This window comes from Bos mutus, chromosome 15 (assembly GCF_027580195.1).
Source record: "Bos mutus isolate GX-2022 chromosome 15, NWIPB_WYAK_1.1, whole genome shotgun sequence".
NCBI classification, from domain to species: Eukaryota; Metazoa; Chordata; class Mammalia; order Artiodactyla; family Bovidae; genus Bos; species Bos mutus.
In genome coordinates this window covers 27947950-28092128 of record NC_091631.1, presented here as the reverse complement: position 1 = coordinate 28092128, position 144179 = coordinate 27947950, and the positions used below count along the sequence as shown (strand labels likewise).

Here is a 144179-nt window from a genome sequence, read left to right as displayed (position 1 = left end):
TATGCAGATGACACCACCCTTATGCAGAAAGTGAAGAACTAAAGAGCCTCTTGATAAAAGTGAAAGAGGAGAGTGAAAAAGTTGGCTTAATGCTCAACATTCAGAAAATGAAGATCATGGCATCTGGTCCCATCACTTCATGGCAAATAGATGGGGAAACAGTGGAAACAGTGTCAGACTTTATTTTTGGGGGGCTCCAAAATCACAGCAGATGGTGATTGCAGCCATGAAATTAAAAGACGCTTACTCCTTGGAAGGAAAGTTATGACCAACCTAGACAGCATATTAAAAAGCAGACACATTACTTTGCCAACAAAGGTCCGTCTAATCAAAGTTATGGTTTTTCCGGTAGTCGTGTATGGATGTGAGAGTTGGACTGTGAAGAAAGCTGAGGGCCGAAGAGTTGATGCTTTTGAACTGTGGTGTTGGGAAAACTCTTGAGAGTCCCTTGGACTGCAAGGAGATCCAACCAGTCCATCCTAAAGGAGATCAGTCCTGGGTGTTCATTGGAAGGACTGAGGTTGAAGCTGAAACTCCAATACTTTGGCCACCTGATGTGAAGAGCTGCCTCATTTGAAAAGACCCTGATGCTGGGAAAGATTGAGGGCAGGAGGAGAAGGGGACAACAGGATGAGATGGCTGGATGGCATCACCGATTCGATGGACATGGGTTTGGTTGAACTCCGGGAGTTGGTGATGGACAGGGAGGCCTGGCGTGCTGTGGTTCATGAGGTCGCAAAAAGTCGGACATGACTGAGCGACTGAACTGAACTAAACTAATGACTAATAATGTTGAGCATCTTTTCATGTGTTTATTTGTATTTTCTTACTGTTGAATTTTGAAATGTTTTTGAATACAAGTCTTATCAGGTATATGATTTGTAAATATTTTTCTCCCTGTATCAGTCTTTTCATTTTCTTAGAGCCCTTTGAATGGTAGAAGTTTTTAACTTTCAAAAAATGCACTGTGTACATTTTTTTTTCCTTTTGTAGATTTGCTTTTGGTGTTATATCCAAGAATTCTTTTCCCAAAGTTAACAAAGATTTTCTCCTGTGTTTTCTTCTGGAAGTTTTATAGTTTTAGGCTTTACATTTAGGTCTGTGATCCATTTTGAGTTAATTTTTATATATGTTGTACATATGGATGTCCCAGTTATTCTGGCACATTTGCTGAAGAGACTATCCTTTCTTCATTGGATTGCTTTTTTGCACCTTTGTCAAATATTAGTTAACCGCATATTGTGGATTTGTTTCTAAACTCTATATTGTATCTGTATCATTAATCTGTTTGTTTATTACACCAGTGTCATGCTGTTTTGATTATTGTAGCTTTATAGTAAGAAGAGTCAGACCCAACTGAGCGACTTCACTTCACTTTTCACTTTCATGCATTGGAGAAGGAAATGGCAACCCACTCCAGTGTTCTTGCCTGGAGAATCCCAGGGATGGAGCCTGGTGGGCTTCCGTCTATGGGGTCACACAGAGTCAGACACGACTGACGGGACTTAGCAGCAGTAGCAGCAGCATAGTAAGAAGTTATTTTGGCTTCTTGGTTCACTGTATATCCATCTGAATTTTAGTATTGGCTTGCCAATTTCTACAAAAACACTTGGTGGCATTCTGATTCAGATTGCCCAGAATCTATAGATCAATTCGGGGAGAATTGATATCTCAGTAATTGTCTTCAGACCCATAAACATGATATCCTTCTATTTATTTAGTTCTTCGTTAGTTTCTGTCAGCAGTGGTTTGTGGTTTTCACTTTCCAGATCTTTTATCAGATGTATCTTAAAGATTTCACATTTTTGGATATTACCGTAAGTGGTATTATAATTCTTGCAAGTATATAAAAATACCATTGGTTTTTACATTTTGATACTTTATCCTACAACTGTGCTAAACTCATTTAGTAGTTTTAGTAGCTTTTTTTGTAGATTCTAGTGAATTTTCTACATGGAGGATCATGTCTATGAATAATGACTTTTTATTGGAGGACTTTTACTACCTGATTTTAAAATGATAGTCATCAAGAGAGTATGGTATTGGCATAGGGAAAAGACATAGATCAATGGATAGAATATAGTCCTGGAATAGACCCCCTCATAAATAGTCAATTGATATTCCTAAGGACACAGAAATAATTCAGTGGCAAAAGAACAGTCTTTTCAACAGTGATGTTAGAACAGACTTATCCTGTCAATAAGTCAGTCTTGATCTGTATACCATGGATCGTAGACTAAACATAAAAGCTAAAATTATGCAGAAGAAGACCTAGAAGAAAAAAATATTGCCCTTAGGGTAGGCAAAGATTTACTAGACAAGAACCCCAAAAATCCTAATCACAGAAGAAAAAAATGATATATTGAATTTTATTAAAGTTAAAATCTTCTATACATTTGGAAAATAAACAAAGCAAATACTGGGAGAAGATATTCTCAAAATATCTAACAGCTGACTTTTATTTAGAATTTTTTTTTTCATTTGAACTTTTTTTTTCCCATACTTTTTTCTTTAATTAATTAATTTTTTTTTTACTTTACAATATTGTATTGGTTTTGCCATACATCAACATGCATCCGCCACTTGATTGAAAACAGTCACCTCACAAAAGAAGACATGCTACCGAAAATGTGAAAAGGTGCTCAACATAGTTAAACAGCAGGGAGATACTCACTAAAATCACGTATGGGATATCCCCTACTTTCTCTGGAATAGCTAAAATTAAAAGGCTAAGAATTCCATGTGTCCAAATGAGTATGAGAATAAGCTGGGTTTCTCATGAATTGTTAGTGGGATTATAATCCTCCCTCCATATCTACGGAGTAATGGTTCCAGAAACCATGTGGATACCAAAATCCATGGATGTTCAAGTCCCTTATGAAAAACAGAGTACAGTTGGCCTTTGGCATCTGCAGGTTCAGTGTACACAGGTTCCAGCAAAGGCAGATTGATATTTTTAAAACGCTTATTTATTTTATTTTTGGTTGCACCAGCTTTTCATTGCTGCATGCAGGCTTTCTCTAGTTGCAGAGAGCTGGGGCTGCTCCTCATTGCAGTGCATGGGCTCCTCACTGCAGTGGCTCCTCTTGTTTCGCAGCACAGGCTGTGGATGCACAGGCTTCAGTAGCTGCAGCACATGGGCCTGGTAGTTGCGGCCCAGGCACTCATTAATTGAGGCTCACAGGCTTAAGAGTGCGAGCTCAGAAGTTGTGGTGCACGTACTTAGTTGCTCTGCAGCACATGGAATCTTCCTAGACCAGGGATTGAATCCATGTCCTTTGCATTGGCAGGAGGATTCTTATCCACTGCACTACCAGGGAATTCTGGCAGATTGATTTTTGATTTTTGATCTGTGGTTGGTTAAATTTATTGATGTGGAACCCATGGATATGGAGGACTGATTGTATAAAATGGTATATCTCCATAGGAAACATTTTGGCAGTTTATACATTTAAACATAACTTATCTACTTGATGGAAAAGGCACTGGCGACCCACTCCAGGACTCTTGTCTGGAAAATCCCATGGACGGAGGAGCCTGGTAGGCTGCAGTCCATGGGGTTGCTAAGAGTCGGACACAACTGAGCAACTTCACTTTCACTTTTCACTTTAATGCATTGGAGAAGGAAATGGCAACCCACTCCAGTGTTCTTGCCTGGAGGATCCCAGGGACGGAGGAGCCTGGTGGGCTGCCATCTATGGCGTCACACGGAATCGGACATGATTGATGTGACTTAGCAGCAGCAGCAGCAGCAGCAACTACTTGACGGAGCAATTCTACTTGTAGCTGTTTAGACAAGCAAAATAAAAACATCTGTTCAGAAAAAGACATGAATGTTCATAGCAACTTTATTCATAATGCTCCAAACTAAATACAACCCACATGTATAATACTTGAATGGATAAACATACTGTGGTATATTCATGCAATGGAATATAACTTATACATAAAAGGAATATAAGGAATATAGTATTATAATGAACTTAGTAGCATGGATGAATATAAAAAATGTGCTGTGAATGAATCTTGACAAAAAGGAATATATGCTGTATGATTTTATAGTAGGCAAAACTAATCTGTAATCACAGTTATAAAATTAAGTGTTGGTTTGGGCTGAGTAGGGTGGGAGATTGATTACTAGTGGGTTTTTTTATTGTTTTTGGTTTTGGCCATGCTGCATGATTTGTGGAAACTTAGTTCCCTGACCAGGGATCAAACTCTGGCCCTTGGCAGTAAAAGTATGGAGTCTAAGCACTGTACAGGGAATTCCCACTAGTGGGTTTGAGGTGACTTTCTTGGTGGTAAAAATGCTCTGTATCTTGATTAGGGATATGGTTGCATGGATATATACATTTGTTGAAGTTCGTTGAGCTGTGCATTCCATGTGTGATCATTTTATCATATGTAGGTTATTCCTTAACATAGTTGATTAAAAAAAGAATAAAACGACAGCTCAAGGTGGATTGTAGATCTGTGTGTGAAATGTCAAATAATAATTCCTTAAATATACTATGAGGGAGGTGACTGAGTGAGTGTGACTTTGTAGACATGGGGTTTGTGCTGGGGATCTTGGGGAGGAGGGTGGTGCCTGTGGACCCTCCTTTTCTTGGCAGGGATTCCCGATCCATGTAATGTACGGAGGTAGAAGGAATGGGCTCTGGCCTCCTGGCGTCATATCTTCAGTACCAGCAGCTTCCGGTCCGCTGGTTCTATCTTCAAGTGCCGGGAACAGAGTAAAAAAAAAAAAGATACTATGAGACAGTTTCTTTTTAAAAAATCACTAATGTTAAACTGCATTAAAACCTGGAGCTTCTTGTCTTCAAAAGGCACTACCAAGAGAATAAAAAAGGCAAGCTAGTATGAGAGGGGGAAAGTGTGTGTGTGTTTCTTGTATGTATGTATTTTTTCTTGAAAATTGCCTCATATCCAAAAAGTATATAACTCCTATATATTATTAGGGGAAATTCCAAATATTTGAAAGGAGAAAGGGCAACAATGTAAATAGGCATGTCATAAAAGAGAATTTCCAAATAGTCAATAAGCATGTGAGAAACTGCTCTAGATCTTTAGTCATCAGAGAAATACAAATTGAAGTCATAATGCAGTATCAATATGCATGCACTGAAATGGCTAAAATAGACAGTTCTGAGTGTTAACAAGGTTGAGAGCAGCTGTCATTCCTGCTCCATTGCAGATTGGGGTGGGAGTATAATTTGTACAATTAATTTGGGGAAGCTATGGCAGTGTACCCCTACTTTATGACTAAACAGCTTCTCTTCTAGAATATATCCCACAGAACAGTATATGTATCAGGATACATTTTCAAGAATGGTCATAGTAGTTTATTTGTGAATAAAAAAATTAATAGTTACACAAATATCTATAATAATAAAATTATTGAGTTATTTTGTAGTCAAACAATGGAGTAGTATAAAACAATGAGAAAGAACAAACTACTAAATACACCTACATGGATGAATCTCACAAATGGAATGTTCAGTTTTAAATTGGGGGTAGTTGCTTTACAATGTTGTGTTAGTTTCTGCTATACAAAAAGTGATCAGCTATGTGTGTACATATATCCCTCCCTCTTGGATCACAAATGAAATGTTGACTGAAGGAAGAGAGATTCAGTACGTACATAAAATTCCATTTATATAAAATTCAAAAATAGGTGAAAGTATGTTTTTGGTGTTGTAAACTGGGATCATGGATATTTTGGGGTGAGGAGTAGGCACAAGGGGTTCTTGATTTGGGTGGTGGTCACATGGATGTGCTTATTTTGTAGAATTTTTCATGTTTTACACTTACCATTTGTACACTGTGTGTATAGTGACTTGGTTTTTAAAAGTTTATTTTGGGGACTTCCCTGATGGTCCAGTGGTCAAGACCCCGTGCTTCAACTGTAGGCTGCATGGGTTTGATCCCTGATCGGGGAACTAAGATCCCACATGCACAGCACAGCCTAAAAGAAGTTTACTTTAAAAAATTAATAATGACAAAGTAAAGATACTTTGAGGAAAAAAATTACATGGTATTCTTGGTAGTGTGGCTGAGAATGAGATTACTATATGGAAGTCAATAGTTGTCACTAATAGTATCTAAAAATGGAGGCAGGGAATTCCCTCATGGTCCAGTGATTAGGACTCACCCCTTCCACTGCAGGGGGCACAGGTTTCATCCTTGGTCAGGGAGCTAAGATCCCGTGAGTGCCCAGCATGGCCAATAAATAAGTAAACATTTTAAAAAATGGAGGCAGTAAAAAGCATCCCACTTTACAGAGGTGGGCAACTTCACTTGGTACAGTCTGAGATCTCTTGTTTTGGCTCACACTGCTTGCTTCTTGCTTTTAGGTCTAGGGCTCCTCTGTGGTTGCTGTACGGTGCTTTCCATGGGAACTTACTGGAGTTGTACAAGCCAGTGTGAGGGGTATTTAACATCCAGTGGAGCAAACCTTGGTCAGCAGGAGGTGGGAGTCTATGTATGCATGCACGCGCACACACACATACATATATATGTATATAATATTTGCTTCCTCGTTTCTCACATCAGATTGAGTCTTGAGCTGGATTTCATACAGTTTCTCACATTGTCCTCTGTAGGACAACTATTAGCCCAACCACTTTTATTGGCTTGCTGTTTCTTGTTGTACCATTCCATCCTTAACTCTTGCTCCCCAGCAAAGTATTCATGAAAAAGCCTTCTACTCAGACTCTGACCTGCTCACCTTAACAAAGAACTATCTGGCCCAAAATGTCAATAGTACTGAGGTTGGGAAACGCTAGTATTTGAAGCCAGTGGTTTGCTTTAAAATCTAAGCTCTTCAGTGTTCAAACACAGACTTTAGGAAATAACCACTGAGTGTTAATTTTTGTGTCTATAAGATGGTAATGATAGGTACAAACAAAGCCCTTGAGGATTAAATAAGGTAAGCTCTATAAACTTCATATCTGAAACATGGAAGAGTTCAATGAACAGCAGCTATCAATTCTTCTTATTCAGGTTTATATGCTATTGTCTGACACTATCTGAGCCATTTTCCCTGAGTATAAAAACTCTTTCCTAGAGACCAAGTTCTCAAGTCCTTATAAATAACCATCAAAAGGGACCAAAAACTAGCATCTACAGAATCCAGTATAGAGAAAATACCAACATGATTCATATGAAGATTTAAACAGATATATGGGGTTTTCAATTTTGTAAATTTTTAACTTCAATTTGATGCTGTGTTCACAGAGACTCAACATTGCAATGAAAAAGTTGTTTTGCCAATAGCACAAATTCACTGTCAAAAACTTTGAGAGCAGCAATAAACATTATTAGGAAGCAAAGGATGCATTCTGAAACACTTAAAAAGCCAGAGAACATAGTATGTAAACACAATTAAGCACTGAACAAAGTAACGCTAAAATACATAAAACAGGAAATTTTTAAAATGGCAACATCTGTGTATGTATATATTATTGGGGGCTATCTTATGCATTTAGAATGTTTAGTAGCAGTTCCTGGCCTCTACCCACTAGATGCCAGTAGCAACATACATCTATCCCCTCAGCTGTGACAGCTAGCAGTAGCTCCAGACATTGCCAGCTGTAAAATCATCCTTGGCTGAGAACCACCAAGGTAAATGTAGATTGCCTTCCCTGGTGGCTCAGATGGTAAAGCATCTGTCTACAATGAGGGAGACCTGGGTTCTATCCTTGGGTTGGGAAGATCCCCTGGAGAAGGAAATGGCAATCCACTCCAGGACTGTTGCCTGGAAAATCCCATGGACAGAGGAGCCTGGTAGGCTACAGCCCATGGGGTCGCAAAGAGTCCGACACAACTGAGTGACTTCACTTTCAAAGGTTATGGCTCTGAATTTGAACACATTACCTAACTCTGGAATGGGCGAATTTAACTCAGATAATCATTATATCTACCACTGTGGGCAAGAATCCCTTAGAAGAAATGGAGTAGCCCTCATAGTCAAAAAAAAGAGTCCAAAATGCAGTTCTTGGGTGCAGTCTCAAAAATGACAGAATGATCTCTGCTCTTTTCCAAGGCAAACCATTCAGTATCACTGTAATCCAAGCCTATGCTCCAACCAGTAATGCTGAAGAAGCTGAAGTTGAATGGTTCTGTGAAGACCTACAAGACCTTCTAGAACTAACACCCAAAAAAGATGTCCTTTTCACTATAGGGGACTGGAATGCAAAAGTAGGAAGTCAAGAGATACCTGGAGTAACAGGCAAGTTTGGCCTTGGAGTACTAAATGAAACAGGGCAAAGGCTAACAGAGTTTAGCCAAGAGAAAGCACTAGTCATAACAAACACCCTTTTCCAACAACACAAGAGAAGACTCTACACATGGACTCTCACGAGATGGTCAATACTGAAATCAGATTGATTCTGTTTTTTGCAGCTGAAGATGGAGAAGCTCTATACAATCAGCAAAAACAAGACTGGGAGCTTACTGCGGCTCAGATCATGAATCCCTTATTGCCAAATTCAGACTTAAATTGAAGAAAGTAGGGAAAACTACTAGACCATTCAGGTATGACCTAAATCAAATCCCTTATGCTTATACAGTGGAAGTGACAAATAGATTCAAGGGATTAGATCTGATAGAGTGCCTGAAGAACTGTGGATGGAGGTTCATGACATTGTACAGGAGGCAGTGATCAAGACTATCCCCAAGAAAAAGAAATGCAAAAAGGCAAAATGGTTGTCTGAGGAAGCCTTACAAATAGCTGAGAGAGAAGCAAAAGGCAAAGGAGAAAAGGAAAGATAAACCCATTTGAATGCAGAGTTCCAAACAATAGCAAGGAAAGATAAGAAAGCCTTCCTTAGTGATCAATGCAAAGAAATAAAGGAAAATAATAAAGAATGGGAAATTTAAAAAAGGAAAAATAAAGAATGGGAAAGACTAGAGATCTCTTCAAGAAAATTTGAGATACTAAAGGAACATTTCATGCAAAGATGAACACAATAAAGGACAGAGATGGTATGGACCTAACAGAAGCAGAAGATATTAAGAAGAGGTAGCAAGAATACACAGAAGAACTGTACAAAAAAGATCTTCATGACCCAGATAATCACGATGGTGTGATCACTCACCTAGAGCCAGACATCGTGGAGTGTGAAGTCAGGTGGGCCATAGGAAGCATCACTACGAACAAAGCAAGTGGAGGTGATGGAATTCCAGTTGAGCTATTTCAAATTCTAAAAGATGATGCTGTGAAAGTGTTGCACTCAGTATGCCAGAAAATTTGGAAAACAGCAGTGGCCACAGGACTGGAAAAGGTCAGTTTTCACCAATCCCAAAGAAAGGCAATGCCAAAGAATGCTCAAACTACCGCACAATTACACTCATCTCACACGCTAGTAAAGTAATGCTCAGAATTCTCGAAGCCAGGCTTCAACAGTACGTGAACCATGAACTTCCACATGTGCAGCTGGTTTTAGAAAAGGCAGTGGAACCAGAGATCAAATTGCCAACATCTGTTGGATTATTGTAAAAGCAAGAGAGTTCCAGAAAAACATCTACTTCTGCTTTACTGACTACTATAAAGCTTTTGACTGTGTAGATCACAACAAACTGGAAAATTCTTCGAGAGATAGGCATACCAGACCATCTGACCTGCCTCCTGAGAAATCTGTATGCAGGTCAAGAAGCAGCCGTTAGAACTGGACATGAAACAGCCAACTGGTTCCAAATCAGGAAAGGAGTACGACAAGGCTGTATATTGTCACTCTGCTTATTTAACTTAAATGCAGAGTACTTCATGCGAAATGCTGGACTGGATGAAGCTCAAGCTGGAATCAAGATTGCCGGGAGAAATATCAATAACCTCAGGTACGCAGATGATACTACCCTTATGGCAGAAAGTGAAGAACTAAAGAGCCTCTTGATGAAAGTGAAAGAGGAGAGTGAAAAAGTTGGCTTAAAACTCAGTATTCAAAACTAAGATCATGGCATCCGGTCTGATCACTTCATGGCAAAAAGATGGGGAAACAATGGAAATAGTGAGAGACTTTATATTTTTGGTCTCCAAAATCACATCAGATGGTGACTGCAGCCATGAAATTAAAAGACACTTGCTCTATGGAAGAAAAGCTTTGACCAACCTAGACAGCATATTAAAAAGCAGAGACATTGCTTTGCCAACAAAAGTCCCATCTAGTCAAAGCTATGGTTTTTCCAGTAGTTATGTATGGATATGAGAGTTGGACCATAAAGAAAGCTGAGTGCCAAAGAATTGATGCTTTTGAACCGTGGTATTGGAAGAGAGTTCCAGAAAAACATCTATTTCTGCTTTATTGACTATGCCAAAGCCTTTGACTGTGTAGATCATCACAAACTGTGGAAAATTCTGAAAGAGATGGGAATACCAGACCACCTGACCTGCCTCTTGAGAAATCTGTATGCAGGTCAAGAAGCAACAGTTAGAACTGGACATGGAAAAACAGACTGATTCCAAATAGAAAAAGGAGTATGTCAAGGCTGTATATTGTCACTCTGCTTATTTAACTTGTATGCAGAGTAAATCATGAGAAACGCTGGGCTGGAAGAAGCACAAGCTGGAATCAAGATTGCTGGGAGAAATATCAGTAACCTCAGATATGCAGATGACACCACCCTTATTTATGGCAGAAAGTGAAGAAGAACTAAAGAGCTTCTTGATGAAAGTGAAAGAGAAGAGTGAAAAAGTTGGCTTAAAGCTCAACATTCAGAAAACTAAGATCATGGCATCTGGTCCTATCACTTCATGGCAAATAGATGGGGAAACAGTGGAAACAGTGGCTGCCTTTATTTTTCTGGGCTCCAAAATCACTGCAGATGGTGATTGCAGCCATGAAATTAAAAGATGCTTACTCCTTGGAAGAAGAGTTATTACCAACCTAGACAGCATATTAAAAAGCAGAGACGTTACTTTGCCAGCAAAGGTCCATCTTGTCAAAGCTATGGTTTTTCCAGTAGTCATGTATGGATGTGAGAGTTGGACTATAAAGAAAGCTGAGCGCTGAAGAATGATGCTTCTGAACTGTGGTATTGAAGAACACTCTTGAGAGTCCCTTGGACTGCAGAGAGATCCAACCAGTCCATCCTAAAGGAGATCAGTCCTGGGTGTTCATTGGAAGGTCTGATGTTAAAGCTGAAACTCCAATACTTTGGCCACCTGATGTGAAGAGCTGACTCATTTTAAAAGACCCTGTTGCTGGGAAAGATTGAGGGCAGGAGGAGAAGGGGATGACAGAGGATGAGATGGTTGGATGGCATCACCGATTCAATGGACATGAGTTTGGGTAGGCTCTGGGAGTTGGTGTTGGGACAGGGAGGCCTGGAGTGCTGCAGCTCATGGGGTTGTAAAGAGTGGGACACGACCGAGTGACTAAACTGAACTGATTGGAGAACACTCTTGAGAGTCTCTTGAATAGCAAGGAGATCCAAGCAGTCCCTCTTAAAGAAAATCAATCCTGAATATTCATAGGAAGGACTGATGCTGAAGCTAAAGCTGCAATACTCTGGTGTCCAGATGTGAAGAATCGATTCATTGGAAAAGACCCTGATGCTGGAAAAGATTGAGGCAGGAGGAAAAGGGGACGACAGAGGATGAGATGGTTGGATGGCATCACTGACTCAATGGACATGAGTTTGAGCAAGCTCTGGGAGTTGGTGATGGACAGGGAACCCTGGGGTCCATGGGGTCACAGAGAGTCGTACATGACTGAGCGACTGAACTGAACTGAACCTAAATCGTAAACCTTAGTTTTTTTTTTAGTGCCACATCTGACACACAGTTCAGTAAATGATAAGGTGATGCTGAAACTTGTTTTCTTTTTGCCACTCTGCCTTTCTGTTCTCAAGTGAAATGCCCCTTAGTGAAGCCTGTGGTCATGTTGAATAAGAATTTCCCATCTAAGATTGTTAAAAGGCTTTGATCTTTCATGTAGGCAGTTAGCATAGACTTCAGGTTTGCTTTCTCTCTAGCTATGGATCAGCTTTCATCCTCTTGTGTTCTTGTTTGACTTGAGAAATTGGGAATACATTATTTCATTTGAATCTCCTCCTTATATAACATTGTATTTGGTGTTCTTTGCATATTCATAACCTCTTTAGTTAGACTCAGCATGTTAAGACTAGTTCAGGCTTATTGGAATCATACCTATGGAAGTTGGAAATATAAGGCTAAATCTTTATCAAAAACAGTAAATTAACATGTGATATGGTTTTATTAACTAAAGTACAGATTTTGTTCAAATTTCATAAAATTTTATGCCAGTGTCCATTATTTGTTTTCATACCTTTTCCAAGATTCCACATTGTATTTAAGTTACACTGAGCAGTTTCAGCTGCATGCAACAAATTCTGATAAATTCTCTTTTCGTTTTTATTCTGTTACAAAAATTTTCTTATTTTCCTTGTTATGGCTTCTTAGATACACCCATCATTTTAAAGTGGACATTTAATTTCCAGATGCATGGGGTTTTTAAAGTGTCTTGGATATTAATTTCTCATTTAAATGCTTTCTTCTCTGCAATCACCGTCTGTGTTTTTTTCAGTCTAACTTTATTGAGGCTTTAAATGACTAAGTCAATGAACTCTCTTGGTAGATGTCACATTGCACTTAAAAATATGTGGGTTATTTTCATATATCTCTTGATATTGATTTCTAACATAATTCCACAATGATAAGAGAACAGGCTCTGTATGATTTTAATACCTTTAGACCGTGAAATTTTTGCACCTTGTTTTATGTCCCTGGAAATGTTTCAGTGTCTTCTAGTTTATAGTCTGTAGGAACTTGAATAGAATTTGTGTCTGTCTGTTGTGTGAAAATTGTACAAATCTTAATTTATCTGGAATTGGTTCATGGTACCAATTGGTTCATGTGTGTGAGTGCGTGTGTGCTAAGGCACTTCAGTCATGTCTGACTCTGTGCAACCCTATGGACTGTAGCCTGCCAGGCTCCTGTCCATGGGATTCTCTAGGTAAGAATACTGGAGTGGGTTGCCATGTCCTCCTCCAGGAGATCTTCCTGACCAAGAGAGCCTGCATTGGCAGGCAGGTTCTTTACCACTAGCGCCACCTGGGAAGCCCTCGAGTCTACTGTGTTCTACTTTTCTGTCTATTCATTCTATTAACTTTTCAGTTTGATATTGAAACTCCAACTAAAATTTTTAATTTGCCTACTTAAAAAATAATTGTAATGTAAGTGGGACTATATGTTACTTTGTTCTGGGTTTTCCAAGTCTTCTGTAAATGAGCTATACTTTCATAACTTAAAAAAATAAAAAAGAAATATTAATTTTAAAAACTGAATATTGTTGTTTATTGTTATTGTTGTTTTATAACTCTGAGTTGACAGCCAATGAAAAAATTTGTTCTCTAGTTTTATTTTTTATAAGTGTGATTAAAAATATTAGTAGCCTAAAATTGCTTTCATATACATTGTGCCATTGAAATTTTATTAAAGTCCCAGGGAATGAGAAGAGAATAAAGGGAGGTTAGGAAAGGAACTCTTGATATACCGTAAGTATATAGCAAGATACTAATTAATTCCAAAAGCTATCTTATTTTCATAATGCCATGCTACCTTCCTGAAATGAGGAGCATATTAGCCTGCCTTCACTTTCTTTGTAGACCATGTACTTGACCTATCCTGTAGGTAACAAGAAAACAGCATAAATTGTAAGACATTGGGACTGTTATAAGCCATTTTTTCTGTTGCCAATAGGCCCAAAGCCCTCTCTTGCTTAGTCCAACTTCCCTGACCCTCTGTGGCATACATCTTTGCTATTCTCCTGGCCTACTGCAGTTATATCTGGATTATGGAAATAAAGAAAGTTTTTAGATTCAGCGTTTTTTGGCTAAGTGAATAAACCTTAGTTCTTGATTATGTGTATTATCTTAGCTTTTGTGATTTCATATTGCTCAAGAATGCAGAGAAGTTAAATCTTAAGCCATGAAGTGGATGTTTGGCAAGAGTCAAGTAGAAGTTGACTTACTTAAAAAATAAGAGGGCTTTATATCCAATAAGAAAATAGTCTCAGAACTTTCCTGTTTGTTCTAATAGACTACTGAATAAATGATATTTTTAAGTCTTTTGTTGCCTAAAACTACTGTCTCGATGTGATTTGTATTTTTAGCTGCGAGAAGAAAAGTTACAAGAGGAGAAAACCTCTGAAGATCAAATCCACAAGTTGTTACCAGAGGACACAGAAATAGGAAAAAGGAAAATGGATGAACAGAAAAAAAGAGATGAGCCAGTAGTACTGAAGACAAATCTAGAGCATGTAAGTAGATCACTTTTTTGATGGACACCTGTCTCAAAATCAGCCGTTAGCCCAGGTGACGTGGATCTGAAAAACCTGTCTTGGTGATCAGTAACAGTCACTGACTGTGCAACTTAGGAGTATTGAAGAACTTAGCATCCAGATGGAGAGCTGGAGAAAATGATTTGTGAACAGGACAATCAGACTTGCGTGAAAAGATTAAGGGTGAGCAGTGGGGAAAAATGGTGAGTGAGAAGAAGAACCTAGTGTGGTATATGCTACTTTGGGTAAGCTTTATACATATATTGTCATTTTGACTTAGGTGTTGTTATTTGATGGAGTTCTGTATGTGTTATATCCTCAACTAGGAGGATGAACTTTCCTTAAAGGTTGTATTTTATTTCCCTTTACTCTTTATAATAACCCAAACAGCATAGTTCTCTAGTTACAAGGTGTGTGTGTGTGTTTGTTTCTGTGTGTGCTCAGTTATGTCCGACTTTTTGCGACCCCATGAACTGTAGCCCCCCAGGCTTAGAGGGTCAGTCCTCAATATTAGATGAGATACTTTGTTTAAACTTAACTTAATTAAACTTCTAATTGGGCTAAATCTTGCCTGAATTCTTTTCATTACTTATTTACCAAGCAAATTACTGGAAAAGGTTGTAAATGGTATATTTAACTAATACAGGAAAGCCCTTTGGAGGATCCACTGATTATGGCTCAAATGTATGATTACAATTGGTTTTCTTTTCCTTTAGCAATTTATATTGGATCAGACATCTTCTATTACTTGCTGTATGTACTTAGCATACCTTTAGAGTCATACCTGTTAAAATGTTTTATGATTCTGTCTTGTTCATATTTCAGGTTATATTTTTAATTAGGTGGATTAATAAAGTTTTATTATATATAAAGACAGACAGCATAACAGAATAGAGGGGAAAAAAGCTCTATACCAGAAGTCTGCCTGTTAAACAGGTCCCAGCATTATAACAGATTATACAACTTTGGCCATGTTACATAATTTCTCAGTGCTTTTGGTTTACTTTTTGCAAAGGCGTTTTTCCTGAACTTTAGAAACTGAGATTACATAAGCTTTCTTGAATTGATAGTATTTGCTGACTGTCAGCATGTATGTGGGGCTTTTTGATCCCAGTTACAATAATTGTTATTATTTGATTGTTAAAAACAACTATTTGCTTTCCAACCTTCTGAAAGATTCAGTTTAAAAAATATGAAACGCTTATATACTCTTAAAACTCTTCATCAGGAACTACAAAAGGAAAAAGACTGCTTTTGGAGAGAATATAGTTCATCTAGGAAGGCAAGAATAAAACACGTGGTGGTGGTGTGCATATAGTAGTTCTTCTGACTAATGGCCCCGAACTCATAGTTGTCTGTGGTCTCTGAAAACTGCACACTCTGCCTCTTCACCCCAACAGGACTATCCATTATTGTTCTCATCGAAAACTGCCCAGAAAGAGATTCCTTTTCAGAACAAACCGATTTTGGCAGAGAGCTTACTCTTTAGTATGGCCCTTTGATAGAAAGAACCTGTTGTTGACCTTGCCAGACCCAGGTTTCCCTGAGGAAATGATCTCAAATATCCACTCATAACAAAGATGGAAATTTGCTCTAATTATTTTTTCTTTTGCCACTTCAATCTTTGAAATAGAAATTAATTACATCAACCTAAAATTTAATCTTAAAAGGAATCAGGAAGTATTAATACCAATTCTGATGGGTCGTGGCCAGTTTTGCAAAATTGCCTATACATTGAATAAAATTGGATCTATGAACACTTCAAGTTTTAGATTTTGTGATTTTACCTTTTTTCTGTCTGCATTTATATTTCATATTTTTGAGACCTTTACAATCAAATATTTCTTAAGAAATTTTGGTGTAGGACAAGTAATTTCATTTAGTTTAGCCAGTGATACATTCGTTGGGACTGAAGAGAAGTTCAAGTGGTCTCAGTGGAAAGTCAGCTAAAGGATTGTTTTTAATAGAGAGTAATATGATTAGAGCTGGACTGATCATTTTACCCTCCTGAATCAAAAAGCTCAGTGGCTCCCCATTTCCTGTGGAACTAAATGAGAACTCTTCACATTTAAGTCTTTAGTATTAGTCTAGCTTATCTTTCTATCCTTGCTTATATCCCAGAACTCTAGGGAACCGAGCTGTTTGCTTTCTCCCAAACGTATAACCCATGCTTTCTCTTCTGAGGATCCTTGCTCTTGCATTTCATCTCATTGAGACACCATTAACCTTACCTGATGAAAAGCTATTAATCTCTCTATATGTCCAATTCAAAAGCTGTTGCCTTCCTGGAACTGGTAGGAATTTCTTGTTTTTCCACTTCTATTATCCATTCTCTTCCCCCTCAACTTTCCTGTCCTCAGTTTGTAACTTTTATATGACTTATTTAATTCTTCCTTATGTTATGGTTATTTGTGTGTTTGTGTTTCTCTACTTGATTTGTAAGTTTGTTGATTATAGGAAATGTGTCTTAACCATTTTAAAAAATCTCTCATAGTACCTTGCACATCACAAGAGTTTGATACATGTTTATCAAGTTGAATTCAAATAGAGGAAGGCAAGGGCTAATTCTGGAAGCAGTTATCTGTTATTTGTTTAGAATGGAAATAAAATAGCACAGTGTTTATTATGATCTGTTATGATAGTTAATACCAATAATAGTTCAAATTGTTAGGAAACAATTTGGTGTAACAATTATAGCCATACCAAAGATTATAAAGCTGAAAGTGGAAAATTGCTTGTCATCCCATAACCTAGAGATAACTGCTATAAACATTTTGGTGAATATCCTTCCAGATTTCTAAATGTGTGTGTGTGTGTGTGTGTATAACATATTTTGTTTCTCTTTTCAGAAAATGCAACCTAGTATACATACTGTTTTATAATCTATTTTAATAAATTATAAATCATGGATGTCTTGCCATGTAAATAAAGAATCCCACATCATTATTTAGTGGCCTGCTAGTTATTCTTTACTGTAGGATTTACGTAATTAATCTCCTGTTGATATTTTGCTGTCTGAAACCACCACTGTGATGATACCCATGTGTCTCATTGCCTGTGTGCATGCTTCGTCTCTCAGTCATGTCCAACTCTTTGAGACCCCATGGACTCTAGCCCACCAGGCTCCTCTGTTCATGACATTGTCCAGGCAAGAATACTGGAGTGGTTTGCCATATTCTGTTCCAGGGGATCTGTGCTATAGGTTTATTTTTATGCAGTGTTAAAGATGAGAGGTGAATATTTTCCTATCTTATTGTTTTAGGTTTTTGTGGGGGTAGAAATAGAGAGGAGTTGGGGTTTAGAGTACTTTCTCTTTATGTAATTATTTATAATAATGTAAATTTATTTTCAACAATTAAAAGAAACCTGGCATATTTGTATTATAACACTAAAGTGTTTTCTTATAATACTTATGTTGATGTAAACAGTCTATCTTTTGTTGACCATTTACTACTTGTGAGCTAATGCACCGTGTGTTTTTATGGTTTATCACAATAGGTGTATTAATAGTAGAGAGAGAATTCTTAATTTTATAGATGAGAAACTGAGACTCAGAAAGGTAAAGCAACTAACCTCTAGTGACAGTGGTAGCTAATAGTAGAGCTGGAATTTGAATATTCTTTTATTTGGTACTGAATTGATTGTGTAGAAAAGCCTAAATAAAGAAGAATTGCCATTATTTACCCCCTTGTTGAGTCTATTGAGTCAAAGGTTTTTCTTGCTTCCCACAATATTTGGTAATGAGTTAGTTAGTGCTATTAACGTCTCTCCAGTGAATAGTTTGTACAACAGGGTTTTAAGGAGTGATAGATACCCTACAAAACTGAAGAGCTTCTCTGTAAACTATAATCCTTCAACTCTTTCTTGCAGGCTGTTGGAAACCTAGCCTATTGTATGAATGTGCCTATCAGCCTAGAGAATAGCAAAACATTTAAGGAATACAATGTACTCTGAGCCGTAAGATGCCTTGCATGCCTCTGTCCATAACTCTAACTTTGATATTAACTTAATCATTAGAAAACTGGTTAATCATTAGATGATTAGACATTTTTTTTGTTTACCTACTGTATAACAGTATCAGAAGTTTTAGAGAAAAGGTAATCATTTGCTGTCCGAGTCAGTTGTCTAAAACAGAAGTCAGACTCCTAAATAAGAAGCTACAGTTCAGTGTGATAGTTGCTCCCCCTGCCTGCCAATGCAGGAGGCGCAGGAGACACGGGTTCAGTCCCTGGGTTGGAGAGATCTCCTGGAGAAGGAAATGGCAACCCACTCCAGTATTCTTGCCTGGAGAATCCCAGGGACAGAGGAGCATGGCAGGGTACAGTCTGTAGTGTTGCCAGAGTCAGACATGACTGAAGTGATTTAGCCCACACGTACACACTATAAAGAAGAAACTCATATTAAATCATGAGCAAATTCTCATATGTTGTATGTAAAAGGCACATGTAAAAGAAACATTATAAATTTAAAAACTCAAGAAGAAACTCGAAAATAAAGTGAAGATAAATGAAATAGTGTCAGCAAGATGGAAAAAGCTGATGGAAAAACCTTTCAAGAGAAATAGTATTTAAGATGCCTCTGAAAGGTCAGTGAATATTTTATAGGCAAAAAATGTGGAAGGAGAATCTTAGGGAAAGGGACTAATAGCATGTCCCAAAGAATAGAAGTTTTGAAAGACTATGATGGTACATGTGGAGAGTTGAGAGTAGTTTGATTGCTGTAGAGCTCAAGGAGTTACCTGTGTTGGAACTGCTGGGAAAAAAACTTTATAGAAGGTTGGATCTAGGTTTTGAAGGTTATTGGATCCTGCTGAGGTATTTAGACTTGATCCTAAAGTCACCAACAGTTAAGCAGGGGAGTGATGGGATCTGTGTGCTTAATAGGATGGAGAGGATTAGAGGGAAGAAAGGCTGGAAAGAGCAAGACCTGTAAGTAGATTATTGCAGTAGTCAAGGCAGGAGATGATGAGAATCTAAGGAAAGGCAGTGATGATGAGTATACACAAGTAGAGTATGAGAGACAGTAGAGTATTAGATCTGAGAGACATGTGAGGAGTACAAAGGAGCAAAGTAGGAATAACGTGGAGGCAGTTTGAAAACAGATGCTCTGGATCGAAGTACCAGCATTAGCTACCTGTTAACTCTAAAATCCTAGGCAAATTAACTACTCTGAGCCTCAGTTTGCCATCTGTAAAAGATAATAGGCCTTTCTTAGTGGAACTGGTTAAAGAGTAAATGAAATAAAATATTTGGGTGTGTTGGGGTACTCAAGAGCTCTATGCAATGTTATTATGACTTTGAAAAAAGGGAAGGAGTCATGGATGACATTGAGGCTTCTAACTGGGTTCATAGTGGGACTTAGAGAAGAGAAATAATAGTGAGTTTGATTTTGGATATATTAAGTTTGAGCTGTATTTGGGCTATCCAGATTGGGATCCCAGGAGGCAGTTGGCAACATCGATTGGACTGAGAGAGAAGGGGCATATAATAGAGAGACTTGAACAACAGCTGTGGGAGAGTCCATGGGAACCCCAAATAGACGGTGTTGTCTCCCTTGTCTCCTGCCAGTGTCCTGCACGCCTCTCAGATTCAGAGAATGAAGAACCTTCCCGAGGCAAGATGATACAGACACACCGCTCGGCATTTGTTTCCAAGAGCAGCTCCTACTCCTTAGCTTTCCTGGCAGGGTAAGAGACTGATAATGAACTCAGTCAGGGTTCTTTCATTTTGGGGTATGAGGCAAAAGGGATGGGGTTGGGGGTGGGGCGGGGGAGCAAAAGGATTTATTGTAGTTACTTTCGGGGAGGTGGGAGTTGGGGAAGGGGGAAACTGGTTTTCAAATATGGATTAGAAAGAAATAAGGGACTGAACTGAATTTTTTAAAGAAAAGTAAACATTATCCTTTTCTGGTATCCTCAGGATAGGATTGTACTAATTGCTCTGCTGAACAGAAGAGTTGAACTTTCTATTCTGGGAGGAAACAATAAAGCCTTATTCAGTATCCATTGATACTGAAGACAGTAGCCATGGATTTTCTTTGTGAACTTTTTTCTCTTAGTAGGAACTTGAGGCCAAAGTTGACTTTTTTTCAGTGCCTGGAAGTAAAATATATCTTGATAGGTTTCAAGAGGGCAAACTGAAAAGTTTTTAAGACCCTTGTCAAGAAATCTCTTGATACTTTGGACTTTGCAGGCCCTGGGGAGGAAAGGAAGGAGGAATTGGATGGATGTTGGGTGATGGAAGAATAATGAAGGCCTCAGTGGAAGGAAGGAAGGATGGATAGATGGATAGGAGGGAAAGGAAGGGAAGGAAAAATGAAAGAAGGGAGGAAGGCTGGAAGGAATCATTTATTCAGCGGACATTTTGGGCACAGCTACTGCACGCCATACTCTGTTTTAATATGAAAAGACACAATCTTTACCCCACTTTGTTGTCTGTTTTGGTTTAAAGCTGGCGTTGCTCACTCTTACTTCTAGGGTTCTTCTCTTCCTTAACACAGCATTATGAAGTGGCCTTCTCTTGTTTACTTGTGGACATACACCTGGATCCTTTTTATCTGAATGCTCTTTATTGTTCATCACTAATAAATAAAACCAAAAAAATCTACTAAGTTTAAGAATGTCGTAAAGTTCACATTGTTGTGATCCCTGATGTTTTTATATCTGAATCCTTTTTGTATGTGTTCTGATTTTCCTGTTCTTTTTTAAAAAATTTTATTGGAGTATAGTTGACTTAATGTTGTGTTCATTTCAAGTATATAGCAAAGTGATTCAGTTATACATATATTCATTCTTTTTCATATTCTTTTCCCATATAGATTATTATAGAATGTTGAATATTTCTGTGAGTAAAATTCACTAAACTTGTCCTTCCCTTAAATGCCTTCCTTTCTCTGGGTGATGGTAACTCCTTCCAGGAAGGCTGTTTGCTAAACTATTTATTCATTCATTTGAAATTTGTTGAATGGCCACCGTATTACTGCCACTGAAGTTTGACTGATGTAATAAGGACCCAGTATATAATGTGTAAGCCACTGTACTTAACCATTTATGGTGATGATGATACTCTTGCTTTGTGCATATGTGGTTGAAATATAAATGCTCTGTAAAGTTAAAAAATTCAAGATTGCTTGACTAGGAATTGTCATCTGCAGAATGTATATATAGAACTTTTCCCCATTTATAGCAGATATATCTTAATGATTTTTAGAGGGATCTACTGAAAAAGATAAAAAAAGATCATATCATTAATTCCGATCAAGTTACAATAAATATCCCCTGAAACAAAATAATGTTGCTCTTGGCAGTCTGCAATTAGTCAATTAATATCTCTTCATTTGAAATTACTTGGAAAAAAAGGAAATTCTATTAAAACCCAAATACGATGTCAAGGCCAAATTGCCCCAATTAATTGGAGTAGACATTGTACAGGTGAACTACTTATTACCAATTCTGATCTCTGCCCATGTAATTCATTCTTTTAAAGTGGTTAGAAGGTTAATATGTTGTTACTTAGAAATGCCTAGCAAGGAACTTTGAAAATTCTTCTCTGAAGGGCAAAATCTAGTCTATATACCAAGGGGAGTGCTTCTGATTATGTGTGGCTCTGGAATATCTGTACTACATCTTCTTTTCCTGCTCCTTGGCTCATCTTTTCTCATAGTTTGTAACACTGAGTCACAATGGGCTTAATTTATAGGAAAATATTCACTTAACATTTTATTGTTATGAGATGTTTACAGTCATATTATACATTTATGAATTTCAGCATTTTCCTCCAAATATACAAGGTTGTGGGCTGAGTTCAATTACTAGGACAATTGAAAAGAAAATTAATTGGATTTGGGTTGGTACAGTTATCTTTTTAGGAAATAATTTGTTGATGTCATAGAAACTTTAGGTTGGAAAATCTATTATGGTAATACAGTGAACTGCATCTCTTATTTAGTCAACATGTTTTATTTCTTAGTTAAGAAAATATTGTTTCAATTTTAAATGATATTTAGGAAAATAGTGTGGCATTGTTAGTGCTGACACTGAGATGAGGTTTATGGATATATTAAAAGAGAATTAGCATGGTGACGGTTGCATCACAGTGTGCCTCTGAACTTAAAATGGATACAGTGGTAACTTTTATGTTATATGTTTTGGCACAAGTAAAAAGGAATTAGCATTGGTAATAGTTTGGGAATATTTCAAATACATTTTTTTCTATCTGGTAAGCCACAGTTAAAGAATAGGTTTTCTCTGCAAGTTTGTTTCCTAACGAGAATTCATTTGTAAAAGTTTTTAAAGTTTTTTTAAACATCTGTATTTAAATCAAATTAATCTGCATTTATTTTACTTACCTACTCTATAAACTTTTCTTTCTTAAGCCCAGAAGCATGGAGGTAAGAGCAAGTAGGCCTGGTAGGATGGTTATTTCGGAAGAAGTCCATCAGTAGATTCTGGCTGAATCTTGTGAGAGCAGCTCAGACTATTTGCATTTGAAACGTTCAAAACAAAGAATGTTTTGCTACACTATTAATAAAATCCTATAGCTCTTTGAAAATGAAGCTTCTTTCAAATAGTCAGATAGAGTAATAGTTAAAGCTCTTTGAAAATGAAGCTTCTTTCAAATAGTCAGATACAGTAATAGTTAACTCAAGGTCATCTCTAAGTTAATCATCAAATATATGTGAATTGAAAAGATTTAATAACTTCAACCATAAGATATAAATTATAAAGTTAAGGTCTTATTTTAGATATCTGAAAAACTGGTTTGTTGTTCATTTAAATTTATTTCCCTTCATTCCTCATACCCTCTTTACCTAAAAGTTCAATCTGGAAAAACTTTCTCTGTTCAGCCAGTGTCTTTTGTAAGAGCTACATGTCCAGTTCCATTTTCCTCTGGGCTTTGGCTGTTAAGAAGTTTAGGATTATGGCAGAGTTTTTAGTTTGGTCGTCATGGCCTTACAACATGGCATATAATTTTTAAAACTAACATTTGGTATACTCTTCTCATATTTATTACTTAATGTGGTCTTTATTAAGGCTCATTTTTTACGTATTTTTACTGTAATCAACAACATGGCATATAATTTTTAAAAATAACATTTAGTATACTCTTCTCATATTTATTACTTAATGTGGTCTTTATTAAGGCTCAATTTTTCGTATTTTTACTGTAAATCACTTAAACTTCTACTTGGGAAATAGGGTATAACCATTAAAAAAATATAGTCAAACCATCTATCCTCCTTCCAGTTTAAAAAATGAAAAAAGGAAAGTGAGGCAGTATTGCCAGTACTGCTGTACAAAACTGTAGGTTAAGCAAACGGTGCCTAGTGAGATTTCTGGCATATGTTAAGTCTTCAGTGAGTATTGCGGCCACTATTTTGTATTTTATTTTAGAACCCAGAGCTGAAACGGATCATAAATATTGTCGTATCTAATTCCTTTGTTTCAGAGTGAAAAGCCTAAAGGCCAGCAAGAAAACATGGCTTGTCAAATCTTAGACTGCTGGACTAGAAGGACGATGAGTTAGAACTTAGATTTCTTGGCTCTTTCCACTGTATTCTTTTGTCCCCCCATCACCTTCTTATAGATCCTGATTTTTATAAAATCCCTTCTAAAAGTCACTTTCCCACTAGACTTTAAATCCTTTGCAAGCAGTGACAAAAATCTTGTTTGCCATTATATTCAAAATACTTAGTACAGTACCTGGCACACAGGAGAGGCTCAGTAAATACTTGTGAAATGTTTAATGATATAGGTCTTTGTGCCCGTGGGTAGGTTAAAGGAGGCTTTTTGTCAGAATTGTCAAACTTGCAGGGTCTCTAGGAAAGAGGACTTTGGGAGTTGTAGAGGAAACAGAATGGCTGGTGGCTGTTGTTTAGAGTAGATTCTATAAGATTAATATGGGATTTGGGTGGGGGGGATCTAGGGACCACACTGATAAAGCTTTTATACTATAAAGTTAGCTTCTCCCTTTAATGCATTAGCAGTAGATTATGGGGGATCTATAAAAGGGGATCCTTTTATAGATTCTGTAAGAGAAAAGTCTGTATTGCACCAAGTCATAATTAAACCTTAAATAAGTAGAAATTAACTACATTATTTTGTTTGCTAATGTTCCGATACTTTAAGCCTGAGATTGTGGTTCAGAGTGGGGCTCAGCAAAAGAGCCTTGTAGTGTCTCTGCTTCCTGTAAGGTGTGTGTGTATGAAGAGAGAGAGACAGAGACTGACTCCTGACTCAGTCATAATAACTGCATGCCCAGCTAGTGTTGGGATGAATTAAACTGTCCTGACTTGTTCCTCATTTTTAAAACAAACACATGAAAATATGAACTCTTTCAGCTGACAGATACCAGACACATAAATGCTGTGATACTGGAGGACTAACTTTAGAACTGATGAAAAGAGACAAGCCAGAGAGGTGTGAGGATGGAGAAGCCAGTCTTGGGAGGTTTTAGGGAAACAGTAGTGTGAGCTTGAGTAAAATCAGTTGACCTCATTCTATTTAATTTATGTAAAATACAGGTTGTTATGCCCTACTTTTTGCTTGCTGGGCAGGGGATTTCATTGAATGATTTAAGATTCTTTTCACCTCTAAGATTGAAGTATCTAGAAGTGGCTTAAAGTAGGGTTTTAAAGGGTGGAAGAAATGTGGCCAGGGCATGAAATGGAAGGGGTAAGGGCAGTTGGTGGGTTCTGTAAAAAATCTCAGGATAGGATTTAGCAAGTTATATGTGGGGAATAGTCCAAACAATAACTATCAGGGAAAGGAGACTATGAGAGAAAACTGAGGTAGTGATTTAAAAGAAACCACAAGGCTTAATGATGGTCTAGGGCAGATCATGTGTGTGTGTGTGTGTGTGTGTGTGTGTGTGTGTGAGAGGGATAAAAGAACAGAAATCCAGCAGATGAACTAGTTAAGAGGACAAATCTTGCTAAAAGTATGAATTTCATATAGGCATGGCAGCTACAGTTGGAAAAGAAAGATAGCCTAAGGAGAAGTGATGTGGAACTTAAGTAGTAGCTTTTAGAGGTGTCAGTCATCTCTCTGTCCAGAAGAAATATCAACCTCAGATATGCAGATGATACCACACTTATGGCAGAAAGCAAAGAAGAACGAAAGAGCCTCTTGATGAAAGTGAAAGAGGAGAGTGGAAAAAGTTGGCTTAAAGCTCAACATTCAGAAAACTAAGATCATGGCATCCAGTTCCATCACTTCATGGCAAATAGATGGGGAAACGGTGGAAATAGTGACAGACTTCATTTTGGGGGGCTTCAAAATCACTGCAGATGGTGACTGCAGCCATGAATAAAAGACACTCCTTAGAAGAAGAGTTATGATCAACCTAGACAGCATATTAAAAAGCAGAGACATTACTTTGCCAACAAAGGTCCATCTAGTCAAAGCTATCATTTTTCCAGTAGTCATATATGGATGTAAGAATTGGACTATAAAGAAAATTGAATGCCGAAGAATTGATGCTTTTGAACTATGGTTTTGGAGAAGACTCTTGAGAGTCCCTTGGACTTCAAGGAGATCCAACCAGTCCATCCTAAAGGAAATCAGTCCTGAATATTCATTGGAAGGACTGATGCTGAAGCTGAAACTCCAATACTTTGGCCACCTGATGCAAAGAACTGACTCATTTGAAAAGACCCTGATGGTGGGAAAGATTGAAGGTGGGAGAAGGGGAAAACAGAAGATGAGATGGTTGGATGGCATCACCAGCTCAATAGACATGAGTTTGAGTAAGCACCAGGAGTTGGTGATGGACAGGGAAGCCTGGCGTGCTGCGGTTCAAGGGGTAGCAAAGACTGAACTGAACTAAACTGAATCTCTCTGTCATACTACAATAGGAATATACTGGTGGTTTTCAGAGGGATATGGCAGGATGGTGACAAGTAGCATCAGGGAACTAGCTTTCTCCCAGGTCTTCCTACTGTATTTAGTACTTTACATACCTCATTTCCTTAAGCTTCTACATTAATCCTGTAAGATTTCTAACATTCTTATTTTTCAGCTAAGGTAAATGCAGTTCAAAGAGATTAAGCAGTTCACCCTAGAACTTCTCACCTCAATAAAGTGACAGAGATGAAATTGGAACTCAGGTCTCTCTTGACTCCACAAACCTGTGCTCTTTCTAGCAAACCACTGTCAGAATCCTATGACAAAAGACTCTGCACTTAGATCTTTGTCTTGAAATGATCTACCTTTGTAACAGAGAGCTTCCTTCTTTCTGTTTGTTTAAATAATTTATACGTTGTCTTGTTCTAAAAAACCACAAAGTTGTATAGAGCTGGGTAAGAAGCTGCCCAGTTATCCTGTTGTTTGAGGGAATTCAAAGCCTTTTGCATGACTTTTGAAATATAGCTGTGGAAACAATGGTTCCATCCATCAGCAAAAAAATACTAGTGTATGTCCCTAGTAGGCAAATACATATAGACAGAAAGTGGATCAGTGGTTGCTTAGTGCGGAGGAGAAACGGGGGTTTAGGAGTGGTAGCTAAAGGGTATGAGGTTTCTTTATGAGGTGATGGAAATGTTCTAAAATTGTGGTAATAGTTAAATAACTCTGTGAATACACTTAAACCATTAAATTGTACACTTTAAAAAAAAGAATGCTAGTGTACACAAGGCAGATAACCCAATAATAAATATTCAAGGGAAGGCTTGTAACAAAATCTTACCCATTTCTGGGTTCATGGCAGCTACAGTTGGGCCCTAGGAAGCTGCTTCTGCTTTACTCAAGTATGTATGTGTTGGGGTGAGGGGCCTCACATATCCAAGTTAGGGGCTGGGAGGAGGATCCTCTCTTGCCTTCAGCTTCTTGGTGGGACTCTGCCAGGCCTGAGAGTTTTGATTAAGAAAGTAATGTGGGGGGAAAAAAGACACTAATGTGGAATGGGTATGTGAGAGAGAGTGATGAATAAGCAATTAATAACATGAGCTATCTCATGTTTTATACCGTGTATTACCATTTGAAAGCCCTTTAAGCAGTGTTTCCTAAGCATTAACTCCTCTAGCTTTCCAGCTGCATGTTGACACTGGCTGCTCCTCCTTTTCTTTGTTTGTAAGTCAGACTCATTGTGGTTGTGGGTATTTTTAGCTTAACGAGACATCCCAGAAACCATCTGGTCCCTTGGCAGTGGAAATTTTAAGCTAGTAACCTTTCAGACAATGCCGCTTTCTCTTGTTTATGACTTCACTATGTGTTTGGAAAAGAGAACTTCCCTAGGTGTGCTGGGTCTGTTCTGTGGCGGAATAGAGCAGGCTGTAAGATCAGTGTGCTGAGGGAGAAGGAGCACATGCCTTAGAATTTTGGAGATTCGTGTGCGACCTAGAAAAAAAATCACTTCCTTCAGTTCTTTGTCTATAAATTTGGGGATGCTGATTTACAGGGTTTCTGTATGGTTTAAATGAGATATAATATATTTAAAACACACAATACCTGAGAGGTAATAGATTCCTAATAAATATTGAGGTTTTCTCTCCTTTCTTAAGCAGGTCATAGGTATTTCTGTACATATTTTTATTCACTTATAAGAAATTTATTAAATATATCCACTGTGTTTTAGGTACTTGTTAGGGCTTGGGAATATAGAAATGGATGTGGGAAAGGTGGGAGGTGTAATTACTTCTCCTGTTTTTTTAGCAAAGGTATTGTTTGAGCTCTTAAATCTCAGGAACATTATCAAGTTTATTGCTGACTGTTCTCAGCCAGCATTGAAGCCCCTTAACCTGACCAAATACTGCAATAATAATATCTATATATTATGTTGATAGTTTCCACAATATTTTCACACTCATGATTTTTGTGACCTTCATGTGATAATAACAACATTGGGGGAGTAGAGTTATATAGGAAAAAAGCTTATATATACTACTGAAATTGAGTTGGCATTAATTTGAAATATTGTTTTCAAATAAGATGTTAATTGTAATCCCTGGGGCAACCACTAAGAAAATAACAGATATGGTTAAAGAAATAAGAAAATCAAAATGGTTATAGTAGGAGATATCTAACACAAAAGAAGGCATTATTGGAGGCATTATGGAGTAAAAATGGTGTAAGACATGTAGAAAACAAATAGAAAAGTGGCAGAAGTCCTTCCTTACTGGTAATTACATTAAATGTAAATAAACTCTCTTATTAAAAGGCTCCAACTGTAGATGAAGCCTATTTCTCTCCTGCCTCAACCCGGGTACTGAATCATGAGCTCTATGACTGAGCAGAAGGAAGAGGTTAGGAAAGCAGTAGATAGGACTCCAGAGGGTTCAAAGAGATGAAGCTCTTACTAATTACATTACAGACATCACCCCCAAGCCACTGGGGATACCTCTTCTGTGCATCCTCCCCTTTGGCCAATGGGCATTCCCATCGTTCCACATGCCTCATTCACAAATGCTCTCACCCTGTGGCCAGCTCCCTGTGCATGCTCCCAGTGTCTGTTGAGCTGTACCCGGTAGGTCTGCAAGCCTGTATTTGCCCTACCTCAAGACTAAAGAAAGAGCCCAGAGGCAGCAACATAGACATCAGTAGTTTAGTAGGATTAACGAGGGATCTTCCATGTCTGAAGCAAGGTACTTGAGTGACATCACACTGTGTGCAGCAGACAGCGGGCAGGACATGGCAGTGATCTTCACAACCAGAGAGAGAGGGAGGTTACTAATTATAAAGAAAACTGATATCAGGTTGGCTCATTAGTTACCAAGGAAACACCCCTCACTGCCCCTTTGATAAAACTATCACTGTAGAGATGTTCTGATCTACACATTAGAACAGTCACTAGCTGGGAGGCGTTAGGGTTAAGAATAATAAGGTAGCATGGTGATGTGTTAACACTTATTGTTATTATTTAGTCATTAGTTGTGTCTGACTCTTTGCGACCCCGTGGACTGAGCTCGCCAGGCTCCTCTGTCCATGGGATTCTCCAGGCAAGAATACTGGAGTGGGTTGTCATCTCCTTCTCCAGGGGATCTTCCTGACCCAGGGATCAAACCTGCATCTCCTGTGTTGGCAGGCAGGCTGTCCTCATTAATCACTTACCACTGAGCCACCTGGGAAGTTCTCAGTTAACCATTTAACTCTGGTATAAATGTTAAAAGGACAAGAGTGTTGAAAAATAACTATGGCTAAACTAATTTGTTGATGAATACACAATATAAAAAGACATGAAGTGTGTTGTGACATCAGAAATAAAATGGAAGAGAGTAAAAGCATAAAGTTTTGTATGTCATTGAAGATAAGTTGTTATCAAGCATAAAATAGACTCTCATATCTATGTTTTATGTAGGCCTCATGATAACCACAAAGCAAAAACCTACAGTAAATTCACAAAAAATACAAAGACGTCAAAGCATACTTTTATAGAAAATTATCAGTTCACAAAGGCAGGCCACAAAAGAAGGCTAAAGGAAAAAGAGATGTACAGAACTACTAGGAACTGACTAAGATGGCATTAGTAAATCTTTACCTTTCAATAATTACTCTAACTGTAAATGAATTATATTCTCCAATCACAAGACATATAGTGGCAAATTGAATAAAGAAACAAGACTCAACTATATACTGCCTACAAGAGGTTTATTTCAGCTCTGCTGATACAGGTCGGCTGTAAGCGAAAAGGATGGGAAAAGATACTCTATACAAATGAAAACCGAAGTGGGAAAAGAGAATGGACTTTAAGCCCAAAATGGTAACAGCAGACAAAAAGGCATTACATAATGAAAAAGGGGTCAATTCATCAAGAAGATAAAATAATCATAAATATATAATATATGCACCCACAATTGGAGCACCTAAATATTTTAAGCAAATACTAACAGACCCAAAGGGAGAGATAGACAACAATACCAATATTAGTAGAGGACTCCAGCACTCTACTTTCAACAATGGATAGATCACCCAGACAGAAAATCAATAAGGAAATGTTGGAACTGAACTATATTTTAGACCAAATGAGCCAAACAGACATATATAGAACATTCCATCCAACAATAGAATACACATTCTTCTCAACTGCATATGGAACATTCTGTAGGATAGATCATACAAATCACAAAGCAGGTCAGCAAATTTAAGATGGTTGAAATCATACGTAGTATCTTTTCTGACCAGAATGGTATGAAACTCAAAATGAATAAGAGGAGGAAAACTGGAAAATTCACAAATAAAGGGAAATAAACTTCACGCTCCTGAAAAACCTGTTAGCCAAAGAAGAAACTAAAAGAGAAATAAACAATACCTTGAAAGAAGCAAAAGTGGAAACACAGCATATCAAAATGCATGGGATGCACCAAAAGCAGTTCTAAGAGGGAAGTATATAGTGATAAACACCTATATTAAGAAAAAAGTGAAATTGAAAGCATTAGTCACTCAGTTGTGTCCAACTCTTTGTGAGTCCGTGGACTGGAACCCACCAGGCTCTTCTGTCCATGGAATTCTCCAGGCAAGAATACTGGGGTGGACTGCCATTTCCTTCTCTAGGGGATCTTCCCAAACCAGACACTAAACCCCAGTCTCCCACCTTGCAGGCTGACTCTTTACCAATGGAGTCACCAGGGAAGACCTATTAAGAAAAAGAAAGAGCTCAAATAAACAATCTAACTTTATACCTCTAGGAACTAGAAAAAGAAGAGCAAATTAAGCCTAAGATTGCAGAAGGAAGGAAATAACAAAGACCAGAGCAGAAATAAATGGAGACCAGGAAAACAATGGAAAAGACCAGTGAAACTGAGAGCTGATATTTTGAAGAGAAAAAAATTACTAAACTTTTAGTTAGGCTAAGTAAGGGAAAAAAGACTAAAAAAAAAAAAAAAAATCAGAAATGTGAGAGGAGACATCACACTCGATACCATAGAAGTACAAAGGATCCCAAAAAACTACTGTGAACAATTATATGCCAACAAATTAGATTACCTAGAAGAAATGGATGAATTCTTAAAAACATGCAACCTACCATTGAATTATGAAGAAATCGAAAATCTGAATAGACAAATAATGAGTAATGAAATTGAATCAGTAGTGAAATACCTCCCAACAAAGAAAAACTCAGGACCAGATGGTTTCCCTGGTGAGTTCTACCAAACATTTAAAGAAGAATTAATATGCTGACCCCTCTCTAACTTTTCCAAAAAACCGTAGGGGAGGGAACACTCCCTAACTCATTTTATGAACCCAGTATTACCCTGATACCAAAGCCAAATAAAGATACTATAAGAAAAGAAAACTGGAGGTCAATATCCCTGATTAAATATTCCAAACAAACTATTAGCAAACTGAAGTCAGCAACACCTTGGAAGAATCACACACCATGATCAACTGGTTTTACCCTTGGGTCACAAAGGTAGTTCAACACAGGTAAATCAATGAATGTGATATGCCACACTGATAGAATGAAAGATGAAAATTGTAAATCTTAATGTAGAAAAAGTGTTCAACAAAATACAAAATCCTTTCATGATAAAAACTCTCAACAAATTGGATATAGAAGGAACATACTAATACAGGCCGTATATGACAAGCCCACAGCTAACATACTCATGAATGAAAGGTTGAAAGATTTTCCTCTATGATCAGGAGTAAAACAAGGGTGCCCACTCTCACCACTCCTATTCAGTATAGTACTGAAGTCCCAACTGTAGCAGTCAAGGAAGAAAAACAAATAAAAGGCATCCAAATTGGAAAGGAAGAAGTAAAATTGTTCTTGTTTATGATGATATCATCTTATATCATCCTAAAGAAAAGAAAATCCTAAAGATTCCACCAAAAAACTTATTAGAGCTAACCAATGAGTTCAGTAATAAGCCCATGCAAATACAGCCAACTAATATGAGACAAGAGAGCCTAAAAAAACTCAGTGGAGAAAGGATGGTCTCTTCAATAAATGGTGCTGGGGAAAACTGGAAAATTGCAGGCAAAAAAATGAAATTGGGCCCCTATTTTATATCATTCATAAAAATTAACTTTAACCAATAAGACCTGAATGTGTAAAACTCCTAAAAGAAAGCATAGAAAGCTCCTTGACATTGTCTGGCTATCATTTTTTGGAGATGACACTAAGCAACAAAAGCAGATGTCAGTGGGACTGCATCAAACTAAAAAGCTTCTGCACAGCAAAAGAAACAGTCAACAAAATGAAAAGGCGATCTACAGAATGGGAGAAAGTATTTGCAAATCATATATTTGATAAGGGATTAATATCCAAAATATCTAAGGTACGTATATAATTCAAAAGCAAACATTGCAACTACCATATGATCCAGCAATTCCACTTCTGGGTATATACACAAAGAAATGAAATCAGAATCTCCAAGAGCTATCTGCACTCCCGCATTCATTGTATCATTATTCTTAATAGCCAAGACATGGAAACAATCTTTAAGTGTCTGTCCATGGATGAATGGATAAAGAAAATGTGAGATACATATATGTATATATAATATTACTCAGACATGAGAAATAAGAAAATTCTGCCATTTTCAACAGTGTGGATGGACCTTGAGGGCATTGCACTAAGCAAAGTTAAGTCAGAGAGAAAGACAATTTTGTATGTCAGTTACATATGGAATCTTTAAAAGCCAAACTCATAAAAACAGAGTATAATGGTGGTTGGCAGAAGGCGGAGGAAATGGGGAAATGTTGGTCACAGGGTATAAATTTCCAATTCTACGGTGAATAGGTCCTAGGCATCTAATGTACAGCATGGTGATTATACTTAACAATACCGTATTTATGTGTTTGAAAGCTGCTAAGAGAGCGGGTCTTAAATGTTCTTCACCCCTCAAAATAAATGGTAATTATGTAAGGTGATGGAGGTGTTAACTAACCTCGCCATGGAATCCTTTCACAATACGTGTGTATCAAATGCCAACACTTTGTACACCTTAAACTTATACAATATATGTCAAACATAGCTCAGTAAAACTGTGAAAGAAAAGAAAAGCATCCTGATTGCAAAGGAGCAAGTATTCTTCCTTTCACATTTTTGTTCACAGATGATATGGTATTATTCATAAAAAATCCTAAGGAATTCATGAAAAAACTATTAGAGCTAATAAACAAATTTAGGAAAGTTTCAGGATGCAAGATCACCACACAAAAATCAGTTGCATTTTTTATATTAGCAGTGAACACTGTGAAAATATAATTAGGAGAGCAATTGTATTTGCAGTAGCACATACACACACACACAGAAAAACCCAGAATAGTTATGAGTAAATTTAACCAGGAGAAGGGAATGGCAAACCACCTCAGTATTCTTGCCTTGAGAACCCCAGTATGAAAAGGCAAAAAGATATGACACTGAAAGATGAACTCCACAGGTCAGTAGGTGCCCAATAAATAGCTCCAGAAAGAATGAAGATGCTGAGCCAAAGCAAAAACAACAGCCAACTGTGGATGTGACTGGTGATGGAAGTAAAGTCCAATGCTGTAAAGAACAATATTGGATAGGAACCCAAAATGTTAGGTCCATGAAACAAGGTAAATTGGAAGTGGTCAAACAGGAGATGGCAAGAGTGAACATTGGCATTTTAGGAATCAGTGCGCTAAATGGACCAGAATGGGTGAATTTAATTCAGGTAACCATTATATCTACTACTGTGGGCAAGAATCCCTTAGAAGAAATGGAGTAGTCCTCATAGTCAACAGAAGAGTCTGAAATGCAGTACTTGGGTGCAGTCTCAAAAATGACAGAATGATCTCTCTTTATTTCCAAGGCAAACCCTTCAATATCAGAGTAATCCAAGTCTATGCCCCCACCACTAATGCCGAAGAAGCTGAAGTTGAACGGTTCTATGAAGACCTATAAGACCTTCTAGTTCAGTTCAGTTCAGTTGCTCAGTCATGTTCGACTCTTTGCAACCCCATGGACTGCAGCACGCCAGGCCTCCCTGAAGATGTCCTTTTCATCATAGGGGACTGGAATGCAAAAGTAGGAAGTCAAGAGATACCTGGAGTAATAGGCAAGTTTGGCCTCAAGAGATACCTGGAGTAACAGGCAAGTTTGGCCTTGGAGTACAAAATGAAGCAGGGCAAAGGCTTAACAGAGTTTTGCAAAGAGAACGCACTGGTCATAGCAAACACCCTCTTCCAACAACACAAGAGAAGACTCTACACATGGACATCACCAGATGATCAATACCGAAATCAGATTGATTCTATTCTTTGCAGCCGAAGATGGAGAAGCTCTATACAATCAGCAAAAACAAGCCTGGGAGCTGACTATGGCTCAGATCATGAACTCCTTATTGCAAAATTGAGGCTTAAATTGAAAAAAGTAGGGAAAACTACTAGACCATTCAGGTATAACCTAAATCAAATCCCTTACAGTTATAAAGTGGGAGTGACAAATAGATTCAAGGAATTAGATCTGATAGACAGAGTGCCTGAAGAACTATGGACAGAGGTTTGTGACATTGTACAGGAGGCAGTGATCAAGACCATCCCCAAGAAAAAGAAATGCAAAAAGGCAAAATGGTTGTCTGAGGAGGCCTTGCAAATAGCTGAGAAAAGAAGCAAAAGCCAAAGGAGAAAAGGAAAGATACATACCTCTGAATGCAGAGTTCCAAAGAATAGTAAGGAGAGATAAGAAAGGCTTCCTAAGTGATCAATGCAAAGAAATAGAGGAAAACAATAGAATGGGAAAGACTAGAGATCTCTTCAAGAAAATTAGAGCTACCAAGGGAACATTTCATGCAAAGATGGGCATGATAAAGGACAGAAATGGTATGGTCCTTACAGAAGCAGAAGATATTAAGAAGAGGTGGCAAAAATACAGAGAAGAACTATACAAAAAAGATCATGACCCAGACAGCCCCGATGGTGTGATCACCCACCTAGAGCCAGACATTCTGGAATGCAAAGTCAAGTGGGCCTTAGGAAGCATCACTACGAACAAAGCTAGTGGAGGTGATGGAATTCCAGTTGAGCTATTTCAAATCCTGAAAGATGATGCTGTGAAAGTGCTGCATTCAATACACCAGAAAATTTGGAAAACTCTGCAGTGGCCACAGGACTGGAAAAGGTCAGTTTTCATTCCAATCCCAAAGAAAGGCAATGCCAAAGAATGCTCAAACTACCGCACAATTGCACTCATCTCACACGCTAGTAAAGGAATGTTCAAAATTCTCCAAGCCAGGCTTTAACAGTACATGAACCAAGAACCTCGGATGTTCAAGCTGGATTTAGAAAAGGCAGAGGAATCAGAGATCAAATTGCTAACATCCATTGGATCATCGAAAAAGCAAGAGAGTTCCAGAAAAACATCTACTTCTGCTTTATTGACTATGCCAAAGCCTTTGACTGTGTGGATCATAACAAACCGTGGAAAATTCTTCAAGACATGGAATCAGACCACCTGACCTGCCTCCTGAGAAATCTGTATGCAGCTAAGAAGCAACCATTAGAACTAAACATGGAACAGACTGGTCCCAAATTGGGAGAGGACATGTACCTCATTACCTCCTTTATAAGTTTTCTCTTAACTAATCTACTATCATAAAATTTTAAATCTTTTGCTCAAAAGAGTAGATATGACTATTCCATTCCAGAGTTAAGTAAAATCACTCAAGGAAATAATTTCTGTTTGGGATCATCTGCATAGCTAGGTGTCCACCTTGTCTTCTGGTAAATTCTTATTTATCCTTCAAAATACATATGCCACTGAAGGCTTTTCCAACCCTGTTCTCACTCCGTCCCAGGTAATTAATTAATAACTCTCTTATGCCATTATTAGGCAAAATTATTAGGCATAAGTTTTCATTGTACCATTTAACTGTGTTATATTGAATTATTTGTCTGCTCCACTGGACTCTGATTCCTTGAAGACCTAGACTGTACCTCATTCTTTTCTGTATTTCCAGTGCCCAGATAATGCTCATAGGTGACTGGCATATAGTAACTATATGTTAAATGCTTGTTGAGTAGAGCTGTTACCCAGTAAGATCAGTGTTATAATACAGCTACTTTGGTTTTTGGTTTGCATTGTAAAATCATAATATAATGCACAAGACAAATCTTCTGATCTTGAAATCTCTTAATCACCAGGATGTAGGCCTTTGGAAGCTTAAATGTAGTAGATTAAGGGAGAGAGTGTATTTAATTTTTACTACCTACATGGGAATCTAGCGATTTGCTAGGTGTTTTATAAGTACTTAAATATTTGTTTCATGGATGATTTAGATTGCTTGAGAAGAGGTCTGGGCCTAAGCAAAGGAAAAAAAAAGTTTCTAAAGTTGATTTGATATTGTATCTATCCTATTTTAAAAATTATTATTATTTTAAAAGTTACTTTTTGGCTGCACTGGCTCTTCCTGCAGTGCGTGGTCTTTGTCTAGTTGCGGCACGCAGGGGCTTCTCTTGTGGGGCATGGACTCCTTGCTGCAGTACATGCTTAGTTGCCCTGAGGCATGTGAGATCTTAGTTCCCTGAAGGGGGATCAAACCTGCATCCCCTGCATTGGAAGGCAGATTCTTGTCTACGGGACCACCAGGGAAGTCCCTGTGTCCATTCTATTACGGAAGGTGCGGTGTCCCTCTATTTCTCTAAGCATGAGTGAAATAGCCATTGGTCTTGTGTTATTTAGGCAGGATCTAAGTTTGGAAACAAAGACTTACACCAAATGTCCTCTCTGGAGAACTCTCTTTGGACAGGATTTGTTCTTAAAATTATTTTGTTAATTAATACATTTTCTGTTATAGCTGCATAGCTTTGAAAGCACAGACGAGATTGTCATCTTTTTTCCCTTAGCAATCATAGGCTACGGTTGACAGTTTGTCTTTATTCTCTTTTAGGAACCTAAATTCCAAGATGGAAAGGAGTCAGAGCTGCAGTGACACTGGTCAGGACAGAGCGAAGAGCAGACTCAGAGCAGCACCAACCAGCAAAGCCAAGGTAGACCTCAGACACAGCTTCTTCTTGGGCTGTCTCGTCCCGTCCCATAACCTCCTGCACACGGCCACAAAAGAACCATTTCAGATGAGAAGAGGCACAATGGATCCTAGGCAAACTCATTATGTTGGAGAATTTTACAAAACAGATGTGAAGGGAAGAGAGTTTGAATTAGTAGGAAGATAAGTAGAATGAGGGCTCCTAGAAAAACCTTCTTAAAAATTCTAGATGAGGTTTTTTTCATAAAAGTTTTCAATCTCATTATTTGTTTCATGTGTAGGAATTTCTCTAAATGGTGGGTGCACTCTAAATGAGGGATTTTCTACATTACTTAGACTTGTATCACCCGTTATCTTTTTTCTTACCCTTCTCTCCTCTACCCCTCTACCATCAAGAAGGAATGATGAAGAAAAAGGTTATATATGTATGTATACATAGTCTTCTAATCTCTTTCAGGCCACAGCCATGACCCCCACCTCCAACCCCATCATCGGTGTCCTGTTGTCCACCCGGAACCACCGCTGCCTCTCGGCTCCCGACCTAACTGTTGAGAAGCGCCTGCCCTTCAGCTCCCTGTCAGCCTTGGCTTCCTTACATAAGCCAGAGCGCTCTATCAGCCCTGAGAGTAACGACAGCATCTCAGAAGAGCTAAACCATTTCAAGCCCATTGTCTGCTCACCATGTACTCCGCCCAAGAGGCTCCCTGATGGCCGCGTGTTGAGTCCCCTCATCATCAAATCGACACCCCGCAACCTAAACAGAAGCCTGCAGAAGCAGACTTCTTATGAGGCTAGTCCACGGATCCTCAAGAAGTGGGAGCAGATCTTTCAGGAGCGGCAGATCAAAAAGACCCTTTCAAAAGCCACCCTCACCTCCCTGGCTCCAGAAACAGGGGACGACTTACTGGTCTCTGAAGTTACGCAGTCCAACAAGGAGAAGCCTCTTCTGGCTTTAAATACAAGACTGTCCAGTGGGCAAGTTCTCTCTGAATGTACGGGACCTACCGCCCCTGACCTTGATTATTTTTCCTCTGTTAGCCAGACAAAAGCAGAACAGGGCAGTGACCGTAAAAAGAACACTGAGATCCCATTGGAAACCTGCTGCTCTTCAGAACTCCCAGTGGGGGCCAGTGGGACTTCTTTGGAGAGAGAGCAGTCGGAAAGGTCAGGGTCATCCCCAGATGCCAAGTTAGATAAAACCCGTATAACAGCAAGTATGAAAATCTCAGCAGTTAACTCAGTGCTACCTAAAAACAGTGTTTTGGGTGGGGTCCTCAAAACAAAGAAACAGCTGAAGACAGTGAATCATTTTGATCTGCCTAATGGTGTTCTGGCAGACAACCTAGGTGATGAGCCACTTCCTTCCTTGCGTCGGGGCAGGAAAAGACGCTGTAAGACCAAGCACTTGGAACAAAATGGCTCCCTTAAGAAACTGCGACAAAGCAGTGGTGAGGTGGGTCTGGCCCCCACAGACCCAGTGCTGCGAGAGATGGAGCAGAAATTGCAGCAAGAGGAAGAGGACCGGCAGCTGGCTCTGCAGTTGCAGCGCATGTTTGACAACGAAAGGCGGACTGTGAGTCGGCGAAAAGGAAGCGTGGATCAGTATCTCCTGCGGTCCAGTAGCATGGCGGGGGCCAAGTAACACCTGATGAACAGCGTTACCTGTTTTTCTCAGAGGTCTTTGAGCTTGATCATTTATCATGAAGAAATGAGTGTTCTCACTTTGGGTTTCTTTTAATGGCAAAACACTGTCAAGTATGATTCTGAGAGGTTTGGGGGCCTTTGTAGACTATATCCAAGGGAACTTTGTCTCTGCCTCCCTGTGACCCAGGCCAGAAGCACTCCTCACTCCCTAGGGTGGCCCACCCCTTAGGGTATCCGGGCCAAATCTGGCAGCACCTGCTTGGCATGAGATTCAGGAGCAGAGTGGCTAGGGTTAGATGGTAGAGGAGAAAGGGGATGCCTTCTTACATTGATAGACCTCCTGACTTCTTTCAGCAGGTGGTGTTTTAAATCAGCCTTGCAGATAAAAATTAGTTCCATCTTTTTTTTTGTTTTTTCCAAAGAAGTGCAACAGTGTAGTTCTTTGGCAGATCCAAAAAGATTGTGTTCCCCCTTCTTACCTTTGCTTCAAGTAAATATACCTAATGAAATCAGTTTTTATGCTTCTATAGAAGTTAATGTACATTCCTTGTTTAAAAAAATAACATTTGATTAATACTATATAGTTGGCAGACCACATTCATAGTCATTGTTTAATTTGGTCTTTTCAGGAGACCTCACATGTAAGTGGTATTAGCCCCAGTTTCTGATGATGAAACTGCATTGCAGATGTTCAGGTTCTCTCAACTACTAAGGGCATACATAGCCCAGACTGATTGCTGGGTCTCCCAACAACAAATCCCATGGATTTTTTCCACACTTAAGAGGTTGCCATAATGGACAGCGATCCAAGGACATACCAGGGGAGCCTAGAGAAAGCTGGCTGGGCTTTGAATATTATTGTACAAAATCCACATGCAGATAATTGAGATTGACTGGAAGTGCAAACATATACTGTACAGTTATCCACATTCCTCCAGTTTACAGCCTTCTGTTTTCCTGGGGTTCCACTCTGTTAGATAAACTGATTGGACCTCATTATTACTCTCCTTTTGGACAAGAGTTATCTGCAGTGTTGTTCTAAAATCCAAAAAATTTGCCCAGAAGTCAGGCAAGAACAGTACTGAGACTCCCTACTGTGGAAACACGGTGTCTAGCTGGATGCAGCTGGTCAATTCAGTCCCATGGACCTTTGGGGTTTATTTTCCTTAGCAGGTGACACCGTGTGTCTTTTGCATCTCTGGTGGTGCTTGGTGCTTCTGCCCATCTGGGCTCATTGAGAGTAGGGATTAGGATAGAATTTTAGGGAATCTCTGGTGGACTGGCATTCCCTGTGCATGTATGAGCTGTTACTATAAAGTCATGTGACTGGCATTTTAACAAGCCTTTCAGATCTTACATATCCCAGTGTACATTGTCCCCCTCAGGTGGCCTCAGCTGGAGGCTGCACAGTTTTTCCAATGATGTTGTCTTTGGTGAAAACATTTCTGGAACTGTCCTCAAAGTCTGGAGACATCTAGACATCTAATAGTCAAACTGGAAAGGACGTTAATGGTTGTCTGTTCCAGCTGCTTCTTCTTACTAAGGCAGAAGCTAAGGTCCAGAACAATGACTCACTTATCCAGATCACAAAGGATTTACTGTATCACCTACTTTTGATTCTTCTCAGAAGATTTGCCTCCCTTCTTCTCTTTAATCTTTGGGTTATAGGAAAGATAATTTTAATTTGAAACTAGTCAGAACCTATTGGAAACCTTTGGAACAGAAAGTAGGTTATCAAGAGGGTTGGAGTCAGAAACGAGGTGCAGCTGTAAAGCAGTCAGAGCCGTTTTCTTGGGCAACTCATACACAATTCCCAGAGGAGTTCCAGAGATGTCTGAAGTACCTGGGTAATCACTGAGAGATGTGGGGCCTCCTCAGTGACTACTTTGGTGGGGAGTGTCACTCACCTGAATGTATGTGTTCTGTGTGTCTGTGCGTGCACACGTGCAGATGTGTGTTTAGAAAATATACACTCATCTCATTACTTCATTTTCATACCACTTCAGTTTTAGGTCCTCCCAGCAACACAGGCCCTCCAAAAGCCGCTGGAGGGCATATTGGTGCCCAGGATAGAAAAGCTGGCAGTGGTCTGTAGAGGGCAGGGAGGGTGACTTACTAAATGCCCTCAAAGAAGATGTCAGTTACTGCCATTTCATGGTGTTCCTTTTCGATCTTAGTAAATGTTATTGGAAGGCTAGTCTCATTGGTAGTAGCAAAGACACTTATTTTTCCACTTGTCACCTTTTTCTGTATCTCCAATAATTTGAAAAACTTTTCAGTTGGAGCTAATTTTAGTTTTTGGAAAAAAAGATGAATATTTTTAATAGAAAAGATATATATTTTAAATATTTCCCCAAACTAATACTTTTCATTTTAAGAAATTGCTTAGTAGTGACAACAAGTTTTAGTGTCAGGTTACAGAATGAAAATTTGTTACGTGAATATTCCAAAAGCTGAATCCAGTTTAGTGACCCCCTACTGTGGAGCCTTGAATGGTACTGACAGTTGTTTCCAGACTTCAGCTGAGCAGCAGTCCTTCAAACACAGGCAAAGTAAGCTAAGGAAGGAGGAGGCTTAATCTTTCCTCTTCCTGGCTTTGGAGGAGGGTAAAACCACTAAGATATTATCTCTATTTTAACATGCTTCCCATACTTAACTACTAAAACCTGAACACTTCTTTCTGAAAGAATTCCCCTCCCCTGTTGCTTAATTGTGAAGTTGGTCACAAATGGAGTTGTTGACATGAATTCTTTAGAGAAAAAGACACGGAAGGAAAACAGAATGATGGGGAGGGTTTGTGAGCTAGAATGAAAGATACGCCATCTCCCAAAACAAACATTTCTCACAAATCATTGGAATCTGCTTCACCATAGAAATTTCCCATGTTCTGTTTACTCTGTTCCTTGTGTATATGCATTGTGTTTTTTCTTATTAAAGGGGAAGTTATGAGAAGTTGGAGGATGGAGGTCATTCTAATGGGAAATCCAAGAAACATGGTTCCTGAGAACGGGGCTCGAAGCCCTTTTTTTTTAACAAGTGGGAAAGATACTTTGGGAACATGTTCATGATCCATTGATTGTATCTGCTGGAAGAAGTTATCTGGGCCTGTTGGGTTGATGTCAAGTTTGGGGATTATGTATCCAGCCCCTGGCCCCTTTCATATAATTGCCTCTTTTTAGAAGGTTGATTCTTTTTGGCTGAAACTTCCCAGGAAAACCTTTTGTAAATGGCTTCATTTATTTTTTTAAATGGAATCCTTAAATTTTTGCCTGGAGGAAGCACTAGTGATGAATGCCTTCTGTGTTTTTTTGGTTGTTGTTCATTTTCTCTTAAAAATGCCCTTAAGAGATTAAAGCTGCTTGATTAATTGCTATGTGATTACAAACTGACTAAGATGGAAAGAAAGCTGCCACTGGCTTGACTGGTGACGCTGATGACCGAAGGCTGTGCTGCTCATCCTTTCTGTTCCATTTGACAGATATTTCCTGAGTTTCGAACTTTTGCCAGCCCTGTGCTGGGTCATGGATATAAAGAAGGAAAGGACAATCCGTGCTCTTGAACTCAGCGTCTCCTGGAATGTATTTGAATGTATGTGTGGCTGGAGAGTTCGTTAATGGTTTCGTAAAGGGCCATAGTGATGATCTTGGGTGGCCCATTCAAGGTACCATCTAGCACCCTTGGACATTTTAGATACCCCCCTCAGTTCTGTGAACCTGACTGCAATATTGCTTTCTGTTTCTGAAGTACTTTTACCAGAGGAGAATGATCTTTCTCCTCCCACGATTATAGGACTAGTTCTCCAGGAGCTGCTTTTAGCATAAAGCCCCGAGAAATGAGGAAGACTGTGGATCACTGACATGGCCAGAGGAGGTTCAGATCTCAACTTAGCAACCTACCAACCTCTCCACGAACCAGACCTCTCACCAAATCTGGCAGCAACTTGGGATTCTTTGCCTTTTTCTTGCACAGCTTTCCATTGAGATGGAAGGCCAGCTGGTGGTGAGGGGAAGAAAAATGAAGGCTGGATCATAATCACAAAATGTTATATAGCTGGAATGGGCATGGGAATTACCCAAGTCACACTATCCCACCTGATGCCCTCCTTCTCTTTAAGAAACAAGGAACTTGGGGTTCAGTGCCCTGTGTCATACTTTGTACTACAGTTATCTAGGGTCTGAATGAATAGTCCTCTAAGTCCTCTAAGCTGCACACACACACAATTTGCTCATGAAGGAGATATCCAAATGATTATTTTAACAGCTTTTTCTTCCTGCTTTTTTTCAGATAGAATTAAAATGTACCCAGATCCCTTGAATACACACCCAGGTAGGGAACCGCCCGCCCCCACCCCCACCCCCATAGTGAGAGTAATGTGAATGTGAAATCTTGGGAAGTGATATATTTTGATTGAACAGCCTGTCATTTTTAACTACCAGGGATTAGAACCCAGTCAGCCCTTCATTTTTCTTTGAAAATCAAAAACTCCATAGAGACTTAATTTTTCTCGGCCAGCCATTTCTCATCAACCCACAGATTGGTCATTTGGCTTGGCTTTTAGAAGTAAATATAGCTACTTATGTTGTGACTCAATGAGAACGACTTATTCTTGTGTCAATGAGGAAGCAGGTCTGCTTTTTATTTTTTGAGGGGTGGGATACTAGGAAAAGAGGCTGCTTGAATAGGCTTTCCTCCAAAGATGATCCAGAAATGCATCTTGACACATGTCATCCACAGCTAAGATACATATACAGAAGCCTTCAGTTTAGAAACTGGTTATATTGGATGAAGGAAACGTGCCAAGACTGAATGTGCACGTTGTTCTATGTATTATCAGTATTTTTTTCTAAGAAAAATATTTACACACTTTGCTTTGTGAGTAAATGCTTCCTCAATGCCTTGTCTCAGTAGTTGTAGGAGGCAACCTCAAACTGGGGTGCCTCCCTTTCTACCTTTTCTGGGGTCTTAAGAACTAGTTGGACAAAGCCAAGGCAAAGCCAGGCTTGTTCTTCCTTTCCTCTCATTTAATAAAGGGTAAAAATAGGGAGTGTACTCCTCAAAGATTGAGCCGTGAGAGTTCAAGAGCAGCTTTTGGGCCCTGGCTCCAGATGGTGGCATATTCTCCCTTATTGGCCCTGCCCTCTCCCTATGCTGTGCCGCCAGGGGCAGGGGCTTTTGCTCAGTGGTTCAACCCTTAACCTCCAACAGAACCTTAAAAGTTCCAGTGAGAATGGATAATTATGTAAGGGAAATGTGATTGTCTCAAGTGCCAGCTAATGGATTTTCTTGTCTGTGTGTGACTGATGTACTATTTATTTACTCTTAATTCTTCATACAGTTATCCTTAAGGCCTTATCCCCTTCCACCCAGAAAGAACATAGTTTGGATTTTGGTTTTATTCAATCTGCTGTCTTCAGTAGAGTACAGAAGGGGCCTGGATCCTTGGCAGTGCCACTGCTAGATGCCTCCTCTCCAACTCTTCAAAAACAGCGTTTTGACAAAGAGGACTCAGAACAGGGCATGCCTATCAGGAATGCTTCTGCCCACACAGGACCAAATGGGATGATGTGTTATTTGAACAGTACTGAAGTGCATTCCTCAATGTAGGTTTGCCAGGCTGAGGAGAGGCCCAAGTTGAGAATACAGTAAAGCAAACTCATGAACTGTTTCTAGTCAAAGTCTTATCTCTGGAGAGCAATCTCAGGCAAATCTGAGCTAAGTGTAGACTGTATATGAGTTCTGGTGCCATTTTTGCTCTAGAAGATGCCCCATATTGGAATGTCTTGCTTCAGCATTCAAAATGATAGGAAAATCAGTTTATTCAGATGGTATCCATGTGGAATAACAAAGGTAAGAGCATCTGATGGCTGCAGTCCATGAGGTTGCTAAGAGTCAGACATGACTGAGCGACTTCATTTTGACTTTTCACTTTCATGCATTGGAGAAGGAAATGGCAACCCACTCCAGTGTTCTTGCCTAGAGAATCCTAGGGACAGGGGAGCCTGGTGGGCTGCCGTATATGGGGTCGTACAGAGTTGGACACAACTGAGGTGACTTAGCAGCAGCAGCAAGAGCATCTGATGTAGATAAGTATAGCCTCTTCAGGATAGTCTCATACAAGTAAAGGACTGGGCTGACTGGGCAGAGAGAGCAGATATGCTCTGGGCCAAAAAGCAGAGTCAGGATTACTGAGGGACTTGGTCAGATGCTTAGCCTGATGACTTCAGCCATCCAATAGTTTTCCCAACAAAGGAAGGGACAGCCTTCGGAGGGAATGAGCTCCCTGTCACTAGATGTGCAAGCACAAACTGAGTCATCTGCTGGGGAGACGGCAAGAGACTTCCTGCCTTGAAGCTGGGCGAGCGTGTTCTCAGGAGCCTTTCAGGCCTGTGAGCTTATGGTTTGATAGGTGTTTCTGGCTGAAGGGAGCATCCCAGATCTCCTGAATTCGAACCTAGTGAGGTTTACAGCGTGAGTGTTGGGGTGGATTCTCTTTCCTAACGTTAGCAGAAGGGTGCTTTTGGGCCTAGGTGATCCAACGTGGCAATTCAGCAACAGGCCCCAGCACAGGAGTGCCGTGGAGGGTAGCACTGTAGGTGTTACCTGAATCGGTCCCGGTGCCTGTGTGAGTGAGATGGAACTGACTTTGGAACTTGGTATGTCTATGAGAATGTGTGTGATTGTGCGTGAGACTGTCTGAACTTGAATGTGTATGTCTGGTATGATACAGCTTGGTGTAAATATGTATCTGGCCCCGTTTGTGGCTGTGGTTGAGTGTGATGACATGCGAACACTTGTGTCCTAACAGTCTCACACTCAAGATACAGCAGACACTGCACCACAGACCTGTGGCGACCAGACTACTTCTGTAATTGCCTTAATTACACCTTAGATGTGAGACTTTGTGCCTTGCTGTGGATCCTTCATTTCTATGCCACTGCTTCCTGGACCCTGGGAACTATAGGCCTACCCCAGGTCTGACTTGTAGGCACCTCTAGGAGAGCAGTCTAAGGAGCAATCATTGGCCAGGTGACTAGGTCACACCCAGTGTCCGTCCCAAATTCAGCCGTCTCCAGAATTCAGCCCCAGTGGCCTTCTCCTCTGCAGCAGGCACGGAGGACTGCACGCACAAGAATGGAGCAACCCTTTAGGTTGCCTTGGCCAGAACTAGCTTGCTTACCCTGCGTCCACGCTGACCCTGCACAGTCCACAATCCAGTTTTAGTCACATCCCACTGTACTTGCACATGGGACTTTGGTTTACATCCTGGATTGGAAGACCTTGGGAAACTCCATGTAAGCCCTTCCCTCAACTTGTCCCAACTTTGTGGTGATGTCCATCTAAACAAGGAAATCCCCAGTCCTCTTCACCCTTCCATTTGCCGTCACAGTGGAAAAGGGTACCCAACAGAGACAGCCTCAAGGATTCCAAGGGCCTAGAGGCCTCAGCTTTGCACCTGAGCCCTGCTCCCAACACACACACACACTATTGGACCTGTCCCCCGCCTCCCACACACACACGGCTGTGGGCAAGTTAACCTCTCTGAGCCTTAGATTCTGTGCTGCTTCTCTGCTGCATCGACCATTTTGTGTCTTAGTGCTTACCCCAGCTCTGTGGGATTACCGTGTTATCACCTGTGTGACTCAGGCAGATTTCCCATGGGACTCTTCAGGATGTGTATCAGCTGGGGTTTTTTTCCCCACAATGGAACCACCCGGCCCAGGCTCCAAAAAGGACTGAGGGCTACCTTGCTCTATGCACTCACTCTTTATTGCTGTTGGACAAAGTGCTGATTCCTGCCTGGCCCAGGAAGGGGAGGTCCTGACCAGCTCCCCCTCTCTGTGGCCAGCAAGCAAGGCTGAGCAGAGCTCGGAGACCCGAACCTGTCCCAAGGAGTGGTCAAGGGTGTGGCACCCTTGCAAAGGGTGCAGGGCACAGGCTAGTTGGCAGCCATGGCCCCATGCACAGCCCTAGCCTTTCAAGTCACTGGCTGTGGGCTCCTGGTAGAATTCATCCATGAATTCAAGGAAGCGGCCCAACTTAGGCTGGCTCCCGCTCAGTGCTGGGCGGGCCTGGGGTGGCGCTGTGGTCCCAAACACTGACCGCAGTGAGCAGCGCACCAGCCGCCGGTAGCGCGCACGGAACTCCTTCAGCAGCTTTTTGGCCTCCAGGAACTGCTTCTGGTTCACCAGCCGCTGTTCTGTCCGCTGGCGCAGGACGGCTCCTGTAGGGAGAAAAGCCAGGAAGGACACCCAGATCACCTGGGGTCCCACCTATCCCAGAGCAGTAGGGACTGGGTCCAGAGTCCCCCATAAAGTGGGATGGAGTGGGAAGAGGATGGTGAGGGCCTGAAAATGGCCTCTCCAGCTCGGGCACTAGAAGGCCAGAGGGATCGCCTTCTGAGTCTGTCTCAAGCCGTTGGAAACATGCTGTGTGACTTCAGGCAGCTCTCTGCTGCACTCGGCTCACTTCCTCCATCTGCACACAGGAAGGTCGGGCAGATGCTCTAAAGGGCTCTTCTTGCTCCGACACAAGCCCTCTGCCTTATCCCAGCAGGGGAGCAAACGTCTAGACCTCAGAGCCTGGCTGATGAGGACGGGGGGCCTGAGCCATACCTAGTGGTGCCTCTGTAATGTTCTGGGTGTCCCGCATGCGAATGAGGATGTCATCCAGCAGCTGGGCTCGAGTCTTCCGTCGGGTTGGAACAGGGATCCTCTGGGTCTGACAGGAGGTGAGAGAGCAGAGTGTTAGCACAGTCTCAGACTTTCGTGGCCTCACCTCATTCAGTCACAACGACAGGCAGGGGAGAACTAGGGGCACTAGGGAAAAGCATGGCTCTTGGAGGTCCCAAGTGACAGCCATTTCTGTTCCTGAGGGTCCCCAGGGGCAGTTCACACGCACAGTGAGGTGGAGGCTTACCCGCTTCTCCTTGGGAACATAGTGCTTCTGCAGAGTATCCAGCCTGGGCTTGCTGGAGCGGTACACGAGCGGGTGTTTCAACATGTGCTGCAAGGCCTGTGCATTCTTCTGGATTCCTAGGTCAAAAGGACAAGGTCGAGTCAAGGCACATCCCCCTCCTCCTGGATGCCTCCCCTGACTTCTTCATTCCCCATTTCATAGCAGCCCTGGGTAAAAAGATGGGGGGCGCCAAGAAGACCCTTTCTAGCCAAGAAGACACTGTTCCCATATCCTGGCCTGATCTGTTGTGGTGCCAGAGGTACCATCATTCAGTGAATACTTGTATCACTGAACAGGTCCTAATGGAAAAACAGCACAAGAGTGGGGAAAGGTAACTCATTAACCTTGGAGGGTTACACTGCAGAGACTGACACCCACAAGAGCACAGCTGGGCACCAGTGCAAAACACATCAGTCCAAAATAAGGGGTGTGAGATGCTGCCTCTCTTGTCTCCAACCAAACAGGGAGGATTCTGGATGTTCGGTTTAGGGATTACCTGGGCTGGGGGAGGACCTGGGGAATCTGACTAGTCTGGGTGTTTATTCATTAAACCCTTCCTGGAGAGACTTCCAACCAAAGCAGGTAGGTCCAGAATGGCTGGAATCTCTGAACAGCTGTGATTCCCTCAAAACCAATGAAGGTCCAGGCCAGGGCTCCTGACGAGTAGGGCTCTAAACCAGGACACTCCCAGGGGCAGATGGAAAACAGCACCCTGGCCTGGAAAAGAGTGTTGGCACCAGCCTTGGCTTTGCCCTCACTTGCTCTGAGTCATGGAGAGGGCTCCCTGCCCTAGAGACATTCTCCTCTCATACCTTTTGGCTCAACGAAGGTGGGGTCAGGCTTGGCTGTCAGCAGCTCCTCATAGCCATGGTACTTCCTGGGGAAAGAGGCAGATGGGGGCTTCTTCTGAGTCCTCTTTGCCTCTCTGGGTGCTGTGGATGGTGGTCTTTGTTCTTTCTCCTTTATCTCTGAATCATCCCTCTGGAAGATGGAGGAAGATAACCCACTGACCTGTGCCCAAGAAGGAAAAGAAAATGCATTCCGTTAACACCTCTGAGGTCTGTGTGGGCCCCCATGCTGGATCCTGTTTAGGGCAAGAAGCAAGCCTGGGGTGAGAGGAGGCAGACATGAAAACAGACACTGACCATACACTGAGATAAATGCTGTAATAGACGGGAGCACAAGGGTGCTGGGTGAGCCCACAGAAAGCTCTAAAATAGCCCAGGAGGCCAGGAAGCGTCCTGGAGGGATTGTTACCTTAGCCTGAGCTAAGTCTTGAAGAACCAGGAGAGCCATTCCCAGGCTGGGGTTGGGGAATGGTCTACAAGTGATGAGAAAGGAGGACTGTGATTTGTCCCCATGGGTGTCCCTACCAGTAACCTTGGATCAGTGGGGGGCTGCGAACTCCCAGAAGGGGCTTGCAGGCCCTGCCAAGGGTGCCACTCTCTGGTTTCCAGATCTGCCCTGTGCTTAGTTCTAGCTGCCTTATAGCAGTTCAGCCACCTAAGGGCTGGACAGGAACCCATGGGAGCTGGGAACAGTGGGCGGGAGCAGGTGGGGCGCAGGCACCTGGGTCAAGAAGATGGACTCTGTGCTCTTGGTGTCCTCATCTGACAGCTGGTCTGTGCTGAGGCGGCCGGCAGCATCGCTCCGGGGGGACGTCTCCTCACTGTGCACAGTGGAGTCGGAGCAAATGGGAGGCAGTGGCACGAAGGTCCGGTGGGGCATGGGAGGGCCCCCCAGGCCCTCGATGGGCATCTCTCGCTCCACAGAAATGGTTTTGGTGGGAGGCGGCTCCGTAGTCAGCTCTGCCTCTGACTCCAGCATCTCCTTTGAGGGAGATTTGATCATCACGGATGGGTGAGGGAGAATCATAGGCTGCTTTGGCACCTTGGGAACTTGAGTTTTCACCTGTCACGGGAGAAGGGCTGAATTGGTCTGCTTCCTAGTCAGAATCTCTGTTCCTGGACATAAGCAGCCTAAGGCCAACCAGTACAGCAGTCAAAGCACTGGGGTAGGTCTCATGGGGAGGGAAGGGACAAAAATCACACTTAGTGGGCATCTACGATGTGCCTCATACATGACATGTTACGTTTTATTTACACCTCAAACTACCCAGTGAATAAATGTCCTCATTTTATAAACAAGAAAACGAGGGCTCAGAGAGGTAAAATGACTTGTCCAAGGCCACAGAGTTATTCAGTGGCAGAGGCTCCGGGCCTCATTCTGGATCCCTGACTCTATCACTCTGCCCCTCAGTAGCCTCATTCCTCTGATCGAGGTGTCCTGCAGTGCCGTGACTTTCCTCAGGGACTCCTAGGAGGGCCTGGGGGAGATGGCCCCACATTTTCTGGAAGGTGGCAGCACCAGGCCCCTATCAGGGTGCCAGTCCCTGCACCTTATACAAAGACCTATAAGGCAAATCTCTCTCAGGGTTTAGACCCAAGGAAATAATACTTTCCCACTGCACTGCTCAGCTTTCTTAGTTAGCAAAAGCCTGTCACCTCCCGTCCATGCCTCTGCTCATCTGCCAGGAGAGAGCCATGCGCCCAGCTTCCCTCAGCTGGGCTTCGTCCTGCTTCCCCTCCCTAGTTACCCGGTGGATTGCTTATTCTCTGTCACAAGTCTCTAGTCTACTTACATCTGTACTTTGACAGGCCATGCAGTGCAGTGGAAAGGTCTCAAGCACACTCTACCTTTTGAGCTCACACAAGGGGAAAACAGTCCCTGCCTGCCTATCTTGCAGAGTTTTCCCAAGTGAGATCTCAATGGTGTGCTCAAATGTGCCTGGTGAGCTAGGGAGTGGGAAGGATGACTATTTTATACAATAAGGTTCTTTTTAAGTATATCCTTTTTGAAATACATAAAATCTCAGTGTTTAGATTTGAAGCCTGAGGGACCCAGTGTTTTTTCAGAAGCCATGCCTCACAGGGGCCAAAACTAGTGCCATTATTTGCCAGCTGGTGGGGAGGGGCCACGTTGACTCCTCCCTCTCTCAGGTTTGTGCTGGAGGAGTGCTGGGGATGCTCTTCCTCTATCCCACCACCACTCTCCTGAGCAAAGACTGGGTAATCTGACTGGCCAGAGGTTGAGAGTCGCTGGGTCCTGTATGCTGGACTGTATGCTGTATGCTGGACTGTATGCTGTATGCTGGACTGTATGCTGTATGCTGGACTGTATGCTGTATGCTGGACTGTATGCTGGACTGTATGCTGTATGCTGGACTGTATGCTGTATGCTGGACTGTGTGCTGTATGCTGGACTGTGTGCTGTATGCTGGACTGTGTGCTGTATGCTGGACTGTGTGCTGTATGCTGGACTGTGTGCTGTATGCTGGACTGTGTGCTGTATGCTGGGCTGTGTGCTGTATGCTGGGCTGTGTGCTGTATGCTGGGCTGTGTGCTGTATGCTGGGCTGTGTGCTGTATGCTGGGCTGTGTGCTGTATGCTGGGCTGTGTGCTGTATGCTGGGCTGTGTGCTGTATGCTGGGCTGTGTGCTGTATGCTGGACTGTGTGCTGTATGCTGGACTGTGTGCTGTATGCTGGGCTGTATGCTGTATGCTGGACTGTATGCTGTATGCTGGACTGTATGCTGTATGCTGGACTGTATGCTGTATGCTGGACTGTATGCTGTATGCTGGACTGTATGCTGGACTGTATGCTGTATGCTGGACTGTATGCTGTCTGCTGGACTGTATGCTGTATGCTGGACTGTATGCTGTCTGCTGGACTGTGTGCTGTCTGCTGGACTGTGTGCTGTCTGCTGGACTGTGTGCTGTCTGCTGGACTGTGTGCTGTCTGCTGGACTGTGTGCTGTCTGCTGGACTGTGTGCTGTCTGCTGGACTGTGTGCTGTCTGCTGGACTGTGTGCTGTCTGCTGGGCTGTGTGCTGTATGCTGGGCTGTGTGCTGTATGCTGGGCTGTGTGCTGTATGCTGGACTGTGTGCTGTATGCTGGACTGTGTGCTGTATGCTGGACTGTGTGCTGTCTGCTGGACTGTATGCTGGACTGTGTGCTGTATGCTGGACTGTATGCTGTCTGCTGGACTGCTGAGCAGGCCGTGTCATCTTCCATCTGTGTTCTCACACAGAAGCCTCACACCGCTTTCTGGTTCCACGTTGGGTGGGTCCAGGCCTTGGTCTGGAGTGCCAGCAGCCTTGGTCTACGTAACTGAGTAAAAGGCTGTACATCCACCCCATCTCTGGGAGCACCTTGGGGACATGCAGGCATCTCCAGCCTGCCTGCAGCCCACACCATACTCTCCGCGTAGCCCGTGCTGGAGGTCAGACAGCATTTACAGAGCGCTGATTCGTTTCTCATGTGGCCACTGGGGTGTGTGTTTATCCTCCATTAGTTGCAACGATGGTGGTGCCCCTGGACCCCAACACTCCCTTTTAACAAGTAAGTTATTTCACCTCTCTGAGCCTGCTTCCTTCTCTGTGGTGAGGATTACGGGGGAGCGCGTGTGCACGTTCTCAGCATGGGTGCTCTGTACACAGGAGACAGGATTACGTACTGAGCATCTGGCTCACCCCGATTCCACCCCTCCCCAGCTGCCTGACGGGAAGGGAAGTAGTAGGACCCTTAGAGGAGGCAGCAGACGGGGGCAAAGATTATGGAAACCCTCTGGATTTCTCTTGCTGGTTTTAAATGCTGCTCTGGTCCCCTAAGGGCTCAAGACAAGAGCTTGGCTGTACACAGGCAGACTCTAGGGGGAGGGGCCTAGGGAATATCTTTATTTAACTTCTGGGGTCAGCAATGCCCAGTCCAGCTTTTGGCTGTAGGAAGACAAAGTTCAGGAGGGAGAAGCATTTCACAGAAATTTCTGAAATCCTTTGGATGAAAGAGGGATCTTACTTTATGGCATCCCAGAAGTTAAGTCTGGACCACTAGCTGAGGGGAGGCACCGAGGGGGCGGACCGCTCTCCACACCAGGAAATGCTTCCCAAGAGTCAGGCAGGAGATGCGTATTCTAGGGCTGGCACAGCCATTCATGATACCAGGGGTGACGTAACTTGCACTGGTAGGGGGTTTGGGAAGTTAATAATGTATCAATTTCATCCAGTCCTCTCAGCAGCTCAGAGGTTTTAGAGTTGAGAAGCTGATGCTCAGAGAGTGGAAATTTTGCCCAAGTTTAGGCAGTTATGAGAAATGATGGCACCAGACTGACATGTGGGTCTTCTGACTGATTTCCCCCCGCTTCTCCACAGTGTGTTTCTTGGACCTCAGTTCCTCTGGAAAATTAGGGGATCAGACTCAATGCCCTCCCATACTCCTCCCTACTCTAATTTTTGGGTGTCTGACTGTCTTACCTCTCCTGGGTATATCTGTATGTCATACAGTGAGGGAAGGAGAAGACAGCACTGCTGCTACAAACCTAACAGAAGGCTCCCAGGCGTTGTGGGTGGGAGTGGCTCTGCTGCCAGGGTGATCTGCAGCATTAAAATAGGCTCCACTCCCTCTGGGCTTGGGGGTCCTGCCTTTGAAGCCTTACCTTCCGAGAGTCCTTCCGAGGCATCAAAATATGATGCTTAGCCTTTACTATCTTCCTTCGAATTAAGTGGATTCCCAGCCGCTCCTGGAGGAAGCTTTTTAGCAGTGGTGGGACCCCTGGAGCCATGATGGGAAAATAAGATTATTTTGTTAGCTAACATTTACTGGGGGCTTCTATGTGCCCGGCACTGTTCATGTACATGTATAACCTTACTTAATTCTCACACCAGCCCTAGGAGGTAGAAACCTATATCATGCCTATTTGACAGATGAGGAAACGGAGTCACAGAGAGGTTAAGGAATTTGCCCGAGGCAATGAAGACAGTGTAGAGCAGAGATTAGAATACCCTACTGTCACTCCAGAGACCCAGGACTCTAAACGCCTCCAGCTGCTGCATTTTGGACAGTGGGCTCCACTAGTGACGCGGCAGCTACTGCGTTCAGGTGTTCTGGGAGAGGGAGGGCTCTGCAGTTCGGCTTCACGCTCCTCCCCAGCTGGGAAGTGGGGAGTGAGGTCGCAGCAACTTATCCCACAGAGCAGAGTGTCATTATGGAGCTCACACAGGATCTAGATAATTCTGTGTTGCATTTCCAGTGCTGCCTTTTTTTTTTTTTTGCTGTGTGACTTTGGGTAGCCTGTGATTCTCTCTGATCGTCAGTTTCGTCTTCTGTGCATAAGGACAATAATGCCTGCTTCTCAGGGCTGCTGCTGGGATGAGTCAGTGCGAGCATGTGCTCAGCAGCCTCTGCTGTTTTCTACAGCCGCAGTGCACTATGAAGCTTGTCCACCCGTGACACAGAGCAGAGCAGGGCTTGGCACTGAGGCAGGGATGAGGTTCTCCACACTGCTTCTTGGGGACTGGGCTCAGGGGGCAGGTTTGCGGGTACCATACCTCGTGTATGGGCCACCAGAGGGTTGTTGTGAAAGATGAGCTCACAGAGAGATGGGAAGAGAGCTACCGGCAGGATGGCATCTTCCTTTGCAATCTGTAAGGAATGCAGGAGAGCATCAGATTGACACCACCCCGCACCTCTGCCCAACTGCTTCTAGGCCCTACAATGCAGGGCTGCATGCCTGCAAGGTCTGGGGTGGGAGTGGGGCTGGGGGAGTGAGGCTGCTGGGGACAGGACTTACTGCTGGGACTGTCTTATCTCTGCAATTTCACCTAGTCTGACCTAGTCACAGAGCTAAGAGAGGGCATCCCTGAGATCCGAAGGATGGCAGGAGGCGATGAGTGAATGCAGTGGGGGATGCAGTACATGTCAAAGAAATCTCTGTATTAATCGAAACATTCCGTCTAGTTTCTGGGCATACAGCTAGACTGTTTCTTCTTGCCTCCTAGGCAGCTAGACGTGGGCCTATGACTCAGTTCTAGCCAATGCCACCTGCGTGGAAGTGATAAATGGGCTATGCCATTTCCAGGTGCAGCCCATTCAAAACCTCCTGCAGGATCCTCTCCTCACTCATCCATCTTTCCACCAGTTGTGTGCATGCATGCTCAGTCGCTAAGTCGTGTCTGACTCTTTGCGACCCCATGGACTGTAGCCGCCCAGGCTCCTCTGTCCATGGGATTTTCCAGGCGAGAGTACTGGAGTGGGTTGCCATTTCCTGCTCCAGGGGATCTTCCTGACCCAGGGATTGAACCTATGTCTCCTGCATCAGCAGGTGGATTCTTTACCACTGAGCCACCTGACCAGTTGCATGGGATTCAGTAAGTTCTCTTAAGGTCCTATGGGATGACAGAGCTATGGCCAGAAGAGATCTAGGTCTCTGAAGAATCATATGAAAGGCCACCTACCAGCCAGGAATATCCACAATGGGTTTTGTAAAAGCAAGAAATACACTTTTGCGTTCATTGACATTTTTAGTTTGTCACAGCAGGTAGTATTACTTCCTCTAATGCAGAGAGGAAACATTCCATACAAAGAAGAATGTGTGAAAGATACCACAGCAAAGAGGAGAAACCCTGTTGGATGGATTTAAAGAAGGCTGCTGCTGCTAAGTCACTTCAGTGTGACACTTCAGTGTCCGACTCTGTGTGACCCCATAGACTAGTGTGACTAAAAGCAGAGAGAAAAGGTAGTTGGTGCAAAATGAGACTGGAGATGCAAGTATGGGCTGGACCAAAGTTTATTAAAGATGTTGGTCCATAGAGAACCTATTAGATGAATTTTTAGAAATATGAAGACCTAGGCTATTGCTTCAGGAGGGGGATCCAGATGACAGAGTAAAGAGGATATGGAGCTCACCCCCCCTCCAAACACATCAAAACTATATCTACACATGGAACAATTTTCATGGAAAACGTTATGGCATCTGGCAGAAGAGCTCCTAAACCACCAAGGCTACAAGAGAGACTCCCACATAATCAGGCAGGATGAGGAGAAAGGCACTTGGTCAGGACCTGTGTCCCTGGGAGGGGACTAAGAGGAAGAGGGAGATGGCGTGGTGGATACTATCCCAGGGAGTGAGTGGGTCAGGACACAGACAGGGTGTCCAGTCCTGGGGTCCTACACAGAAAGGGCAAACCCTGTGGCTGTTTGGAGAAATGCTGGGACAGGCTGGAGAAAGGCTGAAGCCTAGACTGCACTGGTGAGGAGGGTGTGGGTGCTGGCTCACCCGCAGACAGGGCAGGGGGTGGTCTACCCTAGCAGCTGCGGCCATGCCACACTCTCAATCTGAGCTGAGTGAACACCCCAGGCCAGCAGTGGATCTAGGGCAGTCAGGTTCTAGGAAAAGAATCCATTTAGGGATGCAGAGGTGGTGCGGGGGGCCTGGTGGGCAATGGTGGCCACTGCTGGCACTTACACAGAAGCAGCCCAACTTCCTACAGCTTGAGCAGCGCTTCAGTTCCCACAAGCACAACGCCAGGATTCCCAGTCCCAGCCTAGTGAAGGCTCCAGCCCTGCCCATTCTGTGCTACAATTGTGCACTAGATCTGGGCCGACCATAACGGGGGAAAGATGCAACTTGGACTGCAGCTAAGTAGAACTGCAGACGCCTACACAGGCACAGCGCTGGACCTCTGTAAAGCACAGGAGCCCCTTACTTGTGCGCTCCCCTCCTTCAGGGCAAAGGCCCCAGTGTGGGAGAAGGAAAACCACACACACTTAAAGGGAACAGACTCAGCCCGAATCAGACCCTCAAGGTTTCCACCCCCGCAGCTAGGCAGCAGACCCTGCCCCTTGACAGAGTAGCCTCTGCCTCTGCTGGTAGCCTCACTCTCTGCTGGAGTACCAGCTGACCCACACCAGCCCCACCCTCTATCATAGAGGCCAGCACCCCTGAGGAAAGACCGGGCTGGTGTCCACCTCAGATCCAGCTCTCACCTCAAAGACACTGGGGACACCCAGACAACATATGGTACTCCCACATAAAAAACATCCGTTCCAGACCAGGGATTGGCCAAGATGGTGGAGTAGAAAGACCCTGAGCTCACCTCTTCTCACAGGCACATAAAATCACAACTATTTACAGAATGACCATTGATGACAAGGACCAGAACCTACCAGAAAAGATACAGAACCAGCCTGCCAAATCCATTAAAACAGAAACAGCAATTTAGGCAAAATGAGGTGAAATAGGAACATGTTCCAGATGAAAGAACAAGGTAAAACCTCAGAAGAAAAACTAAGTGGATATAGGCAATCTACCTGAGAGTTCAGGGTAATGATCATAAGGATGACCAAAGAACTCAGACAAAGAATGCATCCACAGAGGAAAAGCTGGAAGTTTTTAAACAAAGAATCAGAAAATATAAAGAACAACCAAAGATGAAGAATGCAGTAACTGAAATGAAAAATACACTAGAACGAACCATTTACTACCATTAACCCAGCAATTCTACTCCTGGATAAATATCTGGGAAAAAAAAACAGTAATTTGAAAAGGTACATTCATCCCAATGTTCACAGCAGTATTATTTACCACAGCCAAGATAGGGAAGCAACCTAAGTGGCTATCAACAGATGAATGGATAAAGAAGACGTGATACACAGATATATACAAGTCACTAAGACTCATCCATAAAAAGAAAATCTTGCCATTTGCAGCAACACAGATGGATTTGGAGAGTATTATTCTAAGTGAGATAAGTGCGATGCAGAAAGAAAATATTGTATGATATCTTTTATATGTGCAATCTAAAAAATACAGGAAATGAGTGAATAAGAAAGAAGCACACTTATAGATACAGAGAACAAACTAGCAGTGACCAATAGGGAGTGGGAAGGGAGAAATATAGGTGTAGAGAAGAAAGATGTATAAACCCTTAAATATGAAATAAGTTACAAGGATATACTGTACAACACAGGGAATATAGGCATTATTTTATAGTAATTCAAATGAAGTACAACCTTTAAAAACTATAAATCACTATATTGTACACCTGTAACATATAATGGGCTGGAAAAAGCACAAGCTGGAATCAAGATTGCCGGGAGAAATATCAATAACCTCAGATATACAGATGACACCACCTTTATGGCAGAAAGTGAAGAGGAACTAAAGAGCCTCTTGATGAAAGTGAAAGTGGAGAGTGAAAAAGTTGGCTTAAAGCTCAACATTTAGGAAACAAAGATCATGGCATCTGGTCCCATCACTTCATGGCAAATAGATGGGGAAACAGTGGAAACAGTGGCTGACTTTATTTTCTGGGGCTCCAAAATCACTGCAGATGGTGACTGCAGCCATGAAATTAAAAGACACTTACTCCTTGGAAGGAAAGTTATGCCCAAGCTAGATTGCATATTCAAAAGCAGAGACATTACTTTGCCAACAAAGGTTTGTCTAGTCAAGGCTATGGTTTTTCCAGTGGTCATGTATGGATGTGAGAGTTGGACTGTGAAGAAAGCTGAGCACCGGAGAACTGATGCTTTTGAACTGTGGTGTTGGAGAAGACCCTTGAGAGTCCCTTGGACTACAAGGAGATCCAACCAGTCCATTCTAAAGGAGATCAGTCCTGGGTGTTTCATTGGAAGGACTGATGCTAAAGCTGAAACTCCAATACTTTGGCCACCTCATGCGAAGAGTTGACTCATTGGAAAAGACCCTGATGCTGGGAGGGATTGGGGGCAGGAAGAGAAGGGGATGACAAAGGATGAGATGGCTGGATGGCATCACCGACTCGATGGACATGAGTTTGAGTGAACTCCGGGAGTTGGTGATGGACAGGGAGGCCTGGCGTGCTGCGACTCATGGGGTCGCAAAGAGTCAGACACGACTGAGCAACTGAACTGAACTTACATAACATTGTACAGCAAGCATTCTTCAATTTAAAAAAATTTTTTAAATCACACCCAAAAAATACCTAGGAATAAACTTAAACAAGGGTATGAAAGACTTGTATTTGGAAAACTATAAAACTTTGATGACGGAATTTAAAGATGATTCAGTGAAATGAAAAGATCCCATGATATCTTATTATTTTTAAAATGGACATACTACCGAAAACAATCTACAAATTTAATGCAATCCCTATCAAAATGCCCATTACTTTTTTCTGAAGAATAGAAAAAATAATTCTAAAATTTTTATGGAATCAAAAAAGACCCAGAATTGCCAAAGCAATCCTGAGGAAAAAGAACAAAGCTGGAGGTATAATCCTCTCATACTACAGACTATACTATAAAGCTATGGTCATAAAAACCATATGGTGCTGACACAAAAATACATACATCAATGGAATAGAATAAAGAGCTGTGAAATAAAGCCACACACCTACAATCAATCCATGACAAAGGAGGCAAGCATATACAATGGAAAAAAGACAGTCTCCTCAATAAGCGATGCTGGGAAAACTGGACAGCGTGTAAAAAAAAAAAAATTAGAACATTCTCTTGGGAATTCCCTGGCTGTGCAGTGTTTAGGACTCCATGCTTTTACTGCCAAGGGCCCAGGTTACTTAGACGCTGGTTGGGGAATTATGATCCCACAAACTACATGCCATAGCCCCCAAAATAAAAAGAACATTCTCTTACAACATATACAAAAATAAAACTCAAAACAGTTTCATCCCCTAAATTTAAGGCCTGAAATCATTAAAGTCCTAGAAGAACACAGGTAGAACACTTTGACGTAAATTACAGCAATATTTTTTTGCATTTTCTAAGGCCAAAGAAAGAGCAAAAATAAACAGATGAAGAAGTCTAATTAAACTTAAAGCTTCACAGCAAAGGAAACCACTGATAAAACAAAAAGGCAGTCTGTGGAATGGAAGAAAATATTTGCAAATGATGCAACTGACAAGGGGTTAATATCTAAAACAAACACCTCATACAACTCATTATCAAAAATAAAACCAAATAATCCAGTTGAAAAGTGGGCAGAAGATTTTGTTTTGCTTTCTACCACTTTATTTTTTTAATTGAAGGATAATTACTTTACAGAATTTTGTGGTTTTCTGTCATACAAGAACCAGCCATAGGTACACCCATGTCCCCTCCCTCCAGAACCTCCCTCCCCATCCCACCCTTCTACTTTATCACAGAGCCCCTGTTTTGAGTTCCCTGAGTCATACAGCAAATTCCCACTGGCTATCTATTTTAATATGGTATTGTAAATTTCCATTTTACTCTCTCCATACATCTCACCCTCTCCCTCCTCTCCCCCGGCCATGTCCATAGGTCTGTTCTCTATGTCTGTTTCTCCATTGCTGCCCTGAAAATAAATTCATCAGTACCATCTTTCTAGACTCCATATATATGCATCAGTATATGATATTTATATTTCTCTTTCTGACTTACTTCACTCTGCATAACAGGCTCTAGGTTCATCCACCTCATTAGAACTGACTCACACGTGTTCCTTTTTATGGCTGAGTAGTATTCCATTGAACATATGTACCACAGTTTCTTTATCCACTAAGCTGTTGAAGGACATCTAGGTTGCTTCCATGTTCTAGCTGTTGTAAATAGTACTTGGGCAGAAGATTTTAATAGACATTTTCCCAAAGATATACAAAAGGCCAAAGGTCACATGAAATATGCTCAACACCACTAAGTATTAGAGAAATGCAAACCAAAACCACAATGAAATATCACCTCACATTGTCAGAATGGCTATCATCAGAAAGTCTACTAATAACAAATGTTGGAGAAGATGTGGAGAAAGGGAAACCTTGTACACTGTTGGAGGGAATGTAAATTGGTGGTATTGGCCATAAAGAAAATGAAATAATGCCATTTGCAGCTACATGGATGGACCTAGGAAATATGCTTAGTGAAGTAAGTCAGAGGAAGACAAATACTATATAATATCATTTATATTGGAATCTAAAAAATAATAATAACAAAAGTGAATGTATATGCAAAACAGAAAGTCTCACAGATACAGAAAACAAACAAAATTAGGGTTATGGGACTAAGAGATATAAACTATTATATACAAAATAGATAAGCAACAAGGGTATACTACGTAGCACAGGGAATTATACTCATTATCTTGTAATAACCTATAATGGAATATGATCTGCAAAAATACTGAATCACTATGCTGTACATCTAAAATTAACACAATATTGTAAGTCAACTATACTTCCATGAAAAAATATGAAGACCTAAATTTGACAAGACTGGGAAATGGATTATTTGTGTGTGGGGAGGAGGGATTTTCAGGAGAGAGAAGTATCAAAGATGACAGCCAGGGTTTGACTCAAGTAGCTGAAGGAGTCAACAGCCCAAGCAACTCAGCTATTGACTAAGATACAGAACAGCGGAAGAACGTTCAAATTTGAACCGGTAAGATCATTAATTCACTTTGTATACGTCTACTTTGGAGGTGCCTTTTAGGCTTCCAAGTAGAAATTCACATAGGTCTGGGGTACAATAAGGAGTTAAAGGTTTATGAGGCACTGGTCATAGGCAATGGATATGTGAAGCCAGTCTCAGGAGAAAATACAGAGGAAGAGGAGAAAGAGATTCAGAGTAGGCCTTGAAGGACTCTGACATTTGATCATCTAGACCAGAGGTCAGCAAACTTTTTCTGTCAAAGGCCAGATAATAAATGTTTTAGGCTCTGCAGGCCATTCAACCTCCATTGCAACTACTCAGCTTCACTATTGTAGCAACCACAATAACTTTTTATAGAACACTATCCCCTCAAAATGCAGAATATACATTTTTTTTTCCTAAGTGCACACAGAACATTCACCAACCTAGAATATAGGGTGGACCATAAAATAAGTTTAAATACATTTCAGAAGGATGAAATCTTACAGATTACGTTATCTGACTACAACAGAATTAAATTAGAACTCAATAAGTATAAGTTATCTGGAACAGCCCCCATATATTTGGAAGTTAAACCACTCACTTCTAAACAAACCATAGGTCAAAGAAAAAATCACAAAAAATTAAAAATGTTTTAATTGAATGAAAATCAAAACACAAAATTTATTGAATGCAGCTCCAACAGTGTTTAAAGAAGATATTTATAGTTGCTTATATTAAAAAGAAGAAAGGTCTACATCAACGATCTAAAATTATACTACTTAGGAATCTAGGAAAAAGAAGAGTCAATTAAACTCATTGTGAGTAGGAGAGAAATAAAATTATGAGCAAAAATCAATGAAATAGTAAACAGACAATAGAGAGATCCAAAGAAAGCAGTAGCTAGTTATTTTTCTAAGTCAATAAAAGGGTAATTTCTATTTTGGATCAATAAATAGAAAAGATGAAAATTACCAGTTTCAAGAACAATAGGATAATCCATAATATTGATACATCTACGGTCCACTGATTTTTGACAAGGGTGAGCAGACCATTCAGTGGCAGAAGAACAGTCTTTTCAATAAAAGGTGTTGAGAAAACTGCGTATCTACATACAAAAGAATGAAGCTGGACCCCTACCTCACACCATATATAAAGATTAGCTCAAAATGGATCAAAGACCTAAATGTTATGACTAAAATTATAACTCTTAGAGGAAAACCACCTGGGGAGTTTGGCTGTACTAACTGCTTGCCTCAGGAGCAATGTAAGCCGGGTTTCTTAAAAGTTGCTGGCATTTCACACCTGAGTAGGGCTCAATTAGTGGGGCTTACAGGAAGTTTTATAAGACATGGGAAAATATGTTAACATAAAACTTGTAAATGAAACACATATTAAATCTATTCCATGGACTTTACATCTGCGGTTCTCTTTGGTTTAAACATGTCTCAAGTCACTCAACCCTCAATCTTCACCTCACTAAGCTCCCTGATTTCCATCTCAGCTTAAACACCACTCTCAAGAGTACCTTCCTTGGTCCCAAATATGAGGTGAGACCTAACCTTCACATAGTTCATAGCACTGTGAATGTCTTCGCAACACTGGGCATGTTTATACTGTGATCATTTGTTCGCTCTGTCTTCCCTGTAGGTGACAAGCTCTGTAAGGGCAGAGGTCAAATCTCTTCGTAATTGTATCCCCAGTGCCCAGCACAGAGCCTGGAACATGGTGAGTGGTAAATCAATACCTGTGACTGAATCGAATGACTCCTTTCTCTGCCTGCTTGCCTTCTGTTTCCCCCTGAGAACCCCCACCCTGAGAATTCCTGAACCTGCATTCTGCTGATGCAGGGAATGGGAGGGTTGGCTTTCAGGCCAGAGCAATTCACACCCCACCCTCCCATCTGCTCCTGGGGAAAGAGGTAGAGAAGCCAAGAGTCACCTTGTTGTAGGCCAGGCTAAGGTATCTCAGCTCTGGGAAGGGTGGGGCCAGCGTCTGGTTCCTTGCCTTCAGTGACTTCACGGGAAGAATCTCGAATATGGGCGGAAGTGCACATACCTTGGTCGTCTTAGAAGGAAAAGAGTCAAAGTCAAAGCGCTGTGGTGATAAAGAAGTGGACCAACAGACCCTTCCTAGGGAGGGTGGTGGAAAGAATGACCATTCCAGAGGGGCTGGCCCAAAGGAGGCTTCTGGGGTCATAAGGGGGGGATGTCACCAAGGGCCTAGAGTTCTGGCTCCAAGTTCTCTGATGTCACATAGTTAGTTCGTTCTCTTATACCCGAAGTTCCAGTCTCAAGTTCTCTGAAGCCAAAGGATGGCACAGCAGCAGGGCAGACAGCAGAAGCTCCCTGCTCACCTCCCACTTTTTGCCCTATAGTGGCTTATCCTGAACTTGCCCTTCTATACAGTTGGGTTAAGATTTCTCCAGAAAGCAAAAGGGCAGGTACATGCTCGCATCATTAAGGGGACTCTTCCTGGTGAGGAGACAGAGCAGGAGTGAGCTGAGCCTTGAACTACTGCTCTGATGCACTCATCCAATCCTACAGTGGAGGGTTCTTCATTCCAGGATGAAACAGCAGCTAAGTCCTAGATGACGATCAAGTTGAAAAATGGAAGTTGCTGGATTAACTATGCCAAACTCAGTTTACTCACTGATTCCTTGAGTTAGATGGAGCCAAAGGAAGTCACAGGCTCAGATGACTGGCTTCAGATGAACTTGATTCATCTAGGTGCCATTAACTGCTGTGTAATCTTGAGCAAGTCACTTATTTTCACCTGCTCATTCAATGACCGTTTGTGGAGCACCTACTTTGGGCCAAGTATTTTGTTTCTTCCTGGGCTCCACGTTGTACAGCCACAAATGGATGAGTCATGGGTGAGAGTAAAACAAAAACCAGTGATGGTGCTTGGGAACTCTCCTCTCAGGGAAATCGGAATGCAATCTCCCAGAGGCTGGAGGGGAAGGTGGTGGCAGTCTGTTAAGGCATCTCCTCAACTGTGCCATTCCCGATCTGGAGGGAGGCCATGTGAGCCAAAGAAGGTAAGTCAGACTGAAGCACAGAGAAGAAAAAACCAGACAGGCTTGGGAGTTATCTAGCCCTCTCCAGGGCCAGGAAGGTCCTGACCTGAGGGCATGACTGGCTCTGCTGGGGTCACAGAGGGCCCTGTCTTAGGGGGGGATGTATTTGATGTTGATAGAGGGGCCACTAAAAGTTCCATCCATTCAAATCACTCTACATTCTCAGATGGCACACAATTGGGACCTGAGCACTAAGCAACCTGCCAATAATCTCTGGCTTCTATGGCCACAAGCCCTTCTATCTGTTAGGCACAACTTTATGCAGAGTGACCTGGCTGCTCCTGCCATTCAGACCTGGAGTCTGTATCTCTAATCCTTTGAAACCAGACTGGCTGCTGCACAATAAAGAATTTGTCTGGTCTTTGTCCTGGGTTTCTGGCACTGAGCTTCTAAAACCCTTGGAATCTCTAGAGTGATAGGAATGTCTTTGTTATTCATAACCCCTTGGATCATACCTGAGTTCACACTAATGAGATGACTTAGGATGGGGGCTGGCCATATTATAAAGACAACCATGTGATCAGAGGATTGGGGTTTGAGCCAGCCTGACCTCTGGGGAGGCGAGAGGGGCTAGAGATCAAGTTCAATCATGTAGCTAACGGTTCGATCAATCATGGCTATGCAATGAAACTCCAGTGCAAGTCCTGGCCACTGAGGCTCTGGTGAGCTACCTGGCTGGTGAACCCATCAGCTGTGCTGGGAGCATGTCACACATTCATTCCACAGTGAGAGGGCAAAGAGGCTCTAAGTTTCGAACCCTCCCAGCCCTCATTGTGCATCTTTTCATTTGGTTGGTCCTGATTTGCACCCTTTATAGTCAATTTGTAATCAGAAGTATAATGGTCTCCTGAGTTCTGAGTCATTCTAGCAAATTACTGAACCTGAGGGGATCGTGGCAGCTGTAGAATTTACTGCCATTAAAATAGCCCGGGAACCCCCCACTCGCAAGTACTGCCTAAAGTGAGGGCAGTCTTGTTGGGGACTCTGCTCTTGTGGGCTCAGGCTAATTCCAAGTGGCTAGCATCAGAACTGCACTGCAGTATTATACTGGCCTGTGACTTGCTTTGATCAACAGAAAATGCCGTTGCCTGAATTTCAGAACCTTGCTCTTGGAAGTCTAATGCCACCTTGCTGCAAAGAAGTCCAGGATGAAAAGGTAACATAAAGATGACAAGTCCTGCCAGCTGTCTATGAGTCCAGCTCCTAGATAACCTGCCAGCTGCAGGAATGTGCCCTAGCTAAACACCAGTAGAACCACCTAATCAACCCAAATAATTGTTAGAAATAATAAATTGTCATTGTTTGAAGTCAACAACTGTGTTGGCTTGTTAAGTGGCAATAATATAGCAATTGATATAATTTCTCACCCAGTTGTATCTGTGGGGAGAGGGTATACTGAGTTGTGACCCAAGGATGCAGATTGCCTAACTGAATAATGGTACTTCTTACTATAAATAAGTAAGTGAATAAATAGATAAATATTAGTGTGTCAGTCTTCTTGAACTTGCTTAGTGAGCATCTACCCTGAGAAAAAAGACATTTTTCTGTGCTGACAAAAATCAAGTGTCTAAGCCTGTGACACCAGGATCGGATCCCAGATGGCGGTGTGTTTGGCCAGGATCGCTCTAGCTTTGGGGTGGGGGCTCTTGTTAAGGAACCACTGGGCTTCATCTTAGTGGCAGCCTCAGTTCAATGCCAGCTTGATCACTTGAGGCAGGAATCATCCCCACTGAAGAAGAAGGAAGCTGGTCTGTGGCTTGTGTGAGGCCTGGGACCTGTCAGTTGAGTCCCCTGCTACATCTCCATAGGCCAGCATAGCGCCTGGCACGTGGTCGGGACTCAGGAAATCCGCATTCAGTGAATGGGCTTCCTCAGTGTTATATATGCAAATGCCTCTCATGGCTCCGTCAACTTATTTTTGTTTACTAAAACTAATGTTCTAATGCAAGGACAAATATATAAAGTAGGCATTTCCTACCTCTGAGGTTGAAAATCCAGGATAAGATGAGAACACGACCTCTGAAATATAAGAGAAAAGAATGGAGATTGGTGAGAGCGCTAACTGACCCCTAGGAGGCCAGGGTCTGCGTCTGCCACCCACTGTGTGCAGCAGAGTATCTCCCGCAGCGGGTGCTCCTTGGTCCTAAGCTTCAGTGCTAACTAGGAAGAGGAACCAGCTGTGACACGCATCGGGTAATACGCCCTTTGTGCTTGGAACAAAATTCAAACTCCTTGGCCAGGCTTTGGAGGTCCTGCCTGATCTCACCTCTGCCTACTTCTCCAGTCTTATCTCATGCTACCCTGGCCCTCACTCACTATATATCAGCCACACTGATCTTCTTCCTGACTTTGTACTATGCAAGCTCTTGTAAGCCTCAGAACTACAGGGCAGTCAGTATTGGTCAGAAGGCAAACCAACTGTTTTAGAAGAGAAAAATGTATATAAAAGATATTCTGTCGGAGGATTTAAAAATACTATTTGTTATACTAGTAGAAATAGAATGCGTTAAGACAGTGAATTCAGGAGAGACAAGTGAGAAGGAGGCTGCAGAGTGATTTCATTCTTGAAATCATCAAAGAGGAGCCAATAAAGAGCTGAGTTCAACCTAATAAAGCAAAGCATCTGCTGGGTCTGGATCCTATGCAGGGACCACTCACCTTTGCCCTGACTAATGGGACCCCTTCCACATGTTAATGATATTATATTGAGAAGGTTACATTAAAATGAAATAAGCAATAATATGGGTGGAACACCATGTGGCAAGAACAACTCTGATGACAAGGGTCTGAAAGGAATCTGTTAAAGGTTTGTGCAAGGAAAAAAGTAGGAGTTAGCTAAAGGATGAGCCATGGTCATAAGTGTGGGTGCTAAGCAGTGATCTTCTGGGGAGAGACAGAGAGCCCCCACATCTAGGAAGATGAACTGAGGTACACTCTATCTGAACTCAGGCCTTGGCCCTTCCCACAGGTATAAGAAAGAACTCCAGAAACCAGAACCTGGATTCTAAGGTTCAGACTGGGAACCATTCAAGAGATGTACAGTCAGGCACTTCCTAATATTTGAGAAAAATTAGCACCATGAAAGAAAGTTATTAAATATAAAAGAAGAACCAGCATCTGAAAAAAGGAGAGGTCATTTAACCAAAAGAATAAAAACTTTAAATAGAATAATTAATGCCTTCTAAGGAATTCATGGCATCTGGTCCCATCACTTCATGGGAAATAGATGGGGAAACAGTGGAAACAGTGTCAGACTTTATTTTTGGGGGCTCCAAAATCACTGCAGATGGTGACTGCAGCCATGAAATTAAAAGACGCTTACTCCTTGGAAGAAAAGTTATAACCAACCTAGATCAGATCAGATCAGTCGCTCAGTTGTGTCCAACTCTTTGCGACCCCATGAATCACAGCACGCCAGGCCTCCCTGTCCATCACCAACTCCCGGAGTTCACTCAGACTCATGTCCATTGAGTCAGTAATGCCATCCAGCCATCTCATCCTCTGTCATCCCCTTCTCCTCTTGCCCCCAATCCCTCCCAGCATCAGAGTGTTTTCCAATGAGTCAACTCTTCGCATCAGGTGGCCAAAGTACTGGAGTTTCAGCTTTAGCATCATTCCTTCCAAAGAAATCCCAGGGCTGATCTCCTTTAGAATGGACTGGTTGGATCTCCTTGCAGTCCAAGGGACTCTCAAGAGTCTTCTCCAACACCACAGTTCAAAAGCATCAATTCTTCGGTGCTCAGCCTTCTTCACAGTCCAACTCTCACATCCATACATGACCACAGGAAAAACCATGGCCATAGCATATTCAAAAGCAGAGACATTACTTTGCCAACAAAGGTCCGTCTACTCAAGGCTATGGTTTTTCCAGTGGTCATGTATGGATGTGAGAGTTGGACTGTGAAGATAGCTGAGTGCCGAAGAATTGATGCTTTTGACTCTTGAGAGTCCTTTGGACTGCAAGGAGATCCAACCAGTCCATTTTGAAGGAGATCAGCCCTGGGATTTCTTTGGAAGGAATGATGCTAAGGCTGAAACTCCAGTACTTTGGCTACCTTGTGTGAAGAGTTGACTCACTGGAAAAGACCCTGATGCTGGGAGGGATTGGGGGCAAGAGGAGAAGGGGACGACAGAGGATGAGATGGCTGGATGGCATCACTGACTCGATGGACGTGAGTCTGAGTGAACTCCGGGAGTTGGTGATGGACAGGGAGGCCTGGTGTGCTGCGATTCATGGGGTTGCAAAGAGTGGGACACGACTGAGCAACTGAACTGAACTGAACTGAACTGAAGGAATTCAAAAGACTATTTCATTTTAAGACAAAATTAGGTCATTATGGAAGAGAAACTGTTACTAATTTTGTAATTTTAAAGTATCATAATCAAATAAAAGATTCAATAAATGTCTTGTATAGAAGAAAAGGTCCATCTGAGGAGCTAATTCATAAAACAGAGAATGGAATGAAGGATAATAAAAACTTTCCAAGATTAAGGAAACTATCTTGGAAAGAACAAAGTACCTAACAAAATAACAAAAAGAACCGCAAACCCAGAAGCACCTTACTCAAATTTCCAAAGGAAAAAAGAGAAATATTATTCCAGGAAGTAAAAATAGGTTTCCTATAAAGGGATGGGAATCAGACTGGTATCAGACTTCTCATGGCAACAATGGATTTAGAAGGCAATCAAGTAATATCTTCAAAGTTCTCAGGAAAAATTATTTTAAGGCTACAGTTCTCTATTCAGTGAGCTAGCATTCAAGTATAATGACAAAACAAATGTAATTTGGGATATTTTATGGGCTGAGAAAAATCTATTATATGCAAACTCTCTTTGAAAGATATCAACTCAACAGCAAAATGAAAAGCAATACCACATAGGAAACTATCTCTGTGACCATGAGAAAGGGAGATACTTAAACAAGAACCCAAAGGCATAAGCCATATGATAAAATTGTACCGGTTTGGTGTGATGGACTGAACTGTGTCGTCCCCCATCACCTCCCTAATTCATATGCTGAACTCCTAACCCCCTAGTACCTCAGAATGAGACTGTATTTGGAAACAGCATCTTTAAAAAAGTAACTGAGGTTAATAAGCTCATTAGGATAGACCCTAATTCAATATGAACGTTCTCCTTGTACGAAGAGAAGATTAGGACATAGACAATTCAGACAGAGAGATGACCAAATGAGGATACAGCAAGAAGGCAGTCTTCTATAAGCAAAGAGAGGCTGAAAAAGAAACTAAATCTGCCAACACCTTGATCTTGGACTTCTAGCCTCCAGAACCATGAGAAAATAAATATCTGCGGTTTAAGCCAAACAGTGTGTGGTATTCGGGCAGTCTTAGCAAACTAATATACTTGGGTAAATCAAACTTAAGAATTTCTCTTCAAAATGTCATCTCTACCATCGCAGATGAAATAAACAGTCAAGTGATTACAAAATAAAAGAAGAAACTGAAAATATTAAAACTATCAAGGGATATGAAATAGCAATTCATAAAAGTTGAAAACTAAGTAAATGAAGAAATACTTAACATCACCAATATTTATAAAATAGAAATTAAAACAATGAAATATCACTTTATACCCACCAAAATAACAAAATTTAGAACAATTAAAAAGCTTGGAAATATCAAGTGCAGGCAAGGTTGTAAGGAAACAGGAGCTCTGATGTTCTTCAAGTATGAGTGTATATACCAGGGCCAGCATTCTGAAGAACAATCAGGTGGCACTTATTTAAACTATGTATGCATATACTCTGTGATCCAACAAACTCACCTCTAGGTAAATATTCCAGAAAAACTCTGGCCAGGGGTATATGCAAGAAACATACACAAGGTTAGGCGACGTAGGTGTCCATTAGCAAGGGAAGAGATGAATAAAGTGTGGTTAGAGCACAGTGTGGAATATTATGCACAGATAAAAGGAAGAACTGGATGGGCATATAGCAATAAGGAAAACCTTAAAAAGAGTGCTGAGTGGAAAAAAAAATTAAGTAACAGAATGGGCTCAACAGCATATTACCATTATGTAAACTAAAAACACATTACACACAAACTAATATATTTTATGAAGATATATCCATATATCCAGGAAAATATATTCAGCACAAAAACAGATGAAAATGGGAAATGGTAGGAGGAATTAAGAATGAAGGAGAAAAAATAGGGCAAGGGAAACTTTATAAAGATTAATGATTAAAGTGCTGGGCTTCTCTGGTGGTCCAGTGGTTAAGAATCCACCTTGCAACACAGGGGACACCAGTTCAATCCCTGGTCTGGTAGGATCCCACATGCCTGGAGCAACTAAGCCTGTGTGCCACAACTATTGAGCCTGCACTCTGCAACACGAGAAGCTACCACAATAAGAAGCCCACATACCACAACTAAAGAAGAGCCCATATGTAGCCATGAAGACCCAATCCCACTACTGGGCATGTACCCTGAGAAAACCATAACTGAAAAAGACACATATATCCCAATGTTCGGGTTTTCCAGTTGGCTCAGTGGTAAAGAATCTGTCTACCAGTGATTAAAGAATTGAACCAAAGGAGATGCAGGTTCGATCCCTGGGTTGGAAGATCCCCAGAAGAAGGAAATGTCAACCCACTCCTGTATGCTTTGCCTGGGAAATTCTATGGACAAAGAAGCCTGACAAGCTACAGTCCATGGGGTTGCAAAGAGTCAGATAAGACTTAGCGACTAAAACAAACATACACACTGCACTATTTACAATAGCCAGGACATAGAAGCAACCTACAGGTCCATCAACAGATGAATGGATAAAACAGTTGTAGTACATATATACAATGGAATATTACTCAGCCATAAAAAGGAACAAATTTGAGTCAGTTCTAGTGAGAGGTGGATGAACACAGAGCCTGTTACACATAATAAAGTAAGTCAGAAAGAGAAAAACAATATCACATATTAACACACACACATATATATAAAATATAGAAAAACATTACTGATGAATCTATTTGCAGGGCAGGAATAGAGATGCAGACATACAGAATAGATGTGTTGACTCAAATCAATGTGATACATGAAGAAATGACAATAACCACAAGATCAGCTCAATAGATGCAGAAAAAGCATTTGATAAAATTCAACATTCATTCATGATAAAAAAAAATAACTCTTGCCAAAGTGGGTACAGAGAGAACATATCTCAACATAATTAAAGCTATTTATGACAAACTAGAGCCAACATCATACTCAACTTTGAAAAGCTGAAAGCTTTTCAGCTAAAATCTAGAACAAGACAAGGACTCCCACTCTTACCACTTCTATTCAACATAGTATTGGAAGTCCTAGCCACAGCAATCAGACAAGAAAAAGAAATACAAGGTATCTAAACTGAAAGGGAAGAGGTAAAATTGTCATATATGCAGATAACATTATACTATATATATATAAAACCCTAAAGACTCCACACAAAACTACTAGAGTTGATAAATGAGTTCAGCAGGGTAGTAGGACACAAGATTAACATATAGCAGACTTCCTGGTGGCTCAGTGGTAAAAATTCCACCTGCCAATGCAGGAGACACTGGTTTGATCTTGATCTGGGAAGCTCCCATATGCCACAGAGCAACTAAGCCCATTCACCACAGCTATTGAGCCTGTGCTCTAGAGTCTGGGAGCCTCAACTATTGAGCCCGGGTGCTGCAACTACTGAAGCCTGAGCACCCTAGAGCCCATGTTCTGCAACAAGAGAAGTCACTGCAATGACAGCCTGTGCACCACAACCAGAGAATGGCCCCTGCTTGCCAAAACTAGAGAAAAGCTCACACAGCAATGAAGACCTAGCACAGCCATAAATAAATAAACTTTAAAAAACAATTAACATACAGAAACCACTTGTAGTTCTTTACACTAACAGAGAAATAGAGAAAGTAAAAAAAATTCCTTTTAAAATTGAAATCAAAAAGAATAAAATACTTAGGAATAAACCTGACCAAGGAGGTGAAAGACTTATATATTGAGAACTGTAAAACACTGATAAAGGAAATGAAAATGATTTAAAGAAATAGTAAGATATACCATAGATTGATCAGAAGAATTAATATTATTAAAATGGCTACACTATCCAAAGTAATCTACAGTTTAATGCAATCAATTTACCCGTGACATTTTTTACAGAACTAGAACATTCCTTTATTTCTCCAAAGAAGACATACAAATGGCCAACAGGCACATGAAAAGATGCTCAACATTGCTAATCATTGGACAAATGCAAATCAAAACTACAATGAAGTATCATCTCACATAGATCAGAAGGACCATCAACTAAAAGTCTACAAATAATAAATGTAGGAGCAGGTGTGGAGAAAAGGGAACCCTTGTACACTGCTAGTGGCAATGTAAATTGATGAAGCTACTATGGAAAACAGTATGGAGGTTGTTTAAAAAACTAAAAATAGAGTTACCATATGATTCAGCAACCCCATTCCTGGGCATATACCCAGAAAAGATGAAAACACTAATTTCAAAGAAAACATGTAACTCCACCATGTTCAGAGCAGCACTATATATGACAGCCACTACACAGAAGCAACCTAAGTATCAATCAATAGATGAATGGATAAAGAAGATGTGATACACACACAATGGAATATTACTCAGCCATATAAAAGAGTGAAATAATACCATTTGCAGCAACATGCATGGACCAAGAGATTATCACACTAAGTGAAGTCATACAGAGAAAGACAGATATCATATGATATCATTTATATGTAGAACTTAAAAAATAGTACAAATGAACTTATTTATGAAACAGAAAAACTCACACAGAAAACAAACTTATGGTTACCAAAGGGGAAGAAAGAGGAAGCATAATTAGGAGTATGGAATCAACAGATGCATACCACTATATATAAAATAGATAAACAACAAGGATTTACTGTATAGTACAGGGAACTATTTTCAAAATCTTGTAATAAATGACAGTGGAAAAGAATCGAAAAAATATAAACATATACATATAAATGTATAACTGAATCACTCAGCTGTATACCTCAAACTAAAAAGCTTCTGCACAGCAAAGGGAACCATGAACAAAATGAAAGTACAACCTAATGAAGGGGAGAAAATATTTTTAATTACTGTATCTGGACAAGGGACTCCTATCCAAAAAGTAATTTTTTAAAAACTCAAAACTCAATAGCAAAAAAATAATCAAAGAGGATATGAATGGATATCCTTCCAAAGAAGACATGCAAATGGACAAGCAAGGAAGGACAAGCAAGCAGGCCCAGGATGGAGAAGAGAGGATGGAAGGAGCCTGAGTCCCTTGAGAATGCCAATGCACCCCAGAATTAACCATCACTAGAAAGCCTTACTTCTAGCCTCTTACTATTTGAGATAAAAAATTTAAAAAAATACACTTATAGCTGGGTTGTAAAAACATCTTGACTGACAGAACAGGTAGGAAGTTACTGAAATATTTTATGTGAGACCGTAATCTCCCCAGACCCAGCAGGTGAGAAGCAGGAGCTCCCCAGGGAGCCATAGACTTTCAGAATCAATTCTTAGAAGCTTATTCACACCATGGGTCAAGAGTCTCTTTAACAAGGGGTATCACTAACCTGTCCGGTCAACATCCTTTTTCATGGGCAGTATAGTATAATCCGGCTGGTCATCTGAGGCCTCATATATCCACGACTTGGACTGCAGCATGGATTGGGGCTGTTTCCGGGGACTCCCCCTGCCTCCAACCCAATCTCCAGACCCATCTCGGAGCTGAACCTGCTGTAGGTACGGGATCCGGAAAATCCTGTTTTGGTCCAGGCTTAACTTCTTCAGTCTTCAATTAAGGAAAGTGAATACAGAATCACAGCAGTAATGATACCTCAGGGACATTTACCAAGCAACTTTAGGGAATGAACATGGAGTCAGTCTTAGACACTTACTCCTCCTCTGTGACCTTAAGCCAATGACACCCTCTCTGGGTCTCAATATCCCTACCTCTAAAATGGGGGTAGCATTTATTAACCTTTTGAGGTTCTTGTGAGGATTGACAAAATATGTAAATAATGTAGTGAACTTTGTGTACTACTCTGTGTACTGAACACAAAGTAGTGTTCAGTAAATGGCATCTGAACCCCAAGTAAAATTTCCAGAGATCTAAAACTTAATCATTTAAAGGCCAGCATTTCATTGCTTTAACCAAATATAGTCAGGCCTCCACAATTATGAGTTCTATGTTGGTTGAATCTCTGGATGTATAGAGGGCCATCTACAGATGGAGCTCAGAGTTTAACTTATCTGATTCTCACTTTTTTCTTTTATTCCATTTCCTCTCTTAGGGTTAGGATCCCGTTTCTGATAACATCTCATCCTAATCTCCTCTTTGCTGCTTCTAAACCAATCATGTGATCAGAAATATCTTTACCAATGCCCTGCTTTTTTGGCTCAAGCTAAAGCTCAGAGGGGAGATGACTTACCCATGCCCACACAGCTGAGATAAGTGGAGGAACTGGGATTTAAAGCCAGGCCTTTTGGCTTCCAGAGCAGTACTCAAGGTGTGAGCAAGGATGGGGGTTACAGAGGGCCCTGCAGAGAGAGGCTTTTAGCTTTACCTCTTGAGCCCGGCCAGGCTGACAAAACAGTTGGGGTTGGAGAGTTTGTTGTCATCCAGCATCAGTGTCTCCAGCGCTGGGAACCTCAGGATGTACCTCTTGGTGGTCAGCGATGTGACAGACGCCTCCCTGTGTGCACAAAGACCTGCAGTCATGATCAAGCACACGGGACAAGCTCCATCATTCCCAGGAAGAAACAGAGGATAGGGAATCAATCAAGAGGCCTAACCAGGGGATTTCTCTCATGGTCTAGTGGTTAAGACTCCAGCCTTCTGAAGCAAGGGGACATGGGTTCAATCCCTGGTCTGAAACCAAGATTTGAAACTTGGTTTCAGGATTTGAAACCAAGTCTGAAACTGTGGCGTAGCCCCCTCCCACCAAAAAAAAAGAAGCCTAACCACCTTGGAAATTTCTCTAGTGCCCAAGAATGGTTTCTGCAGACAGAGGTACCAGAAAGTGTAATCCCATCTCCAATGACCCCCTTCCCCAAACCCCACTCACACATCCAATCTTTCATTTGGAGAAAGGTTGCACATATCCACTGATGGACTCAGCGAGCCCAAGTTGGGGCAGGATGGAGAGGTATTAGTAATGTTCATGGAAGATACCAGGGTGGCAAAATTAGGGGAAACATTCTACAGGAAGAACACTGCACAATCTGGGGTCAGGGAAGACTCCCAAGTATATTGTGTCACCCCAAGAATTGGTAACCACAGAAGCACTTGGAGATAGTGACCCTGGCAGAGGCCAAGTCGGGTAAGGTAAGACAGATGAAGGGCACCACTCCTGGCTGCACTGAGGCTCTCCTCTAAATGCCTTTGTAGAGTGCACACATCAGTATGGAACTGAGAAGCCTTTTCTTAAATTCAAATTCTGAGGATTTTCAGAAACACTTGAGAGTGGGATTTAACAGGCTGAGGTCCTGAATCACACACATCGGGTGGGAAGTGGTGGTATTTAGGTACCACCATCAACGTGACCTCATTTGTGTCACCATGTGGATGAGGCTTAGGTAATTATTTCTAAGCACATGAGAGACAGATGACTCACACTGTGTTTTCATGCCTCCCTCCAACCCCATCCTCTCTATACACAAAAACAAACACATAGGGATACCTGGTCACACGCACACATACACAAATGTGAATCACAGGCCTACAATAAGAGGACTGGAAAGTAGCCTTTCTTCTGAGCCTACTGCATTCCTGACACTGTGTTGTTTTACATCTGTCATCTCAGAGGAGCACTGGGAAGGACAGGTGTGATCTATCTCTTTTTCAGATGAAGAAATTCGAACTTAAGAGTCACTTGCCCAGAATCTCATAGTCAGAAAGTGCTAGAGCTCCAATTCGATTCCAAACTCCAGGCCCTTTCCACTACAGCGCCCACCTCGCACATCACATCTTCAAGCCCTATGTGAATTAAAGGGTGGGGAAGTGGAAGGGTAGCTGCTGGCTGGGTGAAAGAGAGGCTGAGAAAGGTAGACAGTGAGTTCAAGCCCAAAAGGACTGTTACCAGTTCACCTAAAGGCAGGAATATTTCAAAGGTGAATTTAAAGACAGCATACAGCCAGTTGTGCACTCATTCATTCATTCACACTGAAGACTTTTTTACACATATTTGTGGAGCCAGGTACAGGGAATACAAGGAGAAAAAGAGCACATTCTCCTCTCAAAGCTCTTATAGTCTCGTGGAGGAGACAGATGCTCAGCACACAGTGAGACCAATACTAGAGCAGAGGCAGGCACAAAACTTGATGGGAGTCACCCACTCAGGCGGGGGGAGCCCAGGGAAGGCAATGCTGAAGCTAGACCATGAAGACGGAGAGGGAGAGAACTCCCTGCTGGTCCAGTGGTTAGGACTGCTGGCTTTCACTGCTGAGGGCCCGGGTTCAATCCCTAGTTGGGGAACTAAAATCCCACAAGCCATGAGGTGTGGCCAAAGGAAAAAAGGAGAGAGAATTTGCTATTTTCTTAAGAACTGTGAGCTAAGGAGAGGAACAGGAAGACAAATCATTGTTTTGTGGCTGCAGCTGTAGTATTTTTAGGAGCTCTGGCTGGTCATGTGCCTCAACATGGGGCTCAGAGAAACACAGGCACGCACCTGTGGACAAACGGGGTGAGTCACTGAGAGGAGCAGGCCTGAGAGCTGACAGACAGAACTTCCGGGGTGCTCCACAATGCTCAGGACTGATACTCAGCATGGCCCCAGGCCTGAGTGTTAGATGCCTCGTTGTTTTTACAGTAAATTCTTCCTTTTTTGTTACTCTAATAGTGATGGATTTCTGTAGATTATAACCATGATAATTCTGACTAAAAGGAGGAAGGGGTCAGATACTCTTTCCAAAAGAGCCCTGGCAAGGTGAGGGGCAAGAGGCTTGAAATCCAAAGACCAGAGACACTCAACAGAGCATGAAGGAAGCCTTTAGCTCCTGGTATTTTTCAGGGTCACAGATCACTCTCTTCCTCTTCCTGATTCACACAGTGAATTTTTAATCTACCTGAAAGCAATTATAGGATGGTGCACAGAAGCTCTGTTGATCTATAGTTAATTGGCCAATCTTTATTTTACTCCAGTGAAATATGAAACAGCTAAGAAGTAAGACTTCAAAAAATTCCTCTTAAGCTCCATAATAAAAAAGCTAGCTCTGACCTGTCTCTTGTGAAAAGTCACACTACTTTGCCTTTTCAAAGTTCAGCTCCAATTATAACATAGAGGAGTTTCATTTTGTCTCTAAACACATGCCTTGAAATAGGGGGGCCATCAATATGTAGGTGAGGAAGACAAGATGCAAAGCTTCATAGGAAAGCATCAGACTCTCCCGCTGAGCCCTTCCCACAGCAGTTTTGGGAGAAGAGTTCTTTGAAGTGGCAGGAGTCCGTCAGTAATGAAGAAACCGAGATTTCCAGCTGTAGTGCTATTTTTATTATAGCTTCTCTTGGCAAAGGGAAGTGATACCATTTAAAATCTGGTAGCTTTAATGGAATTGTTTAGAAGGTAAGAGTCTGCCCTGGTGGCTGGGTTCCCATTCAGGAATGGGAATTCGAGTACCATATTGGAAAAAGCATGGGAGTGGGGATCAGGAGCCCTGGGCTCTGGTTCTGCTGTCACTGCTGCTTTGCTTGTTGTGTGGTTTCTAGATTCAAGTATCTCTGGGCCTAGTTGGTTGTGAGAGGTGAGGAAGAAAAGAATTCAGGCTGATGACCATGTTTCTAGCCTGGACAACTGCACAGCAGATGAAGAGCAGTGCCCATCAATGAGGCCAGAGGAGGAGATGCTGGCATGGGCATGTGTCTGATGAGTTTGATACGATAAGTAGGATACATGGGTGTATAGTTCAGATGACAAAAGTGAAGTAGAGAAATAACGTAAGACTTGGGAAGGGATGAGAACACTAAGAAAGACTAAAGATCAAGAAAAACAGTGGGTTCAGAGTGGACGATGGGGGACCAAAATTTAAGAGATTAGCAGAAAAGGGGAATCGACAGAGCATACTGAGTGTGGACATATGTGTAGGAAGAAAATGACAATAATACTTGTCTGAAGCCGCATTGCTTTCAAAGCATAAATATTTCAGTTGATACTCTGATGTAAACAGGAGTATATTTATTCTCTCTTTCTTATATGTAAAGAAATAGGAAGTACAGGGTAGTGAAGACTTGTCTTACTTCATGTAATAAGACTTTCCACTGGAAACAACTAGAACAATGAATAAAGTATATATATATATATATATATATTTTTTTTTTAAAGACCTATCATTTAGACCTACTGCATGATCCAGCAATCCCACTCCTGGGCATATATCTAGAGAGGACCATACTTTGAAAAGATACACACACCCCAGTGTTCACTGCAGCGCTATTTACAATAGCCAGGACATGGAAGCAACCTAAATGCCCATCAAAGAGGAATGGATAAAGAAGATGGGGTACATATATATACACACAATAGAGTACTGCTGCTGCTGCTGCTGCTGCTAAGTCACATCAGTCGTGTCCGACTCTGTGCGACCCCATAGACGGCAGCCCACCAGGCTCCCGTCCCTGGGATTCTCCAGGCAAGAGTACTGGAGTGGGTTGCCATTTCCTTCTCCAATGCATGAAAGTGAAAAGTGAAAGTGAAGTTGCTCAGTCATGTCTGACTCTTCACGACCCCATAGACTGTAGCCTACCAGGCTCCTCCGTCCATGGGATTTTCCAGGCAAGAGTACTGGAGTGGGTTGCCATTGCCTTCTCCACAATAGAGTATTACTCAGCCATAAAAAAGAATGAAATAGTGCCATTCGCAGCAACATAGATGGACCTAAAGATTGTCATAACGAGTGAAGTAAGTCAGAGAAAGACAAACATTATGTGATATTGCTTATATGTGGAATCTACAAAGTGGTACAGATGAACTTATTTATGAATCAGAAATAAGAGTCACAGATGGAGAAAACAAACTTATGGTTACCAGGGAGGAGAGGAGGAGGGAGGGATAAATTGGGAGATTGGGACTGACATACACACTATTATATATAAAACAGATTAACTAATAAGGACATACAGTATAGCACAGGGGACTCTCTACTCAATACCCTGTAATGACCTATATGGGAAGAGAATCTAAGAAAGAGTAGATATATGTATATGTATAAGCGATTAACTTTTCTGTACACCTGAAATGAACACAACATAAATCAACTATTTCCAATCAATTAAAAAAAAAACAAAAAACAAATAAAAAGATGTAAGAGATGCAAAGACAGTAAAGTACTGTGCCAAAATCTAAAACTCCAGAGACAGGAATTTCCCTCGAGGTCCAGTGTTAAGATTTCACCTTGCAATGCAGGGGGTGCAGGTTTCATCTCTGGTTAGGGAGCTAAGATCTCATAGGCCTTGCAGCCAGAAAGCCAAAACAAACAACAGAAGCAATACTGTAACAAGTTCAATAAAGATTTTTTAAATGGTCCACGTTAAAAAAAAAATCTTAAAAAAAAAAAAATAAAACTCCAGAGATAGAAACCGGGCATAAAAAGCTACTTTTGCCATAAGGATATTTGCTGATGTTATTGAAAGAGAAGGTGGGGCATATAATTGGAGGTCCTCACTTGAATCTGGGATCCTAAAAAAAGGTACCCTCAGAATCAGAACTAAGCCCATTCCTCTCATCCCCAAATCACGGGAAAACTACCTTGGAGTGAACAGAGAAGGGGAAGGTGGAGGGCAAGCTGGTCTTCCTGAAAAACTCCAGCTGATATTTGTATCATTGGAGTGGTTCATAAAATAGCCAGCTAGTTTATTTAGTTTAAAATGATTCCATACCAGGCACCTAGGCACCTGGCCAAAATAAATGGAAAGGCTCATGGTCCTGCAGACTAAATACCATGAGCCAACTCTCTCCCAAGTATAAACTATAAAATCCAGACTATATATACATACATACATATATATATATATATATATATATATATATATATATATATAAAAGACAATCTTCTTTAGGGCATCTGGGAACTAATAAGCTGTGAAAAGTTAGGGCACCAAGATTTGGAAGAAGGAGAAAACTTGAAGGGATTCATGTAACATTTGGGGCCACTTTTCGCCTAGGGCTCTCTGCTGACTCCAGAAGTGGCTGAGAAGCTAAGCAGAGATTCTGACAACCTTGCTAGTCCAGGAGGCCAAAAACTGGAGTCCAGAGTATGTCACAGAAAGGGAGCCCCAATCAACTGCCCGTTTTAAGTTAGGGCAGTGCAGGACTAAATCCAAAGAGGAAGTGTGAACTAGAAAACTGTGATCCTGGCAGGGACTGAAGACTATTCAAACAACTTCAATTTCTGTAAATGAATTAAGCTGATTTGGAGTTATTGGTGACCTATATAGCCAAAAGAACTCTAGATCTGGTGAGGAAAAAAAGTGATTTGAGTTGCCCACAGGGGGAGTCATGGTTTCTCATTCAGTTCCTGACTATCTACACTTAAAACTGCTGCTGCTGCTGCTGCTAAGTCACTTCAGTCGTGTCTGACTCTGTGCGACCCCATAGACGGCAGCCCACCAGGCCCCACTGTCCCTGGGATTCTCCAGGCAAGAACACTCGAGTGGGTTGCCATTTCCGTCTCCAATGCATGAAAGTGAAAAGTGAAAGTGAAGTCGCTCAGTCGTGTCCGACTCTTAGCAACCCCATGGACTGCAGCCTACCAGGCTCCTCTGTCCATGGGAATCAAACTTTAATAAAATGAAATATTCAGCTCCTCAGTCACACTAACCACATTTCAAGTGCTCAATACAACTAGTGGCTACCATATTGGACAATGTGGATATAGAACATTTCCAACAATATAGAGAATGCTAATGAATGCTTTCAAACATAACTAGAAAATATCTGCAAATTGGTGCTAAGTCTGGGGTATGAAAGGCATGGTGGTCCATACCAGAAAGTGGGCGAGTGTGACGATTCAAAGGAAGAATGGAAATTTAGCCTGTGAAGGGACCTGGTAAACTCACAAACCTACTTTTTGGTTCTCTCCCCAGTTCTCACATCATTAGAAAAGATGCACTAAGCCACTGACAAAATAACCACACTTTTTTTACTGACCAATAACATGAGGGCTATTATAATAGGAAGCGCCAAACTGAAGCCCTAGGAATTTTGCTTCCAAAACAGTAAATCAAAGATAATTCCACATCTCTGAGGTAACTGCAGAGATTACTGCAAACTGGAAGACTGGAAAGGTAGAAGGATGATGAGTCCTGTAACATCCCTGTTTATCTTGTTTATTTGACTTGTGCAGAAGACAGGTCTCAAAGAATGACTGTAAATTACTCAATCATATGGTGATTCCAATTTCAGCCACTGTTCCCTTTGTGAACTCTTCTTACTGTAGCACATCAACACAGCCCCTAGCGCTTGTGATACAGCTAAGGATCTTCCAGATGTTACTTTCTCTTTATTAATGAACAAGAACTACCAGAAGCAGTCTGCTTTCACCTGTCAGGGACAGCAGTATACCTTTGTTCTCTTCCCTGGGGGCTACATCAACTCTTTAGCTCTATCATAACCTAATCCATGGAAATCTTGATTATTTTGGTATTCCACAGAACACTATGTTGATTAGAGCTAATGGGCAGGAAATGCAAATACTTTAGATGCATCAGTATGGACTGTGCCACAGGATGGAGGTAGATCTTACAAAAATTCAAGAAACTGACACCGTGATGAATGTTCTTGATGTCCAGGTATCTGGAGCATGTTGGAATATACCTCCAATGTGAAAGACATCTTTCACTGCCTTCTACTAAGAAAAAGTTACAAAGCTTTGTTGGCGATTTTTTATTTGGGCAGCCACACATAAAACATTTGTGCTGTTCTGATCCATTTACTGAGGCTGCTAGTTTTGTGTGGGAAGAGCAAGGCAAGGCTCTGCAACAGGTCCAGTTGCCATGCAAGTTGTTCTCTGGGCATTATGTCATTTACCAAGGGTATTGGGTGTTATGACTCAGCAGGTCCAACTGTGTTCTCTCTAAGGCTGTATAGATAGGGTTACCATATATCCTGGTTTTCAAGGACAGTTTGAATTTTCACCTGTTATCGCCAAATAATTAATAGTGATGCTTTTCCCTCTCAATGATGTTCCTGGTTTGGATGATAAATAGAGTGAATGGTCACTCACTCTATGAACAGAGCCTTTTTAAGGCATCAATTACAGAATCATAATTTGAACAAAGTTATGCTCTGTTCTTCATGTAACTATTTTCCTTTTGAAAGACAGCTTCTAGCTTACTCCTGAATGTTGGTAGAGACTGAACACCTGACCACGAGACACTAAGGTGACCACACTTCCTGAGCTGTGCATCATGACCTGAATGCTCAGAACTCCCTCAGCACGTGAAAATAACATTGGAGATCAGCTCAAGCAAATCTGGAAAGTTGAATGAATTAACATTGCTTAGATTTCTATGATGCCTACTCCTGCTGAACTGTTTCTTCTCCGTCAACCCATAACTAATGTTCCATGACCACTGGGTGTAGGAGAACAATATGCAACTGGATTTACAAACGATTTTGCATGATATGCTGATACTAACCAAAACCAGACCGTTGCAGGATTATAACTCCATACAAAGGTGGCTCTGAAAAGACAGGGGAGGAGAAATCCTCCCAAGAGATAAAACCCAGAACAATAGATCTGACTGTTCATTTTCCTTGGTTGGTGAGACAGCCAAAAGTGCAGGTCTATGCTGATTCATGGGCAGTGGTTTAGCTGATGAGTCAAAGCTTGGAAACCATAATGTAGAACTGCTGACAGGGAGGACTGAGGGAGAATTATGTGAATGGACCTCTCAGAATGAATAGGATGAGAATTATTTGTATCTCGCATGAATTCTTGCAAAGACTATCCACTTCAGATAAGACTCTCAATGATCAGGTGAACAAGATGACCCATTCCATGAATGTCGGTTAGATACCCTGCTACTTGCAAAATGGCCTTGGCAGCAGGGAAGAAGTCTACATACTTCCCCTCCACAAAGTTCATTTGGCTACCAGTCCTATTGAACACCCAATCTGCCAATAACAGAGGCTAATGCTGAGTTGCTAACAGGCACCATTTCTAGGAGGATTAGCCAACCATCCAGTAGAAGGATGACTAGAGTGGACATTTACTTTCATAAAAGGAGCAGTGATTTTTTTTTTCTTACTGAAATATGTATGTATTTGAGACATGGATTTTCCCTGCCTAACCAGAGTGTTCTGCCAAGCATCACAATCTGTGGATTTACAGAATGTCTTATTCATTATTTAAATAGCACACATAACATTGCTTTTAACCGTGGAACACATTTCATTGCAAAGAAGTACAATAATGGACTCAAGGACATGGAGTTTAATTTTTTGCCATGTACTCCATCACACACAAGTAGCTGACCTAACAGAATTGTACAACAGTCTTCTGACAACTTATTTATTCCACTAGCTAGGAGGCTACCCACTGTGAGGTTGGATGCTGACTTACAGGATGGAGTGTCACATAAACTAGCAACTAAAACTGATTCTGTTTTTCTCACATCGGATCATAAGGGCCTAGGAATGAATGAATGAAAATGAAAGCCGCTCATCTTACAATTTGTTTCTAATTCCTGCAGCTCTGAGTTCTTAAGTTAGAGCTCTGAGTTTCCTTGGGAGGAATACTTTTACAGGGAACACAAAAATAGTTTGACTTAACCGGAAGTTAAGTTTACTACTGGCCTCTTGGGTTCTTTATTCCACTGAACCAACAGGCAGGGAAAGAGGGGTTTATTATATTGGCTGGGTGACTGATACCAATTATCAGAAAAAGTATGATTGCTGCTCTACCTTGAGGGCAAAAAGGAATATCTTCGGAATCCAAAGAATTATCTGGTATTCCTCTTAAAAGCATCATGTCTATTAGTCAAAGTTGATGGAATTTCTGCAAGATGAACAGAGTTCTGGAGTGGGATGATTGTGACAGTTGCCCAACAGTGTGAATGTACTTAATGTTGCTGAATGGTACACTTAAAATGGTTAAGAAAGAAAGGCTTCTGAGAGGGAAAGAGGACAGTCTGAGGTAGCCCTTGGAATATGTACAGAAGCAACATAAGAAGAGAAAGTAATGGTCATAAGCCTGCTCTCTGGAGTCAGATGGACTTGGTTCAAATTCTGCCTCTGCGATTTGGCTTTGTAACTCTGGTTGAGTTAATTTACCTGTGCCTCAATTTCCTCATCTATAAAATGAGGGTGATGATAATAGGACACTTACCTCATAGGGTTGTGAGGATTAAACGAGTTCGTATATATTAAGAGTGTCAGAATAGTATCTGACACATAGTAAGCATTACACATGTATTACTATTATTAAGAGAGAAAGGGCCAGTACATTCTGGCCAGAAGGCACAGCCTCAGCAAATGTGCAAATGGAAATATGCAAAGCTTATTTAGAGGGTTCATGAAGGGGAATAGTCTGGCAAGAGCAATAGCCACAACTTACGAATGAGCAATCAGAGGAAAGGACAGTGACATGCAGACACCCGTGTCACTCCCTATTGGGGAGGGGTGTGGACTCCCTAGCTGAGGCCTCCCCAACTTTTGGGGCTTTGCATCTACCGGTACCTTTACTGGGAGCTTTAGTAGGTGGCATTCTCCCGGCTTTGAACACTTACAGTCTTTCCTTACAGCCCTTTAGAACTGCTTTGGACTATTTGTTTGGATACTTGTACTCTGGGACTTACTGCTCTGCAACAGCCAAACTCGGTGGCAGAGAGGTGAGGCCATTGCCTGTGAGGAGCAGGACACGGAGGTGTGGCAGAATCCCCAGGTCACAGATGGCCTCCGCCGTCAGGCTGTTGAAGGAAAGGTCCAGGAACTATGGTGCAAAGATAGAAGACAGAGAAACAGAAGCACTCCTCGTGACAATCATGCTCCTACATGAGGTGGGAGCTGGCTACTTTTTTTTTTTAACTTTCCAGGGGGCCCATCAACCAGACTAAAACCCTCCTGACTCTCTGAATTAACATTCAAGGTCTACAAGAGTTACTTCCCAACCAATTCCAGCCTTTGCTCCCATATTGCAAGCTTTTGCTTATCTTGCGGTGCTAGCCAAAGTGACTCCTCCCTATTCCTTGCCCCATCCCATCCAGAGATCTTTGCTTGAGCTTTTCACTCAGGAATGCCCTCTTTCTATGTATCAAAATCCAAGCCCTAAAAGGCCAGCTCAAAAGCTCCCTCCTTCTGAAAGCTTTTTTCATTCCCAGCCAGATGGACTCTCTCCCTCCTCTGACTTTGAGTGCTTTATCTAGACTGCTTCCAGGGTATTTCTCGTAGTCAGCCAGGTAACTGTGATAACGGGATATAAGGCTGAGGACTAGAGATTTTGGTGCATGGATGTGCCAAGCGAGCAGGTCCTGGTGCACAGCGGTAGGCTAGGCTATAAACTCCGAGGTGAAGTGCCTTGCCACTGTAATCTAGCACAGGCCCTGGCACAGTAGGTGCACATAAAATAAGCAGCTGAAATGAACTGGCTTATGAGGACAATGACCCAAACTGTCACCTCATCATAAAGCACATTCTAACTAGCCACCGAGATTCATGATACAGTCGACTTGGGTTAGGGGGCCAGCCAGGAAACTGAGTTTCTCTCTGCAAACACAAAGGCAATCATGATAAATGGTATCACTCCAGTCTTTGTTTTCTTTCCATAACAGACTCTCTGGACACCTTCTTTAGCTCTTTGCTCCCTTCCCTCCCTCTCTGTAATAGGGATGAACCTTTTTTATTTTATTACCTGGTAATCACTAAAGGGATGTTGCCTATAAAATTAAATTATACGTAATGGCCCATCTCTGGGAATCCTGCCTCCCAGGTAATGAGCCATAAGCTAAAATTCTCTGTTTAGCTCACAGGAAAACTCCTGAACAGGCCCACCTCTGAATGACTGCAGGAAGGAAGAAATTAACACTTCCCCTCAGGAGGCTGACTAATCCAGGAAATGTTTGACTTTATTCCTTCCTCTTTTAGTAGAAAAGAAGCCTGAATTCTAACTCAGGCAAGATGGCTCTTTGGGACATTAGTTCACCATCTTCTTGGTTTGCTGGCTTTCTGAATAAATTCACTATTCAGTGCCCCAACAACTTGTCTCTTGATTTACTGGCCTGTTGTGTGGCGAGCAGTACTTGGTAGCACATCCACCCACACACACCACTGACCCTTACTGAATGGGGCCAGTTTCAGCATCTTACACAGCTGGTGCAGGGGCAAGGTCTCTAGTCTACTGCTTCAGTAAAACACAGTCAATCACACATAAACACAACTGACTCTAGGTCACTGTCAGAGGAGGGCTGGGTTTGGTTTGATTCCACTGCAGCAATTAACTGATACCCCCCGTAGACCTGGCTTTAAGTCCTGACTAACTGTGATATTGGACAAATTACTTAAACTGAGCTTCCTTATGTATAAAGTAGAAATAATAATGGATTTTTATGAGAAATTGTGTAGGTAAAGCCTTTAGCATAGAGCCTGGAACACAGTAAATGCTTAATGATGCCTGTCATGGTCATCACCATCCCTTCATTCAAGGCCTGTATACTGAAGGCTTACTGTGAACCAGTCCATGCCCTGTGTGAGCTCACAGCCTAGTCAGGCAGCTAGATACATAATGTGTGTCTGTTAAGTAGCAATGCTACCAGCATAGATGTTTGACCTCTACCAGGGGCTTCAGATGGGCTTCACACAGCAGGTAACACTTAAGCTGTCCTAGAGACTAGCTGGTATTCATCAAATTGTTCAATCATCAAAAAAGCAAGAGAGTTAAAAAAAAACATCTACTTCTGCTTTATTGACTACGTCAAAGCCTTTGACTGTGTGGATCACAATAAACTGTGGAAAATTCTGAAAGAGATGGGAATACCAGATCACCTGACCTGCCTCCTGAAAAATCTGTATGCAGATCAAGAAGCAACAGTTAGAACTGGACATGGAACAATGGACTGGTTCCAAATCAGGAAAGGAGTACATCAAAGCTGTATATTGTCACTCTGCTTATTTAACTTATATGCAGAGTACATCATGCAAGTTGCCAGGCTGGCTGAAGCACAAGCTGGAATCAAGACTGCTGGGAGAAATATCAATAACCTCAGATATGCAGATGACACCACCCTTATGGCAGAAAGCGAAGAAGAACTCAAGAGCCTCTTGATGAAAGTGAAAGAGGAGAGTGAAAAAGTTGGCTTAAAGCTCAACATTCAAAAAACTAAGGTCATGGCATCCAGCCCCATCACTAATAGCAAATAGATGGGAACACAGTGGAAACAGTGACAGACTTTGGTTTTTTGGGCTCCAAAATCACTGCAGATGGTGACTGCAGCCATGAAATTAAAAGATGCTTGCTCCTTGGAAGAAAAGTTATGACCAACCTAGACAGCGTATTAAAAAGCAGAGACATTACTTTGCCAACAAAGGTCTGTCTAGTCAAGGCTATGGTTCTTCCAGTGGTCATGTATCGATGTGAGACTTGGACTAAAAAGAAAGTTGAGTGCCAAAGAACTGATGCTTTTGAACTGTGGTGTTGGAGAAGACTCTTGAGAATCCCTTGAACTGAAAGGAGATCAAACCAGTCAATCCTAAGGGAAATCAGTCCTGAATATTCATTGGAAGGACTGATGTTGAAGCTGAAACTCCAATACTTTGTGAAGTATTAACTGTATTAACCTGATGCAAAGAACTGACTCACTGGAAAAGACCCTGATGCTGGGAAAGATTGAAGGTAGGAGGAGAAGGGGACAACAGAGGATGAGATGGTGGCATGGCATCACCAACTCGATGGACATGAGTTTGAGCAAGCTCCAGGAGTTGGTGATGGACAGGTAGGCCTGGGATGCTGCATTCCACAGGGTTGCAAAGAGTCAGACACAACTGAGCGACTGAACTGAATCCTCTTCTTCCAAGGCTCTCTACAGTCTCTTCTGTTTCCTCTTGGGCTCATCTATCACCATATTCTACTGTGTCTCACTGCATTCCAACCATACTGAGCTGTTCCATCAGTGTTCTAGCTCAGAAATTGGCAAACGAAGGCCTGTAAGCCATATCCAGCCTGCTGTCTGTTTCGTATGGCCTGTGAGCTAAGAATGCTTTGTATGTTTTTAAATGGTTGGGGAAAAAAACACAATGATATAACATTGTATGAGAATTAAATAAAATTCAAATTTCAGCATCAGAAAGTTTTATGAGAACATAGCCCTGCCCATTTGCTTACGTACTGTCTACAGCTGCTTTCCTTCTACAACAGCAGAGTGGACTAGTTATGACAGTTATGACTAGTTACAAGCCTAGGCGCTGAAGAGCCTAAAACAGTCACTGTCTGGCCTCTTACAGAAAAAGTTTGCCGACCCTTGCTCTGGCTGTTTTGCTATTTAATGTTGGGTCCAAATCTGCTTTCTACGGAAGTAAGGACAGTTCAAAGAAATGAATAGTCTTAGAACTTGCACGGCAAAGAAGTTCACAGCTGGCGAGAATTTACAGAGGGGGAGACATAAGTTCCACCGAGAGGGTAAGTTATTTGGCCAAGGAGGTTAGGGGAAAGCAGGGGTGGACCAAGACTACAAACAAGGTGTCCTGACTTTTAAGGCAGTTCTCCAGCTGACTCTTTTTCAGACTTGTGAACAGAGAATAAAATCATGACAAAGCTGTTTTTCTAAACTGACTCCTGAAGAGTTCTACTCTGGGTGACAGCCTTTCTGGCAAACAAGGAGAGACGATTCCTAACTTGGATGTTGCATCTGCTGAGTCACATCAAGTTTCATTACACATTATTCACTGCTATTGGCTGCAAATTCAGGATATCTGATAGGTTTATCCTTTTTCTTAGAGAGCCCTCGCAAACCATAGAGAGAGGGGGAATAAATGACTGACCAGGAGATTTCCTCTTCTCATTTACATTCTGAATCTTGACTTTGTTCTCTTATATAAACAAATTCCCTTGGATAGGATTGGTCTGCTGGATAAATAATATTCATCAGTTGCAATCACACTATGAGGCAGGGCCTCCAAAAAGTCAATTAATGATCAACCAGTAAGTCAGCTGTAGGGTCAGTGCCTGTAGTCACGTCCCCTCCCTGTGGGCCCACAGGCACTTGAAGTAGGAGGTTGAAATGGTTGGGGTAAGGAAGGTAGGAGTCTCTGAACAATGTACAACATACAGGAGCTCAATAACTACTTTTTAAAAAGCAAAATAACAAATTAATGGAAACCTGTAAGAAGCTCCCAGGCCTGTAGGTAAAGAAGTGGCCCCCTATATCTCTAGAGCTTCTGGAACCTGTTTCCCTCTGTTTATAATAAACTCTGGTATAACATGTTTTTTAGCCTAGCACAAAGCTGCATGAGTTGTTGTAAATTTTCTTTCTCTCCTTTCAAGGACTTTCAAGAACTTCACTTCCTGGATAAGTATGAGAACCACTCCTGTCAGAAATCATAGTAAAGCACTGTGAGCCTCAATATGACTGGAAACCATGGAGAAAAGGTACCATTACATTCAGTTTAGCATGCTTTAAAAATACAAGGACGTATAATCCACTTCAGGAAGATCACCATCCCAAGTGGTTAAAACACCTTAAAACTTTGGCATGTAACTCTTAAAAGTGCACTCTTGTGGAAGGTTTCTCTCTGGTCAGACCGGGTTAAATGAGGTTTTTATGAAGAATGGCTGTCTCTTGATGTTTGTACATTAAATAATTTAAGTTACCAGTTCTTTGAGGCAAACCCCAAGGATCATGACATGCAGACATTTTGGTGAGGTGTGACTCTGAAGCTTTTCTAGAAGGCCAACATGTAAGGAAGAGCCCGTTACTTAGTGAGTGAGCCTGGCCAGATGCCTGCCCCACACCTCAATCCAGCTCTGCTGTTCTCTACTCTCTGTGCACGCAGATTCTCAGGTGGTGACAAAAGCTTTGCTTTTTTGTGAAACAAAATTACCCTAAAGTTTTCATAGATGCTGATAGGTGATTAACTTGAAGTATGAGAACATGTATAGAAGATGCATGACTATGGGAAATATAGGAGAAAGATTTCCAAGAAGAGCGCAATTTTTAAAAATATTTTCAAATACAAAACAGCTGTGGATATACAGATGTCAAGAGTCTGCTATAGAACTTAGAGAGGCTCCGTTTTATTCATACTCATCCCTGAGTCTATGGCCCATAACCTTATCCAAGCTCATTGGAACCAATCTGGCTGATTCATACCAGGGTGGGTCTCAGGAATAAGTTCACAACACCTCCCATTCAGCTGGGCTAGTCTGCTGTGCCTAGCACTTAACCCCCATGCCTCAACCCCCACTGGATCCAGATGTCCCCTCAAATTCTTTGTCCTAAAATACTCTATTTAAACTCACTCTCCTGTATGGCAAAACCAATACAATATTGTAAAGTAATTAGCCTCCAATTAAATAAATTTATATTAAAAAAAATAAACTTACTCTCCTACACAGACTACTTAGGCATTTATTTTCCAAGACCATGTACCATGGCCATGGGTATAGTGTATTCTCATCCAACTGCCATCACCTCCACCAACCCACTCCTTTATCATCACCACCAACTCTGCCACCCTCCCCAGAGGACCACCTGAAGCAAGGTAGCTATAAAGGCCAAGAGAGCTCCTTCCCAAAAATTATGATCAGTAGACTCCTTACACCCATTCCTTACAGGGAAACAGGTGGGCACCAAAAACTCCCTACCTCCAACTTACTTCCAAGGACTTAAAGTCTCCGTATTTCACATAGACTGTTTTGATGCCGTTAAATGCGAGCTCCAGTTCCTTTAAGACTGGAAACGTGTGAAATGCCTCTAAAGAGGGAGGAGAAAGAGGGAAACTGTAACTTGTAAAAGACATAAGAGAAAGATAAAATAGTGGTCATTTACTGGGTTCCCACTGGGTTAGGCCCAGCATTGCGTAAAGTGCTTTACTTACATGGACTCTTAATCTCTAACAACTCTGAAAAAGAGTGATTACTACTTCCATTCCACTGCTGAAGAACCCAAGGCTCAACCAGGCTAAGTGATTTGCTAGAAATAGAATTGCTAAATGGAAAGATCAAGAACTGAATCTAATTCCAAAGCCCATTTTAAAAAATGATCCTTATTATTTCTGATTATAAAAGTAAACATTTCCACAAAAGTTTTTTAGAAAAATAAGAAAAATCAAAGTTCCTTTTAATCTCAATACCTAGAGGTAACTATTCAAAGTTTCACATATAGTACTCTAGACTTTTTATGTGCATACTGAAACACACAGACACACACACACTTCTTTCTACAAAAAGGGACTCATACTACACACACTGTACTGTGACTTGCTTTTTTTTCCCCCTTAACAATATGATTTAAAGATGTTCTAAGTCAAAACATACAGATCTGCATAATGTTTGAATTATGTTCTACAGTATAGACATACCCTATTCTATTTAACCATACCCCTAGGGATAGTGGCTAGATTATCTGAATAAAAGCTTAAGAACACTTCCCCTTCTGCTTGAGAACTGGACCTTGAGTTAACTTTCTAGCCCTCTTCCATTGGTAACCTGAAAAAAAATGGTACAGTCACTGTGTGATTAAGCAAAACTGCAGTGGTAAAAATGACCCCAGGTTGGTAAGTCACATCTGGACTAGGAGAAACTAAGAATGAACTATACCTGTCTGAAGGGGGCGCCATAACTTTGGGCTTCTCTGGGTGCGGGCACTCCTGTGATTGGCCATGTCCTTTTCAGGAACTCTGGGCGCCTTGTCTATGGAGTGTAACAACAGCTATTTCCTCCTGTGGTGAATAAGGCTTCTAAGCCAGAGTGCTGGCATCAACCCACTGAGAGTGGCCAAAGAGTGGCTCACGGATGGCTACCTCAACAGCTACATGAACTGCTCAGGAACTGGCAAGAGGATTCCACTGAACATGAAGTGCTGAGGCTGTGCTGCTGGCATACGTGGGGAATTACCCAGAGCCTTCTAAGTGAACCTGGTGTCAAGTGTGGCCTATGTTGGTTTTGTGAGTTGGAATGTTCTAGAAAGTCAAATAGAAACATGTGCTTTCAGGGTATTTCCAATGAACATCCTTGTTCAAGTGTGTTTCTGTAGAATAAATTTTGGGGAGTGGAACTACTAAACTATGTTAAGAGACATTGCCAAACTACCTTCTAAAGATGTTGCACCAATTTATTTCACTTGAATACGAGAGTACCCATTTCCCTACCAATACTGGCAAGTCATCAGTCCTTCTCATTTCTGTCAATATTTGATAGGCATAAAATAGTTTTTATGAGGTTGAGCATCTTTCCATATGCCTGCTGGCCTTTGTTTTCAAACTCAGGCTCCTGAGATACCACACTGTTTCCTCAAGGACAGGGACTTTGTCACACACTTCTTTAAAAACACCCTTCAAACTCCATGCATTCAAAACTGAATTCATCCTATTTCTCCCTAAACCTGCCTTTCTTATACTGCTGTCTGTCTCAGTAAATCCCCTTGGTTCTTCTCTTTCTTTACATGCCCCTTAGTTACCACGTCTGGTTTATTTCTACCTCCTCTCTCACTCTGTCTCTCTCAGTCCCCTCTACCCTTGTGGCCACAGCCCCAGTTGAGGCCTCACCTCCCCTCTCCTGGAAAAATTCAACCATCTCCCAGGTTTCCTGGCTCCCATCTTACAATCCATGCTCCTCACAGACACTACTGAGTCTCGATTTCAAAGCCTTCCAAGGTTCTCTTTTGCCTGCAGATTTAAGCCCATGTCACTCAGTGCCCCTGATAATATGGGGCCCCTTGCCCACCTTCCTAGTCTCCATTCTCCTCTGCCTATATCTCTTGCACACATACAAAGCTTCTTCAGGGTCCCTGGTCAGGCACTGCTGCCCCCCATCTGTTGTTCTGTTGGCCTGAAATGCCTTCTCACCTTCTAATTTCTGAGTCACTCCTATTTGTGTTTTAAATCTCAGCTTACATACTCCTTTTCTCACAAGTATCTTCTGACACTCAAGGTCCAGTTGATTTTCTGATTCCCTCTATCGTTGCACTTACCGTATCCTGCTATAACTGAGCTCAGAAGAACAGAAAACTGGACACACTGATTTCTAAAAGCCAAATAGTCATACTGTCCTGACACCCAGCAGGGGTCGCTGTGGATTTGCTGAATAAACAAGAAGGCTTTACGCTCCTATAGGAGTTCTCAGCCGGAGAAGGAAATGGCAACCCACTCCAGTGTTCTTGCCTGGAGAATCCCAGGGACGGGGGAGCCTGGTGGGCTGCCGTCTATGGGGTTGCACAGAGTCGGACACGACTGAAGTGACTTAGCAGTAGGAGCAGGAGTTCTCAGGGACTTAAAACTTTTTACATACAGTCCCTTGGTATGGGTAGGAGATTGGTTCCAGGACCACCCACCTCTACATACACACCCCCTACCCCAATCCCCAACCTCCACCTCCATCTTGCATCACCACCAAGGACACTGAAATCTGTGGAAGCTCAAGGGCCTTGTATAAAATGATGTAGTATTTGCATATAACCTACACACAGCCTCCTGTACACGTTAAGTCATCTCTAGATTTCTGATACCGAACATAATATAAATGCTCTGTGCTGTGCTGTGTCACTCAGTCGTGTCCGACTCTGTGATTCCATATGGACCACAGCCCGCCAGGCTCCTCTGTCCATGGGGGTTCTCCAGGCAAGAATACTGGAGTGGGTTGCCATGCCCTCCTCCAGGGCATCTTCTCAATCCATGGATCGAACCCAGGTCTCCTGCATTGCAGGCAGATTCTTTACCAACTGAACCTCCAAGGAAACATATTTTGTAAGTGGTTGTAAATATAATACAAATGCTACTTAAATATCTGCCAGTGCATGGCAAACTCAAATTTTACTTTTTGTAACTTTCTGGAATTTTTTCTAAATTTTTTATATCCCTGTTTTGTTGAATCCATGGATGTGGAAATATAGACATGGAGGGCTGACTGTACTGATCCTGTCTGAGTCTACAAGGTATCCTGCCTTAGGGAGGAAGAAAGGAAGGGGATCATCTCCATTTAGAGACAGAAGCGGCAGCTCACAGAGAAGTGTTCTGCGTAGGTAGTGCTGGCTCTGGGCTGGAATCCAGGTCTATGTGTTCTCCCACACTCAGCTCATTGCACTCCAAAAACAAGATGTATGGCGTTACAGGTGAACAGACAGGCAACTTCTAACATGAAAGACTGGCAGCCAGGAAGCAGGAGGTGGTTTTCAGGAAGAAAACTTACCTAGAGGAAGCAGGTTTTCTGAGGCATTGATGTAAATCACTGAATTAAAATGCTTGAAATCCTTTTCCTTAGCCTGTGAAAGGGCATTTCAAAGAACATAAGATTAGTTCCCTGCCTGGAGGCCTTGCTGAAGCTCCAGGGCTGCTGTCAGAAGGAGCAAAGACTTCAAGGGTTAAGAACAAGAGCATTTACTTGCTAAAGACAGGAAGGGCTTTTCTGCTTCTTTTATTTTCCTATTATGAAATAATTCTAGTCAGCAAAGTATTGTAAGTGTTACTCTGAAGGCCCGTGTAACCACTATCCAGCTTTAATAAATCTGAATATTATGCTGTCTCTGCTTCAAATTTCTTTAAAGAAATAAAACACTATAGAGAATTGATATCCCTGCAACATATCCCTACCCTCCCTCTCATAAAAAACAGCTATCCTGAATTGGTGATTATCCCACATCTCTTTAATACTTGCATTACATGAATGTGTATCCACAAGCCATATATAGTTTTTATTTATATGTTTTAAAATTTTATATTAAGTACCATCATACTGTAGATACCATTCTGCAATCTGCCTTCTTCACTCAACACCACATGTTTGAGATTCACTTGTGTTGAGATACACAGATCTTTTGAGATTTACTTACATTCATACATTTTAACTTCTGTGTGGCATTCTACAAGCAGTCTCTCTTTATATGATATGGAAGGCCTACAGATCAAAAATACGTGCTATAATATATATACTGGGGATGGCAGGCCACAAATCTAGCTCCAAGCTACCCATTAGCCAGTGCAAGGAAAGAAACATGACTCATTATATAAGTCACAGAGTCTGTGAGCTAAGAACAAACCAAGACTTCCCTGGAGGTCGAGTAATTAAAATCCACCCTCCCAATGCAGGGGGCACAGGTTCGATAGGTGCTCAGGAAAGATCCAGCATGCCATGGTCAAAAAAAAAAAAAACAACAGTCATCAGTATCTTGGGAGAACCAATACCATTCCTGGCACTGAAACCTGAGAGAAATTTCTCCTGTAGGCTCTTCTGATGGGAACTCTCTGCACACAATGAATCATACCCCAATAAGATTCTATGCACATTCAAACCGCTTCCATAAGGTTATTTATTTCCTTTAACTCACCTCACATGGGATAATGGCAATACCAAATCTATAGCAAAAGACAGTGTCTGTGAATGTTGTTTCCACCCAGTGAGTCCCTGTGTGACTCTCCTCCTTCCTATGCCCAGATTCCCAGTTCCCAGAGACTCTGGAAGTTATGATGGTCAATCAGACAGGAGCCACCTCAGGTGTAGCTCACCACAATCACATCTCTGGTGGCCAGTCGTACCTTGGAGAACTTCAGGCCGCTCACGTTAATGCTGCAGACGTCTGATGGATCCTTCACACAGTGGTGCTTCAGCTGCAACACAATGCAAAGAATCAGCACTCAGGGCCCCAGCAAAGCTCATATAATTGGCCAAGACAACAAATGACTCCCTGGTGAGGAGGGCAGCCTGGTACAGTGGAAGAACAGGCTTTGGAGCTGCTCAGAATCAAGCTGCCACGTCGGCTCTCCCACCTCTGTTTCTCATGTGTAAGATGGGGGTGGAAACATGGACTTTATGGGGCTCTTAGGAGGCTGCATTCCTCTCTATTCCTTCTCTGTCTTTTTAGAGCTCCACTTCCTCTAACTGATTCCTAGAATAAAATCTTTATTTCTGGGGCACTACCAAAACACTTGTCATAACTTTTATGTTTGCTTATCTATTCATTTATTCACCAAATATTTATATACTACTTTGGGCCATGTGTCATGCTAAATATATCAAGGAACTTTCTCCGGGGACTTCCCTTGTGGTCCAGTGATTAAGACTCTGTATTTCCAATGCAAAGGGTGCGGGTTTGATCCCTGGCTGTGGAACTAAAGAGCCTATAGGCCACTCAGCGTGGCCAAAAAAAAAAAAATTACTTTCTCCTAATCTTAACTAAACTCTTCGACATAAGGGAATATATCTTCATAAATGAGAAAAATAAGGCTGAGAGAGAGGAAATGACTTCCCTAAGGTGCCACAGCCAATAAGTGATGGATCTATGATTTGAACCCAAATCTGTAATCACTAAACACTGCGCTCTTAGGACTACCATATATTGTCCTTGACAATTAAAAGGTAGACAAAAAGTCTCAATTTTGAAGTTGCTATTTCTATTTAACCAAACCTCATTCCTTCTTTCAGTTAATCATTTAGTTATGGTGCCTTTTATGGTTAGGCATGGAACTGGGAACTTAAAAGACAACAAAGAAAAGCAGAAGTATTTCATGCCTTCATAAAGCTTAAAACTGCATGGAAGCCAATGAGCAAGCAAGTATTTACAAATACAGTAAGTATTTTAAAGGAGAAATTCAAGAAGCCATGGGAGACAGTAATGGGAGATCCTTATCTTAGTGTAGAAGTGAGGAAGTACCTATTTGAGGAATATTTCAGCCGATACCTTAAGTGCTAAGTACGAGCTGGTCCCATGAAAGTGGGTGGCAGGGTTTGTGAATGCTATTCAGGCAAATGAAAGCAAGGTGTTTCTGAGAGGATGAAAAACAGGTAGGTAAGGTTATGGACGCGCTTATTAGATCATGCGGATTCATGGTGGCTCTGCAAAGGATTGTGGATTTTAGCCCACAGTCAATGGAAAGCTGTCAAGAGGTTTTTTGGCAGAGGGCTGATGGCAATTTTACAAAAACTGCTGTATCTGACACACACAGAGGATGAGAAGACAGAAAAGGGTGGAAAGAAACCACTATACCAGACATTGTTAGCTCATTTCTCTAGAGCCACTTCTCTACTTCTCACTGTGAAAGAACCCAGTATCATTCACATTTCTCTAACTAGATGTATCCTTCAACCCCAGCTCTACAGGCTAAGTCTTGACTTTGTCTAATCCAAGCATGGTGGTCATGGTCCCCTAACCAGTGACTGCTGGGACTTGTGATGTATTTTTGGCCAATGAGACGCAGGCTGCTGGGGTAGGAGGTCAGTTCTGGGAAGCTGCTTATATTTAAAAATCAATATAAGACAGTGACATTCCCTTTTCTACCTCTGGATGTTATGCTTTAAATGTGATGACCAAAAAAATAAAAAATAAAAAAATAAATAAATGTGATGACCAGAGTTTCAGCAGTCATCTCAGAATTGTAACAAGTGATCTCAGTGTGGATATGCTGAAATGCTGAAAATAAAGGGGAAAAGAAGAGCACTATGGGAAGTGGTTCTGCCCCTTCTCAGTACTGCTGCTTCAATCTTCCTCATCCCTAATGAGAAGTGGACCTAATAATCAAAGAAACTCCACAGTATTCTGCAAAAAGCCTATGCTACCCACCTTGAGGTGAGATGCCTCCTTTAAGTTCTCTTTCAACATTTGATCTGTGCAGGAACCATAAGCAGAGTCTGGGAACTAAGTAAGCTGCCAGGGAGTTCTTCTTGGGAAGCTATGAGCATTGGACCGCACATTAATACTGGTTTACAAAATAGGTCTTTCTGTGTAAAGCCACTGAGGTATTGCACAGAGTAAATAAAAACTACCATCCCAGTCCTCTTTGTAAAGCCTGACCCAGACACTAGGTATATCTAGTTGGCATCCTCGGCTTTCAGCCAGACACTAAACCCCAAGGACAAAGGTAGTGGTGTGTGAGGCTCCCTAGTTCCCCTGCTCCTAGAGTCTCCCCAGAGCAGAGTAGAAGGCTTTACACCCTACTATGTGCTGGAATAGTGGTGGTGGTTTAGTTGCTAAGTTGCATCCAACTCTTGTGACCCTATGGACTGTAGCCCACCAGGCTCCTCTGTCCATGGGATTTCCCAGGCAAGAATACTGGAGTGGGTTGCCATTTCTTTCTCCAGGAGATCTTCCTGACTCAGGGATCGAACCCAGGTCTACTGTATTGCAGGCAGCTTCGTTACCAACTGAGCCAGCAGAGTGCTGGAATAGGATTTTTAAATTTACTGTTTACCCTGACTTACTGCTTTGTCTCCCTGGCTCAATGAAGACTTTTTACCTGATAAAATATTTGTAAAGGTACAGGCTTTACAGTCAATAGACCAGAGTTTTAATTCTGAGTAGTTCTAATCCAGGGTAAACTAGAGTCCTAATTACTAGCTGAGGAACTTCGGCCAAGGCACATTAATTCTTGGGGCCTCAGTTTTCTCATTTGTACAAGGGCAACAATATAATGGGGTTGATAACACCTGTCTCACAAAGTGGATGTAAAGAAAGCTTTACATATAAAGAAAGCTCTGGGTCCCTTCAGCATCTTGGCTGCACTCCATTTGCCAAGCCCATTCGAATAGTTTGGGATGGATGGGAGGTAAATGTACCAGAGGGAAGCAGGGCAAGTCCTTGCCACCCCCTCACCAAGAAAGTCGTCAGCTGGTGCTGCCAGCCCTTCCAGAATGCATTCACTCTCACCAGAAAAGCCAGGTCCAGCACGTGTCCAGGAGTGTCCGCTTGGTTTTCCTGTCGAGACCCTTTCTTCCCTCCAACCTCAAAGGAAACCTTCTGGCCTTCCTGACCTTCAGCTGTTGTCTCAGCCACATTCTTGGGCTTCTTCTTGAGGCCACCTTTCCGAGCCACTAGCCAGTGTCCTCGGCCTGCTGAAAAGATGAGAACAGTGAAAAGATGAGAACAGGAGTAAACTCCTTAAAAGCCAAAACTAGTGCCCTTCCAGAATGTTTATCTTTAATGCAAAAACGAAAATTAGCTCCTCATTACCTAATAGGCACCAGATACTGTGCTACAACTGGGGTTGCGGGGGGCAGGGGAACATCTATACACCTGTCTTATTTAATTGGCCTCCAAACCCAATGAAACATGCTACTGCCCCCGTTTTACAGACAAAAAGGCAAAGACTCAAAAGTGTAGAATGACTTGCCCAGTTCTTTCCTCCACATTTTTGCCTTTGAACTCTTAACGGTTCCTTCATGATAGCAGATAAAATATTTCCTATTCTGTGAAGCCTTCCCTGACTATCCTGAGTTAAGCAGATCCTTTTTTCCTGGGCCAGCTAGTTACTGTACCATTTGTTATCTCTTGGGTAAAGTCCATTGTGTGACACCAACTCAATGGGTTCCATCTTCCTGGACCTTACCCTGAATTCTATCGTTACAAGGCAAAGGTCTTGTTAGGAGCTCAGGATAAAAAAAATCAAAGGACAGCTGCCATTTTTAAAAGACTCAATAATACATGTCCACTGTAGAAAGAACTAGAAATTGTACACAAATAAAGTGAAGAGGAACTAAAAAGCCTCTTGATGAAGGTGAAAGAGGAGAGTGAAAAAGTTGGCTTAACACTCAACATTCAGAAAACGAAGATCATGGCATCTGGTCCCATCACTTCATGGCAAATAGATGGGGAAACAGTGGAAACAGTGGCAGACTTTATTTTTTTGGGCTCCAAAATCACTGCAGATGGTGACTGAAGCCATGAAATTAAAAGACACTTACTCCTTGGAAGAAAAGTTATGACCAACCTAGATAGCATATTCAAAAGCAGAGACATTACTTTGCCAACAAAGGTCCATCTAGTCAAGGCTATGGTTTTTCCTGTGGTCATGTATGGATGTGAGAGTTGGACTGTGAAGAAAGCTGAGCGCCAAAGAATTGATGCTTTTGAACTGTGGTGTTGGAGAAGACTCTTGAGAGTCCCTTGGACTGCAAGGAGATTCAACCAGTCCATTCTGAAGGAGATCAGCCCTGGGGTTTCTTTGGAAGGAATGATGCTAAAGCTGAAACTCCAGTACTTTGGCCACCTCATGCGAAGAGTTGACTCATTGGAAAAGATTCTGATGCTGGGAGGGATTGGGGGAAAGAGGAGAGGGTGATGACAGAGGATGAGATGGCTGGATGGCATCACTGACTCGATGGACGTGAGTCTGAGTAAACTCCAGGAGTTGGTGATGGACAGGGAGGCCTGGTGTGCTGTGATTCATGGGGTTGCAAAGAGTTGGACACGACTGAGTGACTGAACTGAACTGAACTGAAAGAGAATATGAGGTTCACTACTAAGCCTATCCAATAAAAATCGTGACAACATTCTAGAATCTGTTCTCTCTTTCATCAGTAATTTATTCATTTAATATTAGGAAAACTGCATGAAAGCTGTACAGGAACTCTGTTTTATTTTTACAGCTTTTCTGGAAGTCTAAAATTATCCCAAAATGAAAATTTACAGGTGGGGGGAAAACCTTCCTATGGGCAGTTACTGGTCATTGTTCACTCTTCATTGTTCAATATCTGTCATTGTTCACTTGTTTATTGCCTGTCTTGCCCTCTAGAATGGAAGCTCCATGAGAATACAGGATCTGATTCATTCATCTCAATGTTCCCAAGGCCTACACAGAGCTTATCGCACTGAGTGTGGCTGAATGAACCCTGAGCCACAGCCCCCACCCACAATCATCCATTCAGACATTTTCTGAGCACTGACTTTGTGGCAGGAGTTGGGGCTATGGAGAAGAATGTGACTGAGGATTCAAAGGTGCTCAATAAATATAAAGAGTGCTGTGAAGCCCAGAGTGGGGAGCTACCAGCCTAGGGGATGAGCTGGGTCTTGTATGTTGAAAGCTGACCAGGTGAAGAGGGAAAAACCAAGTAGCCTGGGCAGAGAAAAGGGCACAAAAAGTACTCAGAGGCATGAAAGATTGGGATTGCAAAGAACAGCACAGAGCTGTGGGGACCAGCTTGGTGCCTTTAACCACCGTTTCCCTGCCACATAGCCCACTCCCCAGCCTCAGGTGCTTGCCTTGGCTCACCTGAGTACTGCTGCTAATCCTGGCTCTTGGATGCTGCTTCTGCCCTATGCCTGATGTGAGCCAGTTCCTATTTCCACCCGGGGCCCGACAGCCCGGGCACTCATTTCCCAGGGCTGCCCTCATCTAGCACATGCACCTTTGTCCTATCCCAGCAGTCCAAACTCTTGAACACTCCAGCCTGAGCTGGTGCCAAAACTGCCAGCACACCCAGGAAGGAATGTGTTGGGAGATGGACATGAAGGAAAAGAGATGAGGCTGAGGAGGTCAGCAGAGTCAGATCTGAAAGGTCTGGAGGACCAGAATAAGGAGTTTAGGTTTTAATGCGGTAGGCTTTTAGTAGGAAGAGTATCTGTCCATAGGAAGGTTTCCACCCACCTGTAAATTTTCATTTTGAGATAATTTTAGACTTCCAGAAAAGCTGTAAAAATAACACAGAGTTCCTGTACAGTCTTCACCCAGTTTCCCTAATGTTAACATCGTATATAATCATAATACAATGGCTGAAGCCAAGAAATTAACAATGGCATAATATTAGTAATTAATCTACAGCCTTTATTTGACTTTCATCAGTTTTCTCACTAATGTTCTCTTTCTGTTCCAGGGTCCTATCCAAGATCTCACATTTCATTTAGCTGTCACATCACCTTCGTCTCCCCTAATCCGTGACAGTTCTGCAGTCTATTTTTCTTGTGTGATCCTGACACTTTTGAAGAGCACTAATCAATAGTCAATTGCTTTATAAGATGTCTCTCAATTTGAGTTTGTTTGATTTTCCCCCCCATAATTTAGACTAAAGGCCTTGCAGTTTGGCAAGAAGTGGTGCTGTGCCCTCCTCAGCACAACATATCAGAGCATACATGATGCCAATTATGTCTTATTACTGGTGATGTTAATTTTGATCACTCAGCCAAGGTGGTGTCAGCTTAGTTACTCTACTAAGAAGTCTCTTTGAAATTAATAAAGACAGCTCAAGACTATATAAATAACCTGTTTTTCATCATACTTTAACCCATGAATTCTAGCATCTATGATGGTTAATTTCATGTGTCAACTTGGCTGGGCTATGGTAAGCAGTTGGTTAATCAAATACTAATCTAGGTGTTTCTGACAACCAGTTGACTTTAAGTACCTGAAACAATCCATGGATAATGTGTGGGCCTCACCCATTCACCTAAGAGACCTTAAAAGCCAAAAAACAGGCTTCCCAAAGGAAGAAGAAATTTTGCCTTAAGACTGCAGCATGAGCATGAAAACCTGAGTTTTCAGCCTGCCTGTCCTACAGATTTCAGACTTGCCAGCCTCCACATTTCATAAACCAATTCCTTGAAATATATAATTTATCTGTGTGTGTTAGTCCACATATATACACACATGTATGTATATGAAAACAAAACATGCAGGATATACATACAGAGAGACATACACACACATATTCTACTGGTTCTATTTCTCTAAAGAACACTGTAGAGCTTCTTGCCTGTAAAAATTATTATTGTGATGTTTTGATAGTGATTTTCTGTTTCCTTCATTCCTCTACATTTATTAACCAGAATTCTATTGTAAGGAAGAGCTGCTCTTCTCCCCCACTTATTTATGTAATCAGAGTTTAATTATATTGTATGAGATCATGACTATATATTAAAACTTATTCTACAGATTACAACCCAATATTACCTTTATTTATTTTGCTGCTCATACTGTTCCAGCTTTCCCCTCTGGGCATTCCCTCAGGTTGACACCTATGTCCTTTCAAACTGCCCTCATCATTTTTCTGAGCACTGCTTTATTTTCTGGCTCAAAGTGTATTTTTTCCTGACTCAGCCCTAGAAACAACTTTTTGCCTGAGAAGCCCTGGCTTCTTGTATTCGAGAATGGTATTTAGAAACCAACACTGAGGTGCCAAGCATCCCTTTGCAACTGAGTTATTATTGCCCTCCGTGGGCCAGGAAATATACATATGTATACTAACACATGAAGATATATACAGCTATATTTATTTCTCTGTCCATCTATGTGTGTGCGAGGGAGTGTGGGCATGAAATCATGAGTTCTTACTGACAGCTCCACAGGAGGGTTTTAAACAACCAGGTGGCCACAGAAGGTCCTATGTGGAAAGTAAAATCACTCAAGAGAAGTGGGGAGGACAAGCTGAAGGAGTAGGTTCTTCCACTATGCCATGTACAGTGACCAGCAAGCCACTGATCCAGGGTGAGCTAGGGGTACTTTTCCCTTGCTCTACACTTTCAGAGCAATAAATCCAATCCAGTGAAACCACACTTCTCAGCAGTGTTCCATGTGCCCGACTCTGCTCAGCATTAGGAGGGGTCCCTGCCCCAGGGGAGTCTTTAATTAGATAAATGCTTGAAAAACTATTTAGCAGAGTCAAGTTTAAGCCACTTTATTTAGGAGCTAGGCAGAATATGACTATACATCAAACAAGAAACACAAAAAGGAAGATGGCTCACAAGAGAGGATGGGCACTGAGGGCTGGAGTAGCTGGACACGGCTTACTGGAAGGTGTGGGAGACAAGCTGAGCCTGTGGGATGGGAGGAGTCTGGACAACTGGAATAAGGGCTGGAACATTCCAGGCAAATGGTAAAAAACTATGTGAATAGAGAATAGACTCATGGACATGGGGAGAGGGGAGGAGAGGGTGAGATGTACGGAGAGAGTAACACGGAAACTTACATGACCATATGTAAAATAGATAGCCAAACTTACATGACCATATGTAAAATAGATAGCCAAGGAGAATTTGCTGTATGTCTCAGGAAACTCAAACAAGGACTCTGTACCAACCTAGAGGGGTGGGATGGGGAGGGAAATGGGAGGGAGGTTCAAAAGGGAGGGGATATGTATACCTATGGCTGATTCACGTTGAGGTTTGACAGAAAACAACAAAATTCTGTAAAGCAATTATCCTTCAATTAAAAAAATTAACAATTTTTTTTTAAAGCTATGTCAAAACAGAACACTATGAAACAGGGCATAAATCAAGGCCTGGAGTAGAGTAGAAAGGTAAAGGAACAGCAGTGAGAATTCACTGAACAGATGAGAACACTGTGGTGTACATGAGAAGGTTCCCTGAGAACCTTTGTACACTGTTAGTGGGCATGGAAATTGGTGCAGCCACAGCGGAAAACATTATGGAGGTTCCTCAAAAAATTAAAAATAGCACGACCATATGATCCAGAAATTCCTCTCCTGGGTATATATCCAAAAAAGACAAAGTCGCTGGGCGTCCTTAGTAGCTCAGTGGTAAAGAATCTACCTCCTAGTGCAGGAGACACCAGTTCGATCCCTGGTCTGGGAGGATCCCACACACCATGGAGCACCTAAGCCCGTGCACAGTAACTACTGAGTCTGTGTTCTAGAGCCTGGGAACCACAGCTACTGAGCCCATGCACTGCAGCTACTGAAGCCCACATGCCCTAGAACTTGCGCTCCATAACAGGAGAAGCTGCTGCAATGAGAAGCTCACACACTACAACAAAGAGCAGCCGCTACGCCCTGCAACTAGAGAAAAGTCCGAGCAGCAGCAAAGACCCTGCACAGCCAAAAGTAAACAAATAATTTTAAAAAACCAAAGTTACTAATTCAAAAACAAACCCCGTGTTCAAAGCAGCATTATTTGCAGCAGCCAAGACAAGGAAACGACCTAAGCGTCCATCAACAGATGAACAGATAAAATCTGTGGGACGTATATACAATGGGGTACTACTTAACCATTAAAAAGAAATGTTGCCATTTGCAACAACATGGATGGACCTTGAGGGCATTATACTAAGTGAAATACGTCAGAGAGAGAAAGAGAAAAACTGCCCATATAAGATATTGCTTATAGGTAGAATCTAAAGAATACAACAAACTAGTGAATAAAAAAATTGAAGAAGCAGACTCACAGACACAGAGAACAAACTAGTGGTTCCAAGCGCAGAAGAGGGATGGAGGGGCCATGCAGGGGTGGGAGGTACAAACTCCTGGGCATAAGTTAGGCTCAAGGATGTACTGTACATGGGGAATATAGCCAACATCTTGTAATAACTGTAAACGAAAAGTAATCTTGAAAAATTGTATAAAAATAAGACATTTTAAACAGATACATAAAAGTGAAAGTGTTAGTTACTCAGTCATGTCAGACTCTTTGCAAGCCCATGGACTGTAGCCCGCCAGGCTCCTCTGTCCATGGAATTCTCCAGGCAAGAATACTGGAGTGGATTACCATGCCCTTCTCCAGGGGATCCTCCCAACCCAGGGATCAAAGCCAGGTCTCCCGCATTGCAGGCAGATTCTTTACCGTTTGAGCTACCTGGTAAGCCCAAATACACACATAAATAGGATAAAAAAAAAATTAGACTCCCTGAGGCTGCTGGGGGGAAGATGGATTAGAAGGGAAGTGATAGGATGGGGCAGGAAACATTAGTGAATGGGTTGAAGAGGAAGACATGGGTGTTAGAGACATTCTGAAGCAGGTGCTGAGTGTGAGGCAAAGGTTCTGATTTGAGAAGTCACCTGACCTTCCTCTGGTGTCCGAAGCAGGTTTTTAGCTGGAAAGCAGTTGCTCAGGTGAGGCTTCCCATCATCCAGCTTATAGAGTTCTGCAGAGGCCATGACCCTGAGAGCCAAGCACGGAAAACAAGGAAGTAAGGAGTGAGGAGGGGCAGGGCTGCTCTCACCCCAGCACAGCCTATGAGCCCACCAGGACCACCCCCAACACACACCCTTTCTCTGAGGCCCTACAGGTCCATGCCTTTGTTCTTAGTGTTCCTTTGGCCCAAAACAGCTCTTCCATCTTGTTCATCTCGCTGATCTCATGCTTTAAGATTAGGCTCCAATGCCACTTCCTTTAGGAAAAGAAACTTCTGATCGAAAATCTAAATTCTTTAAACCCTGAGCTCTTAGAGACTGAGATTTTTCATTAAAGGGATCCAGTAATTCCTAGAAGAAGGCAATGGCAACCCACTCCAGTACTCTTGCTTGGAGAATCCCATGGACGCAGGAGCCTGGTAGGGTGCAGTCCGTGGGGTCGCTAAGAGTCGGACATGACTGAGCAACTTCACTTTCACTTTTCACTTTAATGCACTGGAGAAGGAAATGGCAACCCACTCCAGTATTCTTGCCTGGAGAATCCCAGGGACGGGGGAGCCTGGGGGCCTGCTGTCTATGGGGTCGCACAGAGTCAGACACGACTGAAGCGACTTAGCAGCAGTAGCAGCAGTAATTCCTAAACCTGCTTTGGGATAGCTTTAGACAATTTGGGGTAGCAGAGGTTTAGGAACCTTTAAGCCCATGGCCAGGGGAAAGGAGACCCTGGCAAGAAGGTAGGACCCTAAGATGGAGGGTCTGGGAAGATTCAGTCCATGGGAGGAGCAGAGTAGAGAGCTGGGATCAGGTGTCCTCAGAAAATGTTTCCCAGAAGAGAAACATATGACAAGGAGATGGGTGAAACAGGAAGAGGCAACAATTTTACAGACAGGGACTTAAGTTTGAGGCTAGTTTCTACCACTGAGCGGAGTGACCCTGGGCAAATCACTTTACCTCTTTGTGCCTCAGATTTCTCAAATATAAATGAGGATTAAACCTGTGCCTCAGAGAACTGTTCTAAGAATTAAATGAGGTAATAGAGGAAAAAAAAAAAAAAAAAGCTTCTTTCTAGACTCAATCCAGATGCCATCCCTTCCATAAAACCTTCACTGAAACTTCCAAAGGTAAATAACTGCTGCTTTAGCTAAACTCTGGCGTGTTTCTTCTGTACATCTTTTGTGGTTGGAACCCCTTCTACCTCGTGAGATTACTAACAGTCATAAAGGGACTCTTTCAATGGTCTCTGAACCTGAAAGTCTCAAAACAGGTCCAATTCACTGTCTCTCTTCTACTTTTGGAAAGCTCACAGGAAACACTCAGTAAACAAGTGTGAGTCAAATGAAGGATACAGTGGTCCTCCCAAGGCCCAGAGTTTTTTTAATACATATTTGTAATCTCCCTAATTAGGCTCTGAGGAAGGACAGCATCTATGATGCTCATCTCTTCACTCCCAGCATCTAACACCTGGCACATAATAGACTCCACCTATGGAATGAATGGGAGAAGGCAATGGCAACCCACTCTAGTACTCTTGCCTGGAAAATCCCATGGACGGAGGAGACTGGTAGGTTGCAGTCCATAGGGTCGCTAGGAGTCGGACATGACTGAGCAACTTCACTTTCACTTTTCACTTCCATGCATCGAAGAAGCAAATGGCAACCCACTCCAGTGTTCTTGCCTGGAGAATCCCAGGGACGGGGAGCCTGGTGGGCTGCCGTCTCTGGGGTCGCACAGAGTTGGACACGACTGAAGTGACTCAGCAGCAGCAGCAGCATGGAATGAATGAGTGATCTTGTTATCTCCTCTGGTTCAACACAGGGCACTGTGAATTTCCTGACCCCTGCCACCCTGAAAAAGGTTGGAGATCCTTTCCATGTATTTCTGCGATACCCCCTACTTCTCCTAGTATAATATTTATCACTTTGTTATAATTTTTATCCCCTTACCAACTTTCCACCTGCTATGGGGCCTATAATACCTATTTACCTATATGATCCCAGAGCCTAGCATAGAGCCTAGACTTATTAAAAATGTGTCAGGAAGATGAAGGGATGAATGGATGACTGGATGGGGAAACACAGTCATGGATTCAATCTGTCTTTCAGGAAATCCCTCTTGGGACTAACCACAATCTGCTAGATGGGTAAATGAATGAATGAATGAGTACACAGTTACCTGGGAAAGGTCAGAGATGACTGTTGGAGAAAATTTCAATAACTTACAGAATATGATGACTTTGGTTCTGCATAGTACTTACTTGATCTTTGATCTTGGAAGAGACCTCTTGACTTCTTTTTTATTCTGTTTCTTCTCCAGTTTCTTCACCTATAAAATAGACATTGCACTTCTTTTTAGTCTGTCATTTAGATCTCTTTAACTTTCTCATTAATTATATCCTTCTGTGACACTTTGTTCCAAAATGTGTCTCACCTGGGGCCTAGAAAAATGCCACAGGACTCAAGATTCCACAAATAGACAGAAAAGAAAACAGAGACATAGACAGGAAGGTGTAAGAAGAAAATAATTTTATGACAATGAGGTGGGGCTCAGTTCAGTTTGGTTGCTCAGTCATGTCTGACTCTTTGCAATCCCACGGACGGCAGCACGCCACACTTCCCTGTCCGTTACCAACCCCCGGAGCTTACTCCAACTTATGTCCATTGAGTTGGTGATGCCAAGCAACCATCTCATCCTGTCGTCCCCTACCCCTCCTGCCTTCAGTCTTTCCCAGCATCAGGGTCTTTATAAATGGGTCAGTTCTTCACATCATGTGGCCAAAGTATTCGAGTTTCAGCTTCAACATCAGTCCTTCCAAAGAAATCCCAGGGCTGATCTCCTTCAGAATGGACTGGTTGGATCTCCTTGCAGTCCAAGGGACTCTCAAGAGTCTGCTCCAACACCACAGTTCAAAAGCATCAATTCTTCAGTGCTCAGCTTTCTTTATAGTCCAACTCTCACATCCATACATGACTACTGGAAAAACCATAGCTTTGACTAGACAGACCTTTGTTGGCAAAGTGATGTCTCTGTTTTTTAATATGCTGTCTAGGTTGGTCATAACGTTTCTTCCAAGGAGCAAGTATCTTTTAATTTCATGGCTGCAGTCACCATTTGCAGTGATTTTGGAGCCCCCCAAAATAAAATCTCTCACTGTTCCCATTGTTTCTCCATCTATTTGCCATGAAGTGATGGGACCAGATGCCATGATCTTCGTTTTCTGAATGTTGAGTTTTAAGCCAACTCCTCTTTCACTTTCATCAAGAGGCTCTTTAGTTCTTCTTCACTTTCTGCCATAAATACAGGTGGTGTCATCTGCATATCTGAGGTTATTATTGAGATTTCTCCCAGCAATCTTGATTCCAGCTTGTGCTTCTTCCAGCCCAGCATTTCTCATGATGTACTCTGCATATAAGTTAAATAAGCAGTGACAATATACAGCTTTGACGTACTCCTTTTCCTATTTGGAACCAGTCTGTTGTTCCATGTCCAGTTCTAACTGTTGCTTCCTGACTTGCATACACATTTCTCAGGAGGCAGGTAAGGTGGTCTGGTATTCCCATCTCTTGAAGAATTTTCCACAATTTGTTGTGATCCACACAGTCAAAGACTTTGGCATAGTCAATAAAGCAGAAGTAGATGTTTTATTGGAACTCTTGCTTTTTTGATGATCCAATGGATTTTGGCAATTTGATCTCTGGTTCCTCTGCCTTTTCTAGATCCAGCTTGAACATATGGAAGTTCATGGTTCACGTACTGTTGAAGCCTGGCTTGGAGAATTTTTAGCATTCCTTTACTAGCGTGTGAGATGAGTGCAATTGTGTGGTAGTTTGAGCATTCTTTGGCATTGCCTTTCTTTGGGATTGGAATGAAACCTGAGCTCTTCTAGTCCTGTGGTACTGCTCAGTTTTCCAAGTTTGCTAGCATATTGAGTGCAGCACTTTCACAGCATCATCTTTTAGGATTTGAAATACCTCAGCTGGAATTCCATCACCTCCACTAACTTTGTTTGTAGTGATGCTTCCTAAGACCCACTTGACTTTGCATTCCAGGATTTCTGGTTCTAGGTGAGTGAGGACACCATTGTGGTTACCTGGGTCATGAAACATCTTTTTTGTACAGTTCTTCTGTGTATTCTTGCCACCTCTTCTTAACATCTTCTGCTTCTGTTAGGTCCATACCATTTCTGTCCTTTATTGTGCCCGTCTTTCCATGAAATATTCCTTGGTATCTCTAATTTCCTTGAAGAGATCTGTAGCGTTTCGCATTCTATTATATTCCTCTATTTCTTTGCATTGATCACTGAGGAAGGCTTTCTTATCTCTTCTTGCTATTCTTTGGAACTCTGCATTCAGATGGGTATATCTTTCCTTTTCTCCTTCACCTTTCACTTCTCCTTTCTCAGCTATTTGTAAGGCCTCCTCAGACAACCATTTTGGCTTTTTGCATTTCTTTTTCTTGGAGATGGTCTTGATCATTGCCTTCTGTACAATGTCACGAACTTCTGTCCATAATTCTTCAGGCACTCTATCAGATCAAATCCATAATTCTTCAGGCACTCTATCAGATCTAATCCCTTGAATCTATTTGTCATTTCCACTGTATAATCATAAGGGATTTGATTTAGGTCATACCGAATGGTCTAGTGGTTTTCCCTCCTTTCTTCAATTTAAGTCTGAATTTGGCAATAAGGAGTTCATGATCTGAGCCACAGCAGCTTCCAGTCTTGTTTTTGCTGACTGTATAGAGCATCTCCATCTTTGGTTGCAAAGAATATAATCAATCTAATTTCGGTATTGACCATCTGGTGATGTTCATGTGTAGAGTCATCTCTTGTGTTGTTGGAAGAGGGTGTTTGCTATGATGAGTGCATTCTCTTGGCAAAACTCTGTTAGCCTTTGCCCTGCTTCATTCTGTACTCCAAGGCCAAATCTGCCTGTTACTCCAGATATTTCTTGACTTCCTACTTTTGCATTCCAGTCCCCTATAGTGAAAAGGACATCTTTTGGGGGTGTTAGTTCTAGGTCTTGTAGGTCTTCATAAGAACCATTTAACTTCAGCTTCTTCAGCATTACTCGTCAGGGCATAGGCTTGGAACACTGTGATACTGAATGGTTTGCCTTGGAAATGAACAGAGATCATTCTGTCATTTTTGAGATGGTATCCAAGTACCACATGTCAGACTCTTTTGTTGACTATGATGGCTACTACATTTCTTGTAAAGGATTCTTGCCCACAGTAGTAGATATAATGGTCATCTGAGTTAAATTCACCCATTCCAGTCCATTTTAGTTCGTTGATTCCTAAAATGTCAATGCTCACTCTTGCCATCTCCTGTTTGACCACTTCCAATTTGCCTTGATTCATGGACCTAACATTCCAGGTTCCGAGGCAATATTGTTCTTTACAGCATCGGACTTTAATTCCATTGCCAGTCACATCCACAACTGGGTGTTATTTTCGCTTTGACTCCATCTCTTTATCCTTTGTGGAGTTATTTCTCCATTGATCTCCAGTAACATATTGGGCACCTACCTACCTGTGGAGTTCATCTTTCAGTGCTATATCTTTTTGCCTTTTCATACTGTTCATGGGATTCTCAAAGCAATAATACTGAAGTGGTTTGCCATTCCCTTCTCCAGTGGATCACGTTTTGTCAGAACTCTCCACCATGACCTGTCCGTCTTGGTGGCCCTACAAGGCATGGCTCATAGTTTAATTGAGTTACACAAAGCTGTGGTCCATGTGATCAGATTGGTTTGTTTTCCCTGGGGGTAGAGAGCTTAAATAGGAAGTGAAAATCACAAATCAGAAAGGAAAGGATCATTTATACCACCATTTACACAAAATAAACTTATGCATGACAAAAGCAGCAAAGACAAAACTTAAAGACACAATCTGGGAAAAGATATTCACTAAGTATCCTGGAAACTATAGTTTCCTATGAGGAATACCAGGTGAGAAGGTGTAGATTTATGACTAACATGTTAGGAAGAGCACATAACCCCCAGGTTACACTGTCTAGGAAGTAATCCCTAAGAAAAGTACGGCATTTACCTGTGTGATGGAAAAAACAAAGACCAAGTTCCAGACTTAGAGGCTGCCGACCTAGTTTCAGCCACCTCTGGTCTCTGTCTCAAATGTGAAGCAGCTAATCTCAATCTGATGGTAGTGTCTCTCAGCTCCAAAATACACACACACACACAGACTAATGCTTCTCATCTACATTCAGTTCAGTTCAGTTCGGTTCAGTCACTCAGTCATGTCTGACTCTTTGCGACCCCATGAATCGCAGCATGCCAGGCCTCCCTGTCCATCACCAACTCCCGGAGTTCACTCAGACTCATGTCCATCGAGTCATTGACGCCATCCAGCCATCTCATCCTCTGTCGTCCCCTTCTCCTCCTGCCCCCAATCCCTCCCAGCATCAGAGTCTTTTCCAATGAGTCAAATCTTTGCATGAGGTGGCCAAAGTACTGGAGTTTCAGCTTTAGCATCATTCCTTCCAAAGAACACCCAGGGCTGATCGCCTTCAGAATGGACTGGTTGGATCTCCTTGCAGTCCAAGGGACTCTCAAGAGTCTTCTCCAACACCACAGTTCAAAAGCATCAATTCTTCAGTGCTCAGCCTTCTTCACAGTCCAACGCTCACATCCATACATGACCACAGTAAAAACCATAGGCTTGACTAGATGGACCTTTGTTGGCAAAGTAATGTCTCTGCTTTTGAATATGCTATCTAGGTTGGTCATAACTTTTCTTCAAGGAGTAAGTGTCTTTTAATTTCATGGCTGCAGTCACCATCTTCAGTGATTTTGGAGCCCCCCAAAATAAAATCAGCCACTGTTTCCACTGTTTCCCCATCTATTTCCCATGAAGTGATGGGACCAGATGCCATGATCTTCATTTTCTGAATGTTGAGCTTTAAGCCAACTTTTTCACTCTCCTCTTTCACTTTCATCTGCATACATTTGCTTTTTTCCATCCCTCTGGGCTATCACACTTTTGCCCCTCTTCTTTGCCTGACTCATACAAAAAGCTTCCCTGTATACCCTCCTCCTTTGGTTGACCTTTATCTGTGCTACCATCTTACCCCACCTCTTAATGGAGGCACTGTGCCACACTGTATTACAATGGCCTGCTTACCTATCTGCTTCCCACTCCTCACACCCCAGCCTCAGACTGGGAGCCTCTCACAGCCAGGCCTGGGTCCTAACCACATCTTTATCACCCACACCTCATACAAGGTCTGGACCACTGAAGAGGCTCAACTGAGTGCTTACTGAACCAAACAGAACCATGAACACAATGCTATGGAGTTCTCCATTCTGTCTGCAAAGAAAGGAGGAGGATCAGGAAAGGTTTCACAGAGCAGGTTGACATTAGAGCTGGGTCTTGAAACACAAGTTATTAGAAGATAAACATGAAGCTACAGAGGCATCTGACTGGATTGCTTCACAAAGATGAAGAAACTGCATGTAATGTTTCCATGCTGCTGCTACTGCTGCTAAGTCACTTCAGTCGTGTCCAACTCTGTGCGACCCCAGAGACCGTCCCTGGGATTCTCCAGGCAAGAACACTGGAGTGGGTTGCCATTTCCTTCTCCAATGCATAAAGTGAAAAGTGAAAGTGAAGTCGCTCAGTCGTGTCCGACTCTAGCGACCCCATGGACTGCAGCCCACCAGGCTCCTCCATCCATGGGATTTTCCAGGCAAAAGTACTGGAGTGGGAATGTTTCCATAGTAAGTACTTAATTTGTTCAATGATTTGGACATTTACATGAGGAATTTCAAGGGCTTCCCTTGAGCTCAGTTGGTAAGAATCTGCCTAAAAAGCAGGAGTCCTGGGTTCAATCCTTAGGTTAGGAAGATCCCCTGGAGAAGGAAATGGCAACCTACTCCAGTATTCTTGCCTGGAGAATTCCATGGACAGAGGAGCCTGGCAGGCTACAGTCCATGGGGTTGCAAGAGTCGATCACGACTTAGCAACTAAACAACCACCAGGAATTTTTAGGGATTAAAAAAAATTAAAAAATGATACAATGTAGTAGCTCATGGTGTATTGGGTTCTGTTACATGGTAACTCAGGGAACATGTCTTTTCTGATCCCCTAGTATCTCTTAGTACAGCTGCAAGTAAGGTTGGTGCTCAATAAATATTGTGTAAAAAATTTAATAAAAATATAGACTATTATTACATCCTAAAACTGTAAAGGCAGAGAGGCAAAGGTGCTAGTACCTGGACAAACACCTGTTTGTACAGCAAAATATTAACACAAATAAACTAGAAGGGACTAAAAATAACTGCATGCATGCACAGGTGGGGCAAATTATGAACAACAATAACACATAAAAAGGCCAAAATCCAACTGTCTCTTCTGAGGTGCCAGGATCAAGAGTAGGATACTGTGCATGATCCCTGCACACAGCACCACAAAGGGTGTGGGCAGACCACAGTAAGCCACTCCCCCACCTCACCCATTTGGCTCCCTACCCTCACCCCATTTAAGGGACCAGCTCACTCACCACCCCCACCCTACCCCCCACACCTGTTTCTTGCTTTGCTCTCTGCTGCTGCAAGAGGAAAGTGACAGTCGCTCAGTCCTGTCTGACTCTTTGCGACCCCATGGACTACACAGTCCGTGGAATTCTCCCGGCCAGAATACTGGAGTGGGTAGCCTTTCCCTTCTCCAGGGGATATTCCCGACCCAGGAATCGAACAGGGGTCTCCAGCAACGCAGGCGGATTCTTTACCCACTGAGCTATCAGGGAAGCCTGCTGCAAGTGGAGTCCTAATAAAATCTTGCCCGAATTCCTTGCCTGGCCTCTTATCAATTTCTATTGATTAAAGAGTCCAAGGACCCCAGGTGGTAACAAAGGGAGCATGGCACGGGTTTGATGACGCAAACACCTGGCTGCTAAACTAGGTTCTGATACATGCTATCTGGCCTTGGTTAATTTCCTTAGTTTCCTCATCTATCTGTTCCGTCAGGGGACTAAATGAGGATGGATATATAGGCACTTAAGACTGAAGACAGCGCCTGGTAGGCAACAGGCACTCAGTGACTGTGAGTTCTCTGTATCACGAAAATAAGATGACAGTCACCAGAAAACAAGTGCAGTAACAAGGCTAAAAAAGGATAAGGACGAGCTACTACCCCATCCTTGGGAAACACTACATGTGGAGCGGCGGAGACTCTAACCCCTCAACGCAAACTAAGTTTCCAGCCGCACCTGCCTCCGGCGTCGCTTCCGCCTCCGAGATGTCCGCGGGGGCGACGCCCCGGTCGGGCGGGATGCGCGCCTCCGAGCCTCCCGGGAATCTCGGAGCCGCTCCACCGTGGGGCCTGCCACTACCTTCTCCACCCCTTAGTAACCGCGACGCGGCGGCCGGCCGAGAAGGCGGCAACCGATGGATGGAGCTTCTAATTACTACAAGTCCCGGCAAGCCTCGCGGCCACTTCCGCTAGCAACCTCCCGTCAGCCAGCCCCAACTACGGATCCCGATGGACTCCGCGCAGTACGTCACGCCGTCAGTTTCAGCCAATCGGCTTCGGACAAGTTTAGGAGGGGAGGGAAACGCAGAGACAAGCAAGATGGCGGCGGCAGCTTCTCAGGGCGGGAGAGCCGGTGGTGGCGGAGGCAGTAGTGGGGCTGGCGGTGGCTCCGGCTGTGGGACAGGCAGTAGCCGTAGCGGTTTACTGGACAAGGTGAGAAGTCGACTCTTGGGGACAGTCGAGGCCTGGGGAGCGCCAGGGAGGCGGCGAATCCTTCTTCCTATCTCGCCCCCCTTTTCTTCTGCGGCTTCTCAGAGGGAGTTCTCGTTGGTCCACCGTGGGAAGCTTAACTTGCGCTTGTAGCCAGCTCCCTACATACCTCAAACCTGGGCTCTCTCCTCTTGAGGACTTTTTCTCTCTGGGAAGTGTTCCTCCTAAATGCTGGGCACTACAGCTTAAGATAGTTGATTATTCCCACGTTTCAGAGCGGCCATCGCTTTTCCTCGGTGGTGCTGGGGGGCCACTGTTTAATCTGTTTATTTCACGGACAGGGAAGATTGAATCTCGACTGAATGAAAGCAACTCTTCGAAGTTAGTAGTCTCCAAACTCCCCACCACGACCGCCACACTTGCATGCTGTTACCGATTCCAGAGTGCTCTTGGGTTTTTGCTTCCTGAAGTTTCTAGGCTTTTTATCCCGATACCCGAATACTGAACTTCGAGTACCGACTTCTCCTACGGCCTAACTGGAAGTCTTTAAGATTTATCTTTTTTTTTCCTTCTCTTTCTACACCGCTCCCCCCCCCCCCGCCCCGCACCTCCTCCCCCTCCTTCTCGTTTGCTACCAGGCCAGGTGAATGTGTCCTGGATGAGTAGGATGCATAAGCTTGCTACCTGTTCACGCTGACCTCTTTTCCCCTCTCTCCATCCAGTTTTTTGGTTTTTTTTTTCCTTTTTAAAATGCGGACCTGGGAACAGGGACTTAAAAAGGAAAATTCTCCTGAGTTGGGCTTTCTTGCCCTTTACATAGCATTTTGAAAGAAACAATTGCGTGGAGATCTGGGTCCTAGTACTGCTTCTGCCTCTGGTTGTGTGACCTTGAAATGTGCTTGTTCTCCCTGTGTCTTATTTCCTTATCTGTAAAATGAATGTATCCTAAGGTTTCTTCCAGTTCTCTCATTGTAGGGTCCTGGGTCAGTTTGATGAGAAATGATAAACTTGGGGTTTTTAACATAGGATTGTTAACTTTTAGTTGAAAACAGCTTTCAGACTTCTGTGTGTTTAACACCTGCTGAGTGCTTAAGAAATGAGTAGGTGATCATATTGAGGGGTTCCTATCCAAATCTTTTTGCTTCTCTTTTTGGGTGTCATTGGTTTTGAATTACATGGGCTTCCCTGGTGGCTCAGACGGTAAAGAATCTGCCTGCAATGCTAAAGAACCTGTCTGCAATGCGGGAGACCTGGGTTTGATCCCTGGGTCGGGAGGATCCCCTGGAGGAGGGCACGGCAACCCCCTCCAGTATTCTTGCCTGGAGAATCGCATGGACAGAGGAGCCTGGCGGGCTACAGTCCATGGGGTCGCAAAAGTTGGACACGAGTCAGCGACTAAGTATAGCACCCTTTTAGGGCTTCCCAGGTGGCACAGTGGTAAAGAATCCTCTTGCCAGTGCAGGAGACACAAGAGGCTCAGGTTCCTGGGTTGGGAAGGTCCCCTGGAGTAGGAAATACTATTCCAGTATTCTTTGCCTGGGAAATCCCATAGCTAGATGGGGTTTCCTGCTAAATCCCATTGGCAGGTTACAATCCATGGGGTCATTAAGAGTCAGACGTGACTGAGCACACATACATACACACACTCTCAACCTTTAAGAGATAGGAACATGTTCTGTCCTGTTCTGTCCAGCAGTTGGGATGGGAAATATGAAAAGCTATATGAAAGTATTGGGGATTGATAGTCACTGGTAATTGTTTTCCTGTTGGGTGAGCACCTCATGGCCTGTGTTCATTCTGTTCCACTGAGTGCTCTTGCTTTTTTCTCCACTTCAAGCAGATATTAAGCATGGACAGTCTGCTAAGGCAGTGATTACCGAAAAGTAACATATGAAGATTAGCAAGTCATTTAATGTCACTGTTTTCCTTTCTTCACCTGAAATATTAGAGTTTGGGGGAGAATCAAATGAGATGATATGCATGAATGACCTCTGTAACTTAAGAGTATCTAATTCAGGCATATAATGGCAGAGGAAAAAAATAAAAAATCCTGCTGTCAAAAAATACTCTGTATAGCAGAGTATAAGTCCAAAATACTGAACATAAAAGAATTTGGCATTCACTTGTGCACTTCTTACGAAGTTAAAGAATGATCCCTGAGATCCATTTGAAAAGGGGTGGGAGCCCTGGTGGAGCTGGGACCTTACTTTGAGAGACAGATGGCATACCAGGTAAAAATGTCCTTGAACAAAGGTGTGTGGTTGGCGCCTGTTGTTTCTCAGGTACTCTGTTGACCGACTGGAATCAGATAGAGAAGGGCATGGATTGCCTGAAGTAGGAGTAGGGAGCCTGCTGAAGCTTTTTGAGTCTAATATATTAAGTGGTTTTAGAAGAATCATTCAGATAGTTGGGAGTGGTAGAATTTAAAAGTCTTCCTATAGGCCTCATACCATACTGCTGTATGGGGTTTAATACAAAAAGAAAGACATGTTTGAATTCTAGTGCAGCATGTTGAAAACTATATGGTGTAGGATAAGTTATGTGGTATTACTGAACTTAAATTTCATATACATATACATCAATATTACTGCTTGGAATATTTTGGGGAGGGCAGCATTATATACATTGATGAATATTAAGATGTTAATGCCCTTTTGCCTAATTCATGTGTAAACCTGATGTCTTTATGTAAAGTAATCTTTATGAGACTTCCCTGGTGGTCCAGTGGTTAAGATTCTGCACTTCCAATGCAGGGGGTATGGATTTGATCCCTGGTTGGGGAACTAAGATCCCACATGCCAAATAATGCAGCCTAAAAGTAAAATGTTTTTTTTTTTTAAGTAAAACTCAATGAGGAACAGCAGTCCTATGTTCAGTAAAACAGTAATAAAAGAATGACATTCAATTAAAAAAAAAAAAAAGAAAACTATATGGTGTAGGATAAGTTATGTGGTATTACTGAACTTAAATTTCCTTATATAAACAATGTGGATGCCCATACGTAATTGTGGCTTACTGTGAATATTGTCATATAATAAATTGGTATATGGTCTTTGTGAAGGGTTATAAAAACAGAATGACAAGGTGAGGAGAACCCTATCTTGCTAGCAGAGATAGATGAAAGGCTTCACAAAAGAGAACGTTGGCAGAATTAAGCAAGAAGTGAGGGGCCGAGGAGAGAGAAAATAAATCAGGAGCTGTTCAGGTGTTTTTACTTGGAAACCTTGATTTCAGCCTTACATTGAGTTGTTCTTCCTCTGAAGTCTTTAGCATTTATTGCACATGGGAATTTAGCTGTCACTTACTATGACATATTGTTTTGTATCCTGCCCCCAATTAGTATGTCAGTTTCCTATGAGAGGTTCTTTGTGGTGATCAGCATAGAGTAAGTACTTGAAGCATTGAATTTAGCAAAGAGAAAACTTCATATCTGCCACCCCAGTCTTCAGAAACTGCTTTAGAGAATGGTGCTTCTAACTGTCTGAAAACCAGGTACTGTGGAAGAGAACATGGAGAAAATGAGGGGCTGTTACTTTACATTTCTTTAATTCGATTTTTTTTTTTTTTGGAGGGTTTTTATTTTCTTGCAGCTGTGGTTTTATTTGCCAGAGAAATGTAATAAAGAGATGCAAATGTGCTTCTGGTTTTCCCTAAACAGATGTGAGTTTCTGCTCCTTTGAAACTGACTTGGAGAACAAAGCAATTCTAGCTTCCTGATCTTAAAAATAGATATGCAAATATAACCTTCCAGCTTCCATCACAGAATAACTTAGATCATTATGATAACTTATTTCCCCAAAATGCATCCAAGTATTTTGTTCTATGTAGCAGGCTATAAAAAAAAATTTGTGTACTTAATCTGCTTTGGCTGTTAAAATTGACATGTGGTATTAAAGCACCAGGGCTTCCATGGTAGCTCAGACAGTAAAGAATCTGGCTGCACTGTGGGAGACCCGGGTTTGATCCCTGGGTCAGGAAGATCCCCTGGAGGAGGAAATGGCAACACACTCCAGTATTGACTGGAAAATCCCATGCACAGAGGAGCCTGGCGGGCTACAGTCCACAGGGTCACAAAGAGTTGGACTTGACTGAGTGACTGACACTACTACACTATTAAAGCATTCTTTTCAGAACTGTATCCAAATTTTAATCTCATAGCCGGATTTCTGTCTCCTGGCTGGATTTTTTGGCTATTAAAATTGATGTGTGGTATTAAAATATGCTTTTTAGAAGCTGTACCCAGCCCTTTTAACTTCGTATGTGGATCTCTGTCTCCTGGCTGAACTGTCAACCTGATCTTAGAGCAGAGTTTTTATACCTTTGTAGTTGAGAATATAGGTTCCGGTGCCAGGCTGGCTGGCTGGCTTTGAATTCTTGCTCTGCCACTTATCAGAAGTGTGTTCTTGGGCAAAATAATAAATCTCCTTGTATCTCAGTTTTCTCATCTGTAAAGTGGGGATACTAATAGTTTTTACCTTAAAAAGTGGTTTCTGGTACATAGAAAACATTGAACGAAACAAATAGCTGCCACTAACTAGCTAGTTTCTCTGGACTTCACTTCTTAGATAATATTTTTTGTAACGTGTTATGAATACTATTTGCATCAGACCCTCTTGGGGTTTTAGTCAGACCCTCTTGGGTTTTAGTTAAAAATACAAACTTCTGGACCTCATCCCAGAACCGAATCAGGTTCTCTGGGGGTGGGGCCTGGACAGCTGCATGGTTTCACACATAGCTATTCATTTATTTTTTTCTTTTACATTTTAACAGTTACATCCAGGTTGAGAACGTCTGTCTTAGATGACTTTTTAAATCCCTACTGATTCAGACATTTTAAGATTTTTTTTTTCTTGTTTGGTTTTCAACTATTCTGCTTAATCAGTAGTGATTTCTCTAACGTGTTTGTATTGAAGAGACCTTGAAGTTCATCTGTTCCAACCTCCTCATTTTAGAGACATAGATACAGACATTGATACAGTTGGAGAGGGAAAGATGAAGCACTTTATCCAAGACCACACAATCAGTTACAGTTCCAGAATCTGGCTGCCCAGCTCTTAATCCAGTACTCTTACCTTACTTAGCACATTGCCTTTCGTACTGGAGCAGACCATGTTCTAGCTAATGTAGTAGTGGAAAGAGCATCTGATTTGAAGTTGGAAGACCTAGGCTGAAACCATGGCTTTGTCACCCACCAGCCATGCATCCTTAGACAGGTCATATATACTCTTCTGCTCTCTTCAGTGGGATCTTTGCTTGCCAAACTTGAACAGGGTAGTATGCCTGTACCCTAACCAAGCTCTGACAGAGTGAACAGTTTTATGGCACTACTGTGATGCCTGTTTTTGTGTTTAAAGAAATAAGATGCTGACTTTTAATTGCATTTTGCAAACCAAACTTTAAAAACATGTCAAAACTCATTATTTTTGATTCATTAAAAAAGTTTTTCATATCAAAGGACATTATCAAGAAAGTGGAAAGACAGTCCACAGCATGAGAGAAGATGTTTGCAAGTCGTGTATCTGATAAGGGTCTAGGATCTAGACTATATAAAGTGTCTTATAACTTGATAATAAAAAAGACAAACCAATTTTGAAAAGAATAAAGGATGTGAATTGATGTTTCTTCAAAGAAGATACATTAATACAAATAGTAAGCACATGAAAAGATCTCAACACCATTAGTTACTAAAGAATGCAAATCAAAACTGCAATGAGAAGCCACTAGGATGGCTATAATAAAAAAAGAAAAATAACCATTTTTGGTGAGGATATGGAGAGATTGGGAGCCTCCTGCATTTCTGATGGAAATGTAAAATGATGAAAAAGTTATAACTCAGCATGTCCCACTATAGTTATGAACTCAAGAGAATTGAAAATGTGTCTACACAAAAACTTGATCATAGCAGCATTATTCACAATAGCTAGAAGGTGGAAGCAAGCCATAAAAGTGTGGTATATCCATGCCGTGAAGTATTACCTGGCCATAAAAAGGAATGAGACACTGACACAGGACACAATACAGATGAACCTTGAAAATATACTAAGTGAGAAAAGCTAATCACAAAAGGCCACATATTATATGATTCCGTAGATGATAAATGTCTGGAATAGGCAGATTCATGCAAGCAGAAAGTAGTGGTTGCCAAGGCTGGGAGTGGGGTCATGGTAATTGGAATAACTGTTTATGGGTATGGGGTTTCTTTTGGGGATGATGACAGTGTTTTGGAATTAGATGTTGATGGTTGCATAATGTCGTGAATAGAATGAAAACCATTGCACATTTTTATATGATGAGTTTTCTGATACATGAATTAGATCTGTTTTTAAAACTCATTCATTTTACAGCGTTTATGGAGTGATCTTTAAAGCATCAAGTTATTTTTTTTTAACTACTTACTCATCACTGTATAACACAGTGGTATCATAGATGTTAATAACCTCTGACAGCCCAGCTCCCTGTTTTAGCTGTTGCCTGCACTGTTTCTCTGTTCTGACTTCCATCTTGTCAGATCTCAATAGTGGTTTTTCTTATTACCTGATCTTGAGTATATGACTCATTGATCACTTCTTTCTTGAAATATTTTCTTTGTGTGGCTTTTAGAATGCCACTTGCCCTGGTTTTCCTCCTCCACTTATCTGTCTTTATTGTTGTTAGTTTTTTCTTCCTGACCTGTAAGTACTGGCAAGCCCCTGGCCCTGTCTGTGTACACATCCCAGGGAGATACACAGTGTCCTGTCTTAAATACTGTCTGTAAGTTAATAACTTCCACATTTATGTTTTCAATATACACCTCTGCTCTGAGCCCCAGATTTATATGTCTCAGTGCCTGCTTGCCATAGCTGGAGCCAGTCTACTTACCTCTGCTTACTTAGCTCCACTTACTTACTTCCACTTACTCTGGTGTTGCCAGTAATGTTCATGCTCGTAATTAACGTGGTAATTTCTAACCTGCAACTTAACTCCAGTGATAACAATAGATAGTAATAAGCCACTATTAAGAAGTAATTTTCTTTGGAGTATTTCTTGGCCATTTTTATTAAAAAAGAAAAAAAAAAGAGATGGAAATTGAAGATTATGTTACCAGAAGCTATAATATCTGTTTTTGAGATATCTTGGTATTTCTGAATTGTACTCTAACTTAGATGATAGTAAGGGGCTTCAGCTGGAGAAGGCAATGGCACCCCACTACAGTACTCTTGCCTGGCAAATCCCATGGACGAGGGAGCCTGGTGGGCTGCAGTTCAAGGGGTTGCTAAGAGTCGGACATGACTGAGCGACTTCACTTTCACTTTTCACTTTCATGCATTGGAGAAGGAAATGGCAACCTACTCCAGTGTTCTTGCCTGGAGAATCCCAGGGATGGGGGAGCCTGATGGGCTGCCGTCTATGGGGTCCCAAAGAGTCGGACACGACTGAAGCAACTTAGCAGCAGCAGCAGCAGCAGCAAGAGGCTTCAGCAGTACGTGAACCGTGAACTTCCAGGTGTTCAAGCTGGATCTAGAAAAGGCAGAGGAACCAGAGATCAAATTGTTAACATCCGCTGGATCATCGAAAAAACAAGAGAGTTCCAGAAAAACATCTTTATTGACTATGCCAAAGCCTTTGACTGTGTGGATCACAATAAAGTGTAGGAAATTCTGAAAGAGATGGGCATACCAGACCACCTGACCTGCCTCTTGAGAAACCTATATGCAGGTCAGGAAGCAACAGTTAGAACTGGACATGGAACAACAGACTGGTTCCAGATAGGAAAAGGAGTACGTCAAGGCTGTATATTGTCACCCTGTTTATTTAACTTCTATGCAGAGTACATCATGAGAAACGCTGGGCTGGAAGAAGCACAAGCTGGAATCAAGATTGCCAGGAGAAATATCAATAACCTTAGATATGCAGATGACACCCCCCTTATGGCAGAAAGTAAAGAGGAACTAAAAAACCTCTTGAAAATGAAATTGGAGAGTGAAAAAGTTGGCTTAAAGCTCAACATTCAGAAAACGAAGATCATGGCATCCGGTCCCATCACTTCATGGCAAATAGATGCGGAAACAGTGTCAGACTTTATTTTTTTGGGCTCCAAAATCACTGCAGATGGTGATTGCAGCCATGAAAGTAAAAAACACTTATTCCTTGGAAGGAAAGTTATGACCAACCTAGACAGCATACTGAAAAGCAGAGACATTACTTTGCCCACAAAGGTCCGTCTAGTCAAGGCTATGGTTTTTCCAGTGGTCATGTATGGATGTGAGAGTTGGACTGTGAAGAAGGCTGAGCACCGAAGAATTGATGCTTTTGAACTGTGGTGTTGGAGAAGACTCTTGAGAGTCCCTTGGACTGCAAGGAGAACCAACCAGTCCATCCTAAAGGAGATCAGCCCTGGGATTTCTTTGGAAGGAATGATGCTGAAGCTGAAACTCCATTACTTTGTCCACCTCATGTGAAGATTTGACTCATTGGAAAAGACCCTGATGCTGGGAGGGATTGGGGGCAGGAGGAGAAGGGGATGACAGAGGATGAGATGGCTCGATGGCATCACCGACTCGATGGACATGAGTTTAAGTGAACTCCGGGAGTTGCTGATGGACAGGGAGGCCTGGCGTGATGTAATTCATGGGGTTGCAAAGAGTTGGAAATGACTGAGCGACTGAACTGAACTGAAGCTTCCTCAAGACAAACATCATTTGCTGCCCAAATTGAACTTTTTTTTTCATATTTTGAACTTACTGCTTTGTGATCATTTTGCAAATGTGTACATGTGGGAGGTAGGGGTGTGTTGTTTTCAACTCAAATAGTATCTCAGCTTCTGAGTCTGCCATAAGTTTTCATAATCTTATTTTGGTTTAGAAAATTCTGAAATCACTATTAACTGTAGAGCTTAAACATCTCAAACTCAGCATGTGCAAATGGGTGTTTCTCATCTTTCCTGCTCAGTTCCTTCTCTTGGAAAACAACATGACCGCTTAGTTATCTAAGCCCAAATTCTAGTCGAGTGGTCACCTCTGTCTTTTCTCTTTCACATTTTTTGTACCTAGTCTGATAGTAAGTCCTGACAGTTGTACCTCATAAATATTCCCTTTTCATCCGCCTGCTGCTGATCTAATTCAAGCCCTGCATCTAAATCGGGCCCCGTCTGATGAGTCTATCTCCAGTGTTACTCCCCTCCAGACCTTTTGCTAAGTTGCCTCTAAAAATGACTTTTTTAAAAAACACAAATTGGTGTCTTGTTCACCTGCTTAAAATATTCTCCATTGCTTGTTTCAGAATCAAGTCCCTTAACCTAGTGAATAAGGTCATCTAGGATGTGCTGCCTCTGTCATGCGCCACATCTCCTACTACTACCGTCTTTGCAGCCTGCAGCCACCATCTAATCTGAGAGAGGCCAAAGAAGGGAGAAAAAAGGTTTATTAATATTTTTTCAATCCAATATTAATAAGAAGTTAATACTATTTCTTCGAGTTCCTTTAAAATCAGAGCAGGGCCCTTCTGTTGACACAATTTACCTCTGGTATCCTCATCTCTTCAGTGTGAATTGAGAAATCCTTTGAGTCTTACTGCCCAGTTGTCAGGCTAAGGAACTTTATGAAGAAATCCACTGAGATCTTTATCACTGCATAACTTTACTTCTGTTTTCACTGTACTAAAATTTTTTAATTCAAATTTGCAATTGAGAATCATAACTGAAGTTGAATCTTTGTGATGTTCTCTAAAAGCCATCAAATGCCTAAATTTTGTGTATGGTTCATCATCAAGGTTTGGTATCAGATATGCTGGCTTGATAAAGTGTTTTGTGTTGATAGTGGCAGGGAAGTGATTTCTTTAAGATAGGGCTTTTTGAACCATATTTTCAGCCAAATAGCAGTTGGTTTCCAATGGAGGAAAATGGAAAATTCCAAATATTTTATATCCTATAGGTTTTGTTGGCATATTAAGATTAAAATCTTTTTAAGCTTTTTTTTTAGTTTATTAACTATAATTTATTAGATAAAAATCAAGATACTTTATGTGGCTGTCACTTCAGAGATCTGTTTCCTTTTGGTTTTCATGGCTAATAATTCCTTTCCTTGTATTTTGTGGGAAGCAGTGTAAAGTAGTGAAAGAGTACAGGTTTTGAAATCATGAGAACTTGATTAGGTCCCAGCTTTACTACTTTCTGGCTTTCACCTTGGGCAAATTTCTTAGACAGTTGTTAATGTTATCTGTAAAAAGAGGATGCTAGTCAGTTTGGGCTGCTCTAATAAAAATACCATAAATTTATTTCTCACAGTTTGAGGCTGGGAAGTCTGAGATCCAGTGCCAGCATGGTTGCATCTGGTGACAGCCTTCTTAACTACTTGCAGAGAACCTTCTTGTATCCTCACATAGTGGAAAACAATAGAAGCAAACTCTCAGGTCTTTTTCTCGAGGCATTAATCCCTTTCGTGAAGCCCCTCATGACCTAATTACTTCTCAAAGGTACCACCTCCTAAAACCATCACATTCTGGTTTAGGATTTCAGTATATCAATTTGGATAGCAGGAGAGGGATGGGGATAATGGACGGAGGCTGGAATAGCAAACCAAGCAAAGAGTAACACATGGTATCTAAGAAAAGGGGGATCAGCCCAAGAGGAGGTTAAGGGAACCCTCAGAGAGGTGGTAAAGGGAGACTCCAGGATGACAGTTACACAGTGGGCCTAGAAAGAAATCCACCTAGATTGAAGCAGGTCAGAAGGCTTCCAGATTCTAGGAAGATGAAATTCACAAAATGCTCAATATGACTGCAAATATTGAGAGGAGATTTAAGAACTGGGGAAGAATTTGAGAATATATTGGTAAGAAATACACTGTCTGATTAAAAACAGCCATGATAACAGTAGTAGCTCCAAGGAAAGCAAAAAGCTATGCAGAAAAGGAATCCTAATCTATTACATGACTTAATCTGTGAACAGCATTTATGATCATATTGTAAACTCCAAATAATGATCTAGCAAAAAATTAAGGTATTAAGTAATAACAAATCAATATTGGTCTACTATAACTGTATTCAAGAGATGGTGAGGAGGAGCAGGAAAAGTAAATGTGAAAGTGGTAGGGGATGAATTGGTTAAATCTCATCTTTCATGGTGGGTGAAAAAGTCAGAAGACTTAATGCTGAACACTGAAAATAATAATATAAACTTTTCCCTAAGATACGGAGCTGGATACCCCAAAAATCAGCCTAAGGAATTGAAATTAGTGTCTGGGGAATAGGAAGTGGACAGTGTCACGAGTGTCTCAAGGGAGGGAAAGCAGGACTACTAATTCTTTTTCTTTTTTTTTTAATTTTAATAACTTACAGAACTCTTTAAACCATGTGCGTATATGACCTTGGTACAAATATTAGCTTAGTCAACACTGATTGTTGATTGTGCCCAATATGCATGTATCTCTAATACATAGGGAATGAGGGGAAGAGGAATTGTGTGCCAGGTTACCACATCTGCTATATCTCAGTTGGCAATACTGCCTGTGTATCAGAGCTCCCCGGGATCGCCCTGCTCTGTTATTCACTAGAAGTACCCGCAGGGCCATACTTTTGGGTAAGATTTATTACAGCAAATGAATACAAAGCAAAACCAGCAAAGGGCAGAGGTGAGTAGGAGGAAGTCCAGAGGAAATCAAGTGCAGGAGTCGAGAGTCCTCTCCCACTAAATTTCCATGGGTTTTGCTTAATTCCTTTAGCAACAATGTGATATGATGTGTGTGAAGTGTTGTCTGCCAGGGGATCTCACTAGAGACTCAGTGCCCAAGTTTTTTATTAAGGGCTAATTAAATAGGCACCCTCTCCCTGGTCTGTGCCAAAATTCCAGACTCCTAGAAGAAAAACAGGTATTTAGCATAAACCACGTTGTTTATACAAGCAGTTTAGGCATAGTGAGCTACTCTTTATCACTTGGGGAAAGTTTTAATATCAGTGTAGGAATCCATTTACCAGCCAACCTCCCACATGCCAGCCAAGAACCATCCTTTTACACAGGTTTTTCTAAGGATGGCAATCTAAGATCTATGTTTCTTTTCTACACAGAATTTTCTTGTGATTCATCCTGGGAGGTTCAACATAAAAGAAGCCAACCTTTGCTTTGTGTTATTTATTAACTACAAAGGAAGATAATTCACTCTTAGGGTTGAGGAAGAGAAGTGAGGGAAAGAAAATGGTTTCTAAAATACCTTGAATAGCGGTGAAGAGTACATGACGAATATCATACATTTTAGTTGATGGACAGTTTTTGAGAATGATGGAAAATGTCCACCCTCCTGCCTCTTTTCCAGATGTGTCTCTGTGCTACAGCAGAGATGCTCTTTGCTTTGACATAGTCTAAGGTTTTTCATGTACACCGAATAAATGATGCTCACATCTCTTCAAAAATCAGTTATAAATTTTCTTTGTCATGTAATTGACTGGAAATGTTCTTGTTCCACTTACTGAAGATCCTTCTAGGTACCAGTGGAATTAGAACTGAGGCTATATTAGAACAGATTGTGATGGCTTCTAATGCATTTTATCCCCCCAAATTGCCAAGAAATTATCCTCTGAATTGTAGAGGCAAGTTTCTTCTCTGTAGTGCATTGCAAGTAGTGACGTGTGGCTGAGTTTCTATGAGAATATCATTTTTTTGGAATGAGCCGAAAAAGATTTAATGACTTTCATTCATAAATAATTCAAATTCTGTCATGGATTCTGGCTGTACAGGTTTCCTTCTTTTGCTTGCTGTTACCAAAATGGGATTTACTAAAGTAAGTATAAGCAAGCTATTTAGCTAGATAGCCTGTTAATTTCTTCTTGGTTCGATTTGTGTTTTTAAAATTAGGTGTCATGTTTGATTTGTAGGCTGGCAGGCTGTTAGAATCTTATTACAGCATGCTGCCGGTAGTAATTTCTCAAAGAAAATTCTTGTTTTTATGAGACACAAAGGGGAGAAGCCTTGATTTGAGTTTTAATCACTTGAAGTATGACTGTTTTTTTAGCTCATGCATTTTCTCCCAACAGACTTCACAGTAGTTTTTCTTTTCTGTGAAATAGCATGTAGAATTACAAAATTAAGTTTGATGAATTATATTTCTGTGTTCCTTTAAAATCTCACGTTTTACAGATATTTATTCCATCTCTTTATTTCTCGTCCGCAGTATCTCTGAACTTGTGCTCAATCAGAGAGTTAAATAATGTTAAGATTTCTTCTCTGACCTTCAGTAAAATCTATACTAAAGCCAAATGAATTTTGGATTGTCTGCTGGTTTGTAATTTTTATTACATATATTTGTTCACTTGATCTGAAAAAATTGAGTTAGGCATATAATCTATAAAAAAGGCAGGTTTATCAGATCATTTCTGTACCCTGTTTCACTTAACCTACATTCACATAATCACTTGCATTTGAGAAAAAAAAAAAATTTACAGAATCTCTTCACATGATTAACAGTGAAAGAGGTACACATTGAAAAGTCTCATTCCCACCCATGTCCCTTAGCCTTTTCGGGATATCTGGGTGTACCATAGTTTGTTTAACCAGTCCGGTGTAAGTGAGCACTTGAGTTATATTTTTACAGTTGCAAATGTGCTGCAGTGAATAACCTTGTATATTATTTAATGTCTATGCATATATGGAAAAATTCCCACAAGTGGGAAGTTGAATCCAAGATGCTAAGTTACCTTCTGTAGGTGTTACACCTTTTTGAACTTCTACCAGCAGTGTGTGTGAGAGAATCATTTGCCTTTAATTAGCACAGTATTTGGGAACCTTTATAAACCTATACCGGAGAAGGCAATGGCACCCCAGTCCGGTACTCTTGCCTGGAAAATCCCATGTACGGAGGAGCCTGATAGGCTGCAGTCCATGGGGTCGCTGAGAGTCGGACACGACTGAGCGACTTCACTTTCACTTTTCACTTTCATGCATTGGAGAAGGAAATGGCAACCCACTCCAGTGTTCTTGCCTGGAGAATCCCAGGGACAGAGGAGCCTGGTGGGCTGCCGTCTATGGGGTCGCACAGAGTTGGACACGGCTGAAGCAACTTAGCAGCAGCAGCAGCAGCATAAACCTATACAGATGAGGGAAATTGAAGCAGGCTTTGTCCAAAGTCACATACCTCACTGGTGATAGGACTCAGTTTTTAATTCAAAATGTTCTTTCCAAAAGACTACACTGAATCTGCTCTTTTCTTACTTAAGACGTGCAGGTAAAATGTAAAATGTCGGGAGACAAAAATGTATTAAAGAAGACCATTCTTTTGTTAGTGTCTGGATGGATATTGTCTGAGTTTTGTAGTCGCAGAGTGGTAGGATGAACAAATGCAATTCCTTTCTATTCCCATATTTGGGTAAAATGGGGATGGGATATTTGAGTTCCACTACAGTCTCTACAACCCGTGTCAGTGTTCTACCCTTGTAGATTTGACTTTTCAGCGTGGAGACTGGAAACATCATATGATTACCAGCTGATTCTAGTGACCTAGTTTCCTTCAGATTCATTTTCAAGTGTTTTGTTGTTTAGCTGTCCAACATCAGGAGAGAGAATAAATGTTATGTATAGTTGAGGATGCTCTTAAGGAAGTAGTTCACTTTACTTTTAGTAAGATGCCATGTCTTTTAACGCACAACTTGTCAATTTGTTTTACAGTGGAAGATTGACGATAAGCCTGTAAAAATTGACAAATGGGATGGATCAGCTGTGAAAAATTCTTTGGATGATTCTGCCAAAAAGGTACTTTCTTGGGGGCAGAGGTGAGGGGGAGTGTCTTTTAGTTCATGTACAACTGATGGCACATCTCTTGCAGGATTTTTTCTTTCTGTGCGTTGGAATGACTAGTTTTCAGTATTAGGAATTGAGACAGAAAGCATTTTCTGAACTTTGCTGTATGTATAGGGGAGCATGTGTTATAATTATTACTTACCTCAGATTTCTCTTCAAGTTCTTTAATTTTTGAATTCCAGAAAACTAGTAATCTGTTGTTTTTGAGATTAATTGCCTAGAGGCAAGAGGGTTGAGGGAATATACGACGGGCATGCATGATTGATTATCTCTCTTTTAAAAGGGAAAAGAAAATTTTAGCTTCAGTCTAAAGAAGAAGATAAGGATTTAAAAAAATGTGTCAGAAGTTGATGAGCTTTTTCTCTGTGATTTTTGTAAACACATTTAGTCTTTTTTTTTTTTTTTGCTCTGAGTGGCAAAATCCTGATTGCAGAGAACTACTTGGTCATTTAAATGATTATCATAACTTTCATCATGGAAATTAAGAAGAAAAGCAGGTACAAGGAGGGAAGTAATCCTACTAGCTTGGTTCCTTGTTCTTCTCACTAGGTACTTCTGGAAAAGTACAAGTATGTGGAGAATTTTGGTCTAATTGATGGTCGCCTCATCATCTGTACCATCTCCTGTTTCTTCGCCATCGTGGCTTTGATTTGGGATTATATGCATCCCTTCCCAGAGTCCAAACCTGTTCTGGCCTTGTGTGTTATATCATATCCTTTAAGCTCAGGTTTGTTTTCTACTGACAGTTTTTTTTTTTTAAGTCTCTACTGATATTCTTCTCTGCTTCCTACAAAAAAAAAAAACAGACTTTCACTTTGGGGCCTGCTGATGTTAGGATTTAACATTATGAAATGTGAGCATCTCTAAATTTGTTATAATTATTGATATTTTAGATGCAATATGGTTATTTTATTTTTAATTCTGTCAGTTACTAATGTAGAGGTTATAATCTAAGTGTGAGCACCTAGTAGCAAAACACACAGCCAGGCTTCCCTGACCTTCACTATCTCCTGGAGTTTGTTCAGACTAATGTCACTTGAGTTGGTGATGCCATCCAGCCATCTCATCCTCTTTGTACAAACTGATCTCAAATCATAGTCCCAGAATTTGCACCTTGACTCTTTTCAGCATCACACAAACCAACCTATTAGGAACTTTTTCACAATTAAGGCAGTTCAAAAGAATATGCCATGGGTTCTAGAGACAGTTCCCAAAGGAGTTCCAAAGAGGTTTGAACAATGACAGCAACCTTATTATAATTATATGGCCTCCCAAGAAACTGCCTTGATGGAATTTCTTTTGTTTGGTTATACTTGTTTAAAACAAAACAGGATCTTGCCATTTTTATAATCATACCATTTTTATACATAATAGTAATGAGTACCATTATAAATGTCTTCTGTGTGCTATACTCTAAAATGTATATATCAGATCAGATCAGTCGCTCAGTCGTGTCCGACTCTTTGCGACCCCATGAATCGCAGCATGCCAGACCTCCCTGTCCATTACCAACTCCTGGAGTTCACTCAGACTCATGTCCATCGAGTCAGTGATGCCATCCAGCCATCTTATCCTCTGTCGTCCCCTTCTCCTCTTGCCCCCAATCCCTCCCAGCATCAGAGTCTTTTCCAATGAGTCAAATCTTCACATGAGGTGGACAAAGTACTGGAGTTTCAGCTTCGTTCCTTCCAAAGAAATCCCAGGGCTGATCTCCTTCAGAATGGACTGGTTGAATCTCCTTGCAGTCAGGGGACTCTCAAGAGTCTTCTCGAACACCACAGTTCAAAAGCATCAATTCTTCGGCGCTCAGCCTTCTTCACAGTCCAACTCTCACATCCATACATGACTACAGGAAAAACCATAGCCTTGACTAGATGAACCTTTGTTGGCAAAGTAATGTCTCTGCTTTTGAATATGCTATCTAGGTTGGTCATAACTTTCCTTCCAAGGAGTAAACGTTTTTTAATTTCATGGCTGCAGTCACCATCTGCAGTGACTCCAAAATGTATATATAGCATCACTAAATCTAATGACAATCCTAAAAAGTCTGTTTAATTGCCATTTTAGAGGCAACAGTGTTAAGCCTTGGAGTAAGGAGTAATTTGTCGAGGTTACGTTGGTTAAAAACTAGAATTGAAATTTAGGACTCCTTTACTCCAAAGCTCATTCACTTTGCACTGTTTAAATGACATATGTACACAGAGTTCTTATGCCAGTTTCTGGCACACAGGAACCCAAATATGGTAGCTAGTACTGTCAAAAACTTGAGTTTAATAATAAGCCTACATGTATGTACGAAGTAATTGTTCTTACAGTAAGCTAAACTGTTGTGATTGCCCAGCTAGCTTACTTAGTAGAGCATGAGACTCTTTAGTAAACTACTTTAAAGTTAGTTTCTCTTTCTTTTAATCACCCTTGAAATTGGTTATGTGGTCAAGTCCGCTTTGGTTATTTGTTTTTTATTGTATGGAGAAATGAACACAAGTCTTGACAAACCGGGTAATAGAGGATCTTCTTAGATATGTTGTCCTTGAACAGGAGAGAGAGAGCTGGTTTATGCCCTCTACCTTTTTCCTTTCTTCCTGAGATGTTCTTTGCAGAACTAACCAGAGAGATCCTTGCTTCTCTTGCAGTAAACATAAGGATGAATACGAAGTAATTAAAATTTCAGTGTTTTTACAGCAAGACAAAACTGTGTTCTTTAGAACTATTATGGAGGTTTTTGTAGCCCTTGCTTGTCAGTTTGTGTTATTTCTCTTTTGTGTGTATGTTGTGTATTTTCCCCTTAACTTTATCTGCACCTATTTTGTGATGATGGGGATCCTGACCATATATACTTCGTATAAGGAGAAGAGCATTTTTCTCGTGGCCCACAGGAAAGATCCTACAGGCATGGATCCTGATGATATCTGGCAACTCTCGTCCAGTCTCAAAAGGTATGACTATCCTCACAGATTCCTAAATCCTGAGGTTGGGTTTTGTCTGGGTGTTTAGTCATTATCAACAGACTATTATATATCTACTCTTTGCAGATCAGAGTGCTAGTCATATAAAGTGAAGAAAGGATTATGAATGAACTAGAAGATTTTTCCTGTTGCACTTCTGAGATTGTATTATCACAGAAGTGCTCTGAGGATAAATTGTGAGAGAAAGTAACTTTGGTGGAAGAATGAAGAACAATTCTGTTTCCTTGTGGCCAATAAATGGAGCCAATTAGAGAGCAGAACTGTAAACTATATATAAAACTATAAAGGCCAGAGGTGTGAAGTCAGTTGTTTTTGAAGAACCACCTTAGCTTCTATGTCTTCTGTGATCCTGACTGCAGTCTGTGCAATCAGAAATCTCTGAAGCAATGCACTGAGCAACTCAGAGAAGCACAATTCAGTCTGTTTTTGACTAATGATAGGTGTAACTTTGTGCAGCTGACACCTCAGGTCTTCTGAGTATCCAGAACTGGGTTCAAATTCCAGCTCACCTCTAGCTGTGTGACTTTTGGTATATTGGGTAAGCTAGTTGAGCCTTAGTAGGGTAAAAATGACTCGTAGAGTTGTTGTGAGGTTGCCAACTGGTATACATAGTTGACTTTTGAACAACAGGAATTTGAACTGCATGGGTCCACTTATATATGGAGTTTTTTCCTTTCAGTAGTGAATACTGAAGTACTGCATGATCTATTATTGGTTGAATCCACAGATTTGGAACTGTGGATACAGAGGAACCATCTATATAGAGGAGTAACTGTAAGTTATATGTGGATTTTCAACTGCAGAGGGTCAGCAACCTTAACACTGCCCCCTTATGGTTCAGCTGTACACCAAACATTATGAAAGCAAGTATCTATTGAGCATTTACTACGTACTGAGTATTGTGCCAACCGCATTGTCTCATTTAAACCTTAGAATAACCCATTTTAAAGATAAGAACACAGGCTCAAAGGGTTTAATTAATTTTTCCATGGTTATAGAGCCCAAAAGTGAATTTAGCCCATGCCTGAACTCATGCTCTCAGTCACCATCCTGAAAACACATGGTAGTGTTCCTAGCACGTAGTAGGCTCTCCAGTTACTCACATATATGAAGGTAAGTGTAGCATCAATGCCATACAGTCTCTCATTACCAGCCTGTGGAGGTGCCTGTGAGGAGGAGCTGGGCTTCATTCTAATGTTGCACCAGAGTTCTTATCTCCTGGCAGGACTCATAGCTGCCATTTTGGTCTCAGCTGTCATAAATCTATACTCTGTATCAGAGCACTAAAGCAGAATTGCAGAATTCTAGACCCAAGCAACATCCTAATTTCATTATATACATTCTGACTTAAATATTTTTTTAACAGCCTTATTGAAATACAGTTTCCACACCATAAAGTAGTTCAGTGGTTTCTTATGTTTTTAAAAATGTTTGCAATCATCACCACAGTCAACTTTAAAACATTTTTATTCTTGCCAAAAGAAACTCTGTACCCTATATATAACAGTCCTTTCCCTGTCCCCTCATTCTCCTAAACCTTAAGTAACCACTAATCTGCTCTCTGTCTCTGTATATGTCCCTCTTTTGGATATTTCATACAGATGGAATCACACAATATGTGATCTTTTGTAACTGGCTTCTTTCACTTAGCATAATATTTTCAAGGTTCAAACATGTTATCAATATTTTATTCCTTTTTGTGCCAAATAATATTCCATTGCACGGATATACTACATTTTCCTTAATCCACTTACTAGTTGAGGGCCATTTGAGTTGTTTCCACCTTATGGCTGTTAAGAATAATGGTGCTGTAGACATTTATGTATAAGTTTTTGTGTGGACAAACATTTTAATTTCTCATATACCTACGAGAAGAATTGCTGTGTCGTATGGTAACTCTTTGCTCGAGGAACTGCCAGACTCTTTTCCAAAACAGCTGCACCATTTTATAGTCCTGCTAGCAGTATATGAGGGTTCTGATTTTTTTTTTTTCACATTCACTGCTGACTTTTACCAGCTGCCACATTGTTGGTGCCTTTGGAGAGGAAATATGCCACCTTGTTCATTCTCCTTGTAGTTAAATACAGACTCACTTCTCTTTGCTTGAAGATGGCTCCTGGTTCATTGGCACTCTGTTTAACATAGCTCCTTTCAGAAGGTTTAATCAGTGATTTCAGTATCCCCGTAAATGATTGTTCCAGGATGCTGGCCTCTTAGTTTTACTTTCTCTCCTCTGAGTATCTTGTTTTCTGCAGTGTCTTAAATACTTACTTCCTTTGAGACATACGCTAGATCTTGGTATTATTGATAACTAATTTCATTTTTTAAATATCTCACTCTCTAACCGCTGCTTTATATTTTTCTAGTTTGTCTCCTCCTTGTTCTCTTGCCCCAACAGTTCTTCAGCCCCAGTGGCATCCATAATCCTTGGAGCCCACCATCTTTTCCCTGGCCTTCTTCTCTCCATTGTCTCACTTGCTCCTTACCTAGCTTTTAGCTTCCGTGGCATTTCTATATTCCAGTTACTCTCTCACTGTCCTTGAGGGTCTTTCCTGCCTTCTCTGTTCTCAAACCTCTTGCTCTCCTCCCCGACTTCACTCTCAGCTTCCTTTGTTTCTGGGGAGAGAGCAGCAGCCGGGAGTCTCCCATCTTTATCCACTTGCAGCGCTCATTACACTCTGCCTTCTTCCTCAGTTCCTATCTGAAGCCTCCTCTCCATTCATCCACTTGATTCTATCCCTTCTTGATTACTTGGTGTTTCCCTCTCTGCTGGGTCATTTTTTCCTGGCATACAAATAAGTTGTAATTTGTCCCAACTGAAAAAGTTGTTTTTCTTCTCCCTTATCCTCCTCACATGGTCTTCTCATTTCTCTATTCCTTTTGTTGTCTTCTCCCATTATCTCTTGGATTTGCTTTTCTTCAGTTCTCTTTCCTCATCCTATATGACCTGTCACATTTGACACAACGAATAATTCTCTCCTTGTTATACTTTTTTAAAAAACTAGACTTCTAGGATACCATAATCTTATAATTCTTATCTTTTTGTGTCTGTTCTTCAGTGTCCTCTGTGATTTCTTATCCCCTTTCTCTAAATGTGAAATGCCACTAGTGCCTATTCCTAGTATCTCTTTTCTGTCTGTATTCACTCACTAGGTGTAATCCTAGCCAGACTTCCAGGACTTGAAATACCATTTGTAATAATGAAGATTTCTAAATCTGTGTTTTCATCCTAGACCTCTTCTCCAAACTCCAGTTATGTCCCAGCTTTCTATTTGACATTGGATCCTAATAAGCATCTCAGAATGAACATATCCAAAACCTAACTCTGCTTGCTATGCCTCATCTAAACCTGCTTTTCCTCATCTCAGTAAAGGGCAACTCCATCCTTCTAGTTACTCAGGTCAGGACTCTGAAATCATTTTGTCTCCTCTGTCTCTCGGTCCTTTGAATAGGTTGTCAGCGAATTCTGTCAGCTCTACTTTCTAATTATATTCATTCTGACCACTTAATATCTCCACCTTGGCCATCATCTCTCAATTAGGTTACTGTAATTATGTCCTAATGGACCTCTGCAGCTGTTCTCCCTGCCCATAGTCTATTTCCAATATAGTGGGCAGAATGATCTTTTTAAAACATAAGGCAGATCAACTCAATCCTCAGCTCAAAATCCTCTCACACAGAGAAAAGCTGAAATCCTAAGCATAGCTTAGAAGTCCATACTTACATAGCTGCACCCTCCACACATTTGCAGACACACCATAGCCTGTGGCTCTCATCGTCTCCCTCTCTGTTTTGTTTGTGTTGGCCTCCTTTCTGTCGTTCAGACATTCTGGGCATGTGCTTGCCTCAGGGCCTTTGCATTTACTGTATTCTGCCTGGAATATACTTTTTCCAGATAGCTTGTTCTCTCACCTTCTTTTAGGCTATGCTCAAACATCTGCCTAGTGACGACTTTCCATATTTAAAAGAACATTATAATTTTTATTTTATTGTTTGTTCCCTCACACACACTAAAAGTCTCAAAAGACAGGGATTTGTCTGTTGTATTCATTGATGTATATCCTTAGTATCTAATACTGCCTAGTCCTGAATACTGGTTGGTCCTGAATAAATATTTGTTGAATTAATGAGGAACTATTTTTTTAAATAAATTAGATTGTGTCCTGCCATCAGAGCCATGGAACTGGGCTCAAAAGTCCAAAAATTACTGTGATATCAACCTGAATACTGGTTGGTCCTGAATAAATATTTGTTGAATTAATGAGGAACTATTTTTTAAAATAAATTAGATTGTGTCCTGCCATCAGAGCCATGGAACTGGGCTCAAAAGTCCAAAAATTACTGTGATATCAGTTAGAAGCAGTTGAGCAGAGCTTGAAAAAATTTTTTGAGGTGTTGAAAGTATTCAAGGACCTTTTCTCCTATCTATCCAGGTTGAAAGTAACTGGCTAGACAATTTATCGAGCTATAATTTTTTTTTTTGAGCACTGGTTAATGATAGGCACTGTTATAACAGTGATCCTATAAAGTGGGCGGGACTTTCCCTCTTTTAAATATGCACAAAGAAATCTGAGGCTCAAGCATCTGCTTCCTCTAAAGGTGATATCAACCTGACAATCCACTGAATATGCCCTAATTAAATGGAGACAGAAACAGGTAGGGGTGGCGGGGGAGGAACATTGGCCTGCCAGGGGTTGATGTCATAAACCCTCTTGAATGAATGGAGATAGTAAAGGCCTTCAAGATACTTTAAGGAGTAGCTAAAAGGGATCTCTGGAATTCATGGAGTAAAAGATACTGCTGGCCTGGGATCAGGGCAGAACCTGAAGCTAGGTTGATTACAGGAAGCAAGGACCCAGCAGCCTGGAATTGGGGAACATCTGTGAAAGCAAGGGTTCTTCTTTATTCATCATGATTTGATTACCTAGCAAGTGCCAAGCTAAGAATAGAAAACAAGACAAAATCTTTCCCCTCAAAAATCCCTGAAACTAGAAAAGAACACACATACGTGATTATCATTTCAATAGATAATTTCATTGACAGCACAGGAGCCTGTCAGACCTAGCAGATGATGGGCACTCAGTATTTGGGTTGACTGATGGATAGTGTATGTATGACAAAGGCAAGACATCTAACTCAATTTGGGAAGGTTTTCCCAGAAAAGTTTATGCCCAAGTATAGTATTAAGAAATGGGACCTAATCAGGTAAGACTGGAGAGTAGTGTCTGCTGACAATACCCTTCTACCATAACAGCAAAGTAAAGGGCAGAAGTGAGAGAAGATAGTCCATGTGATTTAGCAGTCTATGACAAGGTAAAGAAGGCACATAGTACTTAAATCAGGGGGGACATAGCAGCACCTACAAATCAGATTTTTTATCCTGAACGTCCCCTAATTTTTTTTTTTGGAAAGGATAATGCTGTATGTTCCCTACATCACCAGTAGCCTGCTCAGTGCTATTCTTCAAAAACTCTTGGTGCTCTGTTGTTACTGGCTGAATGTCTGTGTTTGGTTTTTGGTTTGTCATCTTTGCCTAGGTTCGATGATAAATACACTCTGAAACTGACCTTCATCAGTGGAAGAACGAAGCAGCAACGGGAAGCTGAGTTCACCAAGTCCATTGCTAAGTTTTTTGACCACAGCGGGACTCTGGTCATGGACGCATATGAGCCTGAGATATCTAGACTCCACGACAGTCTTGCCACAGAAAGAAAAATAAAGTAGCTGCTTCTAAAAGCAGCCATCTTTTGGCTGGATCTTGCCGAATTAAGGGGTGAGGGAGAAAGAAACAGAGAACTTAATATGGATAAAGTAAGAAATGTTAAAAATGTCCCTGTTTTGTCTTGAAATTTTAGCCCATTCTGGATAAATAGAAACTTCTAGCTCAGATATGAGAAGTTGTAGCTCTGATATCTAGCTATAGCCTCTTTGGTCTGCTGATTGCATTGTTTTGATTTGCTTTTCTGGAAAAGCATTTTTGCTAAAAGCCGTACAGACTTCCTCCTTCATACCTAGCAGTACTTTATATAGTATAGCTTTGTGCCATGCAGCATTTGAAGACTCAGTTTTTAAAATTGTTAACCTGTTGCTGACCTTTTTATGTTAATTCCTGTTTCAACAGCTGTTTCCCTTAATTCAGAATACAACTTCTTGTGTATGACAGTTTCCCTTCACACACCATTTTTGTGGGTGTGTATATATCTGACTTGGGGAGAATTGGGGGGAAAAACATAGCTTTTTAATTTGTTTAAGAGAGACTTTCTGCCTGTTACGTTTTGTGCTTTTAACCAATTAAAGAAGCCAATGGCATTTTTAGTTTTATGTTGTCTATGTTTTCCACTAGTATATCCCTGTTGATTTGTTTGTGCCCTTTATTAACTGCCATTTTCTAAAATTTTTTTCAATAAAAGGAAAGAAGATCTGAAAAATGGAGTCATGGTCTTGATGGAAGGAACAGAGCAGTACCTGTTGACAGTGGTACTACATAGGTTTCCTTTGTTTCTGTTCAGTCAGAGGCCCCTGAGAACCTGGAGGTGAGGAACTGCTCACTTTCCAGTGATGACAGTAATGCCACTCAGTACTTACTTTGTGCCAGGTAGTATTCCAAGTTCTGTATGTGTATTAACTCACTAGTGTGCCCAGCTGCCCTAAGAAAGTAGGTATTTTTATTATCCCCATTTTATAGGAGAGGAAACTGAGACACAAAAATTGGTTAATTTGTGTCCACACAGCTAACAGTAGATCTGGGATTTAAACTGTTGTGTCTGGCTCCAGAGTTGTGAGCAGCATCGTTTGTAGTATTTTCCCACTAGGGTCAGAGAAGAACTGGGAGTTGCCCAGATCCTGTGACCTATAGGAATATTGTACTTCTCACCTTGTAAGTACAGTTCCAGCTGAGCCTAATACCTAATACTATAATCAGTTTGTAAGAAACCCCAGTTATCACATCTTCCTCTTTGACTTGGGAATGTTGCCCTATTTAGCTCACACAGTAGAAGATTGTGGCTCAGAAGGTAAAGCGTCTGCCTACATTGTGGGAGACCCTGGTTCGATTCCTGGGTCGGGAAGATCCTCTGGAGAAGTTAAATGGCCACCCACTCCAGTACTCTTGCCTGGAAAATCCCATGGACAGAGGAGCCCAGTAGGCTATAGTCCACGGGGTCACAAAGAGTCGGACACGACTGAGCGACTTCACTTCACTTCAGTAGAAGATTGTGGGTATCACTAGATAGGAAGTTGAAGCCTTGGATTCTGTATTTCCATGAACCTTGGGTAGGCCTTGTAATTCTCTCCTAGTTTCTTCTCCCCACCGCCCACATGGTAATTCTGTTCTGTCAGCCACTTGAAGCTTTCGAAAGTGTAATCAGATAACCATATTTTTATAATGAAGGAGTTACTGTTAGGGAATAACCCTCTCCATGATGATTCCTTGGAATTCTTTCATACCAGCTGTACCATTTTCTTTACATATATGAACATGTATTTTCTTTTTTTTTTTTTTAACGAAAATTGAATTACATTGTGTTTTTTTAAACTTGATGTTTCTTAGGTACTTTCTTTGTCAGTATACATAGGTCAAATGCATTTTTAATAGTTGCATAATATTCCATGGTAGAAATGGTTTTAACTGTGGTATTTCTTTATTGGTATGTTTGTTTTCTTCTGGTTTTTCACTATCCCAAGGGGGAAGTCAATTTGGGAGAAGAGGAGAAAAAGAGATATCCTTGAGTGATAGGCAAGAGACCTGGGTTTTCAGCTGTATTTTAATTTATGACCTTGGGAAAATCTCATTTCTTCTCTAGGACTAAAAGAACCCTTCAAAAGAGCTTTCAGACAGTGTATCCTTTGAGATTATGAAGGTTCCTTATTGCCTAGAGATGCCTATATATAAAACATTTTTTTTATTTCAAAGAATATGAATGCTGTTATCCTTTAAATCTGCCCTTAAACCCTGCTTTGAGATTTCTTAGGCTGTGTGGATGTCTTAAGGTGTTCCCCTGACTCCGTAACCAGTTGAGACAGTATTGGTTTAATAAATAAAGAAATGAGTTAGCAGCCTAGCCATGCATCCTGCATGCACCCCTTCCCCTCATCTATCCAGTTGTGGTATTCTAGGATGAGACTGCTAAGAAGAGTGGGGAGAGAGCTGTGTTTTTCATTATTTGCAAATTTGACCTGCTAACATGTATTTGACAATTGGTGTTTCATATATTATTAGGAACAGTCTTTTTGCTTCAGAACAGCCTTAGGAAATGAAAAAATGTGAAAGTTCCTTGGACTACCCACAGTTGTATTTTTCTCTGGGTCCAAGTTCCTACTCAATTTAGAGCTTTCTAACACCAACTCTCTTATCACCACCCCTGGCTACCCTTGACCCAAACCTTATTTCCCTGATGAAAGTTATAATATCTGGGGAAGCTTCTACTAATAATGAAAAGTGAAAGTCACTCAGTCTTGTCCGACTCTTCGCTACCCCATAGACTATACAGTCCATGGAATTTTCCAGGCCAGAATACTGGAGTGGGTAGCAGTTCCCTTTTCCAGGGAATCTTCCCAACCCAGGGAACAAACCCAGGTCTCCCACATTGCAGGTGAATTTTTTACCAGCTAAGCCACCAGGGAAGCCCAGGAATACTGGAGTGGGTAGCCTATCCCGTTTCCAGCAGATCTTCCTGACCCAGGAATTGAACCTGGGTCTCCTGCATTGCAGGTGGCTTTGCCAGCTGAGCTACCAGGGAAGCTCTGTTAATAATATCACAATATTTTTTTATAAAATGTGCCCTGTCCCCACAGACAGCCTCTAATGTTATACTTAACAATCCAGCCTGAAAGCACATTTGCTCAGGTGACTCCTCTGCTATCCACAGATACTTGAAGAATTAGCCTTTTGTTATATACCATAGAACTTTTATGACAGTCTGGTGTTCTCTGTGACCCGCTTCTCAGAATGTTTTGAATATACTATTGCCTGCTAATGAAGATTGGGGAGGTGGTTGTAGGCTCCTAGTACTGGGAAGTAGGTTTAAAGACAGTTGCTCAGAAGGTGTGTGTTGGTGCTCACTTTTCTCTGAGCAGGAGGATTTCTGACTAATCTGGCAATCAGCTTCAGATTTGCCCCATTGTAACCACGAACACTAACATTCTTCCCCAATGGGCAGCAGATTTCTCTTCTTTTCAGACAGCAGTTACAGAGACACACATCTACACAAGAGTGAAAGGAGGGAAATTCCCTATTTCTGTGAACAAAAACCAGGTGAATTGTTAGAAACCTTGGTTTGCTTGGGTGAGGAGGGATGGCAGGTGTTGGATTGTCTTGCAGCCAGCTCCCTCCTGCTGCTTATCATGCCACCCTTAGATCCATTTGGAGACAACAGTAAAACTCTCCAAATTTTTTGCAGTGGATCTTGGCTGCTGTAAGGGAGCTTTGGCTCTTTGAGGGAGATGTCCCTGTGACTGACAAACTGCTCTGGGAAACAGTTGATTAATATCGAATAGTATTCAGTATCCAGGCTCTTAGTGCCCTGGATTTTGTGTATAATGCTGTCAAAGGTGACCCACTGGGGAATGAGTGTTGGGAGAGGCAATCTGCCACAAGCCGTGAGCCCATCCCTGCAAGTTCTTCGTGTAAATGCAAAGACCCTGGCCACTTCTTCTGGGCCAAATCTCAGTATTCTCTTGGTAGTGAGCAGCCTAGGGAGAGGAAGTAATATCTCTTTCCTGGAGCCGGTTTGCTTACTGTTCACTAAAAGTGTGGACTCCCCCCAAGCTCAGGGTTCTTTTCTTATGACACAACCTACTGCGCATGTGGGCACCCATCTAGGCCTACCTGTGTCAGTTTTGTTGGGGAAGGGGAATGGGGAACTAGCACAAACCTGTCCATTGCTGTTTGCTGCATCATAAGTAATAAAGTTCTTTGATCCAGAAGTCTCATGTCATCTGCCAGTCTTCATGAAAAAAGTAGGTTAACTTGTTTGCAAGGAGGATAAAATTTGAAACCCTTTATGGGCTACTCTTGATAGTTTGGTAACAAGGATGGGATCCTGACAGACAAGTCTTTCCAGAAGAGGAAGGTCAAGGGCCAGGTGATATGAGAGGATAACTGGGGGCCTGGTAGCAACTGCTGCCATGTGAGGAGGGGAGTAAGGGCCTCTAGTTGTCCTACATGTTAATGAATGTTTTGAGGCTAAGCAACAAGAGGTGAGATTGAAACACACTGTCTGACTGGTTGTAGCTCAATTCTCAGAGCAGGAGAATGAAAGGATGTTTTGACAATGAGGCAAGCAAGTCTGTGGCCCCAGTTGAAGGCAGTATGGCTGACTGATGAGTAATGGTTTCCTCAAAGCTGAAATAAGTGGTGTCAGAAATAAGGATATAAAGCTTTTTAAGTGGACCCAATGGAGAAGGCAATGGCACCCCACTCCGGTACTCCTGCCTGGAGAATCCCGTGGATGGAGGAGCCTGGAAGGCTGCGGTCCATGGGGTTGCTGAGGGTCGGACACGACTGAGAGACTTTACTTTCACTTTTCACTTTCATGCATTGGAGAAGGAAATGGAAACCCACTCCAGTGTTCTTGCCTGGAGAATCCCAGGGATGGGAGAGCCTGGTGGGCTGCTGTCTATGGGGTTACACAGAGTCAGACACGACTGAAGTGACTAGCAGCAGCAGCAGCAGCAAGTGGACCCAAAATATTCAGTATTAGGAGTTTGTTGAGTCCAGGCAGATAACCACTGAAGCAAAAATAAATTCATGATCCATTCCCTCTCACTCCCTCTCCTGGTTTAAGGAAAGACTTTGTGTATGCTGGGGGATCTTTGAGGAGGAGAAGGATTACCTTTTTATAGCTCTGTTGAATATAAACATCTAAGTCACCATCCTACTTCACCCCATGGGGACAGGGAGCCCTGGGTGCAGAATGGTCGAAAGTGCCGAGAAACTGGCAGAAATCCACAGTGATG

At 41.7% G+C, this 144179-nt stretch overlaps 3 protein-coding genes and 1 non-coding gene across 13 annotated transcripts in view; 3 read left to right on the top strand and 1 right to left on the bottom strand.

Moving 5' to 3' along the window:
- The window catches only part of RNF169 (ring finger protein 169), an 88767-nt gene extending 45044 nt beyond the window's left edge, over positions 1-43723 (top strand). Inside the window, exons 3-6 of the mRNA XM_070383719.1 lie at positions 14133-14279; positions 19868-19986; positions 37092-37191; positions 37645-43723. Coding sequence (XP_070239820.1) covers positions 14133-14279; positions 19868-19986; positions 37092-37191; positions 37645-38829 — 1551 coding nt within the window. The 3' untranslated portion in view covers positions 38830-43723. The remainder of the gene's footprint in view (positions 1-14132; positions 14280-19867; positions 19987-37091; positions 37192-37644) is intronic.
- LOC138991064 (small nucleolar RNA SNORA57) lies at positions 4597-4733 on the top strand. The gene has a single exon (XR_011467109.1). It is a non-coding gene; the product is annotated as a small nucleolar RNA SNORA57 (small nucleolar RNA).
- A 2470-nt stretch (positions 43724-46193) lies between the features above and the next one.
- Positions 46194-115210, bottom strand: XRRA1 (X-ray radiation resistance associated 1). Of its 9 annotated transcripts, none has more exons than XM_070383709.1 (19): positions 115024-115210; positions 108052-108119; positions 105728-105825; positions 98869-99053; positions 95765-95836; positions 94422-94494; positions 90893-90990; positions 84886-85019; positions 74660-74788; positions 73667-73884; positions 66044-66084; positions 62928-63053; positions 54173-54266; positions 53281-53396; positions 49356-49697; positions 48599-48797; positions 47748-47863; positions 47444-47549; positions 46194-47052 (listed from the first exon to the last, which is right to left on the bottom strand). In XM_070383709.1, exons 3-19 carry the CDS (start codon positions 105819-105821, stop codon positions 46799-46801), a joined length of 2397 nt encoding a protein of 798 aa, XP_070239810.1. In that variant the 5' UTR covers positions 105822-105825; positions 108052-108119; positions 115024-115210; the 3' UTR covers positions 46194-46798. The 9 variants fall into 9 exon arrangements, with proteins under 9 accessions (XP_070239810.1, XP_070239811.1, XP_070239812.1 ...); XM_070383710.1 differs by having other exon boundaries at positions 98869-99050; XM_070383711.1 differs by lacking the exons at positions 84886-85019; positions 90893-90990 and having other exon boundaries at positions 74660-74804.
- Positions 115211-115280: 70 nt separating this feature from the next.
- Positions 115281-139544, top strand: SPCS2 (signal peptidase complex subunit 2). Of its 2 annotated transcripts, none has more exons than XM_070383720.1 (5): positions 115281-115499; positions 130126-130209; positions 130807-130967; positions 133059-133193; positions 138761-139544. In XM_070383720.1, the coding sequence occupies exons 1-5, from the start codon at positions 115296-115298 to the stop codon at positions 138945-138947; spliced, it is 771 nt and encodes a 256-aa protein (XP_070239821.1). In that variant the 5' UTR covers positions 115281-115295; the 3' UTR covers positions 138948-139544. The 2 variants fall into 2 exon arrangements, with proteins under 2 accessions (XP_070239821.1, XP_070239822.1); XM_070383721.1 differs by lacking the exon at positions 115281-115499 and adding an exon at positions 124794-124892.
- The last annotated feature ends 4635 nt before the right edge of the window (positions 139545-144179 follow it).

Excerpts from the sequence above, each read along its gene's own strand:
- SPCS2 (XM_070383720.1), top strand. The coding sequence starts at position 115,296 with ATGGACTCCGCGCAGTACGTCACGCCGTCAGTTTCAGCCAATCGGCTT. Across the intron at positions 130,210-130,806 it reads TGGATGATTCTGCCAAAAAG|GTACTTCTGGAAAAGTACAA; the intron begins GTACTTTCTTGG and ends TCTTCTCACTAG. Across the intron at positions 133,194-138,760 it reads CTCTCGTCCAGTCTCAAAAG|GTTCGATGATAAATACACTC; the intron begins GTATGACTATCC and ends ATCTTTGCCTAG.
- XRRA1 (XM_070383709.1), bottom strand. The coding sequence starts at position 105,821 with ATGGCCTCTGCAGAACTCTATAAGCTGGATGATGGGAAGCCTCACCTG. Across the intron at positions 99,054-105,727 it reads GCTTCGGACACCAGAGGAAG|CAGGCCGAGGACACTGGCTA; the intron begins GTCAGGTGACTT and ends TCATCTTTTCAG. Across the intron at positions 53,397-54,172 it reads TCTGGTGGCCCATACACGAG|GGGTCCCACCACTGCTAAAA; the intron begins GTATGGTACCCG and ends TCATGGCTCCAG.